The 144,179-nt window shown below is 44.8% G+C and overlaps 1 pseudogene; it reads left to right on the forward strand.

Moving 5' to 3' along the window:
- The first annotated feature begins 15,334 nt into the window (after positions 1-15,334).
- Positions 15,335-66,404, forward strand: LOC141148039 (uncharacterized; annotated as a pseudogene).
- Positions 66,405-144,179: the final 77,775 nt, after the last annotated feature.

Genomic DNA, 144,179 nt, shown 5'->3' on the forward strand with positions numbered 1-144,179 from the left:
CGCCTGTCACCCATCAGTGACCGTGCCCTGTCACCTGTCACCCATCAGTGACCGTGCCCTGTCACCCATCAGTGACCATCAGCGGTGCATCCGTCACCCATCAGTGACCGTGCCCTGTCACCCATCAGTGACCATCGCCTGTCAACCATCTGTGACCATCACCCGTCACCGTCCGTGGCCTGTCACCCATCAGTGACCATCGCCTGTCACCCATCAGTGACCATCGCCCATCACACCATTATCACCTCTCAGTAAACGTCACCTGCCACCCATCACACAGCCCATCAATGACCGTCACCTGCCACCCATCTGTCACCCGTCGCACAGCTACCCGCCACACAGCCATGTCCAAAAGATTATATACTAGTGAGGAGGCGTTACAGATCCTCTCCGTGACTGATGAGGGCACTGGGGAGTTCTCATCAGATTCCAATTCCAATTCTTTCTGCGAATCAAATTCAGAATTTGAACCGATCGAGAGTAGTAATGATTCGGATGAAGAATGGGTCCCTCCTAAAAGGGCACAACACTCTGGAAACCAGGCAGCCGCCAGTAACCAGGATTATATTCCCAGGCCCAGTACCAGCGCTGCCGCCAGCAATAGGCCCCAGGAACAAAGGCCCAGTATCAGCACTGCCGCCAGCAATAGGCCCCAGGAACAAAGGCCCAGTACCAGTGCTGCCACCAGTGATAGGCCCCGCGCACAAACGCCCAGGCCCAGTACCAGTGCTGCCACATCACACCTGAGTACCAGCACAGGAAATTCAACTCCCCCAACTACTGGAGTGTCACGTCCTCCAAGAGCCAGGGCTGCTACATACATCCTAGATGGTCTTGCCAACCCAACATGGCTGCCTTCCAACTCGGGATCACCAATTATTCCCCCTTTCACAGCACAGCCAGGTGTGCAGGCCAACACCCAAAATTTCACAGGGATCGATTGCTTTCACCTGTTTTTGCCCGACACTTTGCTGCAATTCATTGTGGACCAGACAAATTTGTATGCCCAGCAGTATATTGCCAGCAACCCCAATCATCTTATGCCCATCCGTTTGAGTGGAGAGATCTGAATTTGGAGGAGTTCAAATTGTTTTTGGGCCTCACCCTAAACATGGGGCTTACAAAAAAAATGAAGGACATGCCTATTGGTCCACCAAACCCTATCCACCATATGCCCATGTATTCTGCCGCAATGCCCAGGTCCCGATATGAGATGATTATGAGATTCTTTCATTTTAACGACAACACCCAATGCCCTCCACGCAATCATCCAAATTCCGATAAGTTATATAAGATTTGCCCACTAATACATTTATTTTCCCAACGGTTTGCAGAACTCTATGTCCCCGAGAAGCATATACGTGTGGATGAGTCCCTGGTACCATTTTCAGGCCAGCTAGGAATAAAACAATATATTCCTAGCAAAAAGGCCAAATACGGAGTCAAATTTTACAAGCTCTGTGAGAGAGCCACGGGATATCTGTATGCGTTCCGCATATATGAAGGAAGAGATTCCCAGCTCCAGCCCCCTGAGTGCCCGGCCTACATGGGCACAACTGGAAAAATCGTATGGGACCTTGCTTACCCACTTCTGAAAAAAGGATATCATATATACCTTGACAACTTTTATACCAGCCTGCCCCTTTTCAGACACCTATATATCGAAAAAACCCTGGCCTGCGGAACCTCAAGAAAAAATAGGAAGGGCTTCCCACAATCTATAGTAAACAAAAAGCTGCAAAGGGGGGAGAGAGCAACACTGAGATGCAATGAAGTGCTAGCCTTGAGGTGGAAGGGTCACTTGGCTTGTTTTGTGGCTATGCCTCTGCCCACCATTTGGACTGCTTGCACGTGAACTGACCCTGGCCTGTTTTGTGACTATGCCTCTGCCTACCGTTTGGACTGCCTCCATGTGAACTGACCCTGGCCTGTTTTGTGACTATGCTTCTGCCTACCGCTTGGATTGCTTGCATGTGAACTGACCCTGGCCTGTTTTGTGGACTATGCTTTTGCCTACCGCTTGGACTGATCTGTTGCCCTGCTACTGTAGTACACAGGGGTCTCACATATGTGAGGGGCTCCAGAATAGTTTTTCTGGATGGAGAAAACAATTTTTTTGTTTTCTCCGGGTTTTGTAATTTCCGGACTAGGGTCTGGAGTTCGGAGGCTCCATAGAAATTTGGGTGGGTCGAAGCCTCTACCCCTGTGCCGCTGTGCACAGGTCTTACCCGATTGCGGCCCTCAGCCTGCTGTTGACTTACTGCCATCATGCCTTTGCCTGTCGCATGAACGGACCACACCTCTGCCTGCTACCTGGACTATGCAAATAATTAGCTGTAGCAAGAGGCAGTATGTTTATGAAGGGCTGGAGAGCGGTACAATGATTTGTATCTGCAGGTAACAGTGTACCAGGACCAGTATTATGGCTGTGCTGGCTGTCTCTGCCTGGACAATTTCTATGGACAAATGATTTGGTTGTGCTGACAATAGCCTTGTGCTGACTATAGACAATATTCCTGCCTGCTGCCTGGATAATTATTATTGCTGTCGCTAAGCAAATCCCTGACTGCTGCCTGGACCAGTGTTCTCTTCTGTGGACACTACTAAAAGCACAGGTAATACTTTTTTTTTACCCTTTCCGCAATAGAATTTATTTTGGATTGTAATTCTTGGTATGTACATGCTATGTGTTAGAAATATGAAGAGCCTTCAAAAATGATAGGTTGCCAGGAAATTATCTATGTAATGTATGCTCCTAGAATGCCTGATGGTGCTACTTGGATGTTGGGCCTCTGTATGTGGCCAAGCTGTGTAAAAGTCTCACACATGTGGTATCCCCATACTCAGGAGGAGTAGCAGAATGTATTTTGGGGTGTAATTTTTGCTATGTGTTAGAAATATCTTATAAATGGACAACTTTGTGTAAAATTTCCACATTTTTTTTTCCACTTTTTGTAAAAAAAAATGCGTTTTTATTTTTTTTCCACATTTTCCAAAAACTTCTGGAAAAAAAATAACTGTTCAAAAGACTCACAATGCCTCACAGATTATACGTTGGGGTGTTTGCTTTCCAAAATGGGGTCATTTTGTGGGGAATTCCATTGTCCTGGTTCTCCAGGGCCTTCAAAAGTGTAATAGGTGGTTGAGAAATGAGATGTGCAATTTATGCTCGTAGATCGCCTGATGGTGCTTCTTCAATGTTGGGCCTTTGTATGTGGCCAGGCTGTGTAAAAGTCCCACACATGTGGTATCCCCATACTCAGGAGGAGTAGCAGAATGTATTTTGGGGTGTAATTTGTTGTATGCATAAGCTCTGTGAGAGAAATAACTAGTTAATATGACAATTTTGTAAAAAAAAAATCTTCCTTTTGCAAAGAATTGTGGGAAAAAATTACAACTTAAAAAAACTCACCACGCTACTTACTTAATACCTTGGAATGTCTACTTTCTAAAAAGGGGTCATTTGGGGGGTATTGGTACTTTTCTGACTTGTTAGTACCTCAAGAAATGAAATTCACCTGATGCACTGAAGGCCTGATCAGATGTTTTCAATTTTCAGTGATTGGCACCATAGTTTGTGAACTCTATAACTTTGACAAGGACCAAATAATATACACTAATTTGGGTTATTTTTACCAAAGATATATATCAGTATAAATTTTGGCCAAAATTTATGAAGAAAAATTACTAATTTGCTAAATTTTATGACAAAAACAAAGAAAAAGGCAATTTTTCACAAAATTTACGGTCTTTTTTTATTTATAGCACAAAAAATAAAAAAACCATTAGTGATTAAATACCACCAAAAGAAAGCTCTATTTGTGTGAAAAAAGGACACAAATTTAATTTGGGTACAGTGTTGCATGACTGGGTAATTGTCATTCAAAGTATGAGAGCACGGAAAGCTGAAAATTGGTCTGGGCAGGAAGGGGTTTTAAGTGCCCTGTATTGAGATGGTTAAAGATGTGGAGAAGTTTAAAGCAGGGTTAGGTTATAAAAAAATATCCCAAGCTTTGAACATCTTACGGAGCACTGTTCAATCCATCATCCGAAAAATGGAAAGAGTATGGCACAACTGCAAACCTACCAAGACATGGCCGTCCTAGGAGAGAATTAATCAGAGAAGAAGCCAAGAGGCCCATGGTGACTCTGGAGGAGCTGCAGAGATCTACAGCTCAGGTGGGAGAATCTGTCCACAGGACAACTATTAGTCATGTACAGTACTCCACAAATCTGGCCTTTATGGAAGAGTGGTAAGAAGAAAGCTATTGTTGAAAGAAAGCCATAAGAAGTCCTGTTTGCAGTTTGCGGCCATGTGGGGGACACAGCAAACATGTGGAAGAAGGTGGTCTGGTCAGATGAGACCACAATTGAACTTTTTGGTCTAAAAGCAAAATGCTATGTCTGCCGGTCAGTGCGTCCATAGAGGGCGCAGGAGCGCCGCCCCCTCTCTCCTGCACCCGTCAATCTCCAATAGATAGATTCATGCATTGCCTGAATCTATCTATTGTCGCCGCTGCCGCCCCCTATTCAGGTGTCCGTCCCCTTGTCGGGCACCGGGCATCTGAATTACAGCGACGGGGGTGTTTTTGGAAGTGCCTGATTAGAGCCTTCGGCTCTAATAGGCATCCTGATAAGAGCCATGGGCTCTAATAGGCTTCCAAATTGGTAAACAGCGGGCACACTGCTGTGCATTCGCTGTGTACACAGTGTTGTGTTAGGGAATCAAATAAATCGCTTCCCTAACACTGACCCGCCTCTCAGCCAATCAGGTGCACCAGGTCTGGTTACCTCTCACCTGATTGGCTGAAGCAACGGGCGCTTTATGAGGCAAACTGGTGGCAATTGATGGGGCAAACTGGCAGCAATTGATGGGGCACACTGGCAGCAATTGATGGGGCACATTCGTGGCAATTGATGGGGCACACTGGCAGTAATTGATGGTTACAGTAGTTGTGTTTGATGGCACAATGGTGGCAATTTATGGGTACAGTGGCTGCGTTTGATGGGCACAGTGGCTGCGCTTGATGGGCACAGTGGCTGCGCTTGATGGCACAGTGGCAGCGTTTAATGGGCACACTGGTGGCAATTTATGGGTACAGTGGCTGCATTTTATGGCACAGTGGCTTCGTTTTATGGCACAGTGGCTGCATTTGATGGGCACAGTGGCTGCGTTTGATGGGCACAGTGGCTGTGTTTGATGGCACAGTGGCTGCGTTTGATGGCACAATGGCAGCATTTGATGGGCACAGTAGCTGCGTTTGATGGCACAGTGGCTGCGTTTGATGGCACAGTGGCTGCGTTTGATGGGCACAGTGGCTGCGTTTGATGGGCACAGTGGCGCAATTGATGGGCACAGTAGCTGCATTTGATGGGCACAGTAAGGCTGCAATTGGGCATGTGGCCTGTTACGGTTCAGGAGGGGGGCGCTCTCTCACCCCCCCTCTTTTCCTGCAGCCTGCCAGGTTGCGTGCTCAGATAAGGGTCTGGTATGGATTTTTGGGGGGACCCCACGCCATTTTTAAAAAAAAAATTGGCACGGGGTTCCCCTTAAAATCCGTCTGGTATGGAGTTTGAGGGGGACCCCAATGCCATTTTTTTTTACATTTTGGCGCAGGGTTTCTCTTAATATCCATACCAGACCTGAAGGGCCTGGTATGGAATTTGGGGGACCCCCACACATTTTTTTGGGGGGTTCCCCTGTGGGGGAATCCCATGCCATTCTTATCAATTAACATTTATGTGTATTGCCGGACCGACAATTCATTGTAGCCGCGAGTAGTTTTAAATGACTTTTTTTCCTTTAGAAATGTCATTTTGCTGTCAGACTATTCTAAACACGGGAAACACGCACCACTTTACAGGCATACTTTAGACACCCCAGGTACGACATTTAAAGGAATATTACACTTTTATTGTTTCACTTTAAGCATTATTAAAATCACTTCTCCCGAAAAAACGTCCGTTTTTAAAACTTTTTTTTGCATTGATCCATGTCCCCTGGGGCAGGACCCAGGTCCCCAAACACTTTTTATGACAATAACTTGCATATTAACCTTTAAAATTAGCACTTTTGATTTTTCCCATAGACTTTTAAAGGGTGTTCCGCGGCTTTCGAATTTGCCGCAAACACCCCAAATTGTTCGCTATTCGGCGCCATGGGCGAACAGCCAATGTTCGAGTCGAACTCATGTTCGACCCGAACATAAAGCCCATCCCTAGTAGAGATGTACCCAAAGAGACTTGCAGCTGTAATTGCAGCTAAAGGTGGTTCTACAAAGTATTGACCTCAGGGGGGCTGAATACAAATGCATGCCACACTTTTGACATATTTATTTGTAAAAAAATGTTGAAAACTATTTATCAATTTCATTCCACTTCACAATTATGTGCCACTTTGTGTTGGTCTATAACATTAATTCACAATAAAATACATTTATGTTTTTGGCTGTAACATGACAAAATTTGAAAAATTTCAAAGGTTATGAATACTTTTTCGAGGCACTGTATGTCATAGCTGTATAAATCATAATAATAATGGCATAAGGCCATTGAATTTGACTTGATGTTAGCCTCTTGCAATCCCCTATACGGTAGCACTAAGACTGAGAGAGGGGTGGGCAGGACTGGGAATTAAGCTGGCCATACATTATACAATTTTCTTGTTCAAATTCCTTTAGATTTACCTTCAACTATGCAGTGCAAGGGCCTGCCTGATTGCATACAAATTGAAAGTGTTTAGGTTTGACCTCATAATATATGGTTTTGATAAATCTAAAGGAAAATTCTACAAGAAAATTGTATAATGTATGGCCAGCATTTGTCAGGTGTGTGTAGCGAGGACTATAGGTACTTTCACTGTGGACATTTGCTTTTTCTCCTATTGTTGCTGCATTATTCTTCTGTGGAATTGACAGAGTTCAGTTGAACAACTGTGTGTGCACAAATACAGCAGCCATCTTAAAGTAAGCCATGAGTTGAACCCTCAATAATGCAGAAATACAGGGGGAAGATTCAGCCATCTTGACGATGTCTGGTGCTATCTAAAAAGAAAGGGGAGGAGCTGGATGGGGCAGAAGAGTGAGGACACACGTGGTGAGCAGGGCAGAGGCTTGTGCAGGGACTGAGCTTCCTATCTGCCAGGTACCTTAACACTGGTGTTTGCCCCCCCCCAAGTGTGTTTGGAATTCAGTTACTAGAGACAGTCACTGGGTGTGCCCAGAATCCTGTTGCAAGTGGCTGTCACCCAAGGACACTTACAGAAAGCAAAGGGGCAAGCCACTATTCTAGGCTTTGAGTTGGAAATCACAAGTCTAAACCCTGGGAGCGTGTGAGGGATTTGGATACCTTATGTGATTGAACTGCCTGATAGAGCCTCCCCTCCCCTCGCCCTACTGATGGCTAAAGTTATACCAAATTGAGTTTGTGTGAATGCATAGAGATTTTGGGAGTGAGCGCAAACTTTAGCCTGTCTTATAGGCTGGGGAGGCTGATCAGGTAGGTAAAAATACCTTTTCCTGGAATTCAGCTTTATTATGGCTTTCCTGTTAAAATGTTTAGAAATATTAATTATCACAAACAGTCAAGGAAAATCTGCACATACATAGTAGTTCATGTGAGATGGTTTACTTAATTAATAGTATCTCCAGTATGCAGGTGAGACATCGTGAGAAATATTTTTACTTTAACAGTCTAAACCAGCTATTCTCAACCAAGGTTCCATGGAAGGTTGCTAAGGGTTCCTCAACCCGTGGCTGGTTAACCTTCCATCTGCTGGTACCTGAATAGTTCCATGTTCAAAGCTACTTGGCAGAGCCAGCCACATGACACCACATGCCGGGTAGGTTGGCATTGTGACCACCATGGTAAGGGGCATTCTTCCCACTGACCAACAATAAATTGATTTTAGCAGGGTTTCCCTGAGACCAAAAAATCATTTTAAGGATTTCGGATTATGGAGGCCACTGTGCTCTTAGGAACCTTAAGTGCAGCAGAATTTTTTTTGTAACCTTGGCCAGATCTGTGCCTTGCCATATTTCTGTCTCTGAGCTCTTCAGGCAGCTCATTTGCTCTGACATGCACTGTTAGCTGTAAGGTCTTATATAGACAGGTGTGTGGCTTTCCTAATCAAATCCAATCAGTATAATCAAACACAGCTGGACTCAAATGGTGTAGAACCATCTCAAGGATGATCAGAAGAAATGGACAGCACCTGAGTTAAATATATGAGTGTCACAGCAAAGGGTCTGAATACTTAGGACCATGTGATATTTCAGTTTTTCTTTTTTAATAAATCTGCAAAAATGTAAACAATTCTGTGTTTTTTTTTGTCAATATGGGGTGCTGTGTGTACATTAACGAGGAAAAAAATGAACTTGAATGATTTTAGCAAATGGATACAATATAACAAAGAGTGAAAAATGTAAGGGGGTCTGAATACTTTCTGTACCCACTGTATATCCTAAAGAATAGAAAGAAAAAAGAAAGGCACATCTGATTTCTTTTTAGTGTTTGTGGAGGATCCTACCACATTTTAAAATTTAGACCTCAGGGCTCATGAGTCACTTTAAAGCTACAGAGTTGTTTATCTAAAAGTTCTGCAGCTATTTTATGGTAGAAAGCACAAACACAGATAAGATGTACAATGAGATCTTTTATTAATATTAAAAGGTTCCTACTCAGAAAAGTCATGAAAAAAGGAATAAATACTGTATTTATTGGTGTATAACACTCACTTTTTCACCATGAAAATCGGGTGCAAATAGCGTGTGCGTGTTATACGCCAATACTTCAATTTCAGCTGCCTCGGAGGCAACGGGGGGGGGGGGGGGGAGGGGGGACGATTGCCGTCAGATTACATACAGTGAGAATCTCCTGTTTACTTGGCGGCCTCTGTAATAGGAAGTCAATAGATGGCAATGGCGAGGCTGCTGCATTTATGGCAATGGCGAGGCTGCTGCATTGATGGCAATGGTGAGGCTGCTGCATTGATGGCAATGGTGAGGCTGCATTGATGTGGACTAATAAGGCTGCATTGATGGCACTTGTGAGGCTGCAGGTGGGCATTAATCAGTTGTTTGTAAAATGTCATAATCCAACAAGGTTTGGTGGACCAAACCCGGTGCAGCCATCAACCACTGGAACAATGGATATATTCAGAACAAAAGACAACTCGAAGATGGCGCTCTACGGGTCAATGCCAAAAAGTATATGCAAAAAACCCATAAATTGACTAAAATGTTTGTTTATTACACTTGAATTAATCAAGCAAAGGCTGATAAAAGAGTTTGTAAAACTTGAAAACTGTAATAGTAAGGCTGCATTGATGGCACTTGTGAGGCTGCAGGTGGGCATTAATCAGGCTGCATTGATGGCAATGGTGAGGCTGCAGATGGGCACTGACCCTTATTTTTCTTCAAAGTTCCTTATTTAAAATTTAAGTTTTTTCCTGAAACTTCCCTCTTAAAATGAATGTGCGTGTTATACGCCTGTGCGTGTTATATGCCGATAAATACGGTATATGGGCCTGTTTCAAAAGACTTTAATGTGCAAATGCAGTGTGCTTTTAAAATCGGTTTGAGCCCTTGAGCCCTAGTTCACAATCATGCAATGCGGGAAAAGCATTCGCTGCATAGCAATCACACAGCGTCAGTGTGATCTGCTGCAGGTGTCAATGTTAGATTAACAAAGCTAACACAAAAATCCATAAGCGCTAAAGCTATGAGTTGTTTGTAAAATGTCATAATCCAACAAGGTTTGGTGGACCAAACCCGGTGCAGCCATCAACCACTGGAACAATGGATATATTCAGAACAAAAGACAACTCGAAGATGGCGCTCTACGGGTCAATGCCAAAAAGTATATGCAAAAAACCCATAAATTGACTAAAATGTTTGTTTATTACACTTGAATTAATCAAGCAAAGGCTGATAAAAGAGTTTGTAAAACTTGAAAACTGTAATAGTCAAGGTGTATGACACAAAGAAAAGTTATATCAAAAGCAAACAATACCACTTGAAGGCTTCCAGATGGAGAGGGGTTAATGCGATCCAAACGGCTTGATGGTGATATTGGCCATGTTGAGCCTGAAAAACAGGTTGGAGAAATAGCAGCCCTCTGTCCGCAGAGTGGGCTGAAGCTGGACCTAGATCCAAAAGGTAGGGATGACACCGCCAACAGCTAAGGTTTCCTGGGTTGGTAACAGGAGACCATGCGGATGGTATGAACACAGACTCAGGTAGACACTGACAGCTGGCCAGTGTCTAGGCTGATGGCATGGGGAAGCCAGGCTATGCTGTGGTGGTATGGTGTGATGGTATCACTCCAACTCTAGAGGCCCGTACACACAATAAGAAGAGCGCTAGAAAAATTTAGTACGATGAGCGATCAGCAGATTATCCGATCGTTAGTATAGTACTTTCGACAGCCGTATCTGACTTTTACAAAACCTGACGGTGCAGGCTAGAAAATCTTTATCGTAAGTGAACACAACATCCAATTTTCCTTCAATTAGTACAGTTTTCGGCCCCAAAAATTGTAAGAGCAAGACTACGGCAGGATCAGAAATGAAAGAATACATTACAAAACAATTCAACACATTACATCACTTCTGAAGTTGTATTTTGTTGTACGAGAATTTTCGTACATTGAGTAACCTCTTAATTTTCAATACTAGCATGCAAAAAAATGGACGATTATTCATCCGATAATCCTATCGTGTGTTCCAGGCTTTATTCAAAGGAGAAACATACCTAGCAAGTTTTCTAGCCCAAGTGCACAGGCTGCATGCACTGATCCCCACTGACCTTCTCTGCACTGTTATGCCGTGTACACACGACCGGACTTTTTGACCGTACTGGTCCGACGGAACGAATCTGTAGGACAATCCGACCGTGTGTGGGCTTCATTGGACCTTCAGCTGACTTTTTCTGTCGAAAATCAGATGGACTTTAGATTTGGAACATGTTTCAAATCTTTCCGACGGACTCGAGTCTGGTCGAAAAATCAGTTTGTCTGTATGATAGTCCGACGGACAAAAAAGGACGCAAGGGCAGCTATTGGCTACTGGCTATGAACGTCCTTGCTCTAGTCCCTTCGTACGTCATCACGTTCAAACCAACATACTTTCAAACGTACTTTAGTCCTTTCGTGTGTGGGCAAGTCGTTCGTTCGAAAGTCCGTCGTAACTCCGTCAAAAGTCCGTCAGACCGTCGGACCTTTGATGCTGAAAAGTCCGCTCGTGTGTACGCGCCATTACACTGATTAAACAACTAGCACAACATCTTTAACTAGTAATATTATATAAATATACTACAAAATAGGAAATGCCTATTTTAACTAAAAGTCAATTCAATTGATGCTCGCAAGCCCCCATTTATATTACATTTCCGCAGTCATTTTTAGGAGAATAAGCACAACACAGAGAAGAGAAGATGTAAAATTAGATATAGTTATTTATTTTAAAAGGGTGCTGCTCACAGAAGTTATGAAAACGAAGAATAAATCTTCACATGAAAACACAACCACACACATACCCATGCTCTATAAAAAAAAAAAAAATCATGTACTTAGATCTTACAAAGCAGCACAACTATTGACTCCTTCCATAGAAGATTACTTTAAATATCGAGTGACTGTGCATAGAAATTTCTATCATTAATGTACAGTTCCAGACAGTTATGTTTCCTATATAAGGTCCTTCCTACTCTTGTGCAGAGCAAAGTCTGTCTTCTCTAATTTGTTTCTAAACCAAGTGTGTTCACTTCTTCTAACCCTTCACTTTTCTGTTATTCAACTCACATTCCTTTCCCTTCCCCCTAAACTACTCATCTAATGCTCCTCCACGACAATCTGCTCATAGCGTGCTCTTTTTCCCCAATCTACTCAACCCATGGTCCTTCTCCCCAGTCTACTCCCCCTTTTGACTAACCCAACCCTCCAATCCACAATTGATCTGTTTACCCTGCTATTTTTCTTTCTAGTCCTCTCATCACACCCTCCTACTCCTTGTTCTGCTCATTTCATCCACTTTATCCTCAAACCATTCATCCCACCCTCCTTCTCAATCTGCTCATTCCATCCACCATCTCCTCAAACTTCTCATCCCATCCTCCTTCTTCTCAATTTGCTCATTCCATCCACTTTCTCCTCAAACTGCTCATCACACCTTCCTTCTTCTTAATCTACTTATCCTACCTTTTTTTTCTTCAATTCACTCATCCCACTCTCCTTCTCAATCTGCTTATCATCTTCTTGATCTTCTTAACCCAAATTCCTTCTCCTCAATCTGCCCATCCCACTGTCCTTTTCCTCAGTCTGCTTATCCCATGCTTTTTTCTCCAGTTAACTGATCCTTCTTGCCAGTCTGCTTCTCCACACCAGTGGCCACATCAAGTGTGACGCCAAAGAAAAAACAAAAAAAACCTGTCTAATTGAAGGAGACCTGTAGTTAGATAAGATGGTGGCTGCCATGGCAGACCTCTGTTTTTAAAATCTTAGTGCTACCCCCACAGGGTCCACTTGTAATAGCTGGTCCTCCCCTAAAAGTACAGAGACTGCCCAGCACCGCAAGAACCAGTCAATTTACAGCGTCTCCAATAACACACTCTATGGGATGTCTTTTTAGTAAGTATTGCTTGAAGAAACTTTAACAAGAGAGAGGTTTAGGGTGACAGGATTCTCCAAAACTATCAATAGCAATAATGGGAGGACAAACTTCTCACTAGTCTCTCTAATGTTCTTACAGCAGCCTAGGGAATGGCAATTATATCTAGAACTCTATTAAAACAGCCCCAGTACATATAGCAACCTCGGGCACTTAGATCCCTTGTAGCACAAGCACATCCAAAGTCCACAGCAAGGTCTTTACTCACAATGTCCATGGAGTTGTCTGCCACCCAGCATCCATAGGTAGTGAGGGAGACAAAAAATCCTTCTCCAGGCCCAAGACTTCAGAACAATGTCCTCCAGCAAATACTGCTTTAGCAGTTTTCCCTGGGCCCTTAACCCAGCTCTTGCTGAGACTCAGACTGCAATCTCCTGTTTCAGAAACTCTCTTCTAGGGGCGTAGCCGCGGCATGGAAGAGAGCAAACATGAGTGAGCCAAGCTCCGTCTGACCCGCTCCACATAAAGCCATATGCAGCAGCATCCATCCCTAGAACTCGAGCAACCTAGAGCAAACCTGGATGCCAGCGTGGAGGAAGCAATCCCCACAGCCCCGGAGGACCCCCCGGCTCCGATCCAGCTCTTTGGAGGCTTATTTCTCTGGCGGAGGCCTGCAGCGTGGGGCTGAATCCAAGATGGCGCCGGGTGAGTGTCTCCACGTGGCATCCCCGATCCCCTCACCGCGCCAGCCACCTGCATCATCACCTCCCTCCTCCTCACCGGACTCCCGGGGGAGCCCCTTCAGCAGCCCAGGCCGGCATGATGAAAGGGGAACCGCAGCAATGCCTCCCACAGGTCGCCTCATGGCTCCCATATAAACTCTGCCATTCACCCCCCCTCCAGCCCCCTGATCTCCCCCCGCACATTCCCTGAGCACAGGGACTCACAGATGGCCCTAGGAGATGGGGACCTGAGGTCCTCCATCTTAGCCCTCCCCATCTGGGCTGATCTAGAGGGCTTCATGGTCCGGATGGAGAAGGCCTTCAGGAAGGATATTGAAGACCTGCAAGCAGACACAGCTCACATTGGGGGCAGCGTAGAGGCCTTAGAAGCAACAGTAGAAGATATCAATCCTACCTTACAGGCCCTACAGGCACGCTACACGGTGCAGGATCAATGTATTGATTCTCTGCTTGACCAACTTGATGATGTGAAGAACAGGAGCCGAAGGGTCAATATTCGCATACGAGGATTACCAGAGGCCACGGGACCCAGAGACATTATCCCTACCCTTCAGGGGATATTCACACAGATCCTGGGTAAGGAGGTACCTGACCGCATAGAGATAAATCAAGCCCACCGGGCTCTCAGAGTCCCCTCCGATGATCCATATAAACACTGATACATTATTTGTAAGTTGCACAAGTATACCCTATAGGAATGCATTATGTTCCATGTTCGGGGGGCCTGCCACGTGGTCTTTGATGGAGCTAAGTTATCCCTATTCCCGGACTTATCCAGACGTACGCTAATGCAATGCAGGGCCCTTAAACCACTGCTAGAAGTTCTGCAAGACGCTCATCTGATCTACCGCTGGGGATTCCCTTTCAGCCTCTCGGCCTACCTGTGGTGGACATACCTGATTGCCGCACCTCCCCAGCTGTTCCAACACCAGCTCATCCGGAGCCTTGGCGACGGGCCCGTCGCAGACGCCGCAACAAACCTCATGTGGATTCCGATGGCACCATGGAGCAGGGACCCTCCTCTTCCTCAGCTGCACATTGACTGACTGTTCTAGTTTCAGATAACTCTGCCTTTCTCCTTTTCCCTTTTTTATTTTTGTCCTCAAAATTACTTTTTATAAAAAAAAATTATTTTTTTATTTTTTGGGACTGTTTTTGCTGCTGCTGAAAATTTGAATGCACATCCGATTTACGGAAGTGAACATGCGCTGGAGCGGGACTCTTAACAGGGCTCTTGCCTGATGTCTCCCCACCCACCCCTCATAGGTGAACTCCTGGGAGTTATACTCCTCGGCTGAGGATGTCCACGGAACATCGGTGTTAGCGTTGATTACTTGCCCATTGGGCACTATGTTCTTTGTTTATTTTGCATTATGTGTTATCTCTCTTTTTTCCCTTTTTACTATATGGGTTATACTTACATGTTTTTTCTCCTCAGTATTTTAGGTTCAATGGGTCAATTTGCTGCGGGTCTGTCCTCATCATCCATACGCCCATGGGGCGATGTTACCAGTGACCAATCATGGCTGATCTGAAGATTGTATAATCAAAAAAGAATATTGCACAATTACGCAAAAAATTAGAAAAAATGTGGAAAAATAATAATAATACAGCAGCTACATACGAATGTGACTAAAATTCATAAACAAGGCATGACTGGAAATGTAGCACTAATATAAGAATATAAGCTGTGTGAAACAGCTAAATAGACCAAGATATAAAATGTGAGGAAACATGTAAATATACATATGCAAATTGTGATTGACACACAAACAAGTCCCAATGAGTGATAAATCGAAAATAAGTCAATGAAAAAAAAGGGGGAGAGTGGTGTATGCACCACAAATAAAGAGGGGTGTACATCAAGTTGAAGACATCTTCGTGCAGGCAGTCAGGAACACCTGGTGTGATATTAACAGCAGGTGTTACAGAAGAGAAAAAATGGAACCAATGGATCTGGATGCCAGCGACACCAGATCAAACAGGCATGGACAGGAACAGCTTGAAGTATCCTGAGATGGTCAGCAAGGAGACTGGAACAGGCACAGGTATCATTGAGAGTCAGCCCTTCTCCAATCGAATCACCACAGGGGAATCAGCCCTTGGGTCAATGATGACCGGATGGATGGAATAAGCATGTTTATGGTGAAGGAATAAAAAGAAAAAAATGCCCCAGATGGTGCAGATCAAAAGTAAATTGGGTATTTATTTTTATAAAACCAGCATATAATATCATAAAATGGTGATCACAGTTAAAAAAAGCAATGTGGAGAGCCAGAAAGCAAAGCCCTACGCGTTTCGTCCTAATAGGACTTCTACAGGGGCATGATCTGAAGATTGTATCGTACAATGTTCATGGCTTGAGCTCACCATCCAAACGCAGTAAGTTGTGGCTTGAGACAAAGAGACTGGGTGCACATACTTTACTCTTGCAGGAAACTCATTTCAGGACTGACTCTGTCCCCCGCCTCCCCACACATATATTCAATAAATGGTATCTCAGCAATTCACCCCAACCTAAATCTGGTGGGGTGGCGGTAGCGATACACAAAAATTGCCCTTTTATTCCCTTGGACCACTATGCTAATCCCAACGGCAGATTTGTCTTTTTGAAAGGCACGCTGATCGCAAGCTCACACTCGTGGCACTTTATTCTCCCAATTCCAGACAACTAGAGTTTCTGGATAAGTTGTTAGATACACTTTCCACTTTTCGCAAGGGGCGACTGGTGGTGGGGGGAGACTTTAATGTCTGCCCTGACCCGCAGTTAGACACCTCTTCCGGTCGTTCCACACACTCGTTCGCCTTTCTCAAACGATTCCGTAAAACCCTGCAGGCTAATCATCTAGTCAATTGCTGGAGAGTGCTTCACCCCACCGTAAAAGACTTTAGCTATTATTCCGCCACGCATAGAGTATATATGCAGATAGATCTCCTATTGGTAGATCAATGTTTTTGGAATCACTCTTCAATGCATCGATTGGATCGCTGACGATCTTCGACCATGCACCCATCTCCATCTCCCTGGCTCCATATCTGTATGGGAATGACATAAGGCTGTGATTCGGGGTGAACTTATATCCCAGGGATCTAGACTCAAAAAGGCACATAGTGGAGAACCAGTCCCTACTGGCCCAGCTATGCACCGCAGAGCTTAAACACAAACGTCAAATGACGCCACGCCTATATGAGGAGCTTGTGTCCATTAGAGAAAAGCTTTCCAATCTGTTAGAAACACAGACACGAGATTGAGATATGTTTCTCATAAATTTTATGAGTTTGGAAATAAATGCGGTAGACTATTGGCCAGGGCCCTTAAACGACAACGCACATCAGGTCACGCCCATAAACTGTAAACTACTTCGGGCTCCCAAACAGTACTGTCCTCCAAAATTGCGGACACATTTCGTCACAGAAAACGGAATATATCTCACAATATCTAGAAGAAGCGCTAGCTCCCCAACTGTCGACACAAATTAGCGAGCAGCTTGACAGGCCTATGGCTGTAATGGAGATTGAAGCAGTCATTAAAGACCTTCCGCAAGGAAAGAGTCCTGGTGGGTTCACTAATGCATATTACCACAAATTTTCGTCCCTCCTATCTGATCGCATGTGGGTATACTTTAATGCCCTGGCGCCAGGCACTTCCCTTCCAAAGGAGGCATTGTTAGCACACATTGCTGTCCTCCCGAAGGACCCATCCACCCCCAGCAGCTATAGGCCGATTTTGTTGTTGAACACTGACATCAAAATATTAGCGAAGGTCTTGGCTAATCGACTTAAACCTGTTTTACCAACGGTAATTCACCAGGACCAAACTGGATTTATAACGGGGAGGGAGGCCAGGGATAACTCCTTTACTGCAAATAAATTCTTCCACACCTCTTAAATGCTGCCCGGCGTCTGATTCCTATGCATTGGAAGTCGTCCTATGTCCCAGGGAAACCCGACTAGGTTTGTTTGCTCGATTCTATCGTGGCGGCAGAGGAGTGGATGGCGAAGTGCAAAGACAGATATGATAAATTTTATGCTATCTGGGCCACTTGGATACATTATACGTCTAATATGACGCAGACACCACTCACTGCCACCCCTGGACAGGCAGATTAGTGGATGATGGTACGTCGTTTTTATTGGAGGATGAGACCTACAGACCTTGACTCCATAGGTCTTCTACAACAGTTGATGACCCGCACCTACTGCTGTCATGTTGTTTGATTGTTCTGTTCTTTGTACTCAGGTATGCCCATCCCCCCCCCTTCCCCCTTTTTCCTACAATTTCACTTTGGGTTATGTTGGATGCAACGGGTGAGGTGTTGTATCCTAAATATATGAGAACGCAATCCTGATTTGATACAAGGATCAAAGTACTCACAAGCCCCCTTGTGGCTGGGACATAATTTGATGAAGTCATATGAGGCTAGATATCTGAATGTATCAGGGGTTCCTGTGCGCAGGTAACCTATTGTCCTCTCTTATCCCCATATGTGCCCCTTGGGCATTTACTTTTTTTTTGTTCCCTTTTTTTAAAAATTTTTCTCTGCTTTGTTGTATTCTACTTTTCTCAAAGTGTGTTATTTTGAAAATATAAAATAAAGATTATTTAAAAAAAAAAAAAAAAAAAGAACTATAATTTTTACTATAACTAACTTTTTTTTTTCATTTTGGGTACAGCAAGGTTATAAAATCCGTCAAATTTTTTTTTGCTATTGGTCCCATTTCGGAGATTTCCATTCACTTCCTGTCCCTTAGCCAAACAGGAAGTGGGAGGAAATCCCTGCAAATTAAAGGAATCCCTTGGGGACCCCCAGAGGTACCCCCATTGGAAGATTTCCTCATTTACTTTTCTTACTTTTCTGGAGACAATCCAAAATTTGGGATATTCTTTACTTTCACTTTCAATGATAATGGTAAGCAGGACAAATATAGAGGATGAATCTCCTTACCAGCGGGCACAGACACCAATAAAAACTGACAGGGGTTCTAATCCCTCTTCGTTCTATCCAAAATGAAAAGAAAAGTTTTGCCTTTAGTTATACTTTAACAAACTTCCAAATGTAGAAGGCTATGTTCTTACTGTGTTGAAAATACAATTTCAGAACTAATTAAACTGACACTGAACGTTTTATTTATTATATGGCGACTGTATTTTCTAATGAAATCAGAACTACAGTAAAATTATACTATATCTGGAAAAAGTCAAGGATAGATATAAAAGAGAACCTGCCCTTTTGGTAAAGAGCAGGATAAAATGTATTTAATTCAAAGTACATGTGGGAAAAAATCTGTCACCTTCTTCTTCTAAAAGAAAAAGAGATCAATGGCAAAGGGTATAGGAAAGGTCAGAACTATATAGATCTATAGATACATTCTGAGGGAAATATGTAGTATAGAAATTAGATTATAATGGGTTCAAATCCAAGTAATCTGGAGATGAAAGCAGTAAAGCCCAAATGTGGCTTCATTCATTACACATTTGGAAAATGCATTAAAATACACATTTTAACTCCTTTACTTGTGTAGCACTAACTCTTGGTGGAGCTGCTGGTTTAAGTGGGCTGTTACCTTCACTCTCGATACCTCTGTTTCACCGGCATCGGGTCTAGGGTTCCCGTTGAGTTTACCTCTGGACAATATAAGCACCAACACTTGAGTACGTTTTCAATGCTTTATTGAACCAAGTAACGAAGGAGTAGCAGGAAAGAGGCAGGAGAAAAACTGCAGGGAAGCTCAAATACCTTTCCTTAGGTTTCTTTAGAACATCCTTTAAAGTTGAATACTGTAATTGAATGCAATCCCCTTTTGTGGGACACGATCTTTGCTCGCCTGGATAGGCCTCTCTCACTTGCCTAGCAGCCAGTACGTAGCACGAACAAAAGTCTCTGCCACAGACTTGCTTGAAATAAACCTGTACGATCCTCTGCCACAGGATGTATTGGTTCATGATGAATGTCAGACACAGTACTTGGACCTCTAAGCCAACCCGGCAGTACCATGTAATAAGACTACTTCAGGATACGTCCTCCAACCGAGTCACCAGGCCCCTCTCCAGACCAGCACTCTGCATGATCCTTCCATGACGGGTCCTCCCCTGGGATCTTCTCGGTTGTCCAGCTTCTTCACTCTGGATAGACAGCTCAGGACCATTCCTCGGCTGCTGTGGTAGGCCCCAGACAGGCTTCTGGGCCCACCCACGCGCCGCAGCGATGCGGGCCTCTGGAACAGAGGACCACGAGGTGGTACTCTAACACATACCTGTCGGCCAGGAGGGCCAGCAGGTGGCTGAAAACGAACCCCTAAACATGGCGTCTGTCCCATAAATACCTTCTCCCAGAGTGCAACTTGGAGGACCACCTCCACTGAGTTGTCTCCGGGACAGAGGAGCACTCATCTGCCCCAACACATTGCCTTTCCAACACCCACCGATGGTGACAACGACACCCACCGGCACAATGCGGAACCACACGCAACGTCAGCCAAGCTGGAACAGAGGCAAATCTAACTTCCTATAATGAGCAATTCACTAAAGTTACCTATCAGATGGTAGATCATAAATCTACCAGCACTACATACTCCCCCCACTACAATAGATGTTGTCCCCAATGTCTGTCCAAAAATAATGATAATAACTCCCAAGCCTGGGAGTAGGTATTTGAGCTTAAAACTTGGATTAGATAAAGAAGAAGGAAAGATATATCCTCACCTGAATGACCGCAACATACAGGGATATGTAATGAAATACTGACACATAATCACACACATAGGTTGGACTTGATGGACTTGTGTCTTTTTTCAACCTCACCTACTATGTAACTATATATATATGAAAGACAGTGGAAAGACATTATAAGATTAACATCTATAAAACAATATGTTCACGTCCGTAAACAAAACCATCCTATGACTGTACAAAACCTCACTGTCTATCTAGCTGAAAATCAGCAACAGCAACAGCAACAGCTTGATAGAGGATCAAATGGTTCCTGAAAAGGAAAGCATATTAACACACATATATCCTGCACAACTTCAGGAGCAAAGCCTCATTTAAAAATGAGACTCTCTTCCCACAATCTATATCAAAATAATCTTTAGGAGTCCATCCCTGTATACATTTTTTTTCCTCCCTTCAAATGAAAGAAATCCGGCTAGCAAAAAGAAGTCCTTGGATTTGAAACACTGAGATGAATATCCAGATCTCGACCACGAAGATCTCTTTATACTGACACTAACTAACTCCAAAGTTCTTTTGTCCATAATCACCAATAAAACCAGGGATCTGGCAAGGTCAGTGTCTTTCCCTGTTTATCCACTGTAGTAATGAAATATACAACGTCCTCTTTTCCGGGCCTGCAGATAACTACTTTGTCAGCATAGATGTGCCGACCGAAGTTCCAGTGCATAAAACATCTACTAAAACGTTCATCCATTTTAACAGAACATCAAGTCTTTCGGAAAGGCTTAGGCACAGAAAAATAGTCCCAAACAGCTTCACTGTACCAAAGTTCCCGGTTAACTTCAATCACTTGCATTATGTCCTGAGGGACATAAGGGAACTCCAAGCCATATTCCGTAGGTACACGCTTGTTCAACATTCTCTGCAAACGTGCGAGTTTGGGCAAGGATCTGTTTTTCCCCATGCCAGGAGGCACACATGAATCCAATGATTTGCTCACCATAGACCCAGCCGGTGTATGAAGTGAACTAACAACTTTTGACAATGTCTCATTTACAGTGCTGTGTGGCTCCACACAGGGTGACGTCTTCCCAGAACTCAGGGCTGTCCATTCAGGGAAAGTCATAGCAGAGGCGACATCCTCGCCTTGTGCCCATAACATCTCTTGTGACATAGTCTCAAATAGGTCATCATCACTGGAAAGATCCAACAAGGATTCTATTTTCGAATCTCCCAGTTCTTCTGCTGGCAGATACTTATTTACAGTCCCAGATACATACCCCATCAGCTGCTTACCCGTTCCCGTCGTGGACTTTGTTGGATCCGGTTCGGGTAGTCTCTGGGGTAGGCCTCAGCCACGGCCGCGGGAAGCCTTCACATATGCCACCTTCCTCTGGACAGGTACAACAGAGACAGGCGTGGTGGACACAGAATTCAAAGCAATGTCCGCTAATGAGACGGCAACAGCAGTGTCTCTCTCCGGAACATTCTCGGCAACAACAGGCAAAGTGGTGGCCTGCCGTTCTCTCTCCGTAGTAGTAGCAGCTTCTACTGTGGCGATACCTGTTGCCCAATCCATTCAATAAGCACGGGGCGACATGGTAGGTTGCTCCACCACAAACAAATACTCTCCACATTGCGGACATCGGCCAAATGGACAGAGATGTACGGCCAGTCCTTCACATCGGTGGCAGATCATGCCCAGTCCTTCAATATCTCCTGAGGTATACAGAACAAACCTCCCCTGCGGCTTCAGACAAACACCAGTGTCCGTAAGCAGGGTTCCGGTCAGTACAATACTCGACACAGTGCTTGCAGGGAACATTCTTGGTCCCATAATTGGCTGCATTGCTGAAAAAGACATGGCCACACTCTGATCTTCTCGGCACGATCACGAGGCCTCTCTTCTTCTCTGGCGCCAAACACATACACGCGTCCCACGCGGTATCAAGTAGGGTAGGCTCCTCCCACTTGTTCTTCTGATCACGTAGCTCCCAGGCTTTTACTAGCGCCCGCCGGCTACGCATTCAGAAATAAAGTCCTGCAACTTTTAACCTCTTCTCTTCCTGAAAAATTGACAAAGTCCAGCTCTCACCGTAACCTCCCAGTGAAACACCTCTCTGGGTTGCGAGAATTGATGGTCAACAAATCCCGGATGACGCGCCCACGTGTAGCACTAACTCTCGGTGGAGCTGCTGGTTTAAGCAGGCTGTTACCTTCACTCTCGATACCTCCGTTTCACCGGCACCGGGTCTAGGGTTCCGTTGAGTTTACCTCTGGACGATATAAGCACCAACACTTAAGTACGTTTTCAATGCTTTATTGAACCAAGTAACGAAGGAAGTAGCAGGAAAGAGGCAGGAGGAAAACTGCAGGGAAGTTCAAATACCTTTCCTTAGGTTTCTTTAGAACATCCTTTAAAGTTGAATACTGTAATTGAATGCAATCCCCTTTTGTGGGACACGATCTTTGCTCGCCTGGATAGGCCTCTCTCACTTGCCTAGCAGCCAGTACGTAGCACGAAAAAAAGTCTCTGCCACAGACTTGCTTGAAATAAACCCGTACGATGTCAGAGAGGTTACCTGGGTGGGCGCCGGCGAACGTTGGTGCGCATGTTCCTGTGCGTGCCGGGGCGCGTGTTCCTGGGGGCACCGGCGTGTCTGGTCTGGCCGGCCATGGCGTGCAGGGTGGCGTCCGGGTGCGCGCGCGTACGCGCATTCGCGCCAGCGCACGTTCGCCTATGGGCGTTACTGTGGGTGTGCCTGGTAGTGCTGGCATGCACGCCGGTGCTCGGGGGCGTGCTCGGGCGCGTGCGGGTGCGCGGGCGAATCGGGGCGCGCACGAGCGCAGCGTTTGGCGCCAATCAGCCTATTTAGGTCTGCCTCAATTCCTGTTCGGTGCTGCCTGATCAACAGCTCTGTGCCTAAGTTCCGTGATCCTCTCTGTGTTCCGTATCTCTGAAGTTTTGACCTGTTACGACCCGGCTTGCCTTTTGGACCTCCCTGACTGCTGCCTGAACCCGACCCTGGCTTGTTTGACCCCGCTTCTGCCTGCTCCTTTTGTACCTCTGTTGCCAGCCCGTTGCCGACCTCTGCCTGTGTGTGACCAGCCCAGTAAGCTCCTGCTCAGCATCAGTTCCAGTGTTCCTGAGTTCTACCTGCTGCTTGAAAGACCACCTTTCTCCAGGATCCTTACACCAGGCCCTCATACGACACCGTACTCGCCGGCTTCCTGTCTGCTCTATCAGGGGCCCCGAGTCGATACGTAAGGGAGCCTACCCTCTGTCCAAGCGGACTCACCTGTCTGGTAAGTGAGGGACCTGACATACGATCCTCTGCCACAGGATGTATTGGTTCACGATGAATGTCAGACACAGTACTTGGACCTCTAAGCCAACCCGGCAGTACCATGTACTAAGACTACTTCAGGATACGTCCTCCAACCGAGTCACCAGGCCCCTCTCCAGACCAGCACTCTGCATGATCCTTCCATGACGGGTCCTCCCCTGGGATCTTCTCGGTTGTCCAGCTTCTTCACTCTGGATAGACAGCTCAGGACCATTCCTCGGCTGCTGTGGTAGGCCCCAGACAGACTTCTGGGCCCACCCACGCGCCGCAGCAATGCGGGCCTCCGGAATGGAGGACCACGAGGCGGTACTCTAACACATACCTGTCGGCCAGGAGGGCCAGCAGGTGGCTGAAAATGAACCCCTAAACATGGCGTCTGTCCTATAAATACCCTCTCCCAGAATGCTACTCGGAGGACCACCTCCACTGAGTTGTCTCCGGGACAGAGCAGCACTCATCTGCCCCAACACATTGCCTTTACAACACCCGCCAATGGTGACGACACCCACCGGCACAATGCGGAACCACATGCAACGTCAGCCTAGCTGGAACAGAGGCAAATCTAACTTCCTATAACGAGCAATTCACTAAATTTACCAGATGGTAGATCATAAATCTACCAGCGCTACACTTGTTAAAATTTTTAATTGCTGCTCCAGCATTGCTCCAAAATCCCTTCTGCTGGCAGCAGACTGAAGAGGACTGTTTCAGCTGGCTATCATCAATTGTCCTACACACTTCTGGCATGCATGGATTCCGATCTCTATTGGACGAGGGAATCTTTTTTTGTATAAGTGCATGTAAACCAAAAAATAAAAAACTTATTTATAGCAGCTTACAGATCCTTAGAAGTGGTGGCTGCGTTTTTTTTATTTTAAGGCTGAGTTCACACCTATGCAACTTGGATGCCGATTTCTCCTCATCCAATTCGCATAGCAGGAGAATGTGACTGGCTCTCTATGGAGCCGGTTCACATATCTCCACATCAGGTCTGGTGCGTTTTGCAGGAAAACCGTGTGCTTTTCTGGTCCGTTTCAGGTCTGAATTCAGCCCAAAATTCGGGCTAAAATCGGACCTGAAATGGTGAACCAGCACAAACCGGACCCCTGCTGTGCGATGGATGTGGCTCATATGTGAACTGAGCCTGAAGGTGTAGTGCTACCTCTGTAAAGGACCGCTGGATTTTGTTGTGATTGACGATTGATCTACACCAGGGGACATTTTTTTTTTACATTTTTTGTAATAATGGACTTGTCAAAAACTTGTGTTGTGTTTTTATTAACTTTTTACACTTTTTTTGGAAAATTAGTGGGGGTAACCCATATTCATTCACACGGGGGGGATCTGGGGACCTTGTTAAAGGGGGCTTCTAGATTCTGATAAGCCCCTACCCGCAGACCCCCACAACCACCGGCCAGGGTTGTGGTGAAGAGGCCCCTGTCCCCATCAACAAGGGGACAAGGTGCTTTGGGGGGTGGGCACAGCCCCCCTGCCCCAAAGCACCCCCATTATCAGGATATGTGGCCTGGTGTGGTTTAGTGGGGGGGGGGCTCGTTCCACCCCTCTCCTGGCCTGCTAGACTACATGTTCAGATAAGGATCTGGTTTAGATTGGGGGGACCCCACTCTGTTTTGTTTCTGCACTTTTCACTGCACTTTTCTTCTGTTTGTTTACATTTTAGCTGTCAGTGTGGAAGCCAATTGACAGCTGATGAATCATCGGTTGTTAAGGACACAGCGACTGGCTTCCCGGCCAGCTGCTTGACAACCAGCTATTATTCACACAGAATTCAAATTGGTCGCTAATTTTTCAACCAATCCCAATTCAAATTGTTCCAAATATCTGGAATTAGTTTGAAAATTAATAAACAAAACAAAATTAAACTAAACTAAACAAATTCCGAAAAAATTAACAAAGCGAAATTAGTAACATAACAAATCTATCCCAAACAAAAGGCAACAATTTGTTCCATTCTGCATATCTAAAAGATTGCAAGCCAGCAGAAGTAGTGCAATGCTTTGTCTAAAGGAGTCCATGGATGGCACAGGGCTGCTTTGGCGGCCGAGGTTGACCTACTCAATATTACGTAGGTGGTCATAATGTTATGGCAGAACAGTGTAAATTAGCAGATAATTCTTTAGTGCTAAGTTCAGATAATATTGTAAGGTTGAGCCACACATTGTCATTCTCTCAATGTCCCCTTGTTCTATACAGCTCTGGAATGACTTGTTCTTTTTGTGTTCCATTAGGAACAAAACATTCATTTTCCATATTTTTCTTGTAATTTACAGCGTGACTAGCTAATTGAATGTTATGAGAAAGAAACGGAAAATAAATTAACATTTAGATGATGAAATGAAGTGTTCATTGCTAATGTTTTATTGGGCTTCAGAACCTGGTTGGATAAAAGTATGAGATATGCTATGGCTGACTTATTTTTTGAAGAGGGACACCTGCTAGCAAACATATGTAGGCATAGGACATGCCCCCTTTCACACCCCTTAAAGGAGAATTAACCAAAAAAAAGGTTTATTAACCTCCCTGGCGGTATAATTATTTCGGATTTTAGATGCTGAAAGTGGTACAATTATTTTGCATGGAAATTTGGCGTTTTATATTGTAGGTCTGTAAATCTTAACAATAACACACTTAAATCTGTCCAAACCAGAGTCTAGTAGATATCCCGGGTATGATAAAGTTTGAAACACAAAAACATAAATTATAATATAATAAATAAAAATAAATAATTAAAAAAAATAAAAATAAATAGTAATAAAATAAATTTCCCCACGATTCACTATCGCTCAATTCTGCAAGTGTTCTAATTTACTATCGCTGTTTTCTAGCTGGTCTAAAGCCACTTTTGACGTAAAGGGACACTTTATGGTTGCTATGGACAATCTCCAGTTTCCAGGCAGAAAGAACAGTATATATCATATAAAACTGCATGCAGGGCATGGGCCAAAGCACTGGGGACAAAAGGGATGTGAAATCATTTCATACAGTACTGTAATCTGTAAGATTACAGTACTGTATGTGTTATGATTTTGACTTTTTTTTAAATTTGCCGCCAGGCTCCGCCCCCGTGCGTCGTGACGCTCGCAGGGAACGGAGCCTGGCATGGAGAGGCTTCGGAGGAGGACGGAGCCCTCGGACACTGCGGGGGACATCGCAGGATCCCGGGGACAAGGTAAGTAAGGAGGCACCAGGATCCTGCGATGTAATCCCGAGTGTGGCTCGGGGTTACCGCTAATGGTCCTGAATTTTAACCCCGAGCCACACTCGGGAAAACTGCCAAGGAGGTTAAACCTACAAGGGCTTTTGTTTTACCACTACTATTCCTTTATATTGGCTTTTAGAATTTACAAATGCAGCAATTTAGAATTTGGATGAAAGGTTTAGCACTGGGAAACACTTTTTGAAAGATAAAAAGTGCTTTTTATATACAACTATATGGATCAGACCAAAATGAGGGGCAAATGAGGAGGAAAGAGGGACAGAGGGACATTGCTTCAAATCAGGGACAGGCCCTAGAAATCAGGGACAGTTGGGAGGTATGCACATGTCATGGCACAATTAATTCTTTGTGTCTCATTCACTTTGCAGTGATGTTACATTTGGCCAACTGCACACTGTATTCCTTCATGGTGCAGCCCTTTCCTGAAAGAATACCGCAGAACCTGTATCCCACTTTCCAGCCCAGCTTTAATGCCACCTTTCTCCTAGTGACATACCACCAGTACTAAGCTGACTCTTGAGGATCCTCTTCACACTTTCTTTCCCCCATGACCTATCACTAGGGAGAGGGTCACATCAGGCACCCCCTCGCTAAAAGAGCACACAGTGTCATCCCTGACAGTCACACTGAACATGCCAACTGGCAGCTTAAGCACCAACACACTATTGGCTACTAATGGCAATGGCACTTAGATCTTCTCTTGCAGGATTCTCCACTTGCAAACCCTTTGTAGCACACTGCCTATCAGGGGCATTTTATGAAATCAATGGGCCTGTGTGAAAGATCATAAGTTGGGCCCCATTGCTTGATAAAAAAACCCCCCAAAAAAAACCCCAAAACAACATGGTATGCTTAGCACAATGCAGTAAAGAGGTGGGCATGTTTTTTATTGTGCCAGGGTTATTGCTAGTATTCTAAAAGGCTTACAATACCTTTGGGGCAGTTTTAGCGGAGCAGTAATGCGGCAAGCATAGCACACCAAGGCAAATGGTGGGTGTGGTCAAATTAAGTTAACGGTGGGAGGGGCCTAAAGGGGCATGGTTAAATAAAACAAAAACCTTCTTGTAGGTGTGCCACAAAAAAAGAGTCTCATAGACATGTATAAACCTCAGCACAATCATTCTTTGAAAAATGCAGCACTGTCATTACATATGATTTACTGTACTCTGAAAAGAGAGCTAACGCTTTGTTTGAGCTTACCTTATAAAAAACTTCACTAGAATAGTCAGGGACTGCCTAACTACCAGCAACTGTTGAGACAATAAATATCTTAATCAGACATGCAATCTACAATATAGTGTGTATACTGTACAGTAGTGCAGGAGTACCTAATGTAACAGATATGCTGCGTACACACGATCGGATTTTCCGACAACAAATGTTCGATGGGAGCTTGTTATCAGAAATTCTGACCGCGTGTAGGCTCCATCAGACATTTTTTGTCGGAAATTTCTGTCAACAAAAATTTGAGAGCTGGATCTCAAATTTTCCAACAACAAAATCCGTTGTCGGAAATTCCGAGCGTGTGTACACAATTCCGATGCACAAAATTCCACGCATGCTCTGAATCAAGTACGAGACGGAAGCGCTCGGTCTGGTAAAACTAGCGTTCGTAATTAAGATAGCACATTCGTCACGCTGCAAATTTTGAAATCTTTCAATGCAGCGCATTCTCTTCTTTAGAATGCTAGAATAATGAAGTTGTTTTGCAGCTGATATTCACACAGAGTTCTGACAAACTGATTTCTTTATTATTTCTTGTGATCTCATGAATAAAATTTTTTTTTTTTTTCACCAGATCTCCATAATAATGTTTTTATTTTTTGTTTATAGCAATCTCCTTTTTTTTGGAAATCAAGATCTCCTGTTTTTTTTTTTTTTTTTTTTCTAGTGATCTCCATAATATTTTTTTTCGTTTTTGTGTCAAGTTACCACAACACCATTATTATGTTGTATTTTTTAACCTCAAGGAGATTGGTTGGTGTTGGTGTACCTTGTTAATTTGACATTTTCTTTTTTAAATGTAGCTGCCTACTCACAAACAAACTGTCCTTTTTAATTATAACACATAGCCAATGATTTAAGAAAAAATATATACATTTATTAGGGTTCATAACAAAATAAAGAGGAAGGCAACGGTGGATAAACTGGTGAAATTAGCGAAGCCTTTGTACCCCGGAGCATACATCAACTATTTGACAGGCAAAATTGAGAGCCTGAGGAGTCCATTTAATAGAGAGCACAATCTGGTCCAGGACTCTGAGAGATCAGGAACAGCAGCAGATGACATATGTGTTCCCAGGCTGTGGTCATACAACAGCCTGCGTCTTTTGTCAGACCAGACCGAACCCAGGCCATCATTCTCTTGTCTTCCTTACACGCTTGCTTCCAGGCTGTGGCTCTGGTGTTGGAGTTGTGGCAGGAGGTGGAGGAGGAGGAGGATGGTCCAACTCACACAGGTGGGTTTTGCTTGTGATCTCGCCCCTCAACCCCTTATTTAGGGCCATATATATCAGTTCCTCACAAAAGAGGCATTGGCCCACCTCTATTTCCTGCATTTTGTTGGCAGCCATGCAGGTATAGGCCTCCAGAAGACTGGTGGGGGTTCTGAAGGCCGTAGAAGCCTGCCGAATTAACCCAAGTGCTGACTCCTCCACACTCCCCCCTTCCTGGGCCTTTTTTGTTGAAGGCGGAGGGGAGGGACCTGGAATTCGGTCAGGCTACTGGGCTTGGCCACCTCCTGACTGCCACTTACCCCCGCCACCTTCTGGCTGCCACTTACCCCCGCCACCGCCTGGCTGCCACTTTCCCCTGCCACCTCCTGGCTGCCACTTTCTACAGCCTCCTCCTGGCTGAGGATTTTCTGTGTTTGAAAAAGGGATATAGTTTTAGTTTATTGATCATCAATCACACACAATTTTAAGAAACATGTTGAACAGTGCTATACCTGATTCAAGCTGGGCTCCTCCACATCTTCTTCCTGGGTGGAAGGCCCAGGTTGTACATTGAAAGACTCAGCTGGGGTGGTAGAAAGAATGGAAGGAAGGGTTGAGAGTGATGGCCTGAATTCAGTCTGGTCTGACAGAAATCGCAGTCTGTCTTAGTACCACAGCCTGGGTACATAAATATCATCTGCTGCTGCTCCTTATCTCTGGGAATCCTGGACCTTCTAATATGTCTAATATGTCCTTTGTAGAGATGGTGGAGATGGTGGACATCTTGAACAGGGCCAACTATGATGGGAAGCATGGACCTTACCCAAACCCAAATGTGAGAAAGGCCAAGATCATGACTAAAGTTGTGAAAAGTCTGCAGAAGAATTTTGGGGTATGGTGATCTAAGGATCAACTGAGGAAACAATGGTCAGACCTTAAATTGAGGGAGCAGGATCAGTACAGAAGAATCAAGAGAGTGCTGCAAAAAAGTAAGTATTTTGTAGTGTGTTCCTATTCTTCTTATTATGTTTGTGCTGCTCCATGTGTTTTTCTTTACTGTAGTACAGTTTAAAATGGCAAGTTTCAGGTTCGTGGGCACAGTAATCGTTTGCAGTAAACATCATTCGTTCGCCCACTAATACAATGTTTTTGCCAGGTGCAGGTTAACTACATTTGTTCAGGCCTATTTGTATTAAAATAAGTTTAGTACATTGTTGTCTAGATGGGTTTGTAGCTAAAATGAAATGCAGACTTGATTCAGTGTGAGGAGAGGACACTCTGCTTCTGTTTACACATCTGGATGCAGGAGCAATAGTGTGGGACATCAGAACAAACTTTTTGAGGTGTCCCACACAGGTGCTCCAGTGGATACTAGGGGTCTCTACATGTGTGATACTTTACCCAAAAAGGTAAGTATTCAGCTTTAATAAAGGGAAAAAAATAATGTCTTCAGCTTGCAGACAAAAACAACAATTGTACGACACTTTTAAGCAATGTTTCATATTCCTATTTCTGGCCTCAAATATCTGTTTGCTAATTATACCTTTATTTTATTCACATAGGGGAGAAAAGAATCGGGACGTCAGAGGACACCAGGGACCCACAACCTCCTAAACAAAACCACAACCTGAGTATGTGGAGGAAGCAGAGGTTTATGAAGTGGGCGAAATAGTGACCACAACAGGTCAGTGTCTGGGACCACAGCTTCAGGTAATAGATGTATGCCTGCATATTTATAATACATGGTGTGTTTTTTTTTTATTTCAGGTAATGTGGATGTTGTGGAAGAAGAATCTCATTTCACAAGTGCAAGTGCACACGTCCTCATTGGGGAGATCATGGTGTGCAATCGGGATTTACAGAAGATCAAGGAAGACATCAGTGATGTTGAAAAAAGACTCAAAAACATCATTGATTTTTTTAGGCAGAATATAAAACACACCACATTATTATAATTTTTTGGTTTTTATTAGAACTTTTCTAAAAAATGTTGAAAGCCAAATTTTGAAGATGCACACAGTGTGACAACATGTGCTATCTGCCATCGCGGGATATCAATGTACGTGTTTTGTGGGTACAACCCCTTCCTCACAACTCAAGTAGCTGAGAGGAAGGGGTTGTACCCCCGAAACACGTCCATTGATCCCCCATGATGGGAGGTAGCACATGTTGAGGTATAGGATCAGGAGGGAAATACCCATTTTGACTCTCAATTTGTGTGCATCTTCAAAATTTGGCTTTCACAGGGGTGACATCACCCCATCTGATGAAGGCAATATCAACACAGTTTAGACATACTAATGTCTGATATCGCCTTCAATGTATCAAAGTTGAACTTTGTAAGTTCCTGAGTTGTGTATTGTTTTATGTTTTGAAAAACATGCCTGTTTACCACAAAAAAAGGATATTTCTAATGTCCCCCCCAAAAAAAAAAAAAATATTCCAAAAAATATGTTGGTTTGTTCAAAAACCCTTTCCTAAATGCACATGTGAATGTGCACAGAGTAAAAAAATTTCTACTCAACAATGTGTGGCTTCTTCTTTCAATGCTCAGTTGCAGTTTTTTGCTTAAGATGGGGGTTATTTCCTAAAGGCAAATCCACTTTGCACTACAAGTGCACTTTCAGTGCACTTTTGCAGTGCACTTGTAAAGTGGATTTTCCTTTAGTAAATAACACCTACAGTGCTTTATAATTTGCATAAATCAGGCCATTATCGTCACTACAAAAAATGAATTCAGGGTGCTGAAAATGATGAATATTATTATCATTAATGCATTACATACATTAACAACAAAACAAGGTGTGTGTTTAGCAGACCCACAACATAAATAATAGTTAGCTGAAGAAGAGATTGTCACCTCATGTATCAAAGAAATTACATTGGAACTATTGAAGAAAATGGCCAAAAAAAAGCCCATTGGAGAACCTAGGAGACAGCTAAAAGAAACACAAGCAGTAAATCAAAGGAAATATTCTTCATTTTAAAATACAAATTTATTTTAAAAATACATTTATTTAAATACCGGTACATATAATGTGATGTTAAAGGATAAAACTTACCCTAATATAGTCCTTCTGCAGGACCTAAATGATGGCAGAACAGGTCTCTGGAATAATGATTCCCAGAGCTTGGGGGGAGATGCCTGTCGAGAAATTGATGTCCTGCAGACTTCTCCCCGTCGCCAAGTACCGCAAGGTGGCGACTAGCATGCAGGTGTCCTGCTTCGTGATATAGGGGGACAGTAAAGCCAACAGACGGTGAAAAACGGGGTCCATCATCTGGAGATAATTCCTGAAATCATCAGGATTATTCTCCCGGATCTCCCGCAACAAAGGCATATGAGAGAATTGGTCACTCTGGAGCAAACAATTCTTGGTCCATGAACTCCTCCCCACCCTGTTCATGGACTGGGCTTGGGTCAAAGTAAGAACCCCAACACCAAGCCCCTGCACAGCACAAACTCCACGATGAGTACGTACCCGCAACATGGCTTCAAAACGGTCGGCTGGTCAGAACGAACTAACAGAACGCACTGAAAATAAGAAACGAGCGGACAAGAACGCACTGCATATCAAATACATACTGTATTATAAATAGCAATCACTGAAAACCAGATACGAACTGACTACATGCACTGAAAACCAGATACAAACCCACAAGCACAAACTGAAGAGCAGTAATGATCTGAAAAGCACCAGGCTGAAAAGAGCAAATCGTCTCTCACCAAACTTCTACTAATACAAGATTAGCAGAAGGAGCCCAAAGGGTGGCGCACTGGCTATTGAACTTCCTCTTTATAGTGCCGTCGTACATGTTGTACGCCAGCACGTTCTTGACGATCGGAATTTCTGACAACATTTGTGTGACCGTGTGTATGTAAGACAAGCTTGAGCCAACATCCGTCGGAAAAAAACCTCAGGATTTCGTTTTCGGAATGTCCGATCGTGTGTACGCAGCAATAGTGGATAGAGTGCAGAGTGTGTAATGCACAATATAGTGTATATAGTGCAGAGTATGTAGTGTCAGGGGAGTAACTATAGGGGGCGCAGGAGTCGCAACTGTGATGGGGCCCTGTGCTGCAGGGGGCCCGTGCGACCCCCCTTTACATATGTCCGCCGGCAGCATAGGCGACTAGGAGTACTAGTGCACCATGCGCACGGGTGGCTGGAGGTGGGGGGGTGACTAGCAGAGCTCCATGCTTGAGTACCGCACTGACTGCTCTTTAGTTATGCATTCCCCGCATGACCTGTGTCCACAGCTGGCTCCTCTGGGTCCCCCTCTCCTACTCCATGCAGCGCCGCCCAGGTTTCTGTCCGCTTCCTGAATCCGGTCCACACTACACTGCATGCTTCTCCCGGGCATACAACCTTTAAGCACACCGATGCAGTGCAGCTCTATGAGAGTCAGCTCCCCGGAGGACACTGCAAACCCATCAGCCCTGAGGACAGGGACCCCATCACCCCTGGGGACAGGGACCTCATCACCTCTGGGCACAGGGACCCCATCACCCTTGGGGACAGGGACCCCGTCACCCCTGAGCCTGGGACCCCATTTCCTCTGGGGACAGGGACCCCATCACCCCTGGGGACAGGAACCCCATCACTCCTGGGAACAGGGACCCCATCACCCCTGGGGACAGGAACCTCATCACCCCTGGGGACAGAGACTCCATCATCCCTGGGGACAGGGACTCCATCACCCTCGAGACAGGGACCCCACCTCCCCTGGGGACAGGGACCCCATCATCCCTGGGGACAGGAACCCCATCACTCCTTGGGACAGGAAACCCATCATCCCTGGGGACAGGGACTCCATCTACCCCAAGACAGGGACCCCACCTCCCCTTGGGACAGGGACCCCATCACCCCTGGGGACAGGAACCCCATTACCCCTGGGGACAGGAACCCCATTACTACTGGGAACAGGGACCCCATCACCCCTGAGGACAGGAATCCCATCACCCCTGGGGACAGGAACCCCATTACCCCTGGGGACAGGGACTCCATCACCCCTGAGACAGGGACCCCATCTCCCCTGGGAACAGGGACCCCATAACCCCTGGGAACAGGAACCCTATCACCCCTGAGGACAGGGACCCCATCACCCCTGGGGACAGGGACTCCATCACCCCTGAGACAGGGACCCCATCTCCCCTGGGGACAGGGACCCCATCACCCCTGGGGACAGGAACCCCATCACCCTTGGGGACAGGGACCCCATCACCCCTGAGGCAGGAACCCCATCTCCCGTGGGGACAGGGACCTCATCACCTCTGGGAACAGGGACCCATCACCCTTGGGGACAGGGACTCCATCACCCCTGAGACTGGGACGCCATCACCGCTGGGGACAGGGACCCCATCACCCCTGAGACAGGGACCCCTTCTCACCTGGGGACAGGGCTCAATTCTCACCCAGGGACAGGGACCCCATCTCCCCTTAGGACAGGGGCCCCATCTCCCATTGATAAAGGGACTCCACCTCCCCTGGGGACAGGGCCCATCATCCTTAAGGCAGGAACCCCATATCCCCTGGGGACAGGGACCCCATCACCCGTGGCGACAGGGACCCCATCACCCCTGAGACATGGACCCCATCACCTCTGGGGACAGGGACCTCATCTCCCCTAAGGATAAGGACCCCTTCTCACCTGGGGACAAGGCCCCCTTCTCACCTGGGGACAGGGCCCCCATTTCCCATGGGGACAGGGCCCCCTTCTCCCCTGGGGGCAGGGATCCCATCTCCCCTAAGGAAACGAACCCCATCTCCCCTGGGGAAAGGGACCCCATCTCCCCTGGGGACAGAGCCCACTTCTCCCCTGGGGACAGGGACCCCTTCTCACCTGGGGACAGGAACCCCATCACTCCTGGGGACAGGGACCCCATCACCCCTGGGAACAGGAACCCTATCACCCCTGAGGACAGGGACCCCATCACCCTGGGGACAGGGACTTCATCTACCCCGAGACAGGGACCCCACCTCCCCTTGGGACAGGGACCCCATCACCCCTGGGGACAGGAACCCCATCACTCCTGGCAACCAGGACCCCATCACCCCTGAGGACAAGGATCCCATCACCCCTGAGACAGGAACCCCATCTCCCCTGGGAACCGGGACCCCATCACCCCTGGAGACAGGAACCCCATTACCCCTGAGGACAGGGACCCCATCTCCCCTGGGGACAGGGACTCCATCACCCCTGAGACAGGGACCCCATCACCCCTGGGGACAGGGACCTCATCTGCCCTAAGGATAAGGACCCCTTCTCACCTGGGGACAAGGCCCCCTTCCCACCTGGGGACAGGGCCCCCATTTCCCATGGGACAGGGCCCCCTTCTCCCCTGGGGACAGGGATCCCATCTCCCCTGGGGACAGGGATTCCATCTCCCCTAAGGAAAGGAACCCCATCTCCCCTGGGGAAAGGGACCCCATCTCCCCTGGGGACAGAGCCCACTCCTCCCCTGGGGACAGGGACCCCTTCTCACCTGGGGACAGGAACCCCATCACTCCTGGGGACAGGGACCCCATCACCCCTGGGAACAGGAACCCTATCACCCCTGAGGACAGGGACCCCGTTACCCTGGGGACAGGGACTTCATCTACCCCGAGACAGGGACCCCACCTCCCCTTGGGACAGGGACCCCATCACCCCTGGGGACAGGAACCCCATCACTCCTGGCAACAGGGACCCCATCACCCCTGAGGACAAGGATCCCATCACCCCTGAGACAGGAACCCCATCTCCCCTGGGAACCGGGACCCCATCACCCCTGAAGACAGGAACCCCATCACCCCTGAGGAAAGGGACCCCATCTCCCCTGGGGACAGGGACTCCATCACCCCTGAGACAGGGACCTCATCACCCCTGAGACATGGACCCCATCACCCCTGGGGACAGGGACCTCATCTGCCCTAAGGATAAGGACCTCTTCTCACCTGGGGACAAGGCCCCCTTCCCACCTGGGGACAGGGCCCCCATTTCCCATGGGACAGGGCCCCCTTCTCCCCTGGGGACAGGGTTCCCATCTCCCCTAAGGAAAGGAACCCCATCTCCCCCGGGGAAAGGGACCCCATCTCCCCTAGGGACAGAGCCCACTTCTCACCTTGGGACAGGGACTGCTTCTCCCCTGGGGACAGGAACCCCATCTCCCCTGGGGACAGAGCCCACTTCTCCCCTGGGGACAGGGACCCCTTCTCACCTTGGGACAGGGACTTCTCCCCTGGGGACAGGGACTCCATCACCCCTGGGGACAGGAACCCCATCACCCCTGGGGACAGGGACCCCATCATCCCTGGGGACAGGAACCCCATCACTCCTGGGGACAGGGACCCCATCACCCTGGGGACAGGGACTCCATCACCCTGGGGACAGGGACTTCATCTACCCTGAGACAGGGACCCCACCTCCCCTTGGGACAGGGACCCCATCACCCCTGGGGACAGGAACTCCATCACTCCTGGCAACAGGGACCCCATCACCCCTGAGGACAAGGATCCCATCAACCCTGAGAACAGGGACCCCATCACCCCTGGGGACAGGGACCCCATCACCCCTGAGACAGGGACGCAACCTCCCCTGGGGACAGGGACCCCATCAGCCCTGGGGACAGGAACCCCATCACCCTTGGGGACAGGGACCCCATCACCCCTGAGTCAGGAACCCCATCTCCCCTGTGGACAGGGACCTCATCACCTCTGGGGACAGGGACCCCATCAACCTTGGGGACAGGGACTCCATAACCCCTGAGACTGGGACCCCATCACCCCTGGGGACAGGGACCCCATCACCCCTGAGACAGGGATCCCATCACCCCTGGAGACAGGAACCCCATCACCCCTGAGATCAGGGACTCCATCACCCCTGAGGACAGGGACTCCATCACCCCTGAGACAGGGATCTCACCTCCCCTGGGGACAGGGACCCCATCACCCCTGGGGACAGGAACCCCATCACCCTGGGGACAGGGACTTCATCTACCTCGAGACAGGGACCCCACCTCCCCTTGGGACAGGGGCCCCATCACCCCTGGGGACAGGAACCCCATCACTCCTGGCAACAGGGACCCCATCACCCCTGAGGACAAGGATCCCATCACCCCTGGGGACAGGAACCCCATCACCCCTGGGGACAGAGACTCCATCACCCCTGAGACAGGAACCCCATCTCCCTTGGGAACCGGGACCCCATCACCCCTGGAGACAGGAACCCCATCACCCCTGAGGACAGGGACCCCATCTCCCCTGGGGACAGGGACTCCATCACCCCTGAGACAGGGACCCCATCACCCCTGAGACATGGACCCCATCACTCCTGGGGACAGGGACCTCATCTCCCCTAAGGATAAGGACCCCTTCTCACCTGGGGACAGGGCCCCCTTCTCACCTGGGGACAGGGCCCCCATTTCCCATGGGACAGGGCCCCCTTTTCCCCTGGGGACAGGGATCCCATCTCCCCTAAGGAAAGGAACCCCATCTCCCCCGGGGAAAGGGACCCCATCTCCCCTAGGGACAGAGCCCACTTCTCACCTTGGGACAGGGACTGCTTCTCCCCTGGGGACAGGAACCCCATCACCCCTGGGGACAGGGACCCCATCATCCCTGGGGACAGGAACCCCATCACTCCTGGGGACAGGGACCCCATCACCCCTGGGAACAGGAACCCCATCACCCCTGAGGACAGGGACCCCATCACCCCTGTGGACAGGGACCCCATCACCCCTGAGACAGGGACCCAACCTCCCCTGGGGACAGGGACCCCATCAGCCCTGGGGACAGGAACCCCATCATCCTTGGGGACAGGGACCCCATCACCCCTGAGTCAGGAACCCCATCTCCCCTGGGGACAGGGACCTCTTCAATCTTGGGGACAGGGACTCCATAACCCCTGAGACCGGGACCCCATCACCCCTGGGGACAGGGACTCCATCACCCCTGAGACAGGGATCCCATCACCCCTGGAGACAGAAACCCCATCACCCCTGAGGACAGGGACTCCATCACCCCTGGGAACAGGGACTCCATCACCCCTGAGACAGGGACCTCACCTCCCCTGGGGACAGGGACCCCATCACCCCTGGGGACAGGAACCCCATCACCCTTGGGGACAGGGACCCCATCACCCCTGAGGCAGGAACCCCATCTCCCCTGCGGACAGGGACCTCATCACCTCTGGGGACAGGGACCCATCACCCTTGGGGACAGGGACTCCATAACCCCTGAGACTGGGACCCCATCACCCCTGAGACAGGGACCCCATCACCCCTGGGGACTGGGACCCCATCTCCCCTAAGGATAAGGATCCCATCTCCCATGGGGCAGGGACCCCTTCTCACCTGGGGAGAGGGACCCCATCTCCCCTAAGGACAGGGACCCCATCTCCCCTGGATAAAGGGATTCCATCGCCCCTGGGGACAGAGCCCACTTCTCCCCTGGGGACAGGGACCCAATCACCCCTGGGGACAGGGACCCCATCATCCCTGAGGCAGGAACCGCATCTCCCCTGGGGACAGGGACCCCATCACCCCTGGGGACAGGGCCCCCATCTCCCATGACAGGGCTCCCTTCTCACCTGGGGACAGGGACCTCATCTCCCCTAAGGACAGGGACCCCATCTCCCCTGGATAAAGGGATTCTATCGTCCCTGGGGACAGAGCCTACTTTTCCCCTGGGGACAGTGACCCAATCACCCCTGGGGACAGGGACCCCATCATCCCTGAGGCAGGAACCCCATCTCCCCTGGGGACAGGGACCCTGTCACCCCTGGCAACAGGGTCTCCATCACCCCGAGGCAGGAATCCCCATCACCCCTGGGGACAGGGACCCCATCTCCCCTAAGGATAAGGACCCCTTCTCACCTGGGGACAGGGCCCACTTCCCACCTGGGGACAGGGCCCCCATTTCCTATGGGGACAGGGCCCCCTTCTCCCCTGGGGCCAGGGATCCCATCTCCCCTAAGGACAGGAACCTCATCCCCCCTGGGGAAAGGGACCCCATCTCCCCTGGGGACAGAGCCCACTTCTCACCTTGGGACAGGGACCACTTCTCCCCTGGGGACAGGGACCCCATTGCCCATGGGAACAGGGCCCCCTTCTCGTCTGGGGACAGGGAGCCCATCTCTCCTGGGGGCAGGAACTCCATCTGCCCTGGGGAAAAGGACCCCATCTCTCCGGGGGACTGGGACCCCACCCTGCCTAGGAACAGGAACCCCATCTCCCCTGGCAACGGGGACTCTGTCTTACCCCATCTTCCCTGGGGACCAGGACCCCACCTCCCCTAAGAACAGGAACTCCTAAGGTGCCAGGATGGAGGAGGAGGCAGAACACACAGAGGAAATCTGAATCACCAGCCATTTGGAGGGTGTACCAGCAGGGGTCACTGGACACCAGGGGGGGTATAGCAGTACCAGCATGGGGAGCTGGAGGACAGACAGGGGTCTAGCAGTACCAGTGTGGGGTGGTTGGAGGGTGAGGGGGTACATCAGTACCAGTGTGCAGTCACTGGAGATGGGGGTGGGTACAGCAGTACAGGCAAGGTGTGCGCTCCAGCACCTGTGTGCTCTTTCTCGTCTGTTTAGACCTCTGATATCAAACACCAAAGCCCCCTAACGGGGCTCCTAAAAAATTGTAAAAAAATAATAAAAAACTTCTGATACCAGTGATGGAACTACAGGGCTCACAAAGGTCGTTCCTATGACCGGGCCCTGGAGTTCCACCACCAGACTCGGAGGGAAGGGCCCCGGCTGGGGTTCAGGGGGGCCATCATGGTTTCTTGCACCAGGGCCCTGAAGGTTCTAGTTACGCCACTGTGTAGTGTACAATATAGTGTGTATATAGTGCAGAGTATGTAGTGTACAGTATAGTGTATGTAGTGCAGGAGTCTAATGTGTACAGAACAGGAGTCTGTAAAGCTGGCCATAGACATGTGTTCCTGTATCCACACAAATTAGGTGGATTAAGGAATCCCTTCCTGCCTGTCCACCAGTACATTGCTCCCCCAGCTCAGTATGTTCCCCAGTATAATACCCCTCCCCCATATCAGTTTGTTCACAGGACAAATTCCCCCACCCAGGTAAGCTTGTCCCCTTCCTCAGTACAACCCCGCCCCCCAGGTCGGTCTGTCCACCAGTACAATACACCCCCAACCCCCCCCCCCCCCCAATTCAGTCTGTTTACATCCCCACAATCCTCTAAACGTTAGTCTGTGCCCACTACAATCCCCCCAGGTTATTCTGTGCCCGCTACACTTTCTCCCCCCAGGTTACTCTGTGCCCACTACACTTCCTCCCCCAGGTTATTCTGTGCTCACTACAATTCCTCCCCCCAGGTTATTATTTGCCCACTACAATACCCCCCAGGTTACTCTGTGCCCACTACAACCCCCCCCCCCGGTATTCTGTGCCCACTACAATTCCTCCCCCCAGGTTACTCTCCTCTACAGTTCCTTTCTCTGTAGGTTATTCTGTGCCGGGTGCTCACTACAATTCCCCCCTCCCCCCAGGTTACTCGGTGCCAACTACAATTCTTTCCACCCAAGGTTATTCTGTGCCCACTACAACCCCCCCCCCCCCAGGTTACTCTGTGCCCACTACCATCCCCTTCCCTGAGGGTTACTCTGTGCCCACTACAATTCGCCCCACCAGCAGTGTTAATTTTGTCGACTAAAACCGACTAAAACATTTTAGTCGACTAACTTAATACCATTTTAGTTGACTAAAATATGACTAAAACAATTGGGATGACTAAAATAAGACTAAAACTAAAATGGCATGTTAGTGAAAAGACTAAAATGGGACTAAAACTAAAATGCCATTTTAGTAAAAAGACTAAAACCAAATTGAAATTTGACGTCAAAATTAACACTGGTCTGTAGTACATGATTTTTCACTCCAGCAGTATATAATGAGTTTGGAAATTGTAGAGCAATGCTTAAATAATGCATTATATTTAACTACACTCATTCGATTTTAGATAACTTAAATTATTTTAATTGACTCAAATGTACTGGAGATTTTAGTCGACTAAAATGTCCTGGACATTTTAGTCGACTAAAATGTCATGGAGATTTAGCCGACTAAATATGACTAAAACTAAAACAATTGCAGAAGACTAAATTGGGACTTATGCCATGTACACACAACCGGTTTTGCCATCGGAATAAACTCTGAAGGTTTTTCCAATGGAATTCCGACGGAATTTCACTCAAGCTGTCTTGCATACATACGGTCACACCAAATTCTGACCGTCAAGAACACGGTGAAGTACAACACGTACGACGGATCAACACGTATGACGTCTTGTACTTGCTTCAGAGCCTGTGTCCTTTTTGGTACGTCGGAACAGCATACAGACGAGCGGTTTTCCCCATAGGAATTTGTTCCGTCAGAAAAATATAGAACATGTTCTCTATCTAAGTCCGTCTGAATTTTTGACGTAAAAAGTCCGATGGGGCATACACATGGTCGGAATATACAATGAAAAGCTCCCATCGGACTTTTTCTGTTGGAAATTCCGACCGTGTGTACGGGGCATTAAGCTAAAATGCCATTTTAGTCCTAAGACTAAAATTAAAGGCATTAAACTAAAATGCCATTTTAGTCCTAAGACTAAAATTAAATCTAAATATGCTGCCAAAATTAACACTGCCCACCAGGTTACTCTGTGCTCACTATAATTCCTCCCCCCAGGTTACTCTGTGCCCACTACAATTCCTCCCCCAGGTAATTCTATGCCCACTACAGTTCCTTCCTCTTTAGGTTATTGTGTGCCCACTACAATTCCTGCCTCTCCCCCAGGTTACTCGGTGCCCACTACAATTCCTTCCACCCAAGGTTATTCTGTGCCAACTACAATCCCCCCCCCCCAAAGTTACTCTGTGCCCACTACAATCCCCTCCCCCGAGGTTACTCTGTGCCCACTACAATTCCCCCCCCCCACCAGGTTACTCTGTGCTCACTACAATTCCTCCCCCCCCCCAGGTTACTCTGTTTCTAATACAATCCCCCCCCCACCCCACCCAGATTGCTCTGTGCCCACCACAGTCGCCCCCCACAGGTTACTCTGTGCCCACTACAATCCCCCCCCCCCAGGTCACTCTGTGTCCTCTACAATCCCTCCTCCACAGGTTACTCTGTTTCCACTACAGTTCCTCCCCTACCCAGATTACTCTGTGCCCATTACAACCCTCCCCCCGCCCCTCCACCCAGGTCACTCTTTGCCCACTACAATTTCACACACCCCCACCCCCCGGGTTAATCTGACAGACTCAATCTGTCACATCTGCACAATCCCCCACTCCCCCCCTCATATTTATAGAGTTCACATGTCACATCAGGCAGGTCGGAAAGGAATACTTCCTTTCTCCCGGGCTCACGCCTTGCCCCCTCCAGGGATGCTGAACCAGCCCCTACAGTTGCACACAGCTCCAGCCATAGGATCCGTGTTTGACTGCAACTCGTCACACACAGATCATCTTTGACAGGAGCTACAGAGCGGGCAGTGACTGCAGCACCCCAGACGTGTATCACCTATGTGCGTAGAGAGTGTGAGGGTGCAGTGGGCCCCAGCCTCCTTGGGGCACATGTGCATCACACACTTTGCACCCATGAATGATATGCCACTGCCCCAGCCCTGTTCTTTAGATACGCCTGCCATACATGTACCCCTTTAGAAAGACTTCAGACCTGGAGTAACTAGGGAACTTTTACTGACGTTTCTTGCAAGTACAAGGTTAACAGATCACAGTCTTTCACAGTCCATTGCAGACACAGTTCCATTCCATCCAGTTCTGGTTTCAGTACCCTGAATGGGTACCACAAAAGGATGGCCACGTGTTCCTACAGGATCAGCTACATATTGCAGCGCAGCTTGCTGTCAGTTCCCATGAGGAAGAAAGAGCGACCTTGAGGGACTCCCTCCCCTTGTATTTATGGGCCAGTACAAGGGGCAAGACCATGAACACCCTGAACACCCAGGCGTGAGCAGACTTAATCGCTTCCTAACTCCCTGGGCAGCCTGTTCACAGAACTCACTAGCACAGACTTTATTATAACACAGTGCAATATATTAACATGACATAGTGTGCACCCCAAAAGTAGGCACCTGCCCACATGTTAATGGCCAGAAGGTGCTTTTTAGGCTGTATCTCCAGTCTTATCTTTTCTCTACTTGAAAAAGTGTAGCTGGGGGAAGACATGCTACAAGTCCACCTTTAGTTCTAAACTATTTTCAATTACAATGTATACTATAGGTCCTGATCTTAGCACCTAAATCACATACAGTAAATCAAACCTGTCAGGGGATTGAAATCCTAAACCCAGCAACCTTCCACTGTGGAGTAGGCACCATCTGGAGTCTCATGTATGGTTCAATATCTTGGTACATGTGACCATGGAGTAACACATGACATTTCCCCTGTTCCTTTCCATGAGCGGCCAACCACCAATATAGGACGTGGAGGAATTACGAAACACTGTAGTAGGTCCATTACTGCTATTTATTGTAATTTATTATTTTTTTTACCTATTACATACAGTGCATTAACAGAGCTCTGACTGGTTACTAGTAGGGTTGCACCGATACCACTTTTTTTAAGACTGAGTATAATGTACCATACACACGATGAGATTATCGGATGAATGATTGTCCGTTTTTTATTGCATGCTAATCTCATGTAGCGCTGGTAGATTTTTAATCTACCGCTGATAGGTAAATCTTGTGGGTTACTTGTTAGGTGAAGTTAGATTTGCCTCTGTTCCAGCTTGGCTGAGTTGCGTGTAGTTCCACACTGTGCCGGTGGGTGTCGTTGTCACCATGGGCTGGTGTTGGAAAGGCAACGTGTTGAAGCTTATGAGTGCTCCTCTGTCCTGGAGACAACTCGGTGGAGGTGGTCCTCAGAGTTGCATTCTGGGAGAGGATATTTATGGGACAGACGCCATGTTTAGGGGTTCGTTTTCAGCCACCTGCTGGCCCTCCTGGCCGACAGGTATGCTTTAAGAGTACCACCTCCGTGCCAGAGGCCCAGGTCACTGTGGCATATGGGTGGGCCCAGAAGCCTGTCTGGGGCCTACCACAGCAACAGAGGAATGGTCCTGAGCTGTCTATCCTGAGTGAAGAAGCTGGACAACCGAGGAGATCCCAGGGGAGGACCCGTCATGGAAGGATCATGCAGAGTGCTGGTCTGGAGAGGGGCCTGGTGACTCAGTTGGAGGACGTATCCTGAAGTAATCTTACTGCATAGTACTGCCAGGTTGGCTTAAAGGTTCAAGTACTGTGTCTGACATTCATCGCAAACCAATATATCCTGTGGCAGAGGATCGTACGGGTTTTATTCCAAACAAGTCTGTGGCAGAGACTTTTGTTCTTGCTACGTGCTGGCTGCTAGGTTAGTGAGAGAAACCTATCCAGGCGGGCAAAGATTGAATACCACAAGGAGAGTGCATTCAATTACAAGTGTTAAATTCCAAAGAATGTTCTAAAGAATACTAAGGAAAGGTATTTGAGCTTCCCTGCAACTTTCCTTCTGCCTCTTTCCTGCTACTTCCTATATTACTTGTTCATTAAAGCACTGGAAAATATATTCAAGTGTTTGGTGTCTACATCGTCCAGAGGTAAACTCAACGGGACCCTAGACCCGGTGCCGGTGAAAGAGAGGTATCGAGAGTGAAGGTAACAGCCCGCTTTAAACCAGCAGCTCCACCGAGAGTTAGTGCTACATTCAGATCGAATCTGATGAGTTTACTAAAGTCACAAAAATTCCCGCACGACAGAAATAAAATTCGGAAGTGATGTCATGTGTTGTAATGCATTTGTATTGCATTTTCGAACGATAGCTGTACTGGTTAAACGAAAACCGTACGATCTGGCATCGTACGAAATTTTTTTTCGTGCCTATCCGAATAATATCGGATGAACTGTCCTGATTGGCTCTCGAAAGCTCTGTACGAACGATTCGATTATCGTACGATCTCTTCGAAAGCGGTATTTTCGGTACAATTTTCTGATCGTGTGTACGGGGCTTAAGTCCTAAAACTTTTTTTCAAGTACTCGCTGATACCGATTACCAATACCTTTTTTTTTAATGTCGTTTGACAGTGGCACTAATATGCAGCACTGATGGGCACTGATAGGTGGCACTGATGGGCACTGATTAGGCGTTGGCTGTGTCAGTAGGTTTTTTTTTTTACAATTTTATTTTTTACCATTTATATTTTTATATATTTTTGTTATTTTTTTAACAATGCTTTTTTTTTTGGGGGGGGGGGGGGGGGTGGACTGTGTCAGTGTTTATATTTTATTATTTTTACAATTTAACCTTTAAATATTTATTTTTTTACAATTCTTTTTCTTTTTCATCAGCCCTGTTGGGGAGACACATTAAGGCACAGATTCCCAAGTCCCTTTCTCAACAGCCTCAGCTGCACTGAAGATGAATGGACAGGAGACAGCGGCTTCTCTCCATTCATCACTGGAAGCATCATAAACACAGTTTACGATGTTTCAATTATGAATGGACAGAGTCAGTGATCACTGACTCTGTTTATTCAGAAAAGGAAGGAGCCGGCAAATTACATGTTTATCGGCTCTTTCCTCCGCTCTCCATCCTGACAGATCCGGGACGGGGGGGGGGGGAGTGGAGGAGGACACGGAGGACCCGGGGACCCAGATAGAGGGAGGAGGACACCAGAGAAAGGGAGGAGGACCCAGAGAGAGGGAGGAGGACACCAGAGAGAGGGAGGAGGACCCAGATAGAGGGAGGAGGACACCAGAGAAAGGGAGGAGGACCCAGAGAGAGGGAGGAGGACACCAGAGAGAGGGAGGAGGACACCAGAGAGAGGGAGGAGGACCCAAGGAGTCGGGGACCCAGAGAGAGAGAGGACGACACCGGAGAGAGGAGGACACAGGGGAGAATTGAGGGTGGTTGGTGCGAAGGTGGAGGCAATTAAAAGCACCAATCTCCCTGTATAGATTTCATTAAAGCACCTGACAGCCGCGGAGGGAGAGCAGGAGAAGCGGCTGTCAGAAAAGCCACACAGGGAGATTGGTGCTTTTAACTGCCCCCACCGCCACACCGATCACCTGTGTGGCTGCCAGACCCCCCTGCTGAGCTCGAGGACGCCTGTCCAATACAACAGGTATCAGATTAGACATCGGAGCATTTTCACGAGTACCGATACTCGTGCAAATGCTTGGTATCGACACCGATACTAGTATCGTTATCGGTGCATCTCTAGTTACTAGACTTTATATTTTGTCCCTGGGCCTGTACAACCTTACTAAATAAGCTCACATTTGGACATGCACACAGAGTTCACCACATTTTTGTTTATTCATCATAGTTTTCCCAAAAGATATCCCAGATAAGTCTGAGTAGAACTTTGTTGCTGAAATATGAAGTTCCTTTACTGAATTCTCTGGAGTAAAATTTATAGAAAATTGATGTCATGTTGTATTTATTTCAACCTGATAGCAACAGATGGAAAGAGATAAAACAAAAACAGGTGCAACTTCCTGCACATGACTATATATATGTCTTAAACTTCCTATTTACCTTCTTTACAGTTGGTGTATTTCTATCAGGTCTGGGAAATCTGTTCAACTGTGAGCTTTGACGAGGAGGACCCTTGTTCCTTTTATTTTCTGTTAGCTTCTATACAGTAATTGTTTGTGTTTTGTTACGTCCATTAACTCATACCCTCCAAAATCATAAAGAGAAAAATAGGTACACCTTGCCCAAGGCACCTACCTTGCCCCCTCCTCTTCCCCCCATTCCACCCTGTGAGTTACTTCACAGATTTCACTGAACAATGAATAGTGTTGTCACCTTTCCACCCACGCAAAGCAGAAAAATAACAGATCTACCCATCAGATCAAATAGTAATAAAAATATAATACAGGAGGGGGGAATCAGAAAAACTAAAAGTGCTGTGCTAATGTTAGTGACAAAATTCATCACATATGTAATTTTTTTATTATGCCCCGAAATCCTACTTTAACCACTTCAGCCCCAAAAGGATTTGCCCCCTTAATGACCAGAGCATTTTTTGCAATACGACACTGCATCTCTTTAACTGACAATTGCACGGTCGTGAATAGCTGTACCCAAACAAAATTGACGTCCTTTTTTCCCCACAAATAGAGCTTTCTTTTGGTGGTATTTGATCACCTCTGCGGTTTTTATTTTTTGCGCTATAAACAAAAAAAGACCAACAATTTGAAAAAAATATATATATTTTTTTACTTTCTGCTATAAAACATAACGCAAAAAATATATAAAAAAAACTAATTTAGTCATCAGTTTAGGCTGATATATATTCTTCTACATATTTTTGTTAAAAAAAATTGCAATAGGCGTAGATTAATTGGTTTGCGCAAAAGTTATCACGTCTACAAACTACGGGATAGATTTAGGGAATTTTTTTTTTATTGCTTTTACTGGTAATGGTGGCGATCTGTGATTTTTAGCGGGACTGCGACATTGCGGCAGACAAATATGACCCCAAATTACACTTTTGGGGGACCGGTGACATTATTACATTGATCAGTGCTATAAAAATGCACTGATCGAGGTAAAAATGACACTGTCAGGGAAGGGGTTAACACTAGGGGGCGATAAAGGGGTTAAGTGTGTTCCCTCAGTGTGTTCTAACTGTAGGGGGGGTGGGCTTACTGAAACATGACAGAGATTACTGTTCCCGATCACTGGGAACAGAAGATCCCTGTCATGTCACTAGGCAGAATGGGGAAATGCCTTGTTTATATTGGCAGTTCCCCCTTCTGCCTCTCCTCACCGCGATCACGGGCCACCGGCGGACATCGAGTGCGCCCCCCCTATGCTGCGTGAGCAGGTCGGCAAGTGGTTAATCTCACATACACACTTCATCTTTCTCTGCTGATATGTAAGGTGTCGCCAGTTGCTTTTTCACAGACGGGCACCAGCCTTCACATCCAGGTTCCAGGGTATCATGTCTAGCGTTACCCCCGTAGGAGCTAAATTAAAAATAAATCTTGTGAGCCACACTGGTCCTGTGCCCTACCTCCAGCTGCATGCGCTGATCACATTTCATATATTGTACAAAAGTATAATTGGAAAATATGCACTGCGCTTGAGTAACCCTAAAGAAATAGAATAAACAAAATCCAACTATGTGCGTGTAAATCAAACTGTACAGTAATAATTCTGTCCTATTATACATAAAGTGCAATATGCGAGATGAGTGTATGGAAATTAATATTAAACTAAACAGTAAAGTGCATAGATAAAACAAGTGCTTGTTGCTCCATAAAAGACATCTTGAGTACCCTAATAGAATTCAAAAAGTGCTTAGTGCTCCTTAAAAGGCATCTTGCCTGCCCTGATAAGTTATTGAAAAATAACAAGTGAAAAAAGTTCTATATAGCACTCCAAATCAGTGCGTGCAGGTGATGTCCAACTGTGATATCAAATTAGTGCGTGCAGGTGATGTCCAACTGTGATATCAATCATCATGCCGAAATATCCTGAGTTTTGCAAACCATGCTCCGATGCACTTCAGTGGCCCCCTTAAGCTAATGTGCTCACCTCAGAGCGTGTGACCCAGCTGCTACCCTGAGTCAAAACACATTTTGGAGCCACCCCTGGGCTCAGTATTGGTATCAGATATATTCCTCCAGCTAGAAACAATGTGGCTCCATCATAAGCGGAACTGTAGGCAGAGCAGGCTTGCTGGTATTTGTGGTGCACCGCTGCAGCGGTAGATAGAGCAGCAATGAGACTGGTGCCAGCAGGAACAGGTTAGGACAGCCAAGATGTAATGGTGGTGAGTCTGGTAACTAGACCAGCTGGGTCACATATGCATAGACCAAATCCAAATGGTACCAAAACATCAGCAAGGAAACAGCAGGGTCAGAACAAGTCGGGTCATTTGTGGTGTACACAGAGCAGGTACAAACCAGTTCATACGTGGTATACCCAAAGCAGATATAAGCCTTATAGGCTACCCCTTCCAATGCACCATGTACTGTATGCGCCCACGGAACCTACGGGAGTCAACAATGGATTGTACTTCATACTCCTCATGGTTCTCAACCTGTATAGGGTGAGGATGTGGCACTGAGGTGGTAAAGTGGTTGCAGACCAAAGGTTTCAACAAGGAGACATGAAACACATTTGAGATGCGCATACTAGGAGGAAGGTCCAAGGCGTAAGCCACTGGGTTAATCCTGCGAAGGATACAGAAAGGCCCAATAAACCGAGGTGCGAACTTCAAAGAAGGAACATGAAGTCGGAGGTTGCGAGACGTCAGCCAGACTCTGTCCCCAACCTGGTAAGAAGGCGCAGGCAGGCATCTGCGGTCAGCATGGAGTCTGTACCTATCGTTAGCATGTTGCAAAGCCTCCTGAACTTGTGCCCAAGTGGAATGAAGACTACGGAGATGCTCCTCTAACTGCGGAACAAACGAGTCAGGCATCATGGAAGGTTGGAAACCATAATTCGCCATAAACGAGGACAATCGGGAAGCAGAATTCAAGGCACTGTTGTGAGCAAACTCTGCCCAAGGTAATAGGTCTGACCAGTTGTAATGATGGTCAGAAATATAGCAACGTAGGAATTGCTCCACGGACTGATTGGCTCGTTCTGTGGCCCCATTAGACTCAGGTGATACGCAGCGGAGAAAGCAAGCTGAATTCCCAACTGTGCACAAAAGGCTCGCCAGAACTGGGAGACAAACTGACTACCCCTGTCCGAGACAATCACCTTGGGTAGCCCATGTAAGCGAAAGATCCCGAGCAAAAATGGAAGCCAGTGCCTTAGAAATGGGCAACTTCTTAAGTGGAATACAATGACACATCTTTGAGAACCAGTCAACCACCATAAGGATAACAGTGTTGCCTTGGGAGTTGGGTAACTCCACAATGAAATCCATAGACAGGTGGGTCCAGGGCCTTTCTCCATTGGGTATGGGTTGTAGGAGGCCCACTGGAAGGTGTCGTGGAGTCTTACTCTGACCACACACGGAACAGGCAGCTACGAAGACAGTTATATCAGCCCGTAGACTAGGCCACCAGAATTGTTGGGAAATGGCCCAAACGAGTTGATTCTTCCCAGGGTGGAGCAAAGCAGTATGGAGACTCTCTCGGACAAAGCAGTGGTCACAAGGTTTCTCAGGAGGAGCATGGACCTGAGCAGCAAGAATTTTGTCACCCAAAGGAGAAGTAAGACTGGTGCGAACCGTAGCCAGAATACGATCAGGAGGAATCACAGGAACCGGAACCGACTCCAACTTGGAAGTGGAGGAAAATTTTTGTGACAAGGCGTCATCCCTTACATTCTTAGTACTGGGTAAGAATGAGACAATGTAATTAAAACTTGAAAAAGAAAAGAGCCCATTGCGCCCTTCTGGGAGAGAGGCGCTTAGCCTCAGACAAGAATGTGAGATTCTTATGGTCAGTAAGATCGAGAACCGGATCAGTGGTACCTTCTCCATTCTTTCAGGGCTAAAATGCCAACAGCTCTCTGTCACCAATCTCGTAATTGCACTCTGCAGATGACAATTTCTTGGAAAAGTAGCCACACGGATGCATAGCGCTCTCAGAGATAGGACGTTGAGACAGAAGGGCGCCAACTCCAGTCTCAGAAGCATCAACTTCTAGGATAAAAGGCAATGTAGGATCAGGATGTGCTAACACAGGAGCAGAAACAAAGGCAGTCTGGAGACTCTCAAAGGCCTTAATGGACTCCGGAGACCAACTCTGTGGGTTACCATCCTTTCTGGTCATATCAGTCAGGGGCTTGACCAGAGACGAGAAGTTACGAATAAACTTCTGATAATAGTTGGCAAAGCCCAGGAAACACTGCAGGATGACCCAAGGCCAACTATTGGCCTTCCGGGACTTACGCAGCTGCAGTTTTTTACAGTTCTGATTGCAGGTCCATGCTGTAGTACTGTGGACTCTGCTGACTGGGTACTAGCCGGGTGAGCCGCTCATCCACTCTTGCAGATCAGGCAACCAGGTCAGCGCTGGAAACACTCAGCCATCTTGTAGCTCCACCCCCAAGCTTCCAGATGCCTGCAAAACTGATAAGCAGGTGCGTGGCTGTAACCCCTTGTTAGTGTACTGAAGTTTGCAGGCCTACTGATGTTTGCAGAACTTGTCCGGACATGCTGCTCAGCACTGACTGTGCCCGAGCAACTGGGATCAGGTGGCCGCTGACTTTCACGGTGGTTGCCGGTAGCAACAATAAAGTTTTTAGCCCATGTCTCACTGAAGGGAACACAATAAGAACAGTCCCACCCGCAGGCACCCGCTGGCTTAGCCCGATCACCCCGGGCAACAGTAGACATCTCTAGGCACACTTTACTGTATAAAGCAGGAGTTTGAAGCATAAATTCATAATGTCCAGCATTAGCAGATCGCTGGATAAATTTGTAATTCATGGGCGCTAATAATTTCATATACAGTGTGGCAAAAAGGTATTTAGTCAGCCACCAATTGTGCAAGTTCTCCCACTTAAAAAGATGAGAGAGGCTTGTAATTGTCATCATAGGTATACCTCAACTATGAGAGACAAAATGTGGAAACAAATCCAGACAATCACATTGTCTAATTTTTTAAAGAATTTATTTGCAAATTATGGTGAAAAATAAGTATTTGGTCAATATCAAAAGTTCATCTCAATACTTTGTTAAATATCCTTTGTTGGCAATGACAGAGGTCAAACGTTTTCTGTAAGTCTTTACAAGGTTGTCACACACTGTTGCTGGTATTTTGGCCCATTCCTCCATGCAGATCTCCTCTGGAGCAGTGATGTTTTGGAGCTGTGCAACACGGACTTTCAACTCCCTCCAAAGGTTTTCTATGGGGTTGAGATCTGGAGACTGGCTAGGCCACTCCAGGACCTTGAAATGCTTCTTACGATCCACTCCTTCATTGCCCGGGCTGTGTGTTTTGGATCATTGTCATGCTGAAAGATCCAGCCACGTTTCATCTTCAATGTCCTTGCTGATGGGAGGAGGTTTGCACTCAAAATCTCACAATACATGGCCCCATTCATTCTTTCATGTACATGGATCAGTTGTCCTGTTCCCTTTGCAGAGAAACTGCCCCAAAGCATGATGTTGCCACCCCCCTGCTTCACAGTAGGTATGGTGTTCTTCGGTTGAAACTCAGCATTCTCTCTCCTCCAAACACGACGAGTTGTGTTTCTGCCAAACAGTTCTACTTTGGCTTCATCTGACCATATGACATTCTCCCAATCCTCTTCTGGATCATCCAAATGCTCTCTAGCAAACCTCAGATGGGCCCGGACATGTACTGGCTTAAGCAGGGGGACACGTCTGGCACTGCAGGATCTGAGTCCCTGGCGGCATAGTGTGGTACTGATGGTAGCCTTTGTTACCTTGGTCCCAGCTCTCTGCAGGTCATTCACTAGGTCCCCCCGTGTGGTTCTGGGATTTTTGCTCACCGTTCTTGTGATCATTTTGACCCCACGGGGTGAGATCTTGAGTGGAGCCCCAGATCGAGGGAGATTATCAGTGGTCTTGTTTGTCTTCCATTTTCTAATTATTTCTCCATCAGTTGATTTCTTCACACCAAGCTGCTTGCCTATTGCAGATTCAGTCTTCCCAGCCTGGTGCAGGTCTACAACTTTGTTTCTGGTGTCCTTCAACAGCTCTTTGGCCTTCACCATAGTGGAGTTTGGAGTGTGACTGTTTGAGGTTGTGGACAGGTGTCTTTTATACTGATAAAAAGTTCAAACAGGTGCCATTAATACAGGTAATAGGAAGAAAATACAGGTCTATGAGAGCCAGAAATCTGGCTTGTTTGTAGGTGACCAAATACTTATTTTCCACCATAATTTGCAAATAAATTCTTTCGAAAATCAGACAATGTGATTGTCTGGATTTGTTTCCACATTTTGTCTCTTATAGTTGAGTTATACCTATGATGACAATTACAGGCCTCTCTCATCTTTTTAAGTGGGAGAACTTGCACATTTGACTGACTAAATACTTTTTTGCCCCACTGTATATACACACAATAATAACCAATTTATATATGTACACAAATAATGCAAGCCAAAATGTACTCCTTGTGATGGGAGAAATAAATTTTGCAAAAATAATCTAATAGACAGATAGATCATGAGTAAGCGGCTTGACGGCATCCAAAAAGTTTGACTCGTTTTGTGGATTCACTCAACTTCATCAGTTATTATTGCCTATGTATACTCTATAGACCCACTGTGCTCTCTCATTGATTGAGTCATGATGGAGCACAATTGGCTCAGATTATAATTATGTGTATATATGGATTACAGTTGGCTTTTAATGTATAGTATGTACCTATCATTAACGATATATGTATTCAGCGTAGTGTGTTATACTATATATTTTTTTCATTTACAGAAAGAAAACATCCGAATATGTCATTTTATCTAGTTGTCTGTCATTCTCCTCATTTAAAGTCCCAAACCCCTTCTCCTATTTACAATTATAGAGACTATGCTACACAGCACGAAGAGTCCATGTTTGTGCAGCTTTCATATGTTTGTGCAGCTTTCATTATTCTGCAGTGTATGCATGTTTTTTCCATCCTGAACCGGTTTTGTATTACTGATTTTATTTGTCACCTGTTTAGTAAAATGCAAATTAAAGTTCGTCTGATCATTTGGCCCATTACCCATTATGTTAAAAGTTCATGCACTTAATATTTCTTTTACATTGTAATTGTTACATTGTAATTTGATAAAGTACCCATACTTGTTCACTTGCTGCTTGCTATAGTGAGAAGTGAAGGCTTTGCTCTGCTGAATCCTTTACTAAACTTCCACTTGCTGGGAGTTTGTCTGCTCTGTGATTTCATTAGCAATGTCCCCACATCTGATGACCTGCCAGTTCCCTGTCTGTTATCATTTGCTTTTGGCGTGCCCTGACTTCACATTCACGCACTCTGATTGCAAGCATGACCTTTGTGGAATCATTCAGTCACAGAGTGCTCTGACATCTGTGAGTCTGCCTGTGTCAGCTTGTCACTGCTGCTTGTCACTTCCCAGGACGGTGACCTGCCATATTTGTCTATACGTCTAGCATCGAAGGTTCGATGATTCAGTAAGGTACAAGCATGTTAATTAACTCATTAGGAATTAAAATATGCCTTGGAGGAAAAAAAAGGTCCTGCAGCTGGACTGATAATTCTCAGTTACTTTATTTTATGAAATCAGAAGGAAATAATAAAGGTTAAAATAATATTATATATATATATATATATATATATATATATATATATATATATATATATATATATTATCTCACAAAAGTGAGTACACCCCTCACATTTTTGGAAATATTTTATTATATCTTTTCATGTGACAACACTGAATAAATTACGCTTCGCTTCAATATAAAGTAGTGAGTGTACAGCTTGTATAACAGTGTACATTTGCTGTCTCCTCAAAATAACTCAACACACAGCCATTCATGTCTAAACTGCTGGCAACAAAATTAGTACACCCCTAAGTGAAAAATGTCCAAATCGGGCCCAATTAGCCATTTTCCCTCCCCGGTGTCATGTGACTCATTCGTGTTACAAGGTCTTAGGTGTGAATGGGGAGCAGGTGTGTTAAATTTGGTGTTATTGCTCTCACTCCCTCATACTGGTCACTGGAAGTTCAACATGGCACCTCATGGCAAAGAACTATCTGAGGATCTGAAAAAAGAAACTGAGCTGCAGCATGGTGGCAAGGACCATACAGCGGTTTAACAGGACATGTTCAACTCTGAACAGGCCTCGCCATGGCCAACCAAAGAAGTTGATTGCACATGCTCAGCGTCATATCTAAAGGTTGTCTTTGGGAAATAGACGTATGAGTGCTGCCAGCATTGCTGCAGAGGTTGAAGGGGTGGAGGGTCAGCCTGTCAGTGTTCAGACCATACGCCGCACTCTGCATCAATTTGGTCTGCATGGCTGTCGTCCCAGAAGGAAGCCTCTTCTAAAGGCAATGGACAAGGAAGCCCGCAAACAGTTTGCTGAAGACAAGCAGACTAAGGACATGGATTACTGGAACCATGTCCTGTGGTCTGATGAGACCAAGATACACTTATTTGGTTCAGATTGTGTTAAGTGTATATGGCGGCACCCAGATGAGGAGTACAAAGACAAGTGTGTCTTGCCTACAGTCAAGCATGGTGGTGGGAGTGTCATGGTCTGGGGCTGCATGAGTGCTGCCGTCACTGGGGAGCTACAGTTCATTGAGGGAACCATGAATGCCAACATGTACTGTGACATACTGAAGCAGAGCATGATCCCCCTCCCTTCGGAGACTGGGCTGCAGGGCAGTATTCCACCATGATAATGACCCCAAACACACCTCCAAGATGACCACTGCCTTGCTAAAGAAGCTGAGGATAAAAGTGATGGAACGGCCAAGCATGTTTCTAGACCTAAACCCACTGAGCATCTGTGGGGCATCCTCAAATGGAAGGTGGAGAAGCGCAAGGTCTCTAACCTCCACCAGCTTTGTGATGTCATCATGGAGGAGTGGAAGAGGACTCCAGTGGCAACCTGTGAAGCTCTGGTGAACTCCATGCCCAAGAGGGTTAAAGCAGTGCTTGAAAATAATGGTGGCCATAAAAAATATTGACACTTTGGGCCACTTTGGGCCCAATTTGGACATTTTCACTTAGGGGTGTACTCACTTTTGTTGCCAGCGGTGTAGACATTACTAGACATGTGCATACTGAAATATTTCGTTTCGCAATTTCGTTTTCGTCCGAAAAATAAATTTATTTAGTTACTCCCGAAATTCGCTTTTATGTATTTCGTTTTTCATTAAAAATCGCATTTGTCCGAAAATCCAAATTTATTAAGGTCGAATCTGTCATTGAAGGCTTATGGTGTCTGTCGAATGTTCAAAGATTTTACGGAGCAGTTAAACTGTACGACGCCGTATAGTTTACCTGCTCTGTCGAATCTTCTTAGAACTTTCAACAGACACCATAAGCCAAAGTACGTGTGTACTTAGTTCTAGCTATTTTACTGCTCCTCCTCTTTGGTTACAATCAGCCAATAACATTCATCATCATCATTATTTTTATTTTACTTCCCCCACCCAATTCCAGCAGCGATCTTTTCTCCCCTATGTCGAATCTTTTCTCTCTATGTCGTATCTTTTCTTTCTATGTAGAATAATCTTAGACTAATAGAGTTAAGGTTAGACACATTCGACCACAGGTTTGATGGACACAGATTGTTATTGTCAGCATCATGTCGAATCTCCTATCTATATCCAACTGTTGTCACAACGAAAACTAAAATAAAGCATTTGTTTATGTTGGATCTTTCGTTTTTCGGATGCTGCACTTTCGTTATCGTTTGTTAAAACGATAACGAAAACACCTGAAATTCGGACGAAAACGAATGCACATGTCTATTAATGGCTGTGTGTGTTACATTGTAGCAAAGTGTCATTTCTTCAGTGTTGTCACATGAAAAGATATAATAAAATATTTTACAAAAATGTGAGCGGGGTACTCACCTTTGTGAGATACTGTATATATATATATATATATATATATATATATATATATATATATAGTGCTTTCCAGGCTCCTAGTAATGAAAATAATAATTGCATATTTTTTACCTGCAAAAAAGATGTACTTTTATTATTATTATTTTTTAAAGGTGAACATATTCTTTAAGCCATGGATGGGGCTGTGACGCAAAACAATAAGGTAAAGTAAGATGGTGTCATGCTTTTCATGCTAGGGCAGAAGAGATAGTCCCAGAGCTAAGACAGGAAGAGATAGATAAATGGCCTACACTAATGGGTGATAAGGGGAACCTGTAAACACAGGGTTAAATGGTTATAATAGAGTTTGTGATCACATAGCTGATTAGATGGAAGTGGGCTGATTGAGAAGTGGACAAATTGTGGTTTGTGGGGTGGAGTGGGGAAAGTTCAGTTGTAGATCAGCAAACATCGAGAGCACTTTCCTCCAACCTGCCCTACACTAAATCAACCCCTAATGCCGCGTACACACGAGCGGACTTTATGGCAGACTTTGCTCGGCAGACTTTTCAACGTACTTTACGACGGACTTTCTGAATGAACGGACTTGCCTACACACAGTCCACCAAAGTCTGTCGAATTCATACGTGATGACGTACGACCGGACTAAAACAAGGAAGTTCATAGCCAGTAGCCAATAGCTGCCCTAGCATGGCTTTTTGTCCGTCGAACTAGCATACAGACGAGCGGACTTTTCGACCGGACTCAATTTCGACGGATTAATTTAAAACATGTTTCAAATCTAAGTCCGTCCAACTTTTGAGAAAACAAATTCCGCTGGAGCCCACACACGATCGAATTGTCTGACGAAATCCAGTCCGCCGGGCAAAGTCTGCCGTAAAGTCCGCTTGTGTGTACGCGGCATTAGTCTTCCCTAAGCAGGTTCTGAAAAGTGATCCACGGTAAATTAATTTTCAGATCATAGTTTAGAGACAGTTTACAGGTGAACAGAAGGTGATACTGCCACTGCTGAACATCTGTTTTTTTTTAATCCCAAGGGATATTTTACATTGAAGTACAACACTACAACTGCAGGAGCAATGCCTGCCAAAGTCGACTTGCTGAATTGAAACTAGAGCACCACAAAGTGACACATACGCACTAATCTGAACTGCCCTATGTGGCCGTAAGGTTAATAACAGACTACTGCAATGCAAATGCCTGTTTTTTACTGTGGTTTTCTGCCCATGTGAACTTAAGCCGGCCATAAATGGATCAAATCTTGACCCGTGCAGCAGGAACCGGTCGAGATTCGATCCATCTATGGACAGGCTGATTGTATTCAAGTCCATCCATTGATTGAATTGGGTACAACCACCATGTCAGATTTTTAGCATGAGATTATTACCACTGGATATAGCCGCTAGCAGTAATCATTGTGCTCTCCTGGCAGGAATGGGTGGTTGCAGGAAAGAAATTTGCATAATCTATGGCTTGCCTTTGTCTTACAGTACTAATGTGGCTGCACATACACGATCCAATGTTTTAGACGGGCAGTGACCATTTCAAATTCTCCAAATACTTTTTTCAGTATAACTGCTAAACTGGACAATTTCCAGCAATAAAGTATTAATAATTCAAGTTGTACAATAAGAAGCGCATTACTTTGATCTAGCTTTTCCTTCCAGTATAAATTTGACACAAAGCCAGTATGCACTATAACATGTGGTAGCATCATTTTCCAGCTTTAGCACTGAATCTTACGATAATTGGCTCTAAAATGCTTCCCATTCTTTAATAACAGACAGTTTTCTCCTTTTGAATGATGTCATTTTATTGTGCCACATTTATAGTGTGAATAAAGGCACAACTCACCTCATGCACACACACACAGTACTATTTCCCATTACTTACTGAAGACACTAGGCAGAACAGAAGATAGAGCAAAAAATGAGAACAGGTTGGAAGCTGGACGGTCATTATTAAAGCTACATTCTACTTTTCTTTTAAGTGGCTCTGTCATTATTTCAAAAAGGTAAAAGGAAGCTGAGCCTGCAAAGCAAAGCATTAATACTCACTCCTCCTGTTGCCTGGGTCACTGAACCCCACTGTCTTTAGCAAATGAGCTTGCTATAAAATCTTTAACATCCAGCAGACTTCTGGGTGTGTTGGTTGCCTGGTCCAGAGGGGGAACTAACTCCATAGATGTCATATCGGCACTATGGGGCCTGGAGCAGAGGGGGGTCTGGTTGGGACCACCATGAAAGTGAGCTATCACTTGGGCTCATTTCACTACTCACTGTTCTGTTATCTGCATGAAACATGGTTGCCAGGCCGGGCATGGGGCATAATCTCTCACCACCTGCTCCCTCCTCCTCCCTAAATCCGTCCCCCATGCCACATAGTTGACAGTTCTTGTTCCCTTCCTTCCTGTACAGCTTCATTTGTCTCCACCCCAAGAACCACCAACAGCTAAATGTACTCTTTGGCAGGAGTGGGATTTCTGACTTATCTCTTCAGGTGAGATGTGCACAGAGGTGGAATGGGGGTGCATAAAAGGAAGAGGTTGCAATGGTGGAAGGGGGTGCAGAAGTAGAAAAGGGTGCAATGGTGCAAGGTGGGGAGTATAGGTGAAAGAGGTTGCAATGGTGGAAGAGGATGCAGTGGCAAAAATTGGTGCAGGCATGAAAGGACTTGCAGTGGTGGAACAGATGTGCAGATGAAAGGGGTTGCAATGGTGGAAGGGGATGCAGAAGTGAAAGGGGGTGCAGAGGTGGAAAAGATTGAAGTGGCGAAATGGGTTGTAGGGATGGGAGGGTTTACCGTTGTCAAAGGGGTTGCAGTGATTAAAGGAATTGGAAGAAAGATGCAGTGGATGCAGATGTGGTGCTGATGAAGAGGGGTGGGGGTGAGGGGGACAGAATTGAACAGTGGTGTGTTAGATGTGCAGAGGTTTTCAGTGGTGGTCAAGGGGGTGCAGTGGTGAATAGTGGATAAAGTGTGCAGGGGTTGATCGGTGGACAAGGGGGTGCAGAGATAAGCAGTGAATAATGCTGGAAGAACAACAACATGTAATTGTAATGTAAAGTCGCTTATATAAACTGACATATATATATATACATACATACATGACTGCTGAGGTGCAATAGACCCAGGTCCATACCATACCATATTCCAGCCAACTCTTAATCTTACCCCTTCGTCCCATCCAATAAAGACCGCTTACCACAATTAATGTTGGAAAGGGCAAGGCCACAGCTTTATTAACTTGAACACTTTATTACCTTGAACATATAACATTAAATATTCCATAGTGCCAGACACAGTAGCACTGTGAGCACTCAATTCCAAATGGTGAAGGGAGATAACTGAGGGGCCTGTCCTTACCATAAGTGCCGGACCGGCCGTCTATCTCCCAATTAACATGAAGGGCGTACCTATTAAGCCATGTTTTGCTGGCAAGGTCACCAAAAACCGCCAACCGCCCGTCAGTAAGCTACTGACGGGCGCCCCACCGCAGCCAACGCTTGTTCAACGCCCCTCTGGAGACCCAGATTAAAAATGTCCAACCCGATGTCATTGAGATGAACTCCATCCCTTCGCAACAAATCGGTATTGTCACCTTCAAGGTCTTTGTGGTGGACCACGATACCCCCGATCTAACGCACAAACTTAGCCACTTGAGCATTGACTTTCCAACGAAAGTGTTCCAGATGGGGGCCAGGGACATCTCGCGCCCATACAGAGCGAGGCACAATTTCCGACCAAACAAAGGTCAAGTTGGTAAATAAAGCATAACATTGGGCAATGTCATTTTTAACGGCTGAGATGATGTCCACAGATTGCGTATAGCCAGCATCATTCCCACCAGCATGTAAAACCAGGATGATGGGACCAGAAACGTGGGCACGAAGTCGCTGACATTCCGGAAGGACCTGAGGCCAACGCAAACCACGTAACCTGATCCAGCGGACTCTTGCCACATTGTATGAGAAGCCCAAGTTTCTGCCATAGGTGCGGATCTCTGCACGGCGAGCGGCCCAGTATATGAAAGAGTCACCGAGTATCCAAATCTGAGCCGGGAAGGAGCCTGTAAATTAACACAGCAGATGTGGACGAACATACAAAGAGAAACGAGATGACTCCCATCTACCTAGACGCTGAAGTTTCGTATCGGAGAACCCCAAACCTGAAGCGGCGGTAGCAGCACCAATGCGAAACGAATGGGTGGAAAAATCCTGCGCAGGAAGTCCTAGAGCCTCCAAGCAACGGCGAAAAACACGTAAAAATTGGAAACGACTCAGGGAAGATGAATTGGCATGCACAAAAAACGTGTGAGACGGGGGTCGCGCGGCCACAAATGGGAGGGCCAGGGACACCGGGCAAAATGGGCCACCGCAATGATGCAGGACTACTCGGCGGCCCCGACCAAAGCAATCAGTCTTGGATGTACGCAGAAAAACCGTCACGCTGCGATCCGGGGCCCTCGGTCTTGTCAGCGGACAGTGGAACGGCGAAAAGCCGGCACGTCTCCTGGAAAACAGAGAGTAGGCGTTTACACTGCCCACTGCCCGCTGGACCCACGAAGAGAAAATCATCGAGATAATGCAACAGGGACTGAGTACCAGCCTCCTGGGCGCCCACCCACTCAAGGAAGCTGCTAAATAATTCAAAGAAATAACACGAGATGACACAACCCATAGGAAAGCACATGTCGAAAAAATAGCTGCCTTGGAAAGAGCAACCCAGGAGATGGAAACAGTCTGGGTGGACTGGGAGGAGGCGAAACGCGGACTCAATGCCCTGCTGTCCTAACCAGCTGAAGCGCCCTGTCAAATGACGCATAGTGCACTCTGGATTCCTCCCTGTCGATGCCGTCGTTAACCGAGGAGCCAGAAGGGTAGGATAGATGATGAATCAGGCGGAATTTTCCCTCCGCCTTCTTAGGGACCACACCGAGGGGGGATACCCTCAGGTTGTGGAAAGGGGGGAGGTCAAAGGGGCCTGCCATGCACCCCAGATCCAATTCCTTCTGAAGCTTCTCGGCCACGACGGACTCGAATTCCACTGCTGATTTTAAATTTTGAGACATGGTCGGGGCGTCTGACGGGGAAAAGGGGATCCAGAAACCACGGTCAAAGCCATCCCGCAAAATCAGGGCCTCTTTATGAAAGGGGTAACGGTCGAGCCAGGGAAGCATCTCTAAGATGTTCACCGGCATCCTCCGGTTTAGGAAGGTCAGTCTTGGCTCCGGGTCTGGGAAGCGGTTGCTTGCCTTTCCGGAAACACCGACTGGTGGGGTGTGCCCCACCACAGCTGGAGCACTCGTGCTTGAAACGACAAGCGGAGTACCACTTACAGTGGCTTTCTTTGAACAACCAGCAAATGCACATAAGCAGCAACCACAGGCTACCGTCCTGACAATCAAAACGAAACTCCCGCCGTGCCGCCATTTTTTGGCGAAATTGAGTGTCATAATGGAACCAACACTGGCCCCCATAAACCTTGTATGCACCCCAAATAAGATCTAAATAGCAAAACAACTAAGTTGCCAACTCCGGGAACCGCTCACTGAGCACTCCCGGGTAGGCGCAAAACCCCTGCAGCCAGTTCCCAAAAGTCCTAGGAAGCTGTTTTGGTTTGTCACCCTGAGCCGAGATGTCAACCCGATGGGATTTGTCGATAGTCTCCCTATCCGGCGGGACGAGGGCGAGAAAATCGACGAATTCACATCGCCATATCTTTTCCTTTGTTTCCTCCGTCAGGTGGGTGCCAGTAGGCGCCACCGCCCACAAAGCACCTCCGTAAGGGGGGTGGGGCTGGGCGACAAGCCCAAAACTCCCATACTGGAAAGAACTGACTTTACAACCTACGCTATGCGGTCCCCGATACGGAAGCATCAGCTGACCTACCCCAAATTAACTCGCAGTCATACTCACTTAATCGCGGAACCGGTGATGGACGACCAGCATCCGGGCCTGGCGGCGGATCCGATTCCGGAACTAATCTGGAAGGCTGGAGACGGAGGTGGCCAGCACTCTGAAGGCCCGCGAGGCCACATTCTGCTGGGCTGTCACGATCCAAGGAAGGGTCCAGGGGCGGGGTCCAACCAAAGACCCGGAAGATTCGAACTGGCCAAGGACGGAAGCTGAGCAACGGCAGGAACACCTACCGGCTCCTGCTGGCTGACCCGGGGCGGGAGCTGCCGCCAGCCCGGGTCTTGAGCCGAGATCTCCCGCCCTGTCGGGCGCGGGGAGACGAGGTCGGGTAACCGTGACTGGCATCCCATCTGGACCGCCGACCTGGACAGACCCGTAGGGGAGCATCTGACGCAACGACTGGGTTGAGGTTAAAGACGCCCGACCGTCCTCCACCCTGCAGGGCGCGGGAGGATTCCGATGGGCACGGAGTGTCGGAGGAGGAGGGGTCAAAAACCCATTGCTCGCCCTGCCGGGCGCAGAGGTACCATATCCCATCCTGGACCCGGCAACTGAAAAAGCTGAGGGGGGAACCGATCCCCCACCCATGCAGGTGCGGGGGGAGTTCTTGCCAATAAATTCTGCGCACGGGGCGGCCTGATGTCCGACGATGCCCCCACCCTAGCGGGTGCAGGGGGGTATCGCGTGGAGATGCCGTCATTGGCAACTCTCCCCGCCACACTGCGACCCCCTGCTCTGCAGGGGGCTGTGATGTGCTGACTAAAATCTGCAGCATCGCACAGCTGTGCAGAAAAATTCAAATCTCAAGCCCAGCTTGGCGCAGGGAGCATATCTACCACTAGAGGGAGCCGATCCGACTCCGAAACCCCGGCAGAACCTCCATCCAGGGGGCCAGGACTGTCGGCGGCGGAGGAAGCAGCGGGGCCGGGTGATCGAAGCCGTCCTCTACGCCCCGTCGTCCCAGAAGATCTCCAGGCAGAGGAACGTAAGGACCGATCGACCGGAACCCCCCCGCCATCCGCTGGGGAGGGCACAGGTACGATCGTAGTCACATCAGGCTGAGAGCAACCGGGGAGCGCTATGGCTCCAGCCCGGCCATGCTCCACTACACAGACAGGGGAGAGGGGCGAGCGGGTGCCGGAGCGGGGACTGCGCGAACGGGGGCAGCGCAAGGAGGCCCGAGTAGCGGTCTTGCTGTGCGAGGGGGACAGACGGCGAGCGGGGGGCCGGCGAGAACGGGAAGAGGCGGCACGATTCCCCGCCGGGGAAGCACGGGCACCATGAGCCACGGGGGGGAGGGGGAGAGCAATACGAGGCCCTAGAGGGACTGGGACTCAGGCAGGAAGGCGGGTGAGCCCGCCTTCTAGCCCCGTGGGGGGTAGCCTGAGGGGGATCAGAAGGGTGGGAAGGAGAAGGCTCCTCAGGGGGCAGGAGGGCGAAAAGCCATTCAGCCTGACCCTGCAGAGCCAGCTCACGGACCCTGGCCAGAAGGAGCTTGGTGTCCATGGTTGGAAGGGGCAGGTCCAGCTCTTACCAATCTTCTTCACGAAAAGGCCCAGAATCCCCTGGGGCATCACCCTAGTGAGCTCAGGCTCAACCCCATCCCGTCCCCCCCACCAATCCGCAGTGACCCCATAGTCACCATACTCCGCCCTGGTTATGCCCCCATCAGTCAGGGCTCTCTTTCCCCAGGGGTTCAAGAAGCCTGCATTATACCTTTCTACCCAGGTAGGTGGCACTGCAGTTTTATAGTGTGTTATTTTATGGTAAAATAATAATAACTAGCTTCCAAGCGCATGAATCAATAACCTGCTAATACATAAGTGAGTGCTGTGGCGCAAGAACTTCTTGTTTTCAGCATAGCACAATGCATGTTATTTTGCTGCACAAAAACACATATCCAATGGTAGGCGTGTCGCATTGTTGACTTTGTATAGTAACGTAGTGCAGCACTGGGGTGTGAATGGGTCCTATAACATTGCCTCCCTGTTGCTCATATTTTTGCTGAATGCATTTTTTCTCACCTCGTCTTTCAGGACAGCACCTGGAGAGAGTGCAGCTCCACCCACTTCCCAGGAAACACTGCAGTCATTTCTTTAAAGCCTGGACACTTCCACCATTGCCTCAGTTGTAGTGTTTCCTCCAGCCATGGTGGAACCGCTGCAGGGGACCAGGGGTGTGATGCACTCTCTCCAGGTAGAGAAGGGCATACCTGGTGTTGCTTTCTTCTTCTGCTGGCCAGTCCAACACCCCCCTCCTGACGGGTGGGGGGTGTTCCGGTGTCTTTCCTCTTTTCGAGCCCGGTAAGGGTAGAGGCTGGTGGAGGGTCCCGTGCTGATAGACCGGGGGCGCAGGCGGAGTGCAGGGACTACACCAGGCAGGAGGGGGAGGCGGCCTCAGTGGTGCAAATTCCGGTCCTCGCAGCAAAGAAAGGACCGTGAAAATTAAAAAAAAAGCTGCTGGATGTCTGCTGGAACCCTGGGAGAGATAGAGCCAGAGGAACCAGTGGTGGTGGTGGGAGAAGGAGCCACAAGCACCAGCCAGACCCAGGTAGGAGAGGCAGAGACCTCTGTTAGTTAGACCTGGGCTATGTTTGTTTCTTCCCTGTCTTCCTCCCCTAAAGGGGGGGGTGGAGAGCCTGCATCACACTGCTCAGGTGACGTCTATGGGGAAATGTGATTTACAGCAGTGATGTTATGGGGTATATTTTGTATCACTGACTGTTTATTTATGGGTCTGCTGGGGAGAAGATCCAATCTGCACTGTTTATTTATGGTATATTTCCGCTTGGTGTTTTTTTCAGACAAAGGTTAAAGAAAAGACAAAGCAGGTTTCCCCTCCCCCCAAGAAACGATGTGTCTCATGTAAGCCTTCCCTTAGGGATTCTTGGACCAAACCTTTGTGCAGGTCCTGCATAGCAGAATTGGTCAGAAAGGAAACTTCTACTAAAGCGCCCTCCGCCCAACCTAGTGAGATGCTCACTTCATTCCAGAAGGAGTTGGAGGACACTTTCCAGTCCTTCCGCTCCTATCTGGATAAACCTCTGGTGGCACAATCAACAGATGGTTCTCCACCCAGCCCTCACATGTCCTCTGCTACTCGGAGAGTGGTTAGTGAGTCAGAGGAGGAGGAGGAGAGAAGCATGTCTTCAGGGTCAGACAAGGGAGAAGGCGAAGAAAAGGAGGAGTTTTCTTCCTCCCGTTATAGGTTGTCCTTGGAAGAGGTAGATGACCCATTAAAGACCATACATACAACCCTCAACATCACGGAGGAAAAGACCCAATTGTCCTTACATGACAAAATGCATCAGGGTATGGATGAGGTCAAACATTGAGTGTTCCCGGTGCACAAAGTGTTAACGGAGACTATAAAAAGGGAGTAGAAAGAACCAGAGAGGGCCCCCTTTTTTCCAGGTCTCAAGCCATTTTTCTTTTGATGAAGATAGTGCACAAGTTTGGAATAAGAGACCTAAGCTTGATGCAGCTTTCTCACAGGTATCATGGAACACAGATTTAGCTTTCGAGGACATGGGGGTCTTAAAGGACACTATGGGCAAGAGGGCTGATTGTTAAAAAGGCTTGGCATTCTATAATAGACAACGGTAGTAGCCAGGAACTTGGAACACTGGTTAGAGCAGCTAAAGGTCCATATTGAGACAGGGACCTCGCATAAAGATCTGCTGGAGTCTCTGCCAGTCCTACAGAAGACAGTCGGAGAAAAGGCAGATGCCTCAGCGGAGTCAGTGAGGATGACCGCAAGATCTTTGGCTTTGATTAAATCAGCAAGAAGAGCTTTGTGGGTGAAGACCTGGTCAGGCAATTCAGACTCTAAGTCAAAGCTGTGTGGCCCACCTTTTGAGGGGGATCTGGTGTTTGGTCCAGACCTTGATGCTGTTCTGGACAGAACAGCTGATAAGAAAAGAGTTTTTCCAGCTTAAAAAAAAAAAGTTGCACCGCAACCTAAGATAAATTTTCATTTTTTTTTTCACCAGACCCAGAACTCAAAGGAAACAGGACAGAAGAGACCGTGGCGGTCCCAGAAGGGTCGAGGGAGGACTGGGATGTTTCGTCCCCCCAGCCAACCCACAAAGACCCAGCGAAGGTCTCTCGACTGTGGGAGGTGGACTGTCTTTTCTCCCACAGTGGGAGGGGGCGACATCCAGTGCGGAGGGATACGCACTGGAGTTCTCTAAAAAAAACACCATCTCGAGTTTATGTAACGCAGCTCCCCAAAGATCAAGAAAAATCTTTAGCGATGACATCACTCTTGCAGGAATTTATTCAGCAGAAAGTAATCACCCCAGTGCCCTGGGAAGAGGAAGGACTAGGGTGTTATTCACATGTTTTTCTAGTAAAGAAGCCATCTGGGAAAGTTCAGGTTAATTCTGAACTTAAAGATCTTAAACAAGTCAATTCAATACAAAAAATTTTGTATGGACACAATTTATTCAGTGAGGAATCTTCTTCCCACAGGGTGCTTTCTAGTCTCCATAGATCTCAGGACGCGTACTTACATGTTCCCATAACACCAACGTCACATGATATCTACGGCTGGCAATCAGAGCAGGGGGAGTGGTATCGCACTTTCAGTTCAGGGCTCTCCCGTTTGTTCTTTCCTCTGCCCCATGGATCTTCACGAAAATCATGGCGCAAGCATTGGCACCGCTTAGGTTGGAGCTGGTCTTAGTAGTGGCTTATCTGGACGACTTCCTGTTATTTGCCAGCTCAAAAGACCTATTGTGCAGGGATTTGAAAAAGGCACTGAACCATTTAGAAAATTTGGGATGGCTTCTGAACAAGGAAAAATCAAACCTCATTCCTTCTCATAGGACCATTTTCCTTGGGTATGTCATCGACTCGATACAGTAAAAGATTTTCCTCCCAGAGGAAAAAATGATAAAGGTGAAGGCAGCAGTGAAGAGAGTACAGACAAATTTATATGTTACAGTTCGGGCAGCCATGTCCGCGCTGGGGCTTCTCACAGCCTCAATTCCAGCTGTTCAGTGGGCAATTTGAGAGGCCTCCAACATGCGATTCTTCAGAATTGGGCATACGGAGAGTCTTTGGAGAAACAGATCAAGATCCCTTCTCCAGTAAAAAGGAAGTTATGGTGGTGGAGGAGGCAAGCGAATTTGAGCAAGGGTTTGTTCTGGACCTTTCCTGCAGCAAAGATCTTGACAACAGATTCTAGTTCCTGGGGGTGGGGTGCGCATCTCGAAAAACAGATGGCCCAAGGGTCCTGGAAAGTAGAGGAATCCAGGAGGTTCTCCAACTGAAGGGAACTGAGGGCCATTTTCCTGGGGCTTCTGGCCTTCAAACAAATAATCAGGGGCCAGCACATCCAGGTATTATCAGACAATACCACAGCAGTGGCCTACATCTCAAGACAAGGGGGCACAAGAAGCAGGAGGTGTCTACTAGACTTGTCTCTTTAGACTCTGACTTAGGCTAAAGACAACTTGGAATCCTTAACAGCAGTACATCTGAAAGGCAGCCTAAACCAGATAGAGGACTTCTTAAGCAGAAGAAGGGTAATAGAGTCCAAATGGAGCCTAAGTCTGGATGTTTTTCAGAGGATAGTAGACAAATGGGGGGCTCCCCAGGTTGACCTTTTAGCATCACAAATGAATGCAAAAGTACCAGTCTACTTTTCTCTAAACAGACAGGACCGAGCGGCAGGTCTAGACACACTGGCTCAGCACTGGACCTTCCGCTTGTGCTACGCCTTCCCCCCTGTGCAAATGATCCCTTTAGTGTTCAAGAAACTGCAGGGAGCAAAGACGACCCTAATTTTAGTAGCCCCATATTGGCCCAAGAGGGATTGGTTTTCAGTTCTAGTAAAGTTAGCAATAGAGCCCCATTGGTTGCTTCTCCTGAGGAGAAAGGGTTTGTCTGAAGGTTTAATTTGTACCCTGCTAAATAGCAGGAAGAGGGTCACAAGGGCCATTTCTTTAAAAATGTGGAAGAGCTTTAACTCCTGGTGCGTTTCAAAAAATTACTCTCCACAGGAGGACCTTTCCGTTCTGTAATTTCTCCATGACAGAATGGAGAAGGGTTTGGTAGCCAGTACCTTAAAGGTTCAGGTAGCTGCACTGTTTGTTTTTCTAGAGAGACGGTTATCACTAGATCATTTGTTCATTAGATTTTTTAAGGCACTAGCTAGGGCTAGGCCTGTTTCGTTTAAGTTTTTCCCCAAATGGGATTTAACGGTGGTTTTGCAAGGTCTGACTAGAAGACCTTTCGAACCACAAGAAGAAACCACAATTAAATTTTGGTCATTAAAACGTACACTGCTGGTAGCAGTTACCTCGGCTAGAAGGGTCAGCGAACTACAGGCATTATCTATCATTGAGCTCTTCCTGACCGTTTTTCTGGACTGGGTAGTACTGAGGATAGATCCAGGGTTTTTGCTGAAGGTTGCCTCAGTTTTTCACAGATCCCAAGAAATAGTGCTACCAACATTCTGTCCATCTCCAGCATGCCCTAAAGAGAGAGAATTTCATAGTCTGGACATAAAGAGATGCGTTTTACGATATCCGGAGGTAACAAAAGAGTTTAGAAAGTCCAATTCTCTGTTTATCTTCTTTTCGTGGTCTCATAAGGGTTCTGAAGCTTCTAAAAGCACGATTGGAAGGTGGCTTCGGATGGCTATCCACAAAGCTTATAGGGCTGTGGAAGTAGAACCACCTGCAGGGGTAGTGGCAGCCACTACCCCTGCAGGGGTAGTGGGTGGAGCTGCACTCTCTCCAGAAAGACTCGTAGAAATACCGTTACCAACAAGTCTAACTAAGGTTTTTTTTCTTGCTAAAAATAATATATGCTATATCTCAGTCCCTGCGCCACATGACTGTAATAATTAGGGTGTTTTTTTGTTTGTTTTTTTGTTTGAGGATGTGATTTTCAGTAACACTCCTGGCCTGCTCCCCTGCTGTGCTCAGTGGTTCCTGCCAGGCCCCATGTCACCTCTGTGTCTTGTGGTGATATAGGGGTTAAAATTATATAATTCTCTTTAGCCAGTTGCTTAATCCAGACACCCTTCCAGGAATAACAGGAGGCTAGTACAAGGGCAGACAGAAGTACTTTGAAAAGTATTTTTATAAAATAGATAGAGCCTGATGAAGGGGCGCGGCTGTCTTGTCACCGCAGCCCGTACGCCCTGCAACGCGTCGCTCGATCTGTGACGTCATCACTCCTCGCCGGATGTTTTTCTTCCTCCATGCTCTCTGCCTCGTATTGTGATTTGTCACCGCTGCGGCCGGCCATACATCTCAGCGGTACCTCTCCTCACACACAGGCAGAGCCCCCAGCCAGGAGCTGTTTTGACTGATCTGACTTCCTGATGGATGATGTTTTCTCCAGCACCTGCTCACATTTTCATGCCTTTCTGATGACTTCTAACATGTGAGTTTGACCATCACTATCTTTTTATGAATAAAAACTGTTTTTAGTCTACACCCAGAGGCGCCTCTCTCTTCTGTTTCTCCTTATAAAATAGATAATTTAATGAAATTAGCATTAGTGTTGTTAAAAACTATCCTATCTCCTGTTTCCAAATTTCAGGTAAAAGCACAGAAAAATGTATTTTTTAAATGCTTACTTACAGTGTTTTTCCTTTCTATAAATAATTTTTTTGTTCACTTCCAATGTGCCTTTGAGCTTGTTAGAAAATGTGACTGCTTCTGGAAGAGTCAGTTCACTTTTAGGCTTCATTCACAAAGGGAGTACTATAGCGTACTCCCGTGTGAGGGCTGTGCTTATCCAAATGGGGATGTGCAGGTCCCCGAACTCCAATTGTGTCAGGTCACCTGAGGCCAGGTAACATATGCACACCATTGGGGTCAGAAGTGCACCACTAAGGTAGTGGACACTATGACTGACTGCTTCGGATGGGTGGTTCAGGAAAGCAGGTCCACTGGAGCACCAACACAGATCCCACTGGGAGCTAGAGCATAATATTCACCAGGGCGTGGAGTCTAAGAGCCAGCAAGTGTTCACCGGAGCCTCTAGTGGCGAAGATAGACTGCGCTGCAACTTGCTTCAGGTCGCGGCCCCAGGGTCTCCCAGCTCACGCTCACGGTAGGCTACAGGAGGATAGAGGAGAAGCAGAAGCCCAGGACAGCAAGGGATAGTCAGCAGATAAGCTAAAGTTCAGGGCAACTAGCAGACAAGGATAGACATAGAACACGCCAAAGGTCAGGGTAACAAGCAGGCAGGGACAGTCAAAGAACAAGCCAAGATAGATAACAGAAACAGACGCAGAGCACATGGCAAGCAGGAGACAGGAAACCAAACACACAATATTGCTCGGGCAAGGCAGGCTTGGACAGCACAGTGTTAAATAGTGTATCCTGTAGAGGCTGGGGTGGAGCCACGCTGAGGGAAGATTACTTAACCATGCAGGTGTGAGAGTGCAGGCCCAAGGCTGATACACAGACCAGAGGTAAGCTGACAAACAGGGCATGAAGGTATTACTGGCAATTCATGACACAATGTCTGTGTTCGAAGCTGTGCACCCACACTTACAGGGATGTCAAATGGGAAGCATTGGCTGTGTCCATGCGGCCTGTGCATCATCGTGTGGGTAAACACAGCCATCGCATGGTTTGCCCTGTGTGAATGAGGCCTAACTCCATTTCCCACAACTCCATGGACACACCCCAGGGAATTTTCTGCTTCCCTCCCTCAGAACCTCCAAGAGGTCACACCTGATGAGGCAGAGGTAGCTGGGCAAACAATCTGCAGCCAGTTGAGTAGCACTTCACTGTCTTTCTTTACTGCTCTCAAATGTCATGTGTTCAAATACCAAGAGCTGCAAAGGAAGCTGGTGGTGGCAGATGTAAAGAGATGTGACTGTAGATCATGTAAACAAGGAGCACTTGTCTTTCACTGTGCCCACCAATAAGTGAACACCATGGTATACTTTGCTTGGTACACTTTTATTAGGTTCCAAAAATATGTCCATACCATGAAAAGGCTACTGGGTTTTAGATGTTCCCCAGACTAAAGGGTCTGCATATTCTCAGGGCCATAAGTGTCCAAGTCTAGATTAAAGGGGTCGTAAACTCCGCTTGGTCACTTATTCCTACAGGTAAGCTTATAATAAAGCTTACCTGTAGGTACAATGACTATCTCCTAAATGTGAACTGTTCAAGAAATATTCACGAATTCTGCAGCCTGTGATGTTACCAACTCATGTGCTCTGAATTTAGGGCACACTAAATGTGCTGCCAGTTCAGACTGCTGTGCCACAGTTGTGACCCCAATGGGGATGCGTGGGAGTGACGTTATCGTGGCTCAGCCATTCAAACAGCCGGAGCCTGCTAACCTGGAAAGAAAACCGGGTGAAGATGGAAGCCCTGGCAGCGGTGACAGCACACCCCTGAAGGTATCTATTTTACAGGTAAGTCTTGCCTATGTGCCTAGAATCAAACAGGCTTCATTGGAGAAAAGGAATGGGTGGCTGCACACAGAGGTACTGATGAATCCTATTATTATAAAATCTGTAACATGAATTACACCACAGGACAGGCAAACAGGTACAGGTAGACGCGTTTCACACAGCGACACTATGCTTATTCATTACCCTGAAATGTTCCACTGACATCCCTTTAAAAAGGGCCCCCCCCTCGTGTAAAACACAGATGAGGACGACATCAGCAGAACATCTAAATTAACTCTCAGATGTGCACCTTGTTAGAACAATGGAATCACATGAAGCCAATCAGAACTTTGGCTACTACATGCTGAGAGCAACAACAACATAGACATACACAGACATCATAGCCAGTCAAAAGAAGAAAAAGGGAGCATGGAAGGGAGGCTTCATTGAAGCACAGAAATTGAGCTGAAGACAGGCTGGCCTAAATGATACAGTTTCCTTTCCTTCCACCACGGGTGGGGGAAGAAAAAAAACAACCCAGATTTCTTCATTAGAACTTACTGTGTTGATGGGGGAATGCCTCCCGCTGTGCTATTGTGTTCTGCCAGTGGGGGGGGGGGGTGCAGGGAGCATTCCTGGCTGGCAGAATATAATGGTTACTGCTAGTGGCTATAGCCATTGGCAATAACCCTTATATAGTAAAATTAGTCATGCTAGTTGTACCTAGTGCTAGTCGATCAATCAACCTGGGTACAATCAGCCTGCCCATACATGGTTCGAATCTGCTGAACCGGCTATGATTCGAACCTGTCAGGACTGGGCTCAGCCCTTCCTTCAATGAGCTGGCCGCTCAGCTGTCGGCTAATTGCCAGCTCCTATCTCTCCACAGTTACTCATCTGTTGATGATATCCTGCTCGTCAGTCCTGCCTACTTAAGCCATCCATTCCAGAGGAGCTCTGCCTTCTCCTTGGTCAACATCACAGAAACTATCTCCTGTGATCCTGTTCAAGATGTGCTGTGCTGACATCCCTTCTGGCTCCTGATCCTGCTTGCTGTTCAACTACATTGATCTCTGACTTCTGGCTTGGCTGACTTTCCGTTCCGGTTACTGAACTTTGTATTGACTACATTTGTTCTTTTTGCTATTATTATTAAACAAGTGTGATTTAACTGTACTTCTGTCTGGACCTGATTTCATGGTTTCTGACAGAACCATTTATTGAGGCTTAACACAGGTGCCATGGAGGTACGGGGGGCTGCGCTTAGGCTTTAAGGATATTCAGATATACAACTTGTATTTGACTTCACATATTTTTCCCAACATAGGTATCTCTAGACTTTGTTTCTACAATAGATTTCTTATTGTTTTTCTCTGCTGCAAACATAATGCAAGAAATATACCATGAAGTCATCGTCATTTTCTCGCCACAGATGGCACCGAATAGATTTGCCGTGTGAATGCCTGATAAGCTGTGAAAAACTGGGAAACGTTCTGTCACAGACATAAATCACCAGCGCATAGTTTGAAAGGCCTAATACACACCGCCTGGTGATGAGATGCGCCGATCCTCTCATCTCCATCGGCACAGACGGGCCTCGTCTACAGCAAGGCGATCGCCTCCCAAAATGGAAGCGGCTGCTGTTAATTGTATGCATCAGGAGACGGAAGTTTCCAGCAATATTGCTCATAAATCTCTGCTCACAATAAGTGAATTAATTATGCCAACGCATTTGGCTTTCACTGTTACAAAACTGAGTGTCTTATTACCCCAGAGGAATCGTTATTAGCATATCTACACACTGCTTATCAACACCACAAATGTTTCCCTTTCAAAGTAATCCTCTACATTTTTTTTTTTTGAAAGAGGCTCATATGAATACAATGGTATAGGAAATTTTTCACCTGCGACAGTCAGACTTAATTAGAACTTTTGTCTCTTGGTTCTGATTAGAAATGAATGGGTAGGCAGAGCTGGATATTTAGCAGCGTTTAGTTGCTGTTGGTGACTTATTAAAAAACAATTTTGGATAAAGCAGAGACTGATTGCATGAATTCAAATCACAGAACTATTATGGTGTATTAATTATGGAATTGTGATTCTTCAGAAGAAGAGTTAGCTGGTCAGACATAATGGAAAATTGTAGTGTTTTCAGTCAATTTAATTTGATTTCGTAAATCTAATTTTAAAAGTGTTTTTATATATTTTTTTACTAAATATGTCAATTCTTAATTTACAAATAAAACTAGTATCACAGAGCATTTTGGGTTTTCTACAGTAAGAGCACAGCAGAAGATGTTTGACTTCATACAATCTGTCTGATATTCCACAGCCCTTCTGAACAAAGCAGGCAGTAAGGGGGAGAGAGCAGGGATTTGTCAGTCCTTTTCAATCATGCATGTAAATTCAAGCTTGAGCTATTGAGCTCTATAAGCAAAAGTTTTTATTCAACATAGCATCTGAGAATAGACAGATGAAAATGTGACATAAAGCTTAGAGCTCTTATAGCTGGCTACTTATCTAAATGCGGCTATATGTAGTATTTCACATATGCCTGAAATATTTTTTTGGGTATTGTTTTATAATAAATTCAGGGAAAAAATATAAATTACTGTGCAAAAATTTTGTTATTTTTAACTAATAAAAATAAACACAAGAGAAATCCAAAACAAATCAATATTTGGTGTGAACACCCTTTGTCTTTAAAGCAGCATCAATTCTTCTAGGTACACTTGCACACAGTTTTTGAAGAAACTTGGCATATAGGTTGTTCCAAACATCTTGGAGAACTAACCACAGATCTTCAGTGGATGTAGGCTGCCTCAAAACCTTCTGTCTCTTTATGCAATTCCGGACAGACTTGATGATGTTGAGATCAGGACTCTGTGGGGGCCAAACCATCACTTCCAGGACTCCTTGTTCTTCCTCTTATGCCCCGTACACACGGTCGGTTTTTCCGACAGAAAATGTGTGATAGGACCTTGTTGTCGGAAATTCCGACCCTGTGTGGGCTCCATCACACATTTTCCATCAGATTTTCCGACACACAAAGTTTGAGAGCAGGATATAAAATTTTTCGACAACAAAATCCGTTGTCGGAAATTCCGATCGTGTGTACACAAATCCGAGGGACAAAGTGCCATGCATGCTCAGAATAAATAAAGAGATGAAAGCTATCGGCCACTGCCCCGTTTATAGTCCCGACGTACGTGTTTTATGTCACAGCGTTTAGAACGATCAGATTTTCCGACAACTTTGTGTGACCGTGTGTATGCAAGACAAGTTTGAGCCAACATCCGTCGGAAACAATCCTAGGATTTTGTTGTCGGAATGTCCGAACAAAGTCCGACCGTGTGTACGGGGCATTACACTCAAGAAAGTTCTTTGGCTGTATGTTGGCTGTATGTTTGGCGTTGTTGTCCCGCTGCAGAATATATTTGGGGCCAGTCATACACTTCCCTGATGGTATGGCAGGGTGGATAAGTATCTGCCTGTATTTCTCAGCATTGAGGACACCATTGCCCCTGACCAAATCTCCAACTCCATTCGCAGAAATGCGGTTCCATACTGGCAAGGAAACTCCATTATGCTTCACTGTTGCCTGCAGACACTCATTATTGTACGGCACTCCAGCTCTTTGACAAACTGCCTCCTGTTACAGCCACATATTTCACATTTTGACTCATCAGTCCAGAGCACCTGCTGCCATTTTTCTGCACCCCAGTTCCTATGTTTTCACGCATAGTTGAGTCTTTAGCCTTGTTTCCACATTGAATGTATGTTTTTTTTGGCTGCAATTCTTCCATGAAGACCACTTCAGACCAGATTTCTCTGGACAATAGATGGGTGTACATGGGCCCTACTGGTTCCCTTTAGTTTTGTGCTGATGGCACTGTTGGAAATCTTCCAATGTCACATGGAAGTATTCATGATGTGTCTTTCATCTGCCGTGCTATTACTGTGGCTGACCACTGTGTCTACACATCTTGAAATCCCAGTCTGCTTTAAAATCTTTGCCTGGGAGAGACCTTGCTGATGCAGTATAACTACCAAGGAGTCCTGGAAGTCATAGTTTGGCCCCCACAGAGCCCTGATCTCAACATCATCAAGTCTGTCTTGGATTACATGAAAAGACAGAATGATCTGAAACGGTCTATATCCACAAAGATCTATAGTTAGTTCTACAAGATGTTTGAAACAACCTACCTGGCAAGTTCCTTCAAAAACTGTGTTCAAGTGTACCTAGAAGAATTGATGCTGTTTTGAAGGCAAAGGGTAGTCACATGAAATATTGATTTGATTTGGATTACTCTTCTGTTAATTTTCTTTCCATTTTGTTAATTGATAAAATAAACTATTAACACTTTTATTTCTAAAGACCATTCTTAAAGTGGTTGTAAACCCTGTTACACCACTTTTACCTGCAGGTAAGCTTATAACAAGGTCTACCTGTAGGTACCTTGAATATCTCTTAAACTTGCACAGTTTAGGAGATATTCAGTATATGCGCTGTTGCTGACGTCATCGGCGCATGTGCACCGAAGAAACAGGCCTCTGGTGCCATTTCTTCAGGAGTCGTGCCATGACCGGTGGCTCTCGCAGGAGTGACGTCTTTGTGGCTCCGGCCAATCACAGCGCCGGAGCTGTGAACCTGGAAGTAACTCCGGTGGAAGATGTCCACGCTGTACTCGGAGGGCCGACGTGATCCAGGGCATCATTCTAAGGTAAGTATTTCATAATGCGCTAGTATGCGATGCATACTAACTCATTATGCTTTTGTCTTGCACGGTTTATTAGTTTTTTGTTTTGTTTTGTTTTTTTTTCCGAGGTTTGCAACCCTCTTTAATTTACAGTGTGTATGTGTATGTGTGTGTGTGTATATATATATATACATATATATGTATGTATGTAGGTATGTATGTATGTGTGTGTATATATATGTGTGTATGTATGTATGTGTATATATGTGTCAAGGGTTAACTCAAAGGGGATCACCTTCCCTGGGAAAAAGGTAGTCCAAACGGCAGGTTTCTTAAAATCTGACTTCCAGTACCACTTATATGCCGATGACACCAAAATCTATCTGTCTACTCCTCACCTCACTCCTTCAGTCTCCTCTTGCATTACTAACTTACTAACTGACATATCAGCATGGATGTCGCACCACTTCCTTAAACTAAATCTCTCTAAAACTGAGCTATTAATATTCCCCCCCGCCCGTGCCCCCCTTCACGATTTTTCCATCAAAATCAACAATGCAACCATCAGTCCCTCCCCTCATGCCAGGGTACTAGGTGTAATCCTAGACTCTGACTTGTCATTTCAGCCTCAAATCCAATCATTGTCAAAAGTTTGTAGTATTCATCTCCGTAACATCTCTAAAATTCGCCCCTTTTTAACAAATGAAACCACCAAGCTCCTCATTCACTCCCTTGTTATCTCTCACCTTGACTATTGCAACTCCCTTCTCATTGGCCTGCCTCTCCATAGGCTATCCCCTCTTCAGTCTATCATGAATGCTGCTGCCAGACTTATCCACCTTACTAACCGCTCAGTGTCTGCCAACCCTCTCCTCCAATCCCTACACTAGCTCCCAATCACCCAGCGAATTAAATCAAAAAATACTAACCACAACATACAAAGCCATTCACAACTATGCCCCGAGCTACATCACCAATCTTGTCACCCAAATCGTCCTCTCCGCTCTTCTCAAGACCTCCTACTCTCAAGCTCTCTCGTCTCCTCTTCTCATGCTCATCTCCAGGATTTCTCCAGAGCCTCTCCCATCCTCTGGAACTCGCTACCTCCACCTGTCCGGCTATCCCTTACTCTTGCTAACTTCAGGCGATCCCTGAAACTCATCCCTTCAGGAAAGCCTATCACGTCTCTAACTAATCTTTTACCACTTCCATCAGCTCATTCCTCATAGTTACAACCTTTTGTACCACCTGCCCCACCCTATTAGATTGTAAGCTCTTCTGAGCAGGGCCCTCTTAATCCTTTTGTATCTTTTTGTATTATAACTGTATTGTTTCCCTTGTATATTGTAAAACGCTGCGTAAACTGTTGGCGCTATATAAATCCTGTATAATAATAATAATAGTCAGTTTTATTTAAAAGGTTGCATGAAAATAACACAAACAAAAACAGAAAATAAATCCTTGTTATCCATGCACTGAACATTTCAGGTTCCTAACTCAACAGGTGAAGGGCTTCTCCCAGTATTTTTTTTTGTTATTGAAAAATAATACATGTAAATGTCAAGGGGTATAAACTAGTTTGCATATAATATCCAACTCCAGTGTATACAGTGCTATCGTCCTGTTTTCACTTAGATATCATTTTTTTGTTTTACTGTCTGCCAATGAAATGTTGTGATCTTTTGGTATTTGTATGTAAGATGTTATTATCTCTGAATCTTCTATTCACTAGATTTGTATACTATATGCAAATAGGTATATACCGTTGGCTTTTTCACCCATAATTTTTTATTAACATATTTATTTTTATATTTATGACTTTTTACTTTTATAGTTATGACTTTTATATTTGCATTTGTATTGTAGCTTTGATGAAGGAGGGTTCTGTGTTGGATTTTTTTCTGCCATGAATCAATTTTATTAAAGAATATGAACTCTTGGTTAATTGTATGGCTCTCTCATTGGACTGTATATGCTGCTTGGAGATTACTTCAATATACATTATTATGCAGTAAAACGCACCTTAGCTTCTTTCTCTTTAGGAAAAGGTTCACCATATATAGAGTTAAAACCTGAGCACAGCCAGTGCAATGCTTGTCCTCACACCTAGGCCACCTTAAGCTCTGACTAAGCTGCCCTCTCATATAAAAGACTTTATCTCCTTCTCATCACTGTGCACATGTAGTGCATCTGTAAAGCTTAAGGGTGACATGGAGGACAGCCTCCTGAAAGAACAAAACATTTCTCAGAAAGGAAGTCAGGCTGATGCACAAGGTATATTTATTACACAAAGAGCTCAAGAATACTTCCATTGTCTCTGTCTTTCTATAGCGCCTTCACCTCCAGCCCTTCTGTGGCACCTTCCCATTCCATTACTGTGCTTCAGCTTACACAGAGTGCTGCGCGGAGTACACAGATTGCCATGCCCGGCATGCAACAGATGGAAACAATTTACAAATGCATTGTTAAAATCATGAAGCTATGGACTGATGTATATGGTCTTAAGATACCAGCAAATGAGGGAAGTGCTGAATAATAGGAGAGGGTAGCGATTCTCTTTGACATTGTTGCAGCTTTGGTTGATTAACAGAGCTACCTCCGCAAAATACCTAAGTGATGAATATGGTTCACTTCCTAAGACTCTCTCCATTGTTTGGAGCAATGTACATTATTCAGTGTGCCCCTTTTTTACTGATGAGTGCCCTCGATGTTTGCTGTTTTATGAAATGGGTTATCAGATGGAGATTGAGAGCTTAAAATGACAAACTTTAGAATGCGTTGTTGGGTTCTTATGGCAAACCTCAAAGAGGAATAAACATCCATTGAAACTGTTGTCACATAATAATCTCAAATTGCAATGACAGAAAGCAGTAGTTGGCATATCTGTGGGGTAGACAGCCCTGGGAAACATCCCCTGGTAAGACAGCAGTCCCTAGGGCCCCGTGTACACTTGGTGTTTAGTGTTTTGGTATGCATGGAAGGCACAGGCTCCTGGTCCAGCCCCGCTGCTAGCAGCCTGTAAAAGTCCATTAGAGTCTGAAAGTTGCTGTTGCTGGATAGGGGTGAATGGGGTAGTGAGTGAAACTAACATTTAGAGCTGTAGGTATGCCATTTTTGTTATCTGGAGTTCTGCTTTAAGACCCTGAATGTGCAGAAAAATACCTGTTGATCTGGGAGTGGGCTGACAGCTCACAACTATATTTGTATGGACTGATTGATGTCAGCTCACCCCAGCTATATATTTTTTTTTTTTTAAAGTACTGAAACCTCACCCCTATATTATTCTCCACAACATCATTGTCTCAGTTAATGTTCTAAACCAGTGGCAGGTTTAGCAACCTGAAAGGGTCTAATTATCCCTCCTAGATCTTATCTTGGACGTCAGAATAAATAGTGTCTATGTTGTGGAGAATAATATAGGGGTGAGGTTTCAGTACTTAAAAAAAAAAAATATAACTACAATACACCCCCCCCCCCCCCCACACACACACACACACACACATTTTACAGAGATGTTACTAGGTGAGGTAAATTTAGTTTGGGTCCTCTGTAGGCAGAGGAACCAGGGTTATTTTGTGTTCTGACTGTGCAGTGCTTCAAGGGCTGTGGCTCTGTCACCTCCCCTGGCTTTGAGAACTCATTGGATAGTTCTAGAACCTACAGGTGGAGTCTGCAACCTGAATATTTATGGAGTTCCCACCACTCCCTGGGGAGGTGAGGCCCAGAAGGCAAGGGAGCAGCCCATAAATACTCAGGAGCCTGGCAGTCTGAGAGCAGAGTCCAGGATCCAGTTGTTTGGAGGGGACCCCTGTGCTAGTGGGCTCTGCCCCTGCGGCAGAAGGAAGGCCAGTAGAAAAAGAGAGGGAGGGAGAGAGACAGAGAAGCTGGAAGCCTCACAACTTTGGCCAGTCTTAGCTAGGTTTAACTGAAGACATCCTAGAACACAGAACACAGCCTGTGCAGCAGTGTGCCAGAGCAACAGATACCTGGATCCAAGGAGCCTCTTAAAGGAACTGTATGACTACCTTCCATTTCAACATGCCCTAAGGCTACAGAGAGAAGAGTGAGGTGCAATACTTTTCATGTCTGGGACCAGGGGAAAGCTTAGAGCCAGCTCAAAGCAGCCAGAAGCATCCCCACAATTCACTAGCTTGGGATAGTATTAGCCAGGTTCCTTGTAATTTCCACCAGGAGCTGCACCTGCAACTTCAGTTAGGAATCTTTCTGTTGTTGTATTAGCTGCACCACCACTCTCATGTGTGAGCAGCGCTGCTGGAACTATTTTATAGCAGCAAGTTACATTAGCAAGTCCACAAGCATTTGTCTAAAGTTCTTCAGTTCTGGGCATCCCATGTATCCCTATTCCCTATCCAAGTTCATCCCTTAAATAAACAAAACATGAGTCTGTAAAGAGATTGTGGACATTCCTGCTGCCTGACTGTGTGGGGGAAAAGCCCAAAATCCAGTCGCTCCTGTGGGGGTAGCACTACAATACAATGTGGTAAGGTAACATTGCCACCCTAGGACAGTAAGTGTGTACATGTTGAACTAATTGTTCTTGAGGTTATATATTCTTTAAAATGAACCAGTTCTTTGCCCAAGTGCAAAGTAACATGTAAGCGGGGGTTAGTTTCACTTTTAGGGAGCCCCCACCCATAGATGTGTAATGTGAGTAGTATAGCTCATCCCTATATATGCTAGGGCTGGGTAAGCTGGAAGGGAGTTTGAAGGAAAGTGGGGGCCTGCAGAAAGCCATCAGGTAGTTTGCAGACTTGTGCTTTAAAGATTAAGAAAAGGCCCATCCCAGGGAACCCACAACTGCGCAAGAGGTGGTTGGCACATCCTGGTTAAATCTGAACTCTACAAAAACAGTGTTGTAGTTGTTGTATGCGAAGAAGAAGCTGATGTAATATTTTGCAGGAGAAAACTTTGCATCCAGTTCATGTTTACAGTAAAACGTTAAAAAGGCTGGTCGTGTGGACAATCCTTTTTTTTTTTCTTGAGGAGGACCGGGAGCATAATTCCTGTTATAGACGAATGATGGGAGGTGCCCTAGGCTAGCATGACCATTTCTAGCGGCAAATGAGGGGCCTGCCAGCAAACAAGTTTCCTTTAATGGCAGCCCAACCAGCAGCATATCACTAGCAGCAGGGGAGCGCAGCACCTACTTTTAGGATTCTTTCATACCAGATGCATTGGGGTTATCCTGGCAGCTACAGTGTTTACCAAGCAGCCCCAATTAATAGACAAGGCACAGTCTTTCTGTGATTTGCACTGAAAAAGTACTGCATGCAGTACATTTTTTCAGTGCAGTGGGTTGCAACATTGCAATGCTGCTGCAGCGACTATAACTATTTAAATGTCACTCATGACATTTAATAATGGAAACAGTGCAATGTTCCAAGATCTGTGCATTGGCACTGTGTCTTCCATCAACTTGCTGGTGTATCAACTTGCTGACTGTTCATCAACCATGGAGGTACTATAAGTACAGCAGGGAATGGGGAAGAGCAGATGGGAAGCGTGTATGGTGTTTTTTTGTGTTTTTTTTATTTAGATTGAATTTTTTCTCAAAAGGTGAACTTACACTTCAAATGCCGTTGTGTAAATAGGTCCACAGCAAACCAATAAAAATGTGAAGGTGACAAAATGAATTTATAAAAACGGGTGAAAAACCTACTTAGTGCAAGCACCATATAGTTTTCCTTTAAGATTGTAAAGTACACAACAGCACACCGCTGTCATTGATTTAAATCCAGTTTGTGATTATTAGATTGCATTTCTTCCCTGTTACAGATGATGCACAGCCCTGCCATGCACAAAAAGGAACATAACTCACTCCAAGTGAATATCACAGATTCCCTACAAATTCTTAAAGTACTCTAAATAATAATTTATCTCATAGAGCACTGTGCCACTGGGATCAAAATCATTTCATATAACTAAAATAAAGAAAACATTGCGGTTGATTAAGGAGACAGAAAAAAATTTAAAATGAATAGAATTTATATTTAAATTGATGACACTGGGCTTTTATTTCCTGAAATCACAAAGAAATAAACCCAAAGGACTTTTGAGAGGTAGAAGGAGAGTGTTTTCTATGCATACATTTTTTTCCAGCAGATAATATCACCAAATGCTATCAGGTTGAGTTAATAAAGGCAAATGGACCATTTACTTTGCAAGGAAGTTGCACTTTGCAAGGGACTTATTATCCCCAGAGCTTAGAGAATGAGGTGAAGCTCTGCTGACTTTCATTATCCAATCATGTGCAAGCAAGAATGCTGCTTATGTTTGTCCTTGTATGTGATTGGGTATTCTTTGCAATGTGAAATTATTCACTAAGCTGTGGGGAACATTCCCTTGCAAAGTACAACTTCCCTTGCAAAGAGAACAACCTATTTGCCTTTAGTAAATCAACCCCATTGTGTTGTGGTAGCACTCTTCTGTGTTCTGATTCTTGCTTGTGCATTGCTAATGTTGAGGATGGCTTCAATCAGCCTACAGGCTGGTGGTTATGGTCTTGTTCCTCTCAGCTCCTACAACCTTGTACAGGGTTAAATTGATATTACATTCCATTTTTTTTAAATTAAAGCAGAAGTAAAGGCAGAGACACTTACCTCTGCACCGATGATCCAACTCCCTTGAGGTCCCTCACCAGTGCTGGCATCTTCTCTCCAGCTTCTTCTGGCTGCTGGTCTACGGTCAGTCTTTGGCATGTGTGGGAGTCATTAGACTCGGCATTTGGGCACCATGCTGGAAATGTGAACTGAGCGGCACATGCACAGCTTATCGTACATTCTGTAGAGGATTGTGAATAGTCAGGTCAGTTTATTTTATTGCAGAAGAAACATTGCATGTCTTTTCTGCAATAAAGAGCCTTGACTTCCATTGTAATGCTGGCATACATGGGTAGAACTTCATTTGATTTACTAATAGTTAATGGGGTCAAATTGACAATTGTTTTCAACCACAGTGACAAAAACCATTTGAAGGAGCACGATGTAAAAGTTTTCACAAACAAATATCTAACAAAGAATGTGTTTTTTGTTCTGAAAATTAATGAATTCCAATATTGAATGTTAAAAGCAAACAAAATATTGAAGTGTTTTCAAACAACGTTCCTGAAGTTTCTGATGGCATGTTCTGATGAGATTTTGGGTACGAATGTTCATACAAAAGTTTACCAGTGTACAGCCAGCTTTGGGGTGACTTTTTGGCTTGCAGGGTCCCGCTGGAACAACCCTTATGTGCATACTCACAGCATGGCTGTCTCTCCTCCATAGAAAGAAATTGAACTATAGCTTCCAGCAATGAAAAGGGCTCTATGAATGAAGGACGGGCATATTCATAGAGGTCTTTTCATTCATGGAAGTTTTAGTACAGTTTCTATAAATGAAAAGTAGGGGGTGGGGGTGTGGGCCTAGTTGGTATTGTTAAGTACCTAAGATGGGTCAAGCTTCTTGTGTTAACCCACGCAGTACCAAGAGATTACCACTGCGGGAGTCTAGTTGGAGAGAGGCAGAGGATGGGAGATTTCAACTAAGAAAGCAGCCTTCAACACAAGTGACACTTCTCATTAAATGTAAGTACTGTCCCTTGTGTTGATTTAAAAAACAGAAAAATACTAAACGTAGGCTTTAACCACTTCCCGCCCGCCATATAGCAATATGAAGTGCACAAAGTGTTTAAGTTATCCTGCCTGGATGTCATATGATGTCCAGCAGGGTAAGCCGCTAGCACGCGCCTGCGGGGGTGCGCAGCGTGGCGATCAGTGGTTTGGTGTGTCAGTCTGATACACTGCATCTCCAATCCTGGTAAAAAGCCTCTGGCGTAGGCTCTTTACTAGACATGTGCACAACAAAAAAATTTGTTTTGTTTAGTTTCTTTACGTTTCAGTTGATTCGTAACGATTCGTAATTTCGTAAGATGCGATTTTCGTTGATACAAAATGATTCGTAATTCTGTTAGTCTAATTTTCTTTGATTCAGAATTCGTAATTTTGTTAGATAATCATTTTAATTTATTCGGTACACTACTCGTAATTGAGTAATTGTTATTTTTGTGAGATTGTCTTTTTCGTACTTTCGTAGGAAATAAAGAATAATAATCCCGTGCTTGCTTTTCTAATAAGTCCTGTACTTACTCCAGTCCACTCCCTCAGTCACGAGACCTGACTCAGTCTCCTCCTCAACTGAATCTAAAAAGATTCAGGAATGCAGTGCAGACTCATTGGGGATGCCCACCCAGGACCACCAGGGATGTCCACCAGGGATCCAATCAGTGCCCAATGGGGATGGCACTCTGTGGCCATCAGTGCTGCCTAACAGTGTCACCTATCAGTGCCACCTATAAGTGCCCGACAGTGCCACCTATCAGTGCTACCTATCAGTGCTGCTTATCAGTGCTGCCTATCAGTGCCCATCTGTGTTGCATATCAGTGCCACCTATCAATGCCCATCAGTGCTGCTTATCAGTGCCCATCAGTGCTGCATATAATTGCCTCATCAGTGCCACCTCATCAGCGCCAATCAGTACTGCCTCATCAGTGCCCGTCAGTGCAGCTTCATCAGTGCCCATCAGTGAAGAAGAAAACTTACTTATTTACAAAGTTTTGTACCAGAAATTAAGAAAAACGCTTTTTTTCAAAATTTTCGGTCTTTTTTTATTTGTAGTGCAAAAAACAAAAACCCCAGTGGTGATCAAATACCACCAAAAGAAAACTCTATTGGTGGGGAAAATACTGATAAAAATGTTGTTTGGGTACAGAGTAGCATGACCTCGCAATTGTCATTCAAAATGCGATAGCGCTGAAAGCAGAAAATTGGTCTGGGCAAGAAGGTGTATGTATTGAAGTGGTTAAGGGTAGCTGGGTCTTTTGCAATCTTAATAACACCCAAAGTTTGTGTTATGTCTTTCCTCCTTGAGCAGATCTAGGCATCAAGTCAGGTCTTATCCTTATATCATGCTCTTGTTCATCAGTGTTCTAGACTGTGTGGCTTAAGGTTCTTACTAACTATATTTTTCAATGGATGGTATGGATTCCAGTGATATTTACGAGCACAACAATTGGCCTGTGTGACCTTAGTTAGATTCAGGTGACACGTCTACATTATATCCATATGGGTGAGCAACTTTAATGGCTTCAAACAGTCATCAATCCAAGTAAAACTCCATCACATCTGGTTTACAACCCTCGTCCAGTCAACAGTCTGCTTAATTGAAATAGGTGAGTAATGTCTTGTGTTATTCGGTGTATATAACCTTCTCATACTTTATCTCTATAGTCAGAGATCTTATTAATTAAAAAAGAGGACATTTATTCTTAACTTCTGGGAGGAAAAAATCAATGATTTCCTAATCTGTAGCAACGGGGCAGGCTGACCCTTTAAACCTTTTTCAGTAACCAATGGTGACTTTGTGCTCATGACCAAAGAGCCATATAATGTGGGCTCTTCCATTATTACATATACATTATACATTCTTATGTTTTATGTACATCATCTCACTGTGGGGGAGATTTACTAAAACTGGTGCACACAGAATCTGGTGCATCTGTGCATATTAACTAATCGGATTAGAACTTTAGCTTAGTCAATTAAGCTTTGACAATAAAACCTAAAAGCTGATTGGTTACTACACACAGCCGCACCAAATTCTGTGTTAACCAGTTTTAGTAAATTTCCCACTATGCGTTTTTGAAGGAAATGTTTAGTATATCTTTGATAACAGACATACCAACACAGGTTGAACTGGAATGACTGTTGGAATGACTGTTGTCTTGTCTTTACTCAACCTTACCAACTATGTAACCTCATTTACTGGCTTGAGGACGTCCAAAATCATTTAGTCCAGTATTTTTCATGCTTCTTAGCAAGGAGGAACCCTTGAAATAACTATCTGGGTTCAGGGAACCCTGCTAATAATTACTATATTTACAGTTTATAGTACATTTGTGTGATGGTCACTGGGAATAATGCTCTTTACATGTGTTTGTCAGTAGCTACTCATGTGAGAGACACAAACTGCTGATTGCTCGAGGAACCCCTAGCAACCTCTAGAGCAGTGTTTCTCAACCTTTTTTCAGCCAAGGCACCCTTTAAAATTATGCACAATCTCGAGGTACCCCATTCTAAAATTTAAACAACTAAACAAATAGTTTTATAATGCAACCACAGCCACGCACACAGGACACCCAACCTTAGAGGTGTTTTATTTTTTCAAAGCAAATACAGCAAGCAGGGGAGGGGCAAACAAGGATGCTTTGCATGTGATTAACATCCTCCTTATCAACCGATTAAATCATTGGTTTGTTGAATGCTGGCAGCTAGAAGGTTGTAATGGTGCACAATGAAAACCTGTGGCTTTTTGTAACTAAAAGGCAGGCTTGATCCACCTGCTGTACCAGTGCACCCTGGGTGAAAAAGGCTGCACTAGAGGAACCCTGGTTGAGAAAGACTGATCTAGTCCTTTCTGCCCCAGCCTGACTCTTCCTTGTCCACTCTTTCATTCATTGGAATGAAGAGGCTTGGCATTACATATTGACGTTACTTCGGGCAGCCTGTCTAGAAATGCCTACTCCTCTGGACTGACACCCACCCATCAAGGCATTTTGATAGTTGAATAACTCTTGTTTGCATCAGGGTTGGGGGCTCTTTAGATGAGCACTGAGGCAGGGTTCAGTATTGTTTTCAGGAATCTATGTATAACTGATATCCAATAAATGAACGGGTGGGCAAAGAACAGTTAGGCTGGGGCGGAAAGGACTAGATTAGCATTTCTCAACCAGGATTTTGTGAAAACAGGGTTCCTGCAGGGGTTTGTTAGGGGTTCCTTGAGCAATGAGCAACTTCTTCTTCCCTCTCACCAGCCATGCTCTTCTTGTATTGCATAGAGAAGCACGGGACTAAAATAAGGTGTGTATTGAAAACATGTAGGCAGGTTGAAACGTGTTTGGTTTTAGAGAGTTAGTTGCTGGCCCAGGCCAGGGGAAGGGGTTATTTTGTGAATGTTCTTCTGGGGCTTTTTGGTCCTAGCTGGCCCACCTGTGTTATAAAAAGGTGGAAGGCTGATGGTTCTTCTGGGGATTGCTCTGCTTGGTCAGATCTTTTTAGCTGTCTGTGCGTTGATTGAAGATACCTGGCCTTTTGGAGACAGCCAAGCCATGGACAGTGCCATAATGGACTCTCACGTTACAGAAGTATGGCTGGGAAACCACACTACTATAGGTCGAGTCAGGGAAAGACATTGTTCATATTGAGCCACATGCCGCAACATGTTCAATAAAATTATAATAACTGTTCTGAGCCTGGTCTGAAGTTATTCAAGAGGTGCATGTTGGTTCTGGCATATCTAAAAGAACTACGGTCTGTAAAGTACATGTGGGGTATGAAGTAACACCATTACAAAAGGCTTAACTTGTCAAAACAAGGAGAAAAGGAGTGTAGTTGCTAAGAGTAACCGAGCACAAGTTCCAGACACAAAGTAAACAGTTTTTAGGCATGGTACCTGGTAAGGTGACGGGTCCTCCAGTAGCAAGAGGGCTGTTGTCTGGCTTCCTCCCTAGCATTCGGTATCTACTAGCAACTGGAACCAAACGCGTGTTACGGAGATCCTTGGCCTGGTCACAAGGTACAGGAAGTAAAGAGTTAACAAGTGCACGCATAAGGTCTGCGCTATGTGCACGGCGGGACCCCATTCTGTTACTGGGAGTGAGGTAACAGAGATATGCTGGAATGGTGGAGTGGGCGCAGGCTCAGCACGTCCCTCCTAATTACAAAAGTTAGTGTGTAGTGACATAGAGCAACACTTTGTTAGAGGAAATCTGTATGTTATTTTACTGCATACAGTGAAGGCTCATCTCAGAGGGATCCGCCTTAATGTTAGATTTTTCAAATGACCACAGTCTCCATCTGGTCCCGGCCATTGATGAGTGTTCGCTGCAAGATAGATGCCCCCATGTGCAGGGCGAAGATAATCCCACCCACAAATGGAAAAGTTAGCACATTGATTAGGTTGAAGAGAGACAGGGCAGCCATCAGAAATGTTGGGGTACCTTACACAGCATTAGGCCTGGGCCCCCCTAGGGCCTGACCACCAACTTTTCCCAGGGCCTGCCCACTGGCTATCCCACCAAATCTGCCCACTGGCCATCCCACCAAGTCCTTCAGTGCACCCACTTTTACTCTACCACTATTACAACTTAATGTATGAAAATTAAAAGTGTATTCCAAGTCATCAGTGCTTGCATCCCCATATATTCAGCAAAGAGTTGGCCCAATCCAACAAAAAGACACTCCCATATATTCAGGAAAGAGATGGCCCAATCCAGCATGGAGACATCCCCATATATCCAGCAAGAGACAGCCCAATACAGCAGAGACATCCCCATATATTCAGCAAAGAAACATCCCCATATACTCAGCAAAGAGACATCCCAATATAGTCAGCAAAGAGTCATCCCAATCTAGCAAAGAGTCATCCCAATTTAGCAAAGAGATATCTCAATCCAGCAAAAAGACAGCCCAGTCCAGCAAAGAGACAGCCCAATCTAGCAAAGAGACATCCCTATATATTCAGCAAAGAGTTGGCCCAATCCAACAAAGAGACACCCCCATATAGTCAGGAAAGAGATGGCCCAATCCAGCATGGAGACATCCCCATATATCCAGCAAGAGACAGCCCAATCCAGCAAAGAGACATCTCAATCCAGCAAAAAGACAGCCCAGTCCAGCAAAGAGAGAGCCCAATCTAGCAAAGAGACATCCCTATATATTCAGCAGAGAGACAGTCCAATCCAGCAAAGAGACATACCCATATATTCAGCAAAGAGCAGGTTAGGACTGTAATGTACTTTGTCTGGCATAGAAGATTACTACACCTGCACCCAAAACTGAAAAAACTGTCAGTTTGGCTGGGGAAAGTTTTTTTTTTTTTAATTGCTACAGCGTGCAGATCGTGGTGCCCAGAGTCTACTCTGCCTCCACCCACCCCCTTCCTTGGTCAGGCTGGGCCAGACCTGGAAAGTAGCCCCTCACAACAGCCAAAGCAGCCTGGGGGGCTCCAGCCATGGTTGAGGCCTGTGCGGTTGGGCCCCTCGGGATGTCCAGGCCCCCTACAAGTATATGGGCCCCCCCAATGGCGATCCTGAAAAGAGGAACCAGGCAGGGCAAAATATAAGCAGATTATACTTTATCTTTAAATCAGTTAAGACCTGACAGTCTCTTTACCTGCCTTCTGAAGTGTGCTGCAAAATAAGCTAAAAGATGAATAAAATGTTTGCATTATAGTTTGCGCCTGGAAATGCTGCGACAGCAATTACACCTACAACGTGGCTGACAAATAACACAATGAGTATGAATACACCTCTCAGGTGACAAGACGTATGTGCGGGTTCACGCTCTGACTAGTGACATGTTATGAGCGTTATGGCTTCTGTCAATGAAGAAAAATGCCTCCCTTCACCTTGCTTTGCATAGATTAATGTTGAGCGCTCGTATTCCTCCTTTCCTGGCTTTTATTTCACGTTTTACTCTGCAAAACGCTTTCTCCATCACAATAGAATCTGGCTGTTTATCCATGCACAACTGAAGATGTAATAAAGTAAATGGGAAGACAATAAAGAAACAAAATAGGAGACGGGAAAGTATTGGGGGGTGGGTGGGGGGCATAGCTGCTTTCATCACACAGAATGTAAAATGAATGGCAGCTCTATGAGATGTTGACCCACCCGCTAATTTTAGTTTTCAGTAATTTTCGTTGTAATTTGTATCTGTAAATTTCAAAGTGTCACCCGGGTCAATATCTATGAAGAGTAAAGAGCTGAGATACATCACTTTCAAGTCAATGACATTCACACATTACACAATTGATTTGCTAAAGAGGACAGACCCTCCACTATAATGACTTCACAATCTGCAGCCTGACACAATAAATGTGAGTAATCTTCCAGGAATTGTGGATTGCTATTGCTTATGCAGATGAATTTTTGATTGGTGTACCAATAACACTACGCCGCTGCCGATAATCATAGCATTCCCAGAGCCTATAGAAAGGGGGAAAACAGCATTTTTAGCCATGGCAACCAATATCAAAAGAGCTACTTAACATAAATGACATGATCATTTACAGTATATGGAAGTGTTATATTAATAGTAGTGAATAAATGTGTATAATGATCCAGGAAATTGTCAGAACTGTATATAGTTAAAGTGGACCTGGCATCAGATAATTGCATGCATAGTAAGGAATGTGTAGTCCTAACCCCTAGTATTTATGTGTGTGTGTGTCTATATATATGTATATATATATATATATATATATATATGTATATATATATATATATATATATATATATGTATATATATATATATATATATATATATATATATGTATATATATATATATATATATATATATATATATATATATATTATAAAATTGCTGTGAGAATGCCAGATAACCCCCATAATTTGTCTAATATGTGTATTCTATGATAATCCAGCTCCAGCTCCATCTAGTGGCCATTTTTTGATTATGGTATTTCAGGAAAATACTGCATTATGGCCACTAGATGGAGCTGACAATTATAGGAATACAGCCATTTGGGATTATTTCCAAAGAGCCTGTACAATTACTAACGCATTCACAGAGCATTTATTTTTTAAGATGACCCCAAACACATCCAGGTAATTATCACCTCTCACAGAGATAAAGGTATTCCTTCTGACCATGTCCTCATCTGCTTTTCTCCAGAAGAAGGGTGCCACTTTTTTTAGGAATTTTCTAGAGCTGCAGTCTACATGAAGAGCGGTTATGATGGCTCAGAGAGGACACAATCTTGTATATCTTGGTGACTGTACTGTTCTGTGTTCAGAATCACAGATGTCTGACACAGATGAGTTCCTTCTGGAGCCTCTCACCTTGTAACTTTTATATCAAAGCAGAACTTCAGACAAAATGAAAAAGACAAACATGATTAGTCCACTATAAGATAAAATAACAAAACCAGACTTTACTGCAATATTCAACCTCAGTCCAGACATTTTCCGAGCAGATTTTATTTATGACACTTGAAGGTGCTCAGTCTGATGACAGGCATCTGTTAAACCACTTTCTTCGAGCCTAGCTCATCCTGGACCTGCCCCAGCCTGGAAGAGATGAGCTTGTCTCTCCTTCACTCTGCTCTCTCCTCCTATCAGCATGCTGCTTGTAAGTACATGAACAGATTTGCTCCTTGTGCTGTATGCAAAGGGATGCAAAAGGCTGATAAAAGGTCAATTCAGATATTTACACTGCTTGCATTTAATAGGAGCATGCTATAAATAATATAAGGCCACTGTGGAAATGAATATGTATGTAGTGGTACCCTTGTACGGGCCGCTGGTAATTTTCTGGGTCTTCCCTTGTTTCAGAAGGAGAAGGGGGTATAGTGGGATACTCCAATTAAACTATTCACACTTGAGGACAGCTTTCTCTGTAAAACCGTGTCGCAGACTGTACAGAATGGAGCAAAGTCCCTTTCTTAGTAGGAGTTGAATAGACCCTTCTCCTCAAGACACTAGCTGGTGTTCCATTTAGCCTATACCCAGCAGCTGACTTCTAGCACCCAGAGGGAGATTCAGCAACACCAGTCTCTAGGATCCCTTTTAGGGGGCCTGTACTCACAAGGCCCTGGCCTGTGCTGGGGAGAGGCAACATGCCCCCTCCCCGCCTGAACCTCTCCTCTCGATCCCATGTGCTCATTAGATATACAGTGTATATAAAAAGTCTACACACCCCTGTTAAAATGTCAGGTTTCTGTGATGTAAAAAAATGAGACACAGATAAACCATTTCACAACTATTTCCACCTTTTAATGTGACCTACAAACTGTACAACTCAGTTGAACAACAAACTGAAATCTTTGAGGCCGAGGGAAGTAAAAATAAAAAAATAAAATAATATGCTTGCATAAATGCGCACATCTTTAAACTAATACTTTGTTGAAGCACCTTTTAATTTTATTACAGCACTCAGTCTTTTGGAGGTATGAGTCTATCAGCATGCCACATCTTGACTTGGCAATATTTGCCCACTCTTCTTTGCAAAAACACTCCAAGTCCCTCAGATTGTGAGGGCATCTCCTGTGCACAGCCCTCTTTAGATCACCCCACAGATTTTCAATCAGATTCAAGTCTGGGCTCTGGCTGGGCCATTCCAAAATGTTATGCCCCCCACACACGGTCGGACATTGATTGGACATTCCGACAACAAAATTCATGGATTTTTTCTGATGGATGCTGGCTCAAACTTGTTTTGTCTACACACGGTCGCAAAAAGTCGTCGGAATTTCCGAACGCCAAGAACGCAGTCATGTACACCACGTATGACGAGACTATAAAAGGGCAGTTCAGAACCAAGCACGGCACCCTTTGGGCTCCTTTTGCTAATCTCGTCTTGGTAAAAGTTTAGTGAGAGACGATTCGTGCTTTTTTAGACTCGTGGTTTTCAGATTGTTTTCTGCTGTTCAGTTTGTGCTTGTGGGTTTGTATCTGCTCTTCAGTGCGTGCAGCGAGTACAATTGACTTGTCATTGTGTTGTTGTTAGTTCGTTACTGATTTTCAGGTCGCTCTTCACAGGCCTTGCTGTTCTTCAGTGCGTTCTGTTACTTCGTTCTGAGCAGCCGACTGTTTTCTAGTCATGTTGCATATATGTACTCATCATAGAGTTCGTGCTGTGCGGGGGCTTGTTGTTGGGGTCCTTACTTTGACACAAGCCCAGTCCATGGACAGGGCAAGGAGGAGTTCATGGACTAAGAATTGGTTGCTCCAGCGTGACCAATTCTGTCACATGCCTTTGCTCCATGAGATCCCTGAGAATAATCCTGACGATTTCAGGAACTCTCTCTGGATGACAAACTCCGTATTTCACCTTTTGTTGGCTTTGCTGACCCCCTATATCAGCAGGCAGGATACCTGCATGAGGCAAGCCATCACTCCGGAGCAGAGGCTAGTCGCCATCCTGCGGTACTTGGAGACAGGGAGAAGCCTGCAGGACCTTAAGTTCTCGACAGGCATCTCCCACCAGGTTCTGGGGATCATTATCCCAGAGACTTGTTCTGCCATCATCCAGGTCCTGCAGAAGGAGTATATGAAGGTAAGATTTTTATCCTTTAACATCACATTTTATTGTATTTAATGTTTGCTAATGTATTGTATTTCTTTCATCATTCCCTAATTACCATGATTGTAATATGCTGTGAATGTCCCCTTTGTTCTCATGCATGCTGGAATTTTATGTAATTTTTGTTTGTCCTTCATACATATTTGCCTTCACTAACCTCCCCAGCATGCTCTCCTGGCCCTATATTCACCTCATGTAGTCACTTAACAATGTATTTTGTCTGCTCCGTAGTAGTGCTTTACCCTAAATACCCCCTAAAATGTTGTAAATTGTGATGTGTGCTTTAAATTCAGGCAGAGTGCCAGAGGCTTTTTTTTTGGGTCCCAAAATCATTTGTAACCCTCCCTCCCCCCCAACTGATAGCTCAGCTGATACCAATCCTCTATCTGCTGACTTTGCCAAACCAATACACACTATACCTACCTCTTTTGTGGTCAGATTTATGGATGATTCCCCAAAACATGTAGTGCAAGGGTCTGCCTGAATACTTTCAAATGGTACTGTTTAAAGTTTTCGTATCTTATTATTATCTTGATAGGTAATAGCAGAGTGTAAAAATGTTCTAAAATGTGTACAGTGTGTATTTATATCTTTGTATTATGACACTTCTTACCTGTCCAGTGGGCTGCCAATAGTGTAAGTAAGGAGGGGCTGACCAAAGTAATACACATTATTTAGGGATTCATCTCTCAATGAAGTGGAGAGGGTTACCTGTCCAAAACATCTCCCCCCCCCTCATAATTTTTAAAAAAATGGTCCATGGGGGGGGAGGAATCTGATAGGTGGACCTTAGACCTTTGTCTTTAAATACTCCCTCAAATAAATGTTATACTGATGTTGGCCAAGAATGTTTGTGTCTAATCTGCTTTCCATTTTTATGTGCAAAATGATTAATTTATTTTTCTTGTTTGACTCCACAGTTTCCTTCCAACCCACAGGAATGGCAGACTGTGGCCTCCCACTTTGCCCAGCGGTGGGACTTTCCTAACTGCGGAGGGACAATTGATGGGAAACACATCCACATCGTCCCACCACCCAACTCGGGGTCATACTATTACAACTACAAGGGGTTCAATAGTATTGTGATGTTGGCGGTGGTGTCGGCTACTTACGAGTTCCTGTATGTGGACGTGGGGAAGAATGGCTGGATGTCAGATGGTGAAGTCATCGCCCAGACGGAGTTCTACAGGCGTCTCCAGAATGGCAGCTTGGACATGCCACCTCCAGAAGACAATGCAGAAGGACTCCAATTCATCTTCATTGCGGATGAAGTGTTTGCGCTGGGGGACCATCTTATGCGGCCATTCCCTATGAGGACCCTCACCCCGGACCAGAGGGTTTTTAATTATCGGCTGGTTAGCTGGTTTCACCTATTTCTTACACCCATACACATGGCAGAGTATAAACTTAATCACATCATCCTGGCTTACTGTGTTCTCCACAACTTTTTAAGGAGAAATTCTGTGAACTATGCTGACTCAGTTGGGCCTGAAGCCGGAGTTATTAATCTTAATGAACCAACCCTGACGGCGCTTGAAACTGGCCGTCCTGGCTTGCCCTCCGTGAGTGCCCGCGAGGTCCGTATAAGATACATGGAATACTTTGCAGGTAGGGGGGCCATCAATATGCCAGACAATGTCTGAGACATTTTTTAAATAAAAAAATTTTTTAAACTGAACAAATATTTGCTTACATTTACTGCTTGGCTTTCTTTTAGCTGACCATGACTGAAATGTGGGGAGTTGTGAAAATGGCGTGATTGTGTAAACACTGTTGGGTGTTATTTACTAAAGGCAAAGACACTTTGCACTACAAGTGCACTTGAAACTGCATTGAAACTGCACTTGTAGTGCAAAATGGATTTGCCCTTAGGAACTAGCCCCCATTGTCACTGAAAACACCAATTTTAACACAAAAAAGTTTATGAGCATTGAAAGAAGAAGCCACACATTGTTGATTATCAATCTTTTTTATACCAGCACAATCACATGTGCATTTATAAAAGGTTTGTAAAACAAACCAACATATTTGTTGTATAACTAATTTTTTGGTTACCTTAATAAAAGTACAAATGTCCATTTAAGGTAAAACAGGCATGTTTAAAACCAACAAGAAATACACAAATCTGGAATGTACAAAGTTCAACTTTAGTAGAAATTTAAGGCAATATCAGACATGAGTATTTATAAACTGTGTTTGATATTGCATTCAGCAGATGGGGTGAAGTCACCCCTGGAAAAGCCAAATTTTGAAGATGCACACAAATTGCCGAATGTCAACATGTGCTAGCTGCCATCATGGGGGATCAATGGACGTGTGTTGGAGGTGCAACCCCTTCCTCTCAGCTACTTTATTATAGAGGAAGAGGTTGCACCCCCAAAACGCATACATTGATCTCCCGTGATGGCAGATAGCACAGGTTGACACAATGTGTGCATCTTCAAAATGTGGCTTTTCGAGAATATGTCAAAAAATGTGAAAAAAAATTTCTGTAAAAAAAAACAGAAATAATTCGGGATTTCAAGGGGTTTTAAACTTTCCCTAAAACATCAATGATGTTCTTCATTTTGTTTTGAACATCATTGATGTTTTGCTTGATGTTTTCCAAGTCCCTGTTACACCCCATGATCTCCCCGATCAGGATCTGGGACTTTCTCTGGTGAAATGACCTTCATCCAGAACATCACAATCACCTAAAAATATAGAAACAAAAACATACCATGTATTATAAATATGCCGGCATCCATCTCTTACCTGAGCCTGTGGTCGCAGACACTCACCTGTTGTGGTGACAATTTCCACCACGTCCCCCTCCTCCTCCTGTTGGCTTTGGGGGATTTCCCCTTCTTCCTGAGGTGGGGGGTTTGTTGTCTCCTCGGATGAGTGGTGTCCTCCGCGTCTTTTCTCCCCTATGTTAAAAAAATAGGTATACTTAGCACACAGATATTTGATGGCAGAAATAGGGATATGAAACATTGCTTGGAAGTGGGGTACAATTGTCTATTTTGGCAGAGTTTCAAGATGAAGAAATATTGTTTTCCTTTGTAAAGTTTGAATACTTACCTGTTTTGTGCAAGCTTCACAGATGGAGTCACCCCTATAGTATACACTGGAGCACCTGTGTGGGACCCCCTAATAAAAAGGGTGTTCTGGTGTCCCAGACTAGTGCTCCAGCATCCAGATGTGTAAACAGCTGCTGAGTGTCCTCTCCTTACACAGAATCTAGTTTGCATTTCATTCTAGTTACAAACCCATCTAGACACCAAAATTATTTTAAGAGAAGTAGGCCAGAAAAAATGTATTGATCTCCATCTGGACAAAACATGGTGTTTTATAGGCCGAACGAACAATGTTTCCTACGAACGAATAATGTGTCCACGAACATGAAAGTTGCCATTTTAAACTGTACAACAGTAAAGAAAAGCACATGGAGCAGCACAAACGTTATAACAATAAAGAATAGGAACACAGGACAACTACTTACTTTTTTGCAGCACTCTCCTGATCCTTCTATACTGATCGTGCTGCCTTAATTTGAGGTCCGACCACCACTTCCTGAGTTGATCCTTGGATCGCCGTACCCCAAAATTTCGGTGCAGACTCTTCACAACTTTCGCCATGATCTTGGCCTTTGTGACATTGGGGTTGGGGTAAGGTCCATACTTCCCGTCATAGCCGGCCCTTTTCATTATGTCGACCATCTCCACCATCTAAACAAAGGACATATTTGAGGCCTTAAATCGTCTCCTCCGGGATCCTGACGTTTCTGGCTCCAGGCTTTCCTCCTCTTCCTCTTCGTTGCTGTAATTAGCACACACCTGTTGTGTCTCCGCTATGTGCTCTTCCCCCACTGTGCAGAACGAGAAGGGTCAGGGAATAGACTAGAAAGAACGTCAGGGGCGGGCGGAGTTTCACGCATGCGCAGTGTATATAAAGGGTAACACGCATGCGTAATACGTACGATCTGTGAGCTGAGGAAGGAGTATCGGAAGTGCCGATCGTGATAACGAAGGTACAAGTTTAACTTTGGCCTATACTGCTTATAGATTGAGGCCTATATTGGGACAAGATTAGGAGAATTCAGCCTGACATTAGGGTTTGTCTTGTGTATTGCAGATAAAATGGATGGCTTTAATGACCACAACTTCCTCCCCCTGTTCATAGACAAGTACAGGGAGCTGCCCTGTCTGTGGCAGGTGAAACACCCGCAGTATAATCATAAACAAAAGAGGCAGGCAGTGCTGGAGAAACTGCTGGAGTTGGTGAAACCGGTGGTCCCTACGGCAACCATCCCCTATTTAAAAGCCAAACTTGGTGGCCTGAGGAGCACATATCTTAGGGAGCGCAAGAAGGTCCAGGATTCCCAGAGATCCGGAGCTGCAACAGATGAAGTTTATGTCCCCAGACTGTGGTACTATGAGAGACTGCGATTTCTGTCAGACCAGACTGAAGTCAGGGAATCCCTCTCAACCCTTCCTTCCACTCTTCCTTCCACCCTATCTTCCACCCCAGCTGAGGCTTCCGATGTCCAACCTGGGACTTCCAGCCAGGAAGAAGTGGAGGAGCCCAGCTGGAGTCAGGTATAGCATTCTTCTACAGATTTCTGTGCAATAAATAAATGATGTTTACTAGATGTTATTATTGATCACTAATTGCTGATTTAATAAAGTGTTTTACATATCAATAGACAGTAGTGGGCAAAAATAATTGGGACAAGAATGAAAAATGCTGGACTCAGAATGATAATCTGTTATATTTGTTAACATTCAATTTGCAACAGTCATGAGATGAAAATTGTGTGTGATTGATGAAGAAAATACTAAAACTATGTCCCTTTTTCATACACAGGAAGACCTTAGCCAGGAGGAGGCTGTGGAATGTGGCACACAGGAGGAGGCTGTGGAATGTGGCACACAGGAGGAGGCGGGGGTTAGTGGCAGTCAGGAGGAGGCGGGGCTAAGTGGCAGCCAGGAGAAGGCTGGGCCCAGTAGGAGCCTGACAGAATCGCAGGTCCCTCCCCTCCGCCTTCCAAACAAAAGACCCAGGAAGGGGAGTAACTTGCAGGATTCAGCACTCAGGCTGATTCAGGAGGCTTTTGCGTCCCTGAGAGCCACCCCCACTTGTGACGAGGCCTTTGCCTCCATGGCTGCCACAAAACTGCAGGACATGCAGGAGGGCCAACGCCTCATGTGTGAGGAACTCATTTATCAAACCTTAAATAAGGGGTTAAGGGGCGAAATCACACCCAATACCCACCTGAGTGAGTTGCATCCTCCTCCTCCTGCCACAACTCCACCACTACAGACAAAGCGTGGAAGGAAGCGTGGAAGGAAGACCAGAGAGTGATGGCCTGGGTTCAGTCTGGTCTGACAAAAGATGTAGGCTCTTGTATGACCACAGCCTGGGTACACAGATGTCATCTGCTGCTGTTCATGATTCTCTTGGACTTCTGGACCAGATTGAACTCCCTTAGATAAGGACTCCTCAGGCCACCAATTTTGCCTGGAAATAGTTAATGTGTGCCCTGGGGGCCAAAGGCTTCGCCACTTTCTGCTGTTTCTCCAGCGTTGCCTCCCTCTTTCTTTGGTTATGAGCCCTTAATACATTTTTTGTTTGATTTATTATACTCGCCTATGTGTGTTTTCCTTCAAAAAGAACAGTTTGTGAGTAGGCAGGTACATTTCAAAAATACAATGTGAAATTAACAAGAGACACCAACACCAAGCAACCTCCTTGAGATTAAATAATACAAGATACTAATTGTGTTGTGGTAACTTGACACTCAAAACACCCCCCAAAATAATCTGGACCAAAAAATAAAATAAAAATTAAGAATAAAACACAAGATCAGGATTTTAAAAAATCCAATAAAAAAATATTTAATCTAAAAACATCCCAAATATATTATTTTTTCGGGAGATGTCACTAATAAAAATATTATATTGAGGAAATCACGATAAATAATAAAGAAAGAAGTTTGTGAGAAGTCTGTGTGAATATGAGCAGCAAAACAACTTCATTCTTCTAGCATTATAAAGAAGAAGAGAATGCGCTGCATTAAACAATTTAAAACATTGCAGCGTGACGAAAGTGCTATATCCATTCCGAACGCTAATTTTACCAGACCGAGCAGTTCCATCTCGGAATTTATTCTGAGCACACGTGGCACTTTGTGCGTCGGAATTGTCCACACACGGTCAGAATTGACGCGACCGGATTTTGTTGTCGGAAAATTTTATAGCCTGCTCTCAAACTTTGTGTGTCGGAAAATCCAATGGAAAAAGTCAGATGGAGCCCACACACCATCGGAATTTCCGACAACCAGCTCCAATCGCACATTTTCTGTCGGAAAATCCGACCGTGTGTACAGGGCATAAGTCTTCTTCTGGTGAAGCCATTCCTTTGTTGATTTGGATGTATGCTTTGAGTTGTTGTCATGCTGAAAGATGAAGCTCCTCTTCATGTTCAGCTTTCTAGCAGAAGCCTGAAGGTTTTGTGCCAATATTGACTGTTATTTGGAACTGTTCATCATTCCCTCTACCTTGACTAAGGCCCCTGTTCCAGCTGAAGAAAAACATTCCCAAATCATGATGCTGCCACCACCATGCATGTTTCACTGTAGTTATGGTGTTATTTTGGTGATGTGCCGTGTTGTTTTTGCGCCAAACATATCTTTTGGAATTATGGCCAAAAAGTTCAAACTTGGTTTCATCAGACCTTAATATATTTTCCCACATGCTTTTGGGAGACTTCAGATGTGTTTTTGCAAAATGTAGCTGGGCTTGGATGTGTTTCTTCGTAAGAAAAGGCTTCCTTCTTGCCACAGTATGGGTGATTGTTGTCACATGTACCACACAGCCAGTACTTGCCAGATATTCCTGCAGCTCCTTTAATGTTGCTGTAGGCCTCTTGGCAGCCTGCCTGACCAGTTTTCTTATTGTCTTTTCATAAATTTTGGAGGGACGTCCAGTTCTTGGTAATGTCACTGTTGTGCCATATTTTCTCCACTTGATGATGACTGTCTTCACTGTGTTCCATGGTATATCTAATGCCTTGGAAATCCTTGTGTCATGACTGATACTGTTTAACAATGCAATCCATCTGATGCTTTGGAAGCTCTCTGCAGACCATGGCTTTTGCTGTAGGATGTGAGTAAGAAAATGTCAGGAAAGACCTACTAGAACAGCTGAACTTTATTTGGGGTTAATCAGAGGCACTTTAAATAATGGCAGGTGTGTACTGACTAGGGATGAGCCGAACACCCCCCTGTTCGGTTCGCACCAGAACATGCGAACAGGAAAAAAGTTCGTTCGAACATGCGAACACCGTTAAAGTCTATGGGACACGAACATGAATAATCAAAAGTGCTAATTTTCAAGGCTTATATGCAAGTTATTGTCATAAAAAGTGTTTGGGGACCTGGGTCCTGCCCCAGGGGACATGGATCAATGCAAAAAAAAGTTTTAAAAACGGCCGTTTTTTCAGGAGCAGTGATTTTAATAATGCTTAAAGTCAAACAATAAAAGTGTAATATCCCTTTAAATTTCGTACCTGGGGGGTGTCTATAGTGTGCCTGTAAAGGGGCGCATGTTTCCTGTGTTTAGAACAGTCTGACAGCAAAATGACATTTTGAAGGAAAAAACTCATTTAAAACTACCCGCGGCTATTGCATTGCCGACAATACACATAGAAGTTCATTGATAAAAACGGCATGGGAATTCCCCAAAGGGGAACCCCGAACCAAAATTAAAAAAAAAAAATGACGTGGGGGTCCCCCTAAATTCCATACCAGGCCCTTCAGGTCTGGTATGGATATTAAGGGGAACCCCGGCCAAAATTAAAAAAAAAAAATGACGTGGGGTTCCCCCTAAATTCCATACCAGACCCTTCAGGTCTGGTATGGATTTTAAGGGGAACCCCGCGCCAAAAAAAAAAAAAAAAAACGGCGTGGGGTCCCCCCAAAAATCCATACCAGACCCTTATCCGAGCACGCAACCTGGCAGGCCGCAGGAAAAGAGGGGGGGACGAGAGTGCGGCCCCCCCTCCCTCCTGAACCGTACCAGGCCACGTGCCCTCAACATTGGGAGGGTGCTTTGGGGTAGCCCCCCAAAACACCTTGTCCCCATGTTGATGAGGACAAGGGCCTCATCCCCACAACCCTGGCCGGTGGTTGTGGGGGTCTGCGGGCGGGGGGCTTATCGGAATCTGGAAGCCCCCTTTAACAAGGTGACCCCCAGATCCCGGCCCCCCCCCCCTGTGTGAAATGGTAAGGGGGTACATAAGTACCCCTACCATTTCACGAAAAAAGTGTCAAAAATGTTAAAAATGACAAGAGACAGTTTTTGACAATTCCTTTATTTAAATGCTTCTTCTTTCTTCTATCTTGCTTCATCTTCTGGTTCTTCTGGCTCTTCTTTTCTTCTTTTCTTCTCTTCTTCTCTTCTTCTTCATTTTCTTCTCCGGGCCGCTCCGCAATCCATGCTGGCATGGAGGGAGGCTCCCGCTGTGTGACGGCGCTCCTCGTCTGACAGTTCTTAAATAACGGGGGGGCGGGGCCACCCGGTGACCCCGCCCCCCTCTGACGCACGGTGACTTGACGGGACTTCCCTGTGACGTCACGGGGAATGCCACAGGGAAGTCCCGTCAAGTCACCGTGCGTCAGAGGGGGGCGGGGTCACCGGGTGGCCCCGCCCCCCCCGTTATTTAAGAACTGTCAGACGAGGAGCGCCGTCACACAGCGGGAGCCTCCCTCCATGCCAGCATGGATTGCGGAGTGGCCCGGAGAAGAAAATGAAGAAGAAGAGAAGAAAAGAAGAAAAGAAGAAAAGAAGAAGAGAAGAAGAGAAGAGCGGGAGCCTCCCCCCCATGCCATGGGTGCGGAGCGGCCCGAGGAGAAGAAGACAGAAGACGCCGCGGAGGAGATGCTGGACGAGAACGCCGGAGGAAGAACCAGAAGAACCAGAAGAGCCAGAAGAACCAGAAGATGAAGCAAGATAGAAGAAAGAAGAAGCATTTAAATAAAGGAATTGTCAAAAACTGTCTCTTGTCATTTTTAACATTTTTGACACTTTTTTCGTGAAATGGTAGGTACCCCCTTACCATTTCACACAGGGGGGGGGGCCGGGATCTGGGGGTCACCTTGTTAAAGGGGGCTTCCAGATTCCGATAAGCCCCCCGCCCGCAGACCCCCACAACCACCGGCCAGGGTTGTGGGGATGAGGCCCTTGTCCTCATCAACATGGGGACAAGGTGTTTTGGGGGGCTACCCCAAAGCACCCTCCCAATGTTGAGGGCATGTGGCCTGGTACGGTTCAGGAGGGAGGGGGGGCCGCACTCTTGTCCCCCCCTCTTTTCCTGCGGCCTGCCAGGTTGCGTGCTCGGATAAGGGTCTGGTATGGATTTTTGGGGGGACCCCACGCCGTTTTTTTTTTTTTTTTTTGGCGCGGGGTTCCCCTTAAAATCCATACCAGACCTGAAGGGTCTGGTATGGAATTTAGGGGGAACCCCACGTCATTTTTTTTTTTTTATTTTGGCCGGGGTTCCCCTTAATATCCATACCAGACCTGAAGGGCCTGGTATGGAATTTAGGGGGACCCCCACGTCATTTTTTTTTTTTTATTTTGGTTCGGGGTTCCCCTTTGGGGAATTCCCATGCCGTTTTTATCAATGAACTTCTATGTGTATTGTCGGCAATGCAATAGCCGCGGGTAGTTTTAAATGAGTTTTTTCCTTCAAAATGTCATTTTGCTGTCAGACTGTTCTAAACACAGGAAACATGCGCCCCTTTACAGGCACACTATAGACACCCCCCAGGTACGAAATTTAAAGGGATATTACACTTTTATTGATTGACTTTAAGTATTATTAAAATCACTGCTCCTGAAAAAACGGCCGTTTTTAAAACTTTTTTTTGCATTGATCCATGTCCCCTGGGGCAGGACCCAGGTCCCCAAACACTTTTTATGACAATAACTTGCATATTAGCCTTTAAAATTAGCACTTTTGATTTCTCCCATAGACTTTTAAAGGGTGTTCCGCGGCATTCGAATTTGCCGCGAACACCCCAAATTGTTCGCTGTTCGGTGAACTTGCGAACAGCCAATGTTCGAGTCGAACATGAGTTCGACTCGAACTCGAAGCTCATCCCTAGTACTGACTCCTATTTAACATGAGTTTGAATGTTTTTGCTTAATTCTGAACACAGCTACATCCAAGTTATAAGAGGGTGTGAGCATTTATGCAACCACGTTATTTTAGTTTTTTATCTTTAGTCCTCATACACACAGGCAGCTAATAAAACAAGCTGAAAAGTTGTAGCGACATCAGGGAAAAAAGCGGTGTAAAAATGTGATTTTATCAGTATTTAGCATTGGCGTCAATATGCGTTTAGTGGTGTTTTTGTGCGTTAGCGCTAAGGCGCGTTTAAAAAAAAGGAAATCCCTCTGCTATTTTCCACTCCCAAATTACCCACAATGCTAAGGAAAATAAATAAAAATATCATGTGACGGTGCCATTTTGGTTGGAGAGAGAGAGGAGAGAGATAGTCAGTCAGTGCGAGTTTGTTGGAGTTTTTGTGATTTTGCATTTTTTCTTCGGATTTTTTCATTATGGATCCTATTGTGCAGAAGATTGTTGAAGCAATCCTGCTTATTATCTTGCGGAGGATGCAGTGAAGGAGACAGTTGGAGGAGGAGAGAAGCAGCAGACAATGTTGCTTCTGGACCCATCCACTGGTATCCCAGCGGCTGTCAGTGGGGTACTTCACCCAGATGTATGCAGAACTGCGCATACATCCAGAAAAATGTTACAACTTTGCCTGGATGTCTGTGACGCTCTTCAATGAGCTCCTGGAGAGACTCTGGCCAAGATTGACCAGGATAGTCACTGTCATGCGGTGCTCTGTGTCACCAGAGGAACGGCTGCTAGTCACACTGAGGTAAGTGAAATTATTTATTTAAAAAGTACACATTTGGGTTAGGGTATAGGGTTTAGAGGATAGGGTTAGAGGTAGGGTTTAGGAAATAAAGGTTAGGAGGTAGGGGTAGGGTTTAGGGAATCAGGGGTAGGGGTTAGGGGTAGGGTTTAGGCAATAGGGGCGTGGGTCTGGGGTTAGGGTTTAGGGGTAGGGGTTAGGATTAGGGGTAGAGTTTAGATAATAGGGGTAGGGTTTAGGGAATAGGAGTTAGGAGATAGGGGTATGGTTTAGGGGGTAGGGGTTAGGAGATGGGGGTAGGGGCAGGGTTTAGGCAATAGGGGTTGGGTATGGGCTTAGGGTTTAGGTGTAGGGAATAGGGTTAGTGGATAGTGTTAAGCTTGGGGGTAGGACTTTTTATTCGTATGCTGTTTTTGATTAAATATTTTATAATTGTTATGTTAGGTTCCTAACCACAGGACAAAGTTTTGCGTCCCTTCACCAATATTTCCTCCTTGGTGTCGCAACGGTCTCTGCGGTAACGAGGTCAACACGTGTGGCAATTTGGGAGGAGTTACACAAGTCAGTCATGCAGGAGCCCACCGAAGAAATATGGGAATCTGTTGTGGATGGATTCTGGGAAAAAACACAATTTCCTAATTGCCCTGGATGGGAAACACATCAGGATGAAGAAGCCTCCCCACTCCAGATCATCTTATTTTAATTATAAAAAATATTTTTCCCTGGTCCTCCTGGCATTGACTGATGCCTATCTAAAATTCCTTGCCATGGATATGGGAGCTTACGGTAGCCAAGGTGACGCCCCGCATATTCAGAGTCTGCTTTCGGACATCGTCTGCATGAGGGACGCCTCAATATACCAGCTAGCAGGCCTTGACCCTGCACTGATGAACCAAGTTTGCCATTGGTCATGGTTGTGTATGTGGCTTTTGGATTGGCCGAAAACCTTATGAGGCTATATAGTGGCTATGGTTTCAGCCGTGAAAAAATAATGTTTATTTATAGGCTGTGCCGTGCACGCCGTGTGGTCGAATGCGCGTTTGGTGTCTTGACAGCCAAATGGAGGGTTTTGCTATTCTCCATGCAACTGGATGTGGAAAATGCAATCAAGGTGGTCCTGGCATGCTGCGTTCTTCACAATTTTCTGAGAGACAATGAGAGGAGCAATGTGGAACCGGAGCCCAGCAACCCAAGACATTGTGTTCAATTTATGGACTCGCGGTCAACGGTACGGGTCATGACAATCCACAACCAATTTGCCCAATATTTTGTATCACCTGATGGAGAAGTGTCATGGCAAGATGATCATATTTAAAAAACAATGTCGACATTGCATTAATCAGCACGGATTTCTGTCTTGTTTTTTTTATTGAACAAAACAAGTCATATTCATGTTACTTCTTTTTGTGTCCATCTTTCTTTTTTTGTTCCACAAGTCCATTCCATTCTGTGTGAGGCAAACGTATGCTAGCCCTGTTTGGGTTTAGCATACGTTTGTCTCAGGCAGAGCGCAAATGAGTGCTATAAAAAAATGAAAACAATCAGACAATTTGTTAATCAAAGAAAATTTTATTTATCGTATATAAAATCACAACTGGTGATATGTGTGCTGGGATGCCTGGTCGCCTTAGAGATGTGGGGATTGGGGACGGCGCCCATGCATACAATGATGGACAGATGACGGTGCACATTCTTCATAGGAGTGTGGGGGATATAATGGGGTCTGAGGCATGGTGGGTGGCAGCTGGCGGAGAGGAGGGGTCTGATACAGAGAGGGGGGTGCTTGCGCTTCTGAGATCCCGGGGGCCATTAGGGGATCCTGATAAAACAGTGTATGGATAGATTGAAGGTGGAGGTGGAACACCACTGTCTTTTGCCTGTCTGTATTGCAAACAGATTGTGTTCAATCGATCCATACACACTGAATCTCCAGGTCTCCCCCCAATGTCGTTCTGAATGTTGTACACGTGGCGGCAGAAGCAGGTGCACTTGTTGCTTGGGTCGAGGAAAGCATCAACGCTGCGCCTCTCCTGCCGCACTTCCTGCAGCAGTGCAAACACCCTGTCCTCAGTCTCTGCAATGAACTCACCCTCCCCTGCTGCTGGTTATGCCCACACCCATGCCCAGGGAAACGGACACCTCCACGACCATGCACCTCCCCGTGTTGTTGACTGCGCTGGATTCCTGCAAAAGAAAAAATATATAGATTGGCATGTAGGGAGATAGACAGACAGACAGACAAACAGACAGACAGACAGACATTGAGTTAGACAGGCAGACATAACGGATGGACAGTTACCTAATGTGTTGTCTCCTCTGCATGGCTTCCAACACTGCTGTCATGAGGAAAAACAGACAGGAATTTGCTGTTTTTGCTTACATACAGTGACCAATCACATAATACACATATTTACAGCTTAAAAACGCAGACGCTCAAAAAACGTGTTACAGCGCTAATGCGCGTTTTTGAGCATTTTTCGGCATCAAAACAGCTCGAACGCGCTGGTCGTGGGTTTTTTATGAAGCTTCAAAACGCCAATGCCTGTTACAGCTCAAAAATGCTGTGGTGTGTATGAGGCCATTGAATAACATGGAGCGTCATTTTTAAGCTGCAAAAACAGCTCAAACGCCGCTGTAAAAATGTCCGTGTGTATGAGGCCTTAGGCCTCATGCACACTAGACATTTTTGGACGTTTTTACAGCTGCTGTTTTGGCTTCAGATGTTTTTTTTTCCTACAGTCAATAAACTCCCCATCATGTTATCCTATGTGTTCATGCACACATAGGCTGTTATCAACGGTTTTTGGCTGGGGCATTTTTTGGCTATAAAAAAACCCCAAAACTAGTGGGTTCTGAGAGGAGTTTTTCAGCTGTTTTCAGCTGTAAAAACGCTTTAACGTCAAAAAACCCTGATGAATGTCCATAAACGCTCAAAAACACGGCTCACCAGCATTTTTTAACGTTTTTGATCCATTGAAAAAAAATAAAATAAATAAAGAAAAAACGCTAACACGGAAAAACGCTTAAACGCTAATAAACCCTCACTCCATGCAAAGCTACTGCCGTTTTTATAACGTTATTTTAACATCCAGTGTGCATGAGGCCTTACTTCCTTCACTAAAAGATTTCAGTTTGTTTTTCAATTGAGTTGTACAGTTCATAGGTCACATTAAAGGTGGAAAATGTTCTGAAATTATTTATCTTTGTCTCATTTTTTACATCAGAGAAACCTGAAATTTTAACAGGGGTGCGTAGACTTTTTATACCCACTGTACAGTAAAAACCATGCTCAGGGGCATCATTCCCAGTAATTGGCTGAGACGGCATTCATATTCACCCTCATAACGTCTAATACGGCAAAACGCCGCATAGGGTGGAATTCTGGACGCGTGCCGTCACTGTGCATGTGGACCGCCTCCATCTTGCTGGTTTGAAACCATGAGAAGTGTTTTACATGACATACTTGTTTTTATCATCTATGGTGTTAGTATATCTATGTGGTTAGGTTATAATACATTTTAGGTACTTTGACTTAACATGAGGAGAGATGCCTGGATTCATGCTGGAGCAGTCAGTGGTGGCTAAGACTCAGAGGAGATGATGTTTGGGCGTTAATGACCACCTATAATCTAGTGGTCTATTCCTAAGGGTAAGAGGCTTGACTTACTGTGGTGTTGGTGGAAGACTATTACTCACCTTTAAGTCAAGGATCACACACCTATCAGGTTTTATATTCATATTCACGTTTCTGATCTGCATGGGTCACTCCTGTTCATGCAGAGCCTTCCAAGGTTACCTGGATACAGAGGAGCTAATCACAGCAACAGCAGCACTGTGAGTCACACAGGATACTTTCCCTAAGGCTATTTTCACACTGGGGCGGGGGGCGTTAGCGGTAAAGCGCCGCTAATTTTAGTGGCGCTTTACCACTGTAATAGCGGCGTTTTTCAGCCAATAGCGGGGCACTTTTAACCCCCCCGCTAGCGGCCGAATAAAGGGTTAATAGCGCCCGCATACACCGCTCCCGGCCCGCCCGAAAGATGCTGCTTGCAGGACTTTTTCTAACGTCCTGCAAGTACACCACCCCCGTGTGAAAGCACTCAGGCTCTCACACTGGGGCTGCAGGGGAGGCTTTTTTCAGGCGCTTTACAGGCGCTATTTTTAGCCCTTAACGCTTCAGTGTGAAAGTAGCCTAAACAGGAAAGCTGATATGCTTCACAGTGCCTTGCAGAAGTATCCCCCCCCTGGCTTTTTACCTATTTTGTTACATTACAGCAGGGATATGCAATTAGCGGACCTCCAGCTGTTGCAAAACTACAAGTCCCATTATGCCTCTGCTTCTGGGTGTCATGCTTGTGGCTGTCAGAGTCTTGCTATGCCTCATGGGACTTGTAGTTCTGCAACAGCTGGAGGTTCGCTAATTGCATACCCCTGCATTACAGCCTTTAGTTCAATGTTTTTTTTAATCTGAATTATATGTGATGGATCAGAACACAATAGTCTAAGTTGGTGAAGTAAAATTAGAAAAATATATACATAAAACTATTTTTCAGAAAAAAAAAACTGATAATTGGCATGTGCGTATGTATTTACCCCCTTTGTTATGAAGTCCATAAAAAGCTCCATACAACCAATTACCTTCAGAAGTCACATAATTAGTGAAATGATGTCCATCTGTGTGCAATCTAAGTGTCACATGATCTGTCATTACATATACACACCTTTTTGAAATGCCCCAGAGGCTGCAACACCTAAGCAAGAGGAGCCACTAACCAAACACTGCCATGAAGACCAAGGAACTCTCCAAACAAGTAAGGGACAATGTTGTTGAGAAGTACAAGTCAGGGTTAGGTTATAAAAAGTATCCAAAACTTTGATGATCCCTAGATGCACCATCAAATCTATCATAGCCAAATGGAAAGAACATGGCACAACAGCAAACCTGTCAAGAGACGGCCGCACACCAAAACTCACAGACCGGGCAAGGAGGGCATTAATCAGAGAGGCAGCACAGAGACCTAAGGTAACCCTGGAGGAGCTGCAGAGTTCCACAGCAGAGACTGGAGTATCTGTACATAGGACGACAATAAACTTTATGTCTGGCACAAACCCAACACATCACCCAAAGAACACCATTCCCACAGCATCATGCTGTGGGGATGTTTTTCAGCAGTCGGGACTGGGAAACTGGTCAGAGTTGAGGGAATGGTGGATGGTGCTAAATACAGAGATATTCTTGAGCAAAACCTGTACCAATCTGTGTGTGATTTGCAGGACAGCAGGACAATGACCCCAAACACACTGCTAAAGCAACACTTGAGTGGTTTAAGGGGAAACATGTAAATGTGTTGGAATGGCCTAGTCAAAGCCCAGACCTCAATCCAATACAAAATCTGTGGTCAGACTTAAAGATTGCTGTTCACAAGCGCAAACCATCCAACTTGAAGGAGCTGGAGCAGTTTTGCAAGGAGGAATGGGCAAAAATCCAAGTGGTAAGATGTGGCAAGCTCATAGAGACTTATCCAAACTCCACTTGGAGCTGTGATAGCCGCAAAAGGTGGCTCTACAAAGTATTGACTTTAGGGGGATGAATAGTTATGCGCATTGACTTTTTCTGTTATTTTGTCCTATTTGTTGTTTGCTTCACAATAAAAAATAGAAAACATCTTCAAAGTTGTGGGCATGTTCTGTCAATTAAATGATGCAAATCCTCAAACAATCCATGTTAATAACAGGTTGTGAGGCAACAAAACACGAAAAATGCCAAGAAGGGTGAATACTTTTGCAAGGCACTGAACCTATTATGCCCTGTACACATGATCGGACATTGATCGGACATTGCGATAACAAAATCCATCTGATTTTTTCTGACGGATTTTGGGCCAAACTTGTCTTGCATACACACGGTCGCACAAAGTTGTCGGAAAATCCGATTGTTCTGAACGCGGTGACGTAAAACACGTACGTTGGGACTATAAACTGGGCAGTAGCCAATAGCTTTTGTCCCTTAATTTATTCTGAGCATGCGTGGCACTTTGTGCGTTGGATTTGTGTACACACGATCGGAATTTAAACGATCTGATTTTGTTGTCGGAAAATTTTATATCCTGCTCTCAAACTTTGTATGTCGGAAATTCCGATGGAAAAAGTCCGATGGAGCCCACACACGATGGGAATTTCCTACAAAACAATCCGATCGCACTTTTTCCATCGGAAAATCCGACCGCGTGTACAGGGCATTAGTCTCCAGTTAAGCAGGAGACCACACTATACTGAACAATCTACATCCTAGTACCTATCTATGAGGGTGCTACATATAATTTTACATTTTAACCATAATATGCTTTAAATGATTTTGTATGTTGGAAAAAAGGCATTTATTTATGTAGGCATATAAAGTTGGTGAGGGGTCCACTTAAAAGTGAAGCTAATAAAGCAATATTTTCCAGGACACAGATGACTTCCTACTCCTTCCGAGTCATTCCTTGTCTCTGCCCCTACCCACCTCTGAGCACAAATGAGTTTGTATTGAATTTGCTAATAAAAGGCAGTAAAATAGGTCCCCTGCAACCAGAAAAAATAGAACCCTCACAGAAACAATACATCTTTCACAGCAACAGTAGATCCCCTGGCAACAATAAATCTCCCCAGAGACAATAGATCCCTCACAAAAAATACTCCCAGCAACAATAAATCTATCCCAGCAACAATAGATCTCCTAGTATCCAACATCAAAAGACTCTCCAGCAGCCAGCAACAATAGACCCCTCCCTCAACAGTAAATCTCTTCCATTAACAATTGACCCCCCAGAAACAATAGACCCCACCAGCAGCAATAGAGCTCCCCAGCAACAATAGATCCCCCCTAGCGACAATAGAGTCCCCAGAAGCCAACATTAATACATCCCCAAGCACACCCCGGCACCCTTGGCATATACATTGAGTGCTGGAGGTCCCCCCTAAAAAAAAAGCTGCGTGTGTGTGGATATATATGTGTGTTTGGATATATATATATAGTTTTTTATTGTATTTTTGGTAATTAAAGATTTGATACAATTTGTTGAAAACAAACTTGCTTATTGTTATAATTTGTATTTTCCATTTGCACACTGTACATTGTTAGCTCGCCACATGTCAGTATTAAGCCCAGTTCACATCATTGCGTGGCAGGAACGAGCGCTCCCGCTAAATTATTTGCACGCAATTTTGCATGTAGTATAGGGCCAGCCCATTCACTTGAAAGGGCTGCCCTACGTGCCTTTGTCACCTGAAAAGAAGCTCCTGCTCCTTTTTGAGCGACAAGCTTTACGCAATTTTGAAAGGCACAAATTGCCACTATTGCCCAGTGACAATTGGGGCAGAATCGCATTTCATTCTGAATGCCATTAGGGATAATGCCACTCAAATGCCCATTGCACATATATGCAGCGATCGCCACATTCTGCCAGCGATTCCAAATCACAAAGTGTAAATGGAGGCTGGGTTAACATCTGTGAAATGCACTGTTGCATGTGTGTTTCTGTGCGTTTTAAATTTTTTTACCATGCATAAAGGTAGGGCAGCCCATGCATCTAAATCGCAGCAAAAAAGTGTGTGACCCTTTTGTTTTTTTAAACACGCATCACACCAAAATTTGGGCTTTGTTATCAAGCCTTATAGTGCATCAATTCTAATGCACTTTTGCATAGTGTATGAGAGGAAGAATTAAAGGCATTGCAACACAACTGCAAAAAGGACGAATGTTTTTATTTTGCTAAAGGAACAAACTCAATTTTGCTTGCATTCCTGCATTGCACAAGTGTGGAGCCTAAGCTATGAGGTGCTGTACCTTCAAACTGATGCTCTATACTGTAATGACGCAGTGGCGCAGCACAACTTCCATTGTTTTCAGACTCACATCAAAAGCCGTGAACTGTTTTCTATAAACAGAAGCTTCAGTTAAATGAAACATCCCAAATGGACGCGTCTTTTTCCTATCTTCTTCTATTGCTGACAAAACTCTTAATTCTCCATTTAGTAATGAATCACTTGAGAAACCCCTAATACACTGAATTTGGTCACAGTTGGTCACCCAAAAGTGCCCAATAAACGCCTCTCCAATTTTCAATTAACAAGGAGCTTCCTGGAGCCTATTGAATTTAAGTCATTTTAGAGTTGTGCTAGAGATACGTTTCACACTTCACAGGAAATCATAATGAAATAATTACACCTTCACCGGCAATAAACAGCAAAAGGCGCATTTCGGGAGAAAGTGGTGGCCAATTCACACATTTATCTTCATTCCCATGTTACTGCTATGCATGCTAGCAGAACATTACCAATCACCAGCAGCACAGCAAGCAAACTCTGAAGTGGGCACCATGGGTGTTAAAGCCATCCGCGTTTGCATACCATTTACAAAACACGCTACAGCTGAATATACTTCATTAAACTGTCATTTGCTTATTGTTCTTCAGCATTAAAGCAAACCTGCTTTGCCTATGCAGGTTTTTCATGCATGTGGCTGCAGTAGAAATGCATGGAGCCTTAGTGTACTGTTAGCAGTGCTTGTTCTAAGTCACTAAGTCACTAAGTCAATGCTTGTTCTAAGTCTCCACAACCTGCATACTTGGTCCAAATCTGTGACTCAAAGTGTATTCAGGAAAATGGAAAAAGAGCACTGGACCTGTAGGAGGGGCCACTCGCCCTGCATGTTGGGGTATCTTTCACCGTGTACATGCTCATCAATGCCCGGGACCAGGCAGGGACTGCGTTCATGTTAAAGCCAAACATTTTGGTTTTACTCCGGCTAAGGGATGAGCTGCACATTGAGTGCAGTAGGTAATTACAAAGCGTGCTTCTGTAAAAATGCTGTCCCTTTTCGCTACACACCTTACTTGGTGCTGCATTTAGAAGGGACACCGCTGAGCCCATGCTCTCTCCACCAGTCTAGCATACACCTGCCACCTCATTCCCTGTTACAGAATGGGGTCCCGCCATGCACCTAGCGCAGACTTCATGTGTGCACTCACTTAACTTCTTTACTCTCCTGTACCATGCTCCTAAGCTTTGGGTCTCCATAAAGACTCCCCTGCTACCAGAGGAACCTCCGACAGGTACCACAAATTCATGACCAGCTACTTTGCACCTTGCACTAGTTCTGGTATCCAAAGCAACTGCTTTCCTCTTCCACTTGTCTTGTCGAGCTAACCCTTTTGTAGTGACTTTTACTGACCCTGTTCTTTCATACACCCCTTTGAATGATTTCAGACCAGGCTTGAGACAGTTTGATAACCTTTTACTGCAACTTCCCATAGCGGACCAGACAATGAGCATAACAAAGCCCAGAACCTAAACTAACTAGCTGCCCAGGCATACCTTTACAGGTGCTACTCTATAGCTGGTGATCTTCAAAGACTGGTAGTTTCCACCAGAATTCTGGGGTCATGTGCTGATTACATGCTGGTTCTTGAGCTCTTGGGTTCCATGTACAGGTTCTCAATTTCCCGCCAGGCTCACATTGAGCTGGACCTTCCCCCCCTTTGTATCACACCAGGTGGAAGGCCAGCCCAGGACCAAAAAGTCCGGGAACTGCGGAGCTTAAAGTTAACCCTTTCCCCAGCCTGAGCAAGCCAACTTGACTAGTACAGAAAACCCATACTGTAGGCAACCTCCCTATAGACCCATAAAGTTATTTTATTGGCATTGCTACATTAAAATGTTGATGTAATCTGGTTCCTGGGCAGTCTCTTCTACACCCCAGGGGATTTTCAGTCTCCTTGGCTTGTAGCGTAATATAACAAAAATGTAAATTGAAGCGCCACACCAATACCAAAAGGTCAATATAAGACTTTATTAGAATAAGGGGGGCAATGCAAAGAGTAGCCAATGTTTTTTGCCTTCTGCATTTGGAACTTGAGATTAAAAACAATGTGAACATTGATGAATCAATGAAGGGGTGTTTTTGGACCCCTGAAACATGTTGGATACTCTTTGGATTGTCCCCCTGACTTTTATTGAAATAAAGTTGTATCTGGACCTTTTAGCAGAGGTGTGGCGCTTCAATTTTTATTTTCAAAATGTATTCAAACAGAAAATTAGAATGTCTGGAAGGAGTTCAGCAGTGTTAATCTATATATGTATCTACTGAAAGCTTTCTTTGAAATCAGCCCTGTCAGAGGGTTAAAACATTAGCGTTGCTGTATATCAGAGCTGCTGGCACTGACCCTGTTACACAATAGCACATCCCCCACTGGCCACTGTGGTTCCTCCCGCTGACTCCTATGTCATTATTGTGTCCTGCCATAACTAGGGGTCAGCAGGAGGAACCACAGCTGCCAGCAGGGGGATCTGCTATTCAGCTGACCTGAGAAGTTGATAGGATTGGTGCTGGGAGCTGTCTGTTGGCAAATGATCGAACAGACAGGGACATATAATGCTTCTTTGCACGCATGTTAGTTCCTTGGCATTTTTTCTTTGAAATAGTTTTTTATTGTGCATTTTCAGGTTACAGACAATGTCAGCTTGTCGCAGTGCATATTAATAGACATATGAACAGATAGCATATAAATATAAATGCATCAATATTAATTCAGGAAGGGGGGAGGAGGGAGGGGAGGGGGGGGGGGGGGGTACCTGCATGAAGAGACTACCAAGTATTTACAAGCTAGTGTGTATCTTATACCAATTAGACCAGGGGTTCCACAATCTCCTCATCTTGGTGTAGGACTGGTTATTTTTCATCAGGAGTATTTCATAGTCATGATGGGTTTGGACCATCATAATGACTTCTAGAACCACTGGGGATTTAATATTTTTCCAGAGTTTAGTTATGTTTCGCATGGCTGGAAGTAGTATATGGGTGGTTACTTTTCCGTGAGCTATAGGTATAGAATCTATATTTAGGTTTAGTAGTGCTAGTTCAGGGGATGGCATTATAGTCTGTCCGGTAATTTGTGAAAGAATTGAAAAGATTTCATGTCAGTAGTACATTATGTTTGGGCATTCACTGAGGGTATGTAATAAGGAGCCTGGTGAACCGCAGTTCCTCCAGCACGTGGGGGATGTGCGATTGTCGAATTTGGCTATTCTATCTGGGGTTAGGTACCTCCTTTGAATAATGTTTTGCATAAGTTCCCATAGTGCAGTGCATTTTGTGGCCTCATATGTGGATTTGAGAGCCTTCCGTCATTGCTTTTCTGTAAATGGTCTGCCTAGATCTTGCTCCCATTGGTTGAAGGTCAGGGAGTGTTGGAATTGAATCTTTTCTTGTAGTACATTGTAAAATAGGGAGATACATTTACTTCCAGAGGAATGGGGTGAGTAGTATGCTATTGCTTTTGTGAGGATAGAGGTCCATAGTTGTGGGTTGCTCTGGAGACAGTGAGCAATTTGCATGTATTGATAGTAAGATTCTGAGCTGAGATTTAGTACTGTTTTGAGTGTGTGGAAGGGTTTGATCCAACCTTTTTGGACTAGGTCCGTCAGGGATAGGGATTCATGTTCAGGCCAGTTGTGTATATGGAAGTTGGGAATAAGCAATTTAAGAACAGATATGGGTAATTTGATGGGTGCTATAGGAGTGTCCTTCCAGGTGGTGGAAGTGAATTTACGCGTTCCTTCGCATTTTTTTAAGACTCTGATAGGGTTGCTTTAAAACCAGAATGTACAGTTCCAAGTAGTATGCTAAATAAAGTGTGCTTTCACAGTGTTCTCATGTACAGCCTGCAAAAACTGCCCCCTTACACTAGCCCTCTCTGTAACCCTAATACTCAATCCAAACCCAAACCCCCCCTAACTGTAACCCTAAAAATTAATCGTAACCCAAACCTTCCCACCAACCCATCCTGTAACCCCAATGCTAATTTTATCCTTTATGCTAACTCTTCCTGTAACCTTAACACAAATCCTTCCCTTAATCTTAACACAAGCCTTCTCTGTAACCCTAAAACTTAAACCTTGCACTAATTCGCTCTGTAACCTATTTTCTAATACCAGTCCTATCTGTAAACCTAATATTCTTCATCCCTGTAAAACCCTCACAGTAATGCCGCGTACACACGACCGGTTTTCCCGTCGGAATAAACTCTGAAGGTTTTTCCGACGGAGTTCCGACGGAATTCCGCTGAAACTGTCTTGCGTACACACGATCACACCAAGGTCTGATCGTCAAGAATGCGGTGACGTACAGCACGTACGACGGAACTAGAAAAAGGAAGTTCAATAGCCAGTAGCCAATAGCTTCCGTCTTGTACTTGCTTCAAAGTATGCGTCGCTTTTGGTCCGTCGGAACAGCATACAGAAAAGCGGTTTTCCCGATAGGAATTGGTTCAGAACATATTTAGAACATGTTCTATTTCTAGATCCTATGAATGTACGGTTTTTCCTAGGTAAAAAATCCATCCTATACTAGGTCAACCCCCACATATGTCAGCCATTTCCATATATGCATATTACAGTCATTCCAGAATTTATTAGATTTTTGGATTTTAGTCATGTTTAGATGGTTTTTTATATATATTATCGTGTGGATATTTAGTCCATTCATATTGATATGTTGTGATAATAAGAATTGAGGTGTCAATTATAATATATGATTTTATATGTTAAGACCGCTTGGATGTGTGAAAAGCACACTGGGGGTTTTATAACTGACATGTCAGGGTGTAATAGCGCTGTTTAGTGACCCGCCATTCCGAGATGTCTCTATGAATAGTAGTGATGGGTAGGAGCGGAGGGGTTAATCTAACAGTGCTATGAGATATAGCAGCAGTGTATGCCTTGTTGCTGTGATCAGCGGGGGTTTGCGCTCACGGGGACACTCTTAGAGCACAGGCGCCGAGCGGACAGGTGTGCACGCGCACTGAGACGTCCCCATTCAATTGGAGACAAGAGGGGATAAAAGGAGTGATGGATGTCTAGAGCGGCCTATCCCATGATTAAGTTACAGGTGTAACGAAACATGTCGGGGGCGTGGCCGAGTGAAGGATAACACCACGTACAAGTGACAGGAGGGAGCTAGCTGCACGGTTGACCGAGCGGGAAAGACGGTTGTGCCCATCTAGTAAGCAGGCAGGGAGAGGGTGAGAGACACTTCTTGGATGCTGGCTATTAAAAGGTCCGCCGTGACCGCATACCCCCTAGAAGGTTGATCTTAGCTGCTTGGTTAATATTGCATCGGACAGATTGCTGTGGAGTTTGCTGTGCTATTTTGTTTTATACACGTGAGTGGAACTGTTGAAGTGTAATTTGCAGTGTGAATTATTAAAGTGTTTTACGTTATCACACTATTGGGAGTTTTTTCTAATTTTCATATGGAACGATTCTCCGGATGGAAATGGTTTAACCCTTGCCAGTAACAGCGGTTATCTATGCCTTTTAGCCTCACACGAAAGTGGAGGCATGAGGAGCTGGTGAGTGGCTGTCCATTGGGAGAGTGATCACTGAACACAGAGGTGTGGTGGAAGAATTTATTAGAAGAATTTGCACTTCTGAAATAGAGGGATTCGCTGTTGCACATTCAAAGTTGTTTTTGATCACGATCACGGACACTTTGCACATATGTGTATTTTTCTAGAGACTTTACATTTATATTAATTTATTTTATTTTTGTAGGTACAGAGGTATGTTATGACACTTATTAACTGTTACTAACTGAGATGGCATGCACAGCCCTTGTGTAATTATTACATGGGGACTGAATTATACTAGCATCTGAGTAGTATTGACACTAAGTCACTTTATGTATTAGCTATTTGGTGTTTGACTATTATGTGGGTTTATCAATAGAGTATTATCACTATATATTTATCGTACACATTTATATATTTGTACTTTTATTTTTATATGTAGATATACACCAGTAAAGGGGTGTTCACTAGACTTGAAGTTTTACCACAGGAGGTGGGAAGAGTTTTTAGAGATAGCGCCACGATTTAACTTTTCACGTGGGGTGCAGTGCACCTATCACATGGCACAGATTTAAATCTATTTCCTATTTCTAGATCCGTCAGAATTTTCGAAAAAAAAAAGTCAGATGAGTCATACAAACGATCGGAATAGACAATGAAAAGCTTCCGTCTGACTTTTTCTGTCGTACATTCCGCTCGTGTGTACTCGGCATAAACCTCTCCATAACACCAACACTAACCCTTAAATTAACCCTCCGTGTAACCCAACAATAATCCTCCACTAACTCAAATACAAACATTTCCTTTAACCCTAAGGCTAACCCACACACTAACTCTCCCTTCAACTCTAACCCAAAGTTGCCCTGTAATCAATTACCTCGAACACCAACCCTTACACTAGCCCTCCCTGTAGTCCTAACACTATCCTTTGCATGTACCCTTCCTGTAAACATAATACTAACCCTACCTGATGTAAGCCTCACCCCATATCTTTGCACACTCGCCTCTCTTTTCGCCACTTACAGAATCTTCTTTGCTGAAGACCAAACTTTGTGCGCTAATAAACACCAGCTTTTAAACTGTCACAATTTTAAAATACTGTAATTTTGATTTAATTTAAGATTCACTTGCAAATCCCAGCACATTCACTCTGCAGAGTTTTAACCAACTTTTCTTTTTTGCAAATGCTGACATTCACCACAAAACACATCACTAGTGTTCATTAAAAAAAAATAAAATAGTCATTCTGCACAGACTGAGTGAATCTCATTATATTTTTGGCGTAAGAAGATAAAAATGAGCCTTAGATCGATTATGAGCAGCAAATTATTTCCTTTATATTAGTTTTAGAAAGAACCTCCAGGCTGCCTTGCAGTGTGAATGGAGAACTAAATGGGCCCCAACTCTTCCTTGTATGAGATCTGCAGCGCTCATATGCGTAGTGTCTGAAAATACAGCGCTGACTGCAGTATCTGATATATACTAGAGAATGGAGTATATAATAAACAGGACTGATCTGCACACCTGACGTAGATACATCTGTGCCTGGAGTTCCACATCTAATACACAAACCTATACATGAGATCTAATGCCCCGTACACACGGTCGGATTTTCCGATGGACATTGTCCGATCGGAGCGTGTTGTCGGAAATTCCCACCGTGTGTGGGCTCCATTGGACATTTTCCATCGGATTTTCCGACACACAAAGTTGGACAGCAGGAGATAACATTTTCCGACAACAAAATCCGATCGCGTCAATTCCGACCGTGTGTGGCCTGTTCCGACGCACAAAATGCCACGCATGCTCAGAAGAAATTCCGACACGGGACAGCTCGTTCTGGTAAACGTAGCGTTCGGAATGGATACAGCACTTTCGTCACGCTGCAATGTTCAAAATGGTTTAATACAGCGCACTCTCTTCTTCTTTATAATGTGACAAGAATTAAGTAGTTTTGATGCTGATATTCACACACACTTCTCACAAACTTATTTCGTTACTATTTATCGGGATTCCCTCAATATATTTAGATTTCTCACATCTGACAACAAAATTTTTTGTTATTTTTGGACTTTAATGTAGATTCTTTTTTTGTGTTTCTCTTTTTTATTTTTATTTTTTTTTGGTGATTTTGATTTGTACTCCCGAAAATGTTTGTGTGTGTTTTTGGTGACAAGTTCCCACAACACCACTAATATGTTGTTCTATTTAATCTGTCGGAGATTATTTGGTGTTGTTGTCCCTTGTTAATTTCACATTTTACTTTAGAAATGTACCTGAATCCTCACCAACAAACTGTCCTTTTTGGATGAAAACACACACAGGAGAGTAGAATTTAACTTAAAAATTTTTTATTAAGGGCTCACAACTAAACAAAGAGGGAGGCAACGCTGGAGAAACTGCAGAAGTGGGTGAAGCCTTGGACCCCCAGGGCACACATCAATTATTTAAAAGCAAAATTGGTGGCCTGAGGAGTCCTTATCTAAGGGAGGGCAGTCTGGTCCAGAAGTCCCAGAGATCCGGAAAGCAGCAGATGACATCTGTGTCCCCAGGCTGTGGTCATACAAGAGACTGCATCTTCTGTCAGACCAGACTGAACCCAGGGTCATCACTCTTTGGTCTTCTTTCCACGCTTCCTTACAGGCTTTGGCTGTGGTGGTGGAGTTGTGGCAGCAGGAGGAGGAGGAGGATCGTCCCTCTCAATGACATCCGTCTTGTGTGTCAGTTCCCCACTCAACCCCTTACGAAGGACTTTATAAATCAGGTCCTCAGAGATCTTGCGTTGGCCCTCCTGCATGCCCTGCAATTTTGTGGCAGCCATGCAGGCAAAGGCCTCTTCAGGACTGGGGAAGGCTCTTTGGGACGCCGAAGCCTCCTGGATCAGCCTGTATGCTGAATCCTGCACGGGATTCGGAGTGGCCTTCCTGGCTCGTTTATATGGCAGGCGGAGGGGAGGGACCTGAGACTCAGTCAGGCTGCGACTTGTCCCAGGCTTCTCTTGGCTGACACTTAGCCCCGCCTCCTCCTGGCTGCCACTAATCCCCGCCTCCTCCTGGCTGACACTAATAATCCCCGCCTCCTCCTGGCTGCCACATTCCACAGCCTCCTCCTGGCTGAGGTCTTCCTGTGTATGAAAAAGGGACATAGTTTGAGTTTTTTATTCATCAATCACACACAATTTTCACCTCCTGACTGCTGCAAATTGAATGTTAACAAATATAACAGACTATCCTTCTGAGCCCAGCAGTTTTCATTCTTGTCCCAATTTTGGGTGCCCACTACTGTCTATTGATATGTAAAGCACTTTTTTTAATCAGCAATTAGTGATCAATAATAACATCTAATAAACATCATTTATTTATTGACCAGAAATCTGTAGAAGAATGCTATACCTGACTCCAGATGGGCTCCTCCACTTCTTCCTGGCTGGAAGGCCCAGGTTGGACATCGGAAGCCTCGGCTGGGGTGGAAGGAAGAGTGGAAGGAAGAGTGGAGAGGGATTCCCTGACTTCAGTGTGGTCTGACAGAAATCGCAGTCTCTCATAGTACCACAGCCTGGGGACATAAATGTCATCTGCTGCAGCTCCGGACCTCTGGGAATCCGTGACCTTCTTGCGCTCCCTAAGATAAGTGCTCCTCAGGCCACCAATTTTAGCTTTTAAATAAGGGATGGTTGCTGTGGGGACCACCGGCTTCACCAACTCCAGCAGTTTCTCCAGCGCTGCCTGCCTCTTCTGTTTGTGATTATAGTGGGGGTGTCTCACTTGCCACAGACAGGGCAGCTCCCTGTACTTGTCTATGAACAGGGGCAGGAAATTGTGGTCGTTGAACCCATCCATTTTCTCTGCAAGACACAACACAAGACAAACCCTAATGTCAGGCCAAACTCCCCTAATCTTGTTACAATATAGGCTTCCATTTCGAAGCAGTATAGGCCCAAGTTTAGATCCTACCTTCGTTATCACAATCGGCGTCTCCGATGCTCCTTCCTCTGCTCACAGATCGTACGTAAGACGCGCGCGTTACGATTTATACACACTGCGCATGCGTAAAACTCCGCCCGCCCCTGACGTTCTTTCTAGTCTAGTCCCCGCCCCTTTTCGTTCGGCGCAGTGGAGGAAGAGCACATGGCGGAGAGACAGCAGGATAGTGCTAAGTACAGCAACGAGGAGGAGGAGGAGGAGGAAAGGCTGGAGCCTGAAACGTCCGGATCCAGAAGGAGATTAAAGGACTTTAAATATGTCCTTTGGGGAGATGTTGGAGATGGTGGACATCCTGAAGAAGGCTGACTATGATGGAAAGTATGGGCCTTACCCCAACCCCAATGTCAGAAAGGCCAAGATCATGGCGAAAGTGGTCAGGAGTCTGCACCGGAAATTTGGGGTACGACGATCGAAAGATCAGCTCAGGAAGCGGTGGTCGGACCTGAAATTACGAGAACATTAGCAGTACAGAAAGATCCGGAGAGTGCTGCAAAAAAGTAAGTAGTTGTCCTGTGTTCCTATTCTTTTTGTGTTTATTACGTTCGTGCTGCTCCATGTGCTTTTAGGAACTGTTGTACAGTTTAAAATGGCAACTTTCATGTTCATGGGCACATTATTCGTTCGGATCACACATTGTTATTTCGGACGATAAAATACCATTGTTTAGGCCATATGCATTTGGCCACCATTTTGACGCCCTATACTTGTCTTCAAAGAATTGGGTTGTGTAGATGGCTTTGTTACTAGAATGAAATGCAAACTAGATTGTGTGTAAGGAGAGGACACTCAGCAGCTGTTTTCACATCTTGACACTGGAGCACTAGTGTGGGACACAAGAACACCATTTTTATTAGGGGGGCCACACAGGTGCCCCACTGTATACTATAGGGGGGGCTACATCTGTGAAGCTTTTACCAAACAGGTAAAGTATTGCAGCTTGACAAAGGACACTAAAAAAGCTACATCTTGGAACTCGGCTAAAATAGACAATTGTACCCCACTTCCAAGCAATGTTTCATCTTTATAGTTCTGCCATCAAATACCTGTGTGCTAATTATACCATTTTTGTTTTACATAGGGGAGAAAAGACTCGGAGGACACCCCTCATCCGAGGAGACCAGAGACCCCCCCCCCTCTGGAAGAAGGGGAAATCCACCCAACACAAGAAGAGCAGGAGGATGAAGACGTGGTGGAAATTGTCACCACAACAGGTGAGTGTCTGCGACCACAGGCTCAGATAAGAGATGGATGGCGGCACTTTTTTGCAAACCTAATTTATTTTGGGTTTCCTCTCTTTTTAGGTGATCGTGAGGTTGTGGATCCAGATCCTTTCACATCCGAAAGTGCCCAGATCCTGATCGGGGAGATCATGGGGTGTAATTTACAATTGGAAAACATCAAGCAAAACATCAATGATGTTATTCCAAAATATAAAAACATCATTGATGTTTTGGGGCGAGTTTAAAGCACCTCCAAATCACTTTCTTCTTTTGTCTGCTACAATGTGCGAAATGTTTTTGTGATTTTTCCCAAAGCCAAATTTGGAGGATGCACACAGTGTGCCAACATGTGCTATCTGCCATCACGGGAGATCAATGGACGTGTTTTGGGGGTGCAACCCCTTCCTCAATTATAAAGTAGCGGTGAGGAAGGGCTTTCTCCCCCAAAACACGTCCCTTGATCCCCCATGATGGCAGATAGCACATGTTGACATTGGGAAATTTGTGTGCATCTTCCAAATTTGCCTTTTCCAGGGGTGATTTCCCCCCATCTGAACGCTATATCAAACACAGTTCCTAAATACTCATGTCTGATATTGCCTTCCACTTCTACCAAATGTGAACTTTGTAAGATCAAGATTTGTGTCTTTCTTGTTGGTTTTACACAGGCCTGTTTTCTATAAAATGCACATTTTGATTTTGGATAATGACACCACAAAAATTGTTATACAACAAACATGTTGGTTTGTCAGAAAAACCTTTGGTAAATGCACATGTGATTGTGCAGGTATTAAAAAGATTGTTCATCAAGAATGTGTGGATTATTGTCTCAACACTACAACACTTTTGGGGTGATGTAATTGTTGTTTTATGAGAAAATGGGGGTTATTTCCTAAGGGGAAATCCACTTTGCACTACAAGTGCTGTTTCAGTGCAGTTGCAAGTGCACTTGTAGTGAAAAGTGTCTTTGCATTTAGTAAATAACAGCCAACAGTGCTTTGTATAAGGTTACACAATCACGACATTTTCTGCACTCCACACATTTCTGTCAGGGTCAGCTAAAACAAACACAAGCAGTAAATGTCCACAAAGAAGAGCCTGGGGGGAGATGCCTGTCGAGAACTTGAGGTCCTGCAGGCTTCTCCCTGTGGCCAAATACCGCAAGGTAGCGACCAGCCTCTGCTCCGGAGTGATGGCTTGCCTCATGCAGGTATCCTGCCTGCTGATATAGGGGGTCAGCGAAGCCAACAAACGGTGAAACACGGGGTCCGTCATCCTGAGAAAGTTCTTGAAATCATCAGGATTATTCTCACGGAGCAAAGGCATATGAGAGAACTGGTCACCCTGAAGCAACCAATTCTTGGTCCATGAACTCCTCCCCACCCTGTTCATGGACTGGACTTGTGTCAAGGTCAGGACCCCAACACCAAGCCCCCGCACAGCACGAACTGTACGAGGAGTACGCATACCAAACATGGCTAGAAAACGGTCGGCTGCTCAGAACGAAGTAACAGAACGCACTGAAGAACAGCAAGGCCTGTGAAGAGCGACCTGAAAAACAGCAACGAGCAGGCAAGATCACACAGAAAACTCCGATACGAACTGACTGCACGCACTGAAGAGCAGATACAAACCCACAAGCACAAACTGAACGTCAGAAAACGATCTGAAAGCCACGAGTCTGAAAAAGCGTGAATCGTCTCTCACCAAACTTTTACTAACACGAGATTAGCAAAAGGAGTACAAAGGGTGCCGCGCTTGGTTCTGAACCGGCCTTTTCTAGTCTCGTCGTACGTGGTGTACGTCACCGCGTTGTTGGCGATCGGAAATTCCGACAACTTTGTGCGACCGTGTGTAGGCAAAACAAGTTTGAGCCAACATCCGTCGGAAAAAATCCTAGGATTTTGTTGTCGGAATGTCCGAACAAAGTCCGACCGTGTGTACGGGGCATAACAGTGGGGACCATTGTGATGGAAAATGGGACTGAGGGATTTGGCCCTAAATCAAAAATACCCAAGGGTTATGATAGTTGTTTATTGCTAGTGTGTCTCTATTTGATATAGACAAAGTTAATTAGGGATGTAGCTTCTTTATAAATGCTTTATTTGCAGAGTATAGGCTGTAAAGACAGCTGTTCCCGTTATGCAGACATACACAACACGTGAAACAAGTACAGTTTGTAAATGAGGATGTTACCATAAGACCCGATTCCTCTGGTTTGCTTCAACATTATCCTAACCTTGAGCTAGTGACACATTGCATGTTACAGGCATTCACACTTACACGGTTATACAAGTCTCCAGGTGTGGTGTCACATCAATAGGTACAAGGTGCTACAGACACTTTGACACCGGAGTTACATCACAGTGCAGAGAAGCAACATTAATGACAGTGTTAATTGGCTTTTCATAACCTGTAGACAAGTGTTTTCACAAGGTTCATGAACCTCCATACTGCAACTGTGCACAGCACAAGCACTGTCCAGATTATGCATGGAAGAGCTATCAGGATAAACCTGCATAGGAGCCTTTCTTTTTATAAAAGAACCGCTCGTGAGATTGCTGTATATGCCCCCTTTTTTTTTTTTTTGTCACTGAATTTTTCTGAAATTCATAAAATTTCAAAATGGAAACTTGTCATATTGAAATAAAGTAAAATAAATGAAAGCGGTTCTTAAGATTGAAGGTTTTTTTAACTTCATACATTCTATGCATGGAGGTAAAAAATCTTCAGTATGCAGCTCCCCCACTGCCCCCCCCCCCCCAATACTTACCTGAGCCTGGTCGCAATCCTGCGATGTGCACAGGAGTGGCTGCTCTCCCTGGTTTCTGCCTCCTCATTGGCTCCCGCTACTGTCAATGTCAGCCAGCGAGGAAGAAACTGGGCCTTGTTCTGCATGTCTTATGGACATACATAGTGGGGCTTGGGAGCGAGGACATACCAGTGCTCCCATAGCAAGCGGCTTGCTATAGGGGCACTTGGAGAAGAGGAGAAGCCAGGAGCGCCAGCAGGAGACCCAAGAAGAGGAGGATCAGAGTTACTCTGTGCAAAACCATTACACAGAGCAGGTAAGCAAGATGTTTGTTATTTAAAAAAAAAAAAATAACCTTTAATATCACTTGAGTAACAGGCTGTATCTGAGACTCTAATACCATTGCTGCATTGATCGACACCTTTATTATCCCTCCCAACACAGTATGTGGGCAAATGACTTTTCCCTGCCACGGCCCTGGTTACATGGATCACAAAGATCTAATATATAGAAAATGATTGGTTAATCCAGCATTTTTCCTCACACTTTATGGTCAAGTATGCAAAATCTCAAGACTCAAGACATCCCAGTCTAAAATGTAAAAAACTTAAATATTACTTATCAGTGGAAAGCCTGAGCCTAGGAAAATGCACACAACCTCCTTGCATGAAATTAACTTCACATAAGAATCCCCCACCACATCAGAGTTCCCCCCAACATCAGGCCCGCCCATTCCATGGCAACTCAAGATGCTGATCCATAAGAAGCCCCCATCATATCAGAATTTCCCCCTTCACATCAGGTCCATCTGTACCATGGCAACTCAAGATGCTGATCCAGGGCACACCAGTATCCCTGCCTGCATCACCCTGGGTGGGCACCCTGGTTCAAAAACATTGGGCTAAACCACAAAAGTGTTTTTTTACCTTGATTATTCATTTATATTGACTTTTTAAAATAACAATTTCAGTAATGTAGAGGTTGGATAAAAAATTAAGTGCAGCATAAGACTTTTTAGAGTTAAATAGTACATTTTGTATAGACATATAAACATCAAACTAAAAAGAGGGACAACTGAGGCTGCACGAGGGACAGAGGAATTTGGACTCCAAAGAAGGACAGTCTCTTCAAATAAAAGAGCCAAATGGGATCTACGCTTTGCACGAACCAGCACTTGGATGCCCCATTGAATGTATATAGTGGAATTGAAGAACAAAGTGGTTGTAACCCAAAGAAGTAGCAAGCTTTGGCCAAGCAGAGAAACCACCACAATCCCATTAAAAAAGCAATCAGCTGCACTGTTTGTGTAAAATATGTATTATGTATCTAATACAGCAATTTGAAAAAGACATAACACTCTAACCTCTAAAGACTTTGTTAACTTTAAGTTAACTTCTAATGAATCGGTTACATACCACGATACACGTAAAGCTATTCTGTGGATGCCCCATCACCTTTTTTGCAGCATTATGTAGGTATGGACTCCCTATCTAACTAGCTTTCAGATCCTCTTCTCATTTTTATATCAGCATGTAATGCCTTTATGTTAGTTTTGTATGTTTGCGCTATATTGGTAAGAATGTTCACAGTTAGGTTTGTTATATACAGTGGGGACGGAAAGTATTCAGACCCCCTTAAATTTTTCACTCTTTGTTACATTGCACCCATTTGCTAAAATCATTTAAGTTCATTTTTTTCCTCTTTAATGTACACACAGCACCCCATTTTGACAGAAAAAGACAGAATTGTTGACATTTTTGCAGATTTATTAAAAAAGAAAAACTGAAATATCACATGGTCTTAAGTATTCAGACCCTTTGCTGTGACACTCATATATTTAACTCAGGTGCTGTCCATTTCTTCTGATCATCCTTGAGATGGTTCTACACCTTCATTTGAGTCCAGCTGTGTTTGATTATATTGATTGGACTTGATTAGGAAAGACACACCTGTCTATATAAGACCTTACAGCTCACAGTGCATGTCAGAGCAAATGAGAATCATGAGGTCAAAGGAACTGCCTAAAGAGCTCAGAGACAGAATTGTGGCAAGGCACAGATCTGGCCAAGTTTACAAAAAAATGTCTGCTGCACTTAAGGTTCCTAAGAGCACAGTGGCCTCCATAATCCTTAAATGGGAGACGTTTGGGACGACCAGAACCCTTCCTAGTGCTGGCCGTCTGGCTAAACTGAGCTATCGGGGGGGAAGAGCCTTGGTGAGAGAGGTAAAGAAGAACCCAAAGTTCACTGTGGCTGAGCTCCAGAGATGCGGTCGGGAGATGGGAGAAAGTTGTAGAAAGTCAACCATCACTGCAGCCCTCCACCAGTCGGGGCTTTATGGCAGAGTGGCCAGACGGAAGCCCCTCCTCAGTGCAAGACACATGAAAGCCCACATGGAGTTTGCTAAAAAACACCTGAAGGACTCCAAGATGGTGAGAAATAAGATTCTTTGGTCTGATGAGACCAAGATAGAACTTTTTGGCCTTAATTCTAAGTGGTATGTGTGGAGAAAACCAGGCACTGCTCATCACCTGTTCAATACAGTCCCAACAGTGAAGCATGTTCATGGCAGCATCATGCTGCGGGGGTGTTTTTCAGCTGCAGGAACAGGATGACTGGTTGCAATCGAGGGAAAGATGAATGTGGCCAAGTACCTTCTCCAGAGTGCTCAAGACCTCAGACTGGGCCGAAGGTTTACCTTCCAACAAGACAATGACCCTAAGCACACAGCTAAAATAACGAAGGAGTGGCTTCGGAACAGCTCCGTGACTGTTCTTGAATGGCCCAGCCAGAGCCCTGACTTAAACCCAATTGAGCATCTCTGGAGAGACCTAAAAATGTCTGTCCACCAACGTTTACCATCCAACCTGACAGAACTGGAGAGGATCTGCGAGGAGGAATGGCAGAGGATCCCCAAATCCAGGTGTAAAAAACTTGTTGCATCTTTCACAAAAAGACTCATGGCTGTATTAGATCAAAAGGGTGCTTCTATTAAATACTGAGCAAAGGGTTTGAATACTTAGGACCATGTGATATTTCAGTTTTTCTTTTTTAATAAATCTGCAAAAATGTCAACAATTTTGTCTTTTTCTGTCAATATGGGGTGCTGTGTGTACATTAATGAGGAAAAAAAATTATGGCTGTATAACAAAGAGTGAAACATTTAAGGGGGTCTGAATACTTTCCGTCCCCACTGTAGGTAGTTAGTGCACATTGTTTATTTGTTTATTGGTCACAGGGTAATATCCACTTTTGTCACATTATCCTGTACCCATTGTGTTTTTTTGAGAAACATCATTTTAACACTTCCTTTTCATTTTTTCACATTTATGATACTTTATTTGAGCGCCACTATTTATTCTACTATTTTTAATTTAAATAGAGGTATAGATACTGTGCACAAGTTTAATTGGTATTTACATTTCAAAGCACTCCGTGATGAGGTATATACATATTTTTATTGTTTTTAGGGGTTAGGGTGTTATGTCTTTTTCATATTGCTGCATTAATTAAATTATACATGTGTTACACAAGCAGTGAAGCTAATTGTTTTTTTAAAGGGATTGTGATAGGTTTCCTAGCTAAGTTGTCTCTGGCCAGAATCTGGTTTGGGTTAACTATGACTAAAGAGTGTTCAGAAGAAAGCATCAGGGTGGTGATACTGTGCCAGAACATTGACAAGACGTAGTGGATATTAGAAAGTGTCAAAATCTGCCAAATTATGAGGCCAAAACCTAATTAAGAGTATAGCTAGAGGTCCTTGCCAGTGGTAACCACAGTCACTAATCAAAACCAAAGTAGTAAGCAAACATGTGGTCTCTGACCATTGAATGGTCATATAAAAGTGTGGTCAGCAACAAAGGTCAAGCCAAAAAAATGAAAAAAAGTTGCAAGGATTTTAGAGTGGAAAAAGTTGCCCTTAAAAGATCAGACAACCCACAAAGTGATATTTTAGTTACAGGTGGAAACTGGGCCCCTGGCTCCTTAGATGTCTTTGATACTCCAACACTGAGCATTCACTGGCATCATTTCCTACTCTATTGTAGTGCACTTGAAGGACTTAGCAAGGGGAGCTAAGGAGCGGTAAGAATCAGGGACACAGTGAGTTGGAACCCCAGGCAAAAACTTCACTGAGGAATCAGAATAAGAAACCCTGAGGAGCATGAACCAACTGGATGGCAACCTTGGCACAGATGGCCAACTGAGGCACTGTTGCCTGTTGACCGACTGGCTGGAATGATACTTGGCAAATAAATCCCAGATACAAATTTAAATAGATTAACAAAAAATCAGCAAACTGTAAAAAAAAGCCTGTAAAACATAGAAAAGTTAAAAAATAAACAAACACCACCTTGAAAAATATTGGATTAGGCCTCATGCACACCAGACTCCTATGAATCAGTCTTTCTACTGACAGGAGAAAAACGGCATTAAAAACGTGCATAAAGCTGCTTTTTCAAACATGTTTAGGCACATTTAGACACTTTCAGGCTTATCAAGTGCTTGGACGTTCATTCATTTCATTGACTGGAATATACTTTTTTTCTGGCCATTGAAAATAATGGATGCTCATGCACTAAATGCGCCTATCATTTAGGTGCGCTTACACGTGTTTAGGTGCGTCAGGCATTTTTTTCTGCCCAAACTCTCCTCTCCTGAACGTTATTTTGGCGCGATCAGATTTCTACCCTTAAAAGCTTCTGTTTCTATATGTCTTTAAACGTCTACTGTATGTGTGCATGGACACGTAGGCTAACATAGAGGGGTATTTAGAGGCAGAAAAAAAATGTCAAACATCTGTAAAATGGGTATTTTTTAGCTGTAGTGTGCATAAAGCCTTAAACCTAGTTTGGGGCCCAGTAAGATGTTTGGTGAAAAGAGGAGAAACGTCTTTCCTGGGAAAAATCTGTCTACAAAATAACTAAAAAATAAATGTCCTAAAATAACTTTTCTTGTCCTTAAATCTTGTAACAGTGTTGAGAAATTGCACAAAGCAAATTTTAAAATAGACAAGTCCATCACGGAAGCTGTCTGTGGGAGCAATATGCTTCAATATTTCCAGAGGATTTCCACTTATTTTTAAGGCGCATTTGCTGCTGTGATGGCAGCCCGTTTTTCCGGTGAGTTTGTAATTCACTCATTGGTGGTGGTTCAATCATTTGGAAACTATTTGATATACTCTTCTAAGTTCACTGGATTGGTGGCATCACATTCACATTCTTCATCCATACTGTATATGTATTTGGACTATGCTTTCATACTACATCCACTTAATTATGGACCAGGGGCGGACTGACCATTCGGGCACTCGGCACTGCCCGAGGGCCCCATGCCACTAAGGGGCCTCATCAGGGTTGCCAGCCTCAAAAAAACCAGGGACAGTATGTAAAAATCTGTGTTTCTTAAAAAATTCCAAGATTATAGCTGCCCTGCCTCTCCAGTACCTTTTCAGTGTGTGTATGTGTATTCTGTGTGTGTATACTGTGTGTGTGTGTGTATACTGTGTGACCCCATATTCTATTGCCTGGGGGCCCCATAATCTTCTCCTATTGCCCGGGGACCCCATAATCTCCTATTGCCCGGGGGCCCCATGACTTGTCAGTCCGCCACTGTTATGGACTACCTGCACGTATAAATATCACTTTCATTGCTTTGTCACTGTCATTGGGATTTGTTTTGAATTTTTATTCTTTATGATTTTTTGCGCTCGTGATTACTAATATTATGATATAAATATTTTTTGGCGTGACACTTTCACTTTTATAGTATACAAAATGTCCTTTTTATCTTATCCTTTAAACCAATTTCTAAACTGCTGCATTTGTAAATTTTAAAAGCCAGTATAAAGAAAAAGTAGTAGTAAAACAAGCACTTGTTAGTTTAACTATTAATTGTTTTTGTTTAATTCTCCTTTTTTTATTGGGTGTCTTACATCCATTACATCCTAGGCCATCAATTAGATCTTCCCACTACACTCCAAATGGATGTAAAAGAGACAAATTATTCAGTTACATGAAGCTAGTATACTGTAAGTACCTATATTTGATTTGGTATCAGTCTTTTACAATCTCCTATACAGCAGAGCACAGCCTGGGAAAAAGAGGTTCAGGGCTAGCAATAACTTAAAGTGAATGTAAACCCGATTTTTTTTTTTAATTTAGGCTTGTAACTTGTACAATATAGGATTTCATATCATCTGTGCCCAGTCTTGCCACAAAGAGTTAATCCAGCTCTGAGCAATCCTCTTATCTTTTTTTCAGTGAGATATAAACAGAGAGACAGAGAAATACCAGTCAGCCCCCCCCCCCTGCTGTGAGAGTGACAGGTGATTTACATATCTAATGCAGGAGCCTTAGAGAGGCATTATGTGTAATTCTTATCCCCTCCTCCTTTCCCTGGATTGGCTGCTCCACACCTCAGCATGATTGGGCATGCTGAAGTCATGTGGCGACTTTTCTGGGTTTTGACTGGATGTTAGAGATCATAGCAGAAGTTCAGTGTAAGAAATACACAGGAGAAAATGCATATTGACAAGGGGAGTGTAGAAGTGGGCGGGGAGTCTACTGACATCACGACTCCACCCACCGAGCTTCAGACAACAGACCCGCCCACAGAATATGCAGTTTTTCGGGTCTCATAACAGACAGGTGGGAGACATTTGACAGGTAAAGATACATGCAGGAGGCATGTATATTCTTATAGATAACCCCTATGGCAGTAGAAGAAAGAATGAGAGTGGGTTTACATCCACTTTAAGTGTGCTGCATCCAAATGTATTGACAAGGAACATGCTGATAGGAGAGAGTAGAGAGATAACCTCATCAGTTTGCTGCTTTTTGTATGGCCAGTCAAAAGGCTGGAAGTGTTGAGAGTACACCAAGACTAGATGAACTAAAACGCAAATTCTTTGAGAAGAAAAAAATCCCACATAAGTGTATTTTATCTGTGCATGTACAGTAGCTGGTTGGAGTTTTTAACTGGTCTTTACCCAACATCGAAATGTCCTGTTCTTCAAAGGGAAATCTTGTTCTCAGTAACATTTACAGTGTGTTTACCTAACCAATGTTTTATTGGTCAACACAGATCTCTTTTCAATATTCTCCTTTTCCTAATAGTGAATTATTAATTAGATCAGTGATTCAGAAAGAATATTTCTCCAATGGGGATCAATAAAAACTGAGAGGAAGGGTTAGAAGTTTTCAAAGCACTTTGCATTCTATATAGAGGAGATCTGCATGGAGGAATGGGCCAACATACCAGCAACAGTGTGTGACAACCTTGTGAAGACTTACAGAAAACGTTTGACCTCTGTCATTGTCAACAAAGGATATATAACAAAGTATTGAGATGAACTTTTGATATTGGCAAAATACTTATTTTCCACCATAATTTGCAAATAAATTCTTTCAAAAATCAGACAATGTGATTGTCTGGATTTGTTTCCACATTTTGCCTCTCATAGTTGAGGTATACCTATGATGACAATTACAGGCCTCTCTCATCTTTTTAACTTGCACAATTGGTGGCTGACTTAATACTTTTTTGCCCCACTGTATATCACGACAGAAATGAAAATAAAATCTCCACAAAAAAGGCTGAGAAAAGATTAAAAATCAAACAAAGTTAGCTTAAAGTGGAGTTCCACCCGAAAATGGAACTTCCGCTTTAAGCACTCCTCGCCCCCTGACATGCCACATTTGGCATGTCATTTTTTTGGGAGGGGGAGAGTGTGTACCCTTTTTTTCGTGGGACTTCATGTCCCACTTCCTGCTTCCACTTCCTCTTCTCGCCCCAGGCGGCCCCTCCCTGCCAGCAATCCTCTGGGACACAACTCAGGTCCCAGAAGACCGGCTGGCCAATAGGAGAGAGCAGCGGGACTCGCGCATGCGCAGTGCGCACCCGGCCGTGAAGCCGTAAGTTGTCACAGCCGAGTGTCCACAGTTACCATGACGGCGCAGAGGAGAGGAGGGGAGCTAGCCTCCGGGTGGCCACATCGCTGGACCGTGGGGCAGGTAAGTATCGGGTTATTAAAAGTCAGCAGCTATGCTTTTTGTAGCTGCTGACTTTTAGTAAATTAAAAAACGGGTGGAACTCCACTTTAAACGAAGTAAAAGCTTACTTTGATCATGCTGCATGAAAAAATTGTTACTGTCCTACGGGATAAACATTCCCTGTTTGAAAGTTATGGACCCCCTGGCTGTCTTATTTACAGATATTGGACACTTGAGGTTGACATTAGATTGGTGGCCAGGTGGACTCCCAGACGGGCATGTTCTCACTCTCCTACTCTCTCTTTTTTCCCCCTGTTTTCTTTCTTTCCTTTCCCTTCACTCGCTTTACTTATCTTTTTGCTCCGGTACTTATTTTGGTCCTCTAGTCAGACTATTATTCTTGATTTAAGGTTTCGGTTTTCTATTGTTTGGTGTCATAGTGGTCCCTATATTGGCTACAGTTATTCTTATATTATTATGGTTATCACTTGCCCAGTTGGTGAGGTGGGTGGGGGTAGACCTGCTGGGCCTACAGTGCTGAGCTGAATTAGGGTCCATTCATGGTTTAGCCTTTTTCTTGCAACATAGTTGAATACATAATGTTACACGTGACTCTTTATGGCTGACAATTTTGATTTCCTCGTACCTATGGATTTTCCATGAGTTCAAGACTGAACCCCTCATCATAGTTACATAGTTACATAGTAGGCGAGGTTGAAAAAAGACACAAGTCCATCAAGTCCAACCTATGTGTGTGATTATGTGTCAGTATTACATTGTATATCCCTGTATGTTGCATTCATTTAGGTGCTTATCTAATAGTTTCTTGAAACTATCGATGCTCCCCACTGAGACCACCGCCTGTGGAAGGGAATTACACATCCTTGCCGCTCTTACAGTAAAGAACCCTCTACGTAGTTTAAGGTTAAACTTTTTTTCTTCTAATTTTAATGAGTGGCCACAAGTCTTGTTAAACTCTCTTCTGCAAAAAAGCTTTATTTCTATTGTAGGGTCACCAGTACGTTATTTGTATATTGAAATCATATCCCCTCTCAAGCGTCTCTTCTCCAGAGAGAATAAGTTCAGTGCTTGCAACCTTTCCTCATAACTAAGATCCTCCAGACCCTTTATTAGCTTTGTTGCCCTTCTTTGCTCCATTTCCAGTACATCCTTCCTGAGGACTGGTGCCCAGAACTGGACAGCATACTCTAGGTGCGGCCGGACCAGAGTCTTGTAGAGTGGGAGAATTATCGTTTTGTCTCTGGAGTTGATCCCCTTTTTAATGCATGCCAATATTCTGTTTGCTTTGTTAGCAGCAGATTGGCATTGCATGCCATTGCTGAGCCTATTATCTACTAGGACCCCCAGGTCCTTTTCCATCCTAGATTCCCCCAGAGGTTCTCCCCCCAGTGTATAGATTGCATTCATATTTTTGCCACCCAAATGCATTATTTTGCATTTTTCTACATTGAACCTCATCTGCCATGTAGTTGCCCACCCCATTCATCCTTCATGTTATTGTCACCATTATTTGTACACTGTCAATGTGTGGAATTCCTCCTACGTGAGTCGTAGCTCCAATAATTGGATGATGAAATGAGTCAAGCTGGGACGCATGCTGCGCTACGTTACGTACTGGGGGAACGCACACTAACTCCTCACGTGGGTTTCATTGCTTCCATTACCTCCTATGCATGGTTCGGTTGTTCACACAGGAGGTTTTTAATAGCATTTACAGTGCCTTGAAAAAGTATTCAGACCCCTTGAAATTTTCCAAATTTTGTCATGTTACAACCAAAAATGTAAATGTATTTTATTGGGATTTTTTTTGTGATATACCAACACAAAATGGCACATAATTGTGAAGTGGAAAGAAAATGATAAATGGTTTTCAAAATGTTTTACAAATAAATATCTGAAAAGTGTGGCCTGCATTTGTATTCACCCCCCTTTACTCTGATACCCCTAATTAAAATCTAGTGAACCAATTGCCTTCAGAAGTCACCTAATCTAATTAGTAAATAGAGTCCACCTGTGTGTAATTTAATCTCAGTATAAATGCAGCTGTTCTGTGAAGCCACTTAGAGGTTTGTTAAAGAACCTTCGTGAACAAACTGCATCATGAAGGCCAAGGAACACACCAGACAGGTCAAGGATAAAGTTGTGGAGAAGTTTAAAGCAGGGCTAGGTTATGAAAAAATATTCCAAGCTTTGAATATCTCACAGAGCACTGTTCAATCCATCATCCCAAAATGAAAAGAGTATGACACAACTGCAAACCTTCCAAGACATGGCTGTTCACCTAAACTGACAGGCCGGGCAAGGAAAGCATTTATCAGAGAAGCAGCCAAGAGGCCCATGGTAACTCTTAAGGAGCCGCAGACATCCACAGCTCAGGTGGGAGAATCTGTCCACAAGACAACTATTAGTCGCACACTCCACAAATCTGGCCTTTATGGAAAAGTGGCAAGAAGAAAGCCATTGTTGAAAGAAAGCCATAAGAAGTCCTGTTTGCAGTTTGCAAGACATGTGGGGGACACAGCAAACGTGGAAGAAGGTGCTCTGGTGAGATGAGGCCAAAAACTGAACTTTTTGGACTAAAAGCTAAGCGCTATGTGTGACGGAAAACTAACACGGCACATCACCCCGAACACACCATGCCCACCGGGAAACATGGTGGTGGCAGCATCATGTTGTGGGGATGCTTTTTTTCAGCAGGGACAGGGAAGCTGATCAGAGTTGATGATGAAGATCATCTCTTGAAGATGGATAGAGACAAATACAAGGCAATCTTAGAAGAAAACCTGTTAGAATCTGCAAAAGACTTAAGACTGGGGCGGAGGTTCACCTTCCAGCAGAACAACGACCCTAAAAATACAGCCAGAGCTACAATGGAATGGTTTAGATCAAAGCATATTCATGTGTTAGAATGGCCCAATCCAAAGTCCATACCTAAATCCAATTGAGAATCTGTGACAATCTGAAATTGTGGCAATCTGATATTGCTGTTCACAGACACTCTCCATCCAATCTGACAGAGCTTGAGCTATTTTTCAAAGAAGAATGGGCAAAAATGTCACTCTCTAGATGTGCAAAGCTGGTAGAGACATAAGCAAAAAGTCTTGCAGCTGTAATAGCAGTGAAAGATGGTTCTACAAAGTATTGACCCAGAAGGGCTGAATACAAATACACGTCGCACTTTTCACATATTTATTTGTAAAAAAATTTGAAAACCATTTATTATTTTCCTTCCACTTTAACAATTATGTTCCACTTTGTGTTGGTCTATCACATAAAATCCCAATAAAACACATTTACATTTTTGGTTGTAACGTGACAAAATGTGGAAAATGTCAAGGGGTATTAATACTTTTTCAAGGCACTCTATACAACATTTTTGTACTGCACAGCCCATGGAGGCTTTTAATGAATCTACCTTAACAATATGACACCATGAGGAGCCTGTTCTCTGTTTTTTCTTTCCTTTGCTGCTGGTGACATCTGGTACTGGAGTGTTCGGAGCATTGTGAGGAGGATCTCTGAGGAACTGGCCGGTGGATACCCTATTAAGCCTTCTCAGATCCTTCTTGCTATAAGGCAAGGGGGTTAACGTCATCTAGTAAGTGCAGACTCTTACCTCACCTATCACACGTGGTGTTTCTTCTTAGATTCTCGTTATTGGAGGAAGGAGGAATTCCACACACTGGATTCTAATAAGGACTTTCTTGGGACTTTTGCACATACTGTATATACAGTGCCTTGCAAAAGTATTCACCCCCCTTGGCATTTTTTGTGTTTTGTTGCCTCACAACCTGGAATTAACATGGATTGTTTGAGGATTTGCATCATTTAATTTACAGAACATGCCCACAACTTTGAAGATTTTTATTTTTTTTATTGTGAAGCAAACAATAAATAGGACAAAATAACAGAAAAAGTCAATGTGCATAACTATTCACCCCCCTAAAGTCAATACTTTGTAGAGCCGCCTTTTGCGGCTATCACAGCTCCAAGTCGCTTTGGATAAGTCTCTATGAGCTTGCCACAATATTACCACTGGGATTTTTGCCCATTCCTCCTTGCAAAACTGCTCCAGCTCCTTCAAGTTGGATGGTTTGCACTTGTGAACACCAATCTTTAAGTCTGACCACAGATTTTCTATTGGATTGAGGTCTGGGCTTTGACTAGGCCATTCCAACACATTTACATGTTTCCCCTTAAACCACTCAAGTGTTGCTTTAGCAGTGTGTTTGGGGTCATTGTCCTGCTGGAAGGTGAACCTCCGTCCTAGCCTCAAATCACACACAGGGGGTTATTTACTAACACGTAATGGTGCAAAATCTGGTGCAGCTCTGCATAGAAATGAATCAGCTTCCAGGTTTTATTGCCAAAGCTTAATTGAACAAGCTGTGGTTATAAGCTGATTGTCTACCATGCACAGCTGCACAAGATTCTGAGTGCTTCAGTTTTAGTAAATCTCCCCCACAGAGTGGTACAGGTTTTGCTCAAAAATATCCCTGTATTTAGCACCATCCATCTTTCCCTCAACTCTGACTAGTTTCCTAGTCCCGACTGCTGAAAAACATCCCCGCAGCATGATGCTGCCACCACCATGTTTCACTGTGGGGATGGTGTTCTTTGGGTGATGTGATGTGTTGGGTTTGCACCAGACATAGTGTTTTCTTTGATGACCAAAAAGTTTAATTTTAGTCTCATCAGACCAGAGCACCTTCCTCCATACATTTTGGGAGTCTCCCACATGCTTTTTCCCAAACTCAAAACATGTCATTTTGTTTTTTGCTTTCTTCTGGCCACTCTGCCTTAAAGCCCAACTCTATGGAGCGTACGGCTTATTGTCGTCCTATGTACAGATACTCTAGTCTCTGCTGTGGAACTCTGCAGCTCCTCCAGGGTTACCTTAGGTCTCTGTGCTGCCTCTCTGATTAATGCCCTCCTTGCCCGGTCTGTGAGTTTTGGTGTGCGGCCATCTCGTGACAGGTTTGCTGTTGTGCCGTGTTCTTTCCATTTGGTTATGATAGATTTGATGGTGCTCCTAGGGAGCATCAAAGATTTGGATATTTTTTTATAACCTAACCCTGACTTGTACTTCTCAACATCATTGTCCCTTAGTTGTTTGGAGAGTTCCTTGGTCTTCATGGCAGTGTTTGGTTAGTGGTGCCTCTTGCTTAGGTGTTGTAGCCTCTGGGGCCTTTCAAAAAGGTGTGTATATGTAATGACAGATCATGTGACACTTAGATTGCACACAGGTGGACATCATTTCACTAATTATGTGACTTCTGAAGGTAATTGGTTGCACCAGAGCTTTTTATGAGTTTTATAACAAAGGGGGTGAATATATACGCACATGCCAATTATCAGTTTTTTTTATATCTGAAAAATAGTTTTATGTATCTATTTTTCTAATTTTACTTCCCCAATTTATACTATCGTGTTCTGATCCATCACATATAATTCAGATTAAAAAAACATTGAACTAAAGGCTGTAATGTAACAAAATAAGTAAAAAGCCAAGGGGGGTGAATACTTTTGCAAGGCACTGTATCACTTTATTGAACCTCACTTTATAATGTTTTTTTATAGATGTTGAATCTACGATATGTTTGCATGTTGTTGTGTATATACACATTCATGTTAATTAGCAAACGTTGTTTTTTGCACTTGCATACTTTGTATCACCTTTCAACCCAAGGAGTTGGAAACAGCAGCTTAGTTTTTTGCACCATTATTTATATGTATATATATATATATATATATATATATATATATATATATACACTGCATATTGTTTGGCACAAGTGAATTCACATATTAATTGTTTGTACACTGACTATGATGACAGTTCTATTTTTGTACTTGTTTTTGTTACACTATAATATTCTATTGCTATTTGAAATCTAAAGAAAATGTTTGAAACAGAAAAATCAAACAAAGAATGACACAGATTTTTTTTCTTATTAACGTATGTTTATAATCTTTATTCAGCTATTATATATCGCATTTTTAATGAACGGGATAATCCTGTAACAGATCTTATAAAATTTAGGAATATAAAAAAAAGGCTTTTATTGTCCAATAATTACGCTTCAGGCAATTGGGGAACTGTCATTTGGCAGGAGTATTGTCGGGATTGGTCATGTGCACTGGGTCAGTTTTTAAGTTCAGTGGATATTAGGCATTGTCATTAATGATGGATATACAACAAACAACCTTTTGGGGGATTTTTTATTGTTTTAATAAAGGACTTCTCAAATATTTGGTTATCTTGATCTCTAGGTTCCTTATTTTTGTGAATGAGTGGGAGTTCAATGTACCCCTTACTCATTTATGTAAAAGGAGGGAAGTATCTGGAGGGCAACCTTATTTTTAAAGCCTCCTGCCCACAGACACCCACAACTACCAAGCTAGGATTGTGGGGAAGAGGCCCTTGCAACCTGCAATTTTGAAAATTTTTGGCTGCCAATGCTAGAGCCAAAAATTGCTTGTACAGTAAATGGGGCAGAGAGCTGCGGGGTAGGAGGAAGGGATGGTCACACTATACACACCCAAGGAGAAAAAAAACTTTTTTGGGCATGTGTAGCCATGTGTGTATCCATAACATGTTAATCATTTTTTGCAATTTTTTTTTATTATGACAGCATAATTTCTTTAAAGGTCAGATTGAATTGTATTGCCCAATCAGGCTGGTTCAGATCCTAGACCAAGTTGGAAATCTCATCTACACTGTTTTCTGCAGAAAGGTCTCAGACAGTGCACGCGTTCGTTATGCAATTTAGAAGAGGTTCCTAGATCACGGCATTGGCTTAACAGAATTAAAAATCCTTTGTCAGATTAGACAGTTCCCATACATATTTTTAAACTGTATATTTAGCTGTTTGCCTGGAGTTTATAATTAAGTTTAAAATGATCGTCAGCCCAGTCAGTTCATCTCTAAATAGATTTAACCCTGGGCCTTTTTATTAGAAAGTTTGCAGAAATTCACTTAATCCAGTTATAGCACAGAGGAGAGTGTGAAAAGTCAAATTCACACTTCAACAACTGTTAGTGGCTTCTGTTCTTGTTCTGCAGATACATGTCAAACTCCTCATTCACGATACAGAAATGCAGACCAGACCCATGAACTAGACCCACATTATCATCATCACCATCATTATCAACACTTTCCATTCACTGACAGGGCTTGTCAGGTGTGATCTGTCACTCTAATAGTATACACCATGAGCGTAACAAAAGCAGCAATCCAGATTTATAGGACAGGCTTTTTAAGAAGATTTCCCATCTTTCAACTGCTTGTTATTTTAAACAATTCTGGTGGCTGGTGGCAGATCGGATTGTGTCAGGAACACTCTCATAGATTAAAGTAGACGTAAAAGCACATTTCTTTTTTATTTCAATAAAGTAGTGAGGGGATAAAACCACTGTTGGGTTTTTATTGCTGTCTGTGTCCCTGTTAGGGAGACTCACTCTCTCTAATTGTCCTTATCGCCAATGTACCCTTATGTAGCACCCTGATGTTTAGCCAGGTTTGCTAATACATTTATTTGTCAAGTGATAGTTGCCTTGCCTTGGCCAATTGTTAGGAGGTCAATTGATTTTGCCCTAATCCTGGAATTGCTGCACTTCTCTCTTCTGTCACTAGATGGCTGGGTGTCAGTGGTGACATTAGATAAGACAAGGGCATTGCAAGGACAGATTAGGAATGAATGGGGTGTCTCAGCCAATGGGCAGGGATTTTCTTGGGTCCCTTGGCCTGCTAACCTATTTAGTTGGGTGGAGTCAGGTGATCGGGGTTCTGTGCCACCTGGACGGCTGTCTGGGTGGACGTGTGTCGTATTGTCCTGGTCTGCTAGGCCAGAAACCTAAAGCCTATACCGAGGACATCTGGCTGCTAGTAGTGCAGGGTTGGGACTGCAGGCTTGTAATCCAACCAGAAGTAACGGTTCCCCCGGCTGGGGAACCAGTCATGGTCGGAGGTAGAGGGGAAGCTGTCGCCACAAAGGGACCGTCCACCTTGCTACCAGAGACCATTGTGAGTAAGCTGAGGGCAGTACTAGAGCAGACTTCTCGCCAGCCGGGGACAATGAAGAAGTGGGAAAGCATTAGCAAGTGCCAAGTCAGGGACTAAGCGGGACAGCAGAGGTGACGTTGTGGAGTGCCAAGCCAGGGACCTAATGTGTCAGCAGGGGTGAAGCTTGAGGAGTATCTGTGAGTGCCAAGCCAGGTACCCAGCATTGAAGCGGGGGTGATGCTTGAGGAAGATACCGAGTGCTACAGTGAAAGAGCTCAGGGGATCCAGTGGCTAGTGTATCTGAAGTCTAGTGAGAGAGACTGGAAGCTCGTTGAGTGAAGACTCACAGTGAGTGAGTGTGGGATAAAGAGAACTGTTCGTGTTTCAGATAGTTGAATACCTCACCATTAGTAACAGCTACAAGATTGTTGCCATATGAGACAGTCGTCCTACCTATACAGAAGTGGTGTCCAGCTGGCGGCCTTCACCTATATAGCTGTGTCCCTCCAGAAGTCTCGGAGTCTGCCAATTAACATTGCATCTACCTGAGGGGGTCCTGGCCCCAAGCCTCTCTCCCACAGTTCTGTTTAAGAGACAATAAATCTATTTGCATTTAAAAAGAGTCTTGCGTCCCCCTGTTCATCTTACATTACACCCACCATGCCTTGTAATCCACTCTACACTGAAGGATGTCAGCTGTCCCTAACTCTGGAGGTCACCATTAGGCTTCAGGGGCCCCGGAACTTTGCTACACTTAAATTATTTTTTTTTTTCATTCAATGGGGACAAAAATAAAGGTCAATCTAAAATTTTGAGTTGCCACCAAAACAGAAATAGAGGGGAAATCTTTCAATGGGGACACTTGTTCCCATAAAAACTGTCTAAAGCTGACCATACATTATTAAAATTTTATTTTACAAAATTATCATTTTAAGAATGTTCATTTGGGCAATGGCAATACCCAAATGACATTGGCCATATTTAGACAATGACATTGACCAAATTTGACCCTGGCTATAGTTGGTCAATGATGTCACTACTGCCTAAGAAGCTGTCATTTGGCAGGAATACTGTTTGGATCTGTCGCGTCTGGGTCAGTCAGGTTTTTAATTTCTGCGAGTCAGTGAACATCAGGCATTGTGATCGATGATGGATATACAACAAAGGACTTTTGGGGTGTATTTTTATTGCTTTAACCAGTTTCCGCCTGCCATACAGTCAAATGACAGCTGGGCGGGACCTCTCTAGTTTCGGGAGGACGTCGTATGCGCATCGTCGGTGGTGCGCGACGATCGGTGGTGCGTTGTATCGATAGGACATAACACATCACCGATCGGGGTTTCTAGGCTCTTTGAAACGTGATCGGCTGTGCCCAATCACAGCTGATGACTATGTAACCAACTAGTGTGAAAGGGGACATCTGCACTGGTAATCAGGGCAGTGATCATCAGTGTCCTGATGATCAGTGCAGCCCCAACAGTGCCCATAAGTGCTGTAAATTCGTGCTAACCTGTGCCCATCTGCGCTGCCAATCAATGCCCATCAGCGCTGCCAATCAATGCCCATCAGTGCTGTCAATCTGTGCCAATCAGTGCTGCCAATCAGTGACCATCAGTGCTGCCAATCAGTTATAAATGCACAAACAAGTGTAGCGCTAGAGATTTTACAAGCTTGTGATATAACGTATATATAAAAATATGAAAAGAAAAGTCTATGTCAGTCCACAGTGTGCAAAAATACAGTCTCTGGTGGTCTTCAGATGTCACTTCAAACACAGAAGAATATTGCTAATCCAAATGGTATATAAAATTCCTTAATCACCACATGGATAACACATGCAGAAAATTAGGTGTGATGGACCCTCCACACGGAAAGAATGAAGGCTTACCAGGGGGATTGAACTCATAAGAACATACGTTCAATGAGTCAATCAGGCTTGTATCACCAACAGGCAATAAAAGGAAGGATCTCCCAATTGGCTGGCAGCAGAACTCCAAACGTATCCAGAGCCGTGAGGGAACTCTCTTTATAGTGGATGGCAAACTTTCCAATGGATCATCTCAGAAGAATAGCCCATATGAAATAAAAAGGGGCCACATAGCATAATACCGTTTGTAAAACGAATTTATTAAAACAAGTAAACAACTTACATTTCTGTAGTAAAAAAAGCACTTCAAGT

Source organism: Aquarana catesbeiana, linkage group LG06 (genome assembly GCF_042186555.1).
Source record: "Aquarana catesbeiana isolate 2022-GZ linkage group LG06, ASM4218655v1, whole genome shotgun sequence".
Classification (NCBI taxonomy): Eukaryota; Metazoa; Chordata; class Amphibia; order Anura; family Ranidae; genus Aquarana; species Aquarana catesbeiana.